At 34.3% G+C, this 115,908-nt stretch overlaps 11 protein-coding genes, 1 long non-coding RNA gene, 1 other non-coding gene and 5 pseudogenes across 17 annotated transcripts; 6 read left to right on the top strand and 12 right to left on the bottom strand.

Annotated features, from left to right (window-relative positions):
- Window positions 1-3,774: 3,774 nt before the first annotated feature.
- Window positions 3,775-6,323, bottom strand: LOC120213569 (annotated as a pseudogene).
- A 3,269-nt stretch (window positions 6,324-9,592) lies between these two features.
- Window positions 9,593-11,740, bottom strand: LOC120213567 (heavy metal-associated isoprenylated plant protein 30-like). Of its 2 annotated transcripts, none has more exons than XM_039211671.1 (3): window positions 11,435-11,740; window positions 10,020-10,095; window positions 9,593-9,941 (listed from the first exon to the last, which is right to left on the bottom strand). In XM_039211671.1, the coding sequence occupies exons 1-3, from the start codon at window positions 11,579-11,581 to the stop codon at window positions 9,616-9,618; spliced, it is 549 nt and encodes a 182-aa protein (XP_039067602.1). In that variant the 5' UTR covers window positions 11,582-11,740; the 3' UTR covers window positions 9,593-9,615. The 2 variants fall into 2 exon arrangements, with proteins under 2 accessions (XP_039067602.1, XP_039067603.1); XM_039211672.1 differs by lacking the exon at window positions 11,435-11,740 and adding an exon at window positions 10,163-10,314 and having other exon boundaries at window positions 10,020-10,126.
- A 6,604-nt stretch (window positions 11,741-18,344) lies between these two features.
- Window positions 18,345-21,424, bottom strand: LOC120213708 (annotated as a pseudogene).
- Window positions 21,425-27,533: 6,109 nt separating this feature from the next.
- LOC120213713 lies at window positions 27,534-28,278 on the bottom strand (annotated as a pseudogene).
- Window positions 28,279-29,431: 1,153 nt separating this feature from the next.
- Window positions 29,432-32,614, bottom strand: LOC120213710 (chloroplastic import inner membrane translocase subunit HP30-2-like). Its single transcript, XM_039211771.1, has 6 exons — window positions 32,303-32,614; window positions 31,570-31,685; window positions 30,379-30,505; window positions 29,988-30,136; window positions 29,821-29,883; window positions 29,432-29,727 (listed from the first exon to the last, which is right to left on the bottom strand). The coding sequence occupies exons 1-6, from the start codon at window positions 32,597-32,599 to the stop codon at window positions 29,700-29,702; spliced, it is 780 nt and encodes a 259-aa protein (XP_039067702.1). The 5' UTR covers window positions 32,600-32,614; the 3' UTR covers window positions 29,432-29,699.
- A 2,276-nt stretch (window positions 32,615-34,890) lies between these two features.
- Window positions 34,891-35,872, top strand: LOC120213712 (annotated as a pseudogene).
- A 1,979-nt stretch (window positions 35,873-37,851) lies between these two features.
- LOC120213709 (serine/arginine-rich splicing factor SR34A-like) lies at window positions 37,852-42,608 on the bottom strand. Its single transcript, XM_039211770.1, has 13 exons — window positions 42,444-42,608; window positions 41,237-41,977; window positions 40,943-41,008; window positions 40,788-40,862; window positions 40,612-40,702; window positions 40,472-40,518; window positions 40,328-40,385; window positions 39,349-39,398; window positions 39,200-39,256; window positions 38,622-38,689; window positions 38,429-38,491; window positions 38,272-38,314; window positions 37,852-38,003 (listed from the first exon to the last, which is right to left on the bottom strand). The coding sequence occupies exons 2-13, from the start codon at window positions 41,321-41,323 to the stop codon at window positions 37,983-37,985; spliced, it is 726 nt and encodes a 241-aa protein (XP_039067701.1). The 5' UTR covers window positions 41,324-41,977; window positions 42,444-42,608; the 3' UTR covers window positions 37,852-37,982.
- A 6,146-nt stretch (window positions 42,609-48,754) lies between these two features.
- LOC120213707 (polyadenylate-binding protein-interacting protein 10-like) lies at window positions 48,755-51,419 on the top strand. Its single transcript, XM_039211769.1, has 10 exons — window positions 48,755-49,155; window positions 49,257-49,373; window positions 49,785-49,829; window positions 49,934-50,006; window positions 50,094-50,206; window positions 50,302-50,361; window positions 50,459-50,506; window positions 50,829-50,897; window positions 51,029-51,090; window positions 51,178-51,419. The coding sequence occupies exons 1-10, from the start codon at window positions 48,829-48,831 to the stop codon at window positions 51,233-51,235; spliced, it is 972 nt and encodes a 323-aa protein (XP_039067700.1). The 5' UTR covers window positions 48,755-48,828; the 3' UTR covers window positions 51,236-51,419.
- Window positions 51,420-52,412: 993 nt separating this feature from the next.
- LOC120213706 lies at window positions 52,413-58,599 on the bottom strand. Of its 2 annotated transcripts, none has more exons than XM_039211768.1 (16): window positions 58,095-58,599; window positions 57,481-57,531; window positions 57,168-57,398; window positions 56,651-56,749; window positions 56,501-56,556; window positions 56,111-56,222; window positions 55,385-55,564; window positions 55,019-55,282; window positions 54,451-54,651; window positions 54,170-54,370; window positions 53,965-54,090; window positions 53,588-53,890; window positions 53,391-53,489; window positions 53,032-53,303; window positions 52,906-52,938; window positions 52,413-52,600 (listed from the first exon to the last, which is right to left on the bottom strand). In XM_039211768.1, coding segments are annotated over exons 1-16 (2,352 nt in total). In that variant the 5' UTR covers window positions 58,218-58,599; the 3' UTR covers window positions 52,413-52,599. The 2 variants fall into 2 exon arrangements, with proteins under 2 accessions (XP_039067699.1, XP_039067698.1); XM_039211767.1 differs by having other exon boundaries at window positions 56,501-56,562; window positions 58,095-58,594.
- Window positions 58,600-61,453: 2,854 nt separating this feature from the next.
- LOC120213700 (molybdate-anion transporter-like) lies at window positions 61,454-65,566 on the top strand. Of its 2 annotated transcripts, none has more exons than XM_039211762.1 (8): window positions 61,454-61,761; window positions 62,970-63,114; window positions 63,209-63,377; window positions 63,817-64,087; window positions 64,255-64,520; window positions 64,604-64,822; window positions 64,946-65,048; window positions 65,230-65,566. In XM_039211762.1, the coding sequence occupies exons 1-8, from the start codon at window positions 61,611-61,613 to the stop codon at window positions 65,280-65,282; spliced, it is 1,377 nt and encodes a 458-aa protein (XP_039067693.1). In that variant the 5' UTR covers window positions 61,454-61,610; the 3' UTR covers window positions 65,283-65,566. The 2 variants fall into 2 exon arrangements, with proteins under 2 accessions (XP_039067693.1, XP_039067694.1); XM_039211763.1 differs by having other exon boundaries at window positions 61,455-61,761; window positions 64,607-64,822; window positions 65,230-65,508.
- Window positions 65,567-68,614: 3,048 nt separating this feature from the next.
- On the bottom strand, window positions 68,615-69,488 carry LOC120213705. Its single transcript, XR_005524807.1, has 3 exons — window positions 69,431-69,488; window positions 68,930-69,288; window positions 68,615-68,745 (listed from the first exon to the last, which is right to left on the bottom strand). It is a non-coding gene; the product is annotated as an uncharacterized LOC120213705 (long non-coding RNA).
- Window positions 69,489-70,245: 757 nt separating this feature from the next.
- On the bottom strand, window positions 70,246-70,318 carry TRNAR-UCU. Its single transcript has one exon. It is a non-coding gene; the product is annotated as a tRNA-Arg (tRNA).
- Window positions 70,319-71,055: 737 nt separating this feature from the next.
- On the top strand, window positions 71,056-73,572 carry LOC120213703 (annotated as a pseudogene).
- An 11,864-nt stretch (window positions 73,573-85,436) lies between these two features.
- Window positions 85,437-86,945, top strand: LOC120213702. Its single transcript, XM_039211764.1, has 4 exons — window positions 85,437-85,542; window positions 85,717-85,789; window positions 86,013-86,068; window positions 86,719-86,945. Exons 1-4 carry the CDS (start codon window positions 85,490-85,492, stop codon window positions 86,831-86,833), a joined length of 297 nt encoding a protein of 98 aa, XP_039067695.1. The 5' UTR covers window positions 85,437-85,489; the 3' UTR covers window positions 86,834-86,945.
- A 382-nt stretch (window positions 86,946-87,327) lies between these two features.
- LOC120213704 (protein ABIL2-like) lies at window positions 87,328-89,194 on the bottom strand. The gene is made up of 9 exons (XM_039211766.1): window positions 89,079-89,194; window positions 88,860-88,942; window positions 88,622-88,772; window positions 88,439-88,538; window positions 88,257-88,349; window positions 88,098-88,161; window positions 87,920-88,008; window positions 87,731-87,849; window positions 87,328-87,589 (listed from the first exon to the last, which is right to left on the bottom strand). Exons 1-9 carry the CDS (start codon window positions 89,154-89,156, stop codon window positions 87,419-87,421), a joined length of 948 nt encoding a protein of 315 aa, XP_039067697.1. The 5' UTR covers window positions 89,157-89,194; the 3' UTR covers window positions 87,328-87,418.
- Window positions 89,195-91,995: 2,801 nt separating this feature from the next.
- On the bottom strand, window positions 91,996-97,181 carry LOC120213699 (starch synthase 1, chloroplastic/amyloplastic-like). Its single transcript, XM_039211761.1, has 15 exons — window positions 96,839-97,181; window positions 95,814-96,169; window positions 95,438-95,515; window positions 95,220-95,344; window positions 94,945-95,026; window positions 94,573-94,746; window positions 94,102-94,183; window positions 93,814-93,905; window positions 93,657-93,719; window positions 93,487-93,576; window positions 93,103-93,227; window positions 92,913-93,021; window positions 92,769-92,824; window positions 92,597-92,636; window positions 91,996-92,196 (listed from the first exon to the last, which is right to left on the bottom strand). The coding sequence occupies exons 1-15, from the start codon at window positions 97,164-97,166 to the stop codon at window positions 92,038-92,040; spliced, it is 1,959 nt and encodes a 652-aa protein (XP_039067692.1). The 5' UTR covers window positions 97,167-97,181; the 3' UTR covers window positions 91,996-92,037.
- Window positions 97,182-101,318: 4,137 nt separating this feature from the next.
- On the top strand, window positions 101,319-104,595 carry LOC120213698 (protein BOBBER 1-like). Of its 2 annotated transcripts, none has more exons than XM_039211759.1 (6): window positions 101,319-101,705; window positions 102,997-103,169; window positions 103,240-103,288; window positions 103,931-104,158; window positions 104,256-104,385; window positions 104,495-104,593. In XM_039211759.1, exons 1-5 carry the CDS (start codon window positions 101,366-101,368, stop codon window positions 104,366-104,368), a joined length of 903 nt encoding a protein of 300 aa, XP_039067690.1. In that variant the 5' UTR covers window positions 101,319-101,365; the 3' UTR covers window positions 104,369-104,385; window positions 104,495-104,593. The 2 variants fall into 2 exon arrangements, with proteins under 2 accessions (XP_039067690.1, XP_039067691.1); XM_039211760.1 differs by having other exon boundaries at window positions 101,325-101,705; window positions 103,931-104,097; window positions 104,302-104,385; window positions 104,495-104,595.
- Window positions 104,596-107,769: 3,174 nt separating this feature from the next.
- On the bottom strand, window positions 107,770-113,049 carry LOC120213697 (splicing factor SF3a60 homolog). The gene is made up of 12 exons (XM_039211758.1): window positions 112,752-113,049; window positions 112,559-112,672; window positions 112,260-112,364; window positions 111,997-112,139; window positions 111,768-111,864; window positions 111,375-111,539; window positions 110,685-110,756; window positions 109,995-110,153; window positions 109,762-109,839; window positions 109,099-109,227; window positions 108,475-108,621; window positions 107,770-108,126 (listed from the first exon to the last, which is right to left on the bottom strand). Exons 1-12 carry the CDS (start codon window positions 112,923-112,925, stop codon window positions 107,980-107,982), a joined length of 1,530 nt encoding a protein of 509 aa, XP_039067689.1. The 5' UTR covers window positions 112,926-113,049; the 3' UTR covers window positions 107,770-107,979.
- Window positions 113,050-115,908: the final 2,859 nt, after the last annotated feature.

The following is a 115,908-nucleotide window of genomic DNA, read 5'->3' as shown; positions in this document are numbered from 1 at the left end:
AATGACGATTTTGGAACTTAATTAATACTTGGGTGACTATTTTGTAATTTTTGATAGTCGAGGGACTTAATAAAGTAATATTCTATATTCCGGAGACTATTCATGTACTTTACCCTAAAAAGGATCGTGCGGTGCATGTAAGATTTCACACGTTTAATGCATGACGCTGGTTCCATTTCTCCTACTATGTCTATAGCTTTTTTACAAGTTAAATACACCTCCACATATGCCATAAATATAAGATGACAAATAACTTAAGATTTAAACTACGTTAGATATAACAATTTAAACAAACTTCTTTATCGTATATAATTATCTTACAATACATTAAAAAATAAAAATAAAAAACAATTCACATATGATTGATCTTATACTTATATATTCAAAAAACTCGAATTTTAATATTTATCAATTACGTGAAGATTAATAATTCAACAAATACATACTTATAAATGACATTATTCTAGAATTTTCCCATGCTTGTCTTTGTTGTTGAATTGAACGATGTGGGATACTGGGAACACTAAAAAACAAGCATGCTTTTGGCATGGGAAATTGTGTGTGCTTCCAATTGAAGCGGGGTTATGGAGTTAGGCAATGGGCCCCGACATCCAACCATAATACATATGGTGCTAAAAGGACTGACTTGGTTTAGTCTTTTTTTTTTCTCGAAAATAAATGGTCGGAATATGAAGTTTAGTGTGAGCAGCCGCGCACTCTCGTTTTGAATGTTCGACCGACCAGTTCTAATATACCAATGTTTTAAACATTTACATTCTATATCAACTCATCAATTAACTTAAGTGGATAAAGGGAATTTTGTTTATTTTATAAATTTTGGATTCGAGCTGCTCCTTCTATGAGTGTATTATTAGAGGTATAACAATCCGGGATGATAAAACGAAATAATAATTAAAAACAAAATGAATAAAGTACATTAATTTGTATCAGGGTGTCATGCCACCTTCAACGCATGCAATACTAAATAATTGGTATGTAGCGACAAAACTAAATACAACCAAGAGACATATTCGTAAATTATTTCCATGGTGATTCAACAAATTGTGGCAAAGGATAATCAATACCTCGGTAGGATCTCGTCGCAAAGTTTGTGTACATGAATCAAGAATAAAACAAAACGATTAATGAGATGGAAAAATTATTCTATTAAATAATCAAAAGGAATATAAAATAAGAATAAATATACGATTAGAACCGGAACAACCGATTTGAAATGAGTTGAGGCCTGCAACTAAGCAGTTTCCTGAAGATAAATTTTCGGCCACTCCTTGTGCTCGAGATCTTTGGTTGTTTATCTCCCGGGATACAACAACGAGATGATCAACGCACAGTAGCACAACTATCGATACTATAAACTACTCATTGTCTTTGTCAATCACCAAAAAAACTAGAGGATGGAAAACTTTTTGAATAGTTTTTTAGTTGTTTTTTAATTGTGTTTAACCTAGTAGGTTTATACGGTATTTATGGGGATTTTACATTGTGAACAATTGGAAAATTTTGACCTAATGAAACATTAATGAGAATCAAGCAATAAAGCAATTTCCAAAATTAATGTTTTAATTAAAGGAGCTTTTTAATATTTATCTTTTTAATTCTAAAATAGATTTTGAAAATATATGCTCTATTTGAGGAAAATATTTCAAATTTGTGTTAAAATATCCGCAAGCTCACAAAGAGCCTGACCGGTTCGGACATTAACATTACTCACATCGTGCACGTCTGCAGATGTACAAACTAACAATTGGTTCCACATTTTCCTCAATAACTTTTAGATCAATTTCTCATTCAAAGCTCCAAAATTATCAAAATTTGCCAACAATCCCCCACATGAATGAAATTGATCATGTTATCAAAAACATTTTGATCTGGTGTGGTGGTAGACTTACGATTGATAGTTGCATAGGATAGATAGGTTTCTTCCTTTGAACCTTCTCTTGTGACAACATATTTTATTTTACTAGCTAACCAGTAGATGTGATGTCCTTGAATTGTTATGTCATTTATGTAAACGATGATATACTTTACACAACTACCTTTCTGACAAGAATTTTAGTTTTAACAGGTATGTCCTTAAAGCCATGAACATCGTCTGGTTCTACAAGAGTTTGAAAGAACTACGCCTAATAGTTTCCTTGAAGCGACCCCACTTAACTCTCACATAGGTGACTTATGTTGCTTGGCTCACCGAAGCACATAATGGTCATTAAAAGCTTTGCTTAGTCTATACCAATTTGATCACTATTTATATCATAGGAATGAACTTGGAATAAGAAACTCACACAGTGATCACACATAGTTTATGCAATTAGGTTGTCCCTTTGATCACGAACTATTCATTGTCTTCGTCTATGACCAAAAAAACTAGAGGAGAGAAAACTTTTTGAATAGTTTTTGAGTTGTTTTTGAATTGTGTTTAAACTAGTACATTTACACGGTATTTATAGGGATTTCACATTGTGATCAATTGAAAAAATTTGACCTAATGAAGCATGAATGAGAATCAAGCAATCAAACAATTTCCAAAATTAATGTTTTAATTAAAGGAACCTTTTAATATTTATCCTTCTAATTCCAAAATAGACTTTGAAAAGATATGCTCTATTTAAGGAAAATATTTCACATTTGGGTTAAAATATCCACAAACCCACAAAGAGTCTGATCGGTTCGGACATTTACGTTACCCACATCGTGCACGTCTGCACATGTACAATCCAACAATCGGTTCCACATTTTTCTCAACAACATTTGGATCAATTTCTCATTCAAAGCTTTAAAATTATCGAATTTTTCCAACATGTATATGTGTTGTCAATAATTAAAAGAAATCCTAAATAGATATTATCTTGTATTTTAAAATAAGATTTTGCACGATATGAATGAATGAACATTTTGTTAATAAGATAATTAATATTCAAAGTTGTAAGATAATAGCATGAACCAAGCCACCTTATTGGTTAAAGGGATGATTGTTATCCCTAGAAGTCTCGTGTTCAAGCACCGACGATTGTAGGGTATTTATAAGGATGGCAACGGGTTGGATTGAGTTTTTGGTCAACCCAGCCCAACCCGAAAAATAAGTATCCTCCACTCGAACCTGGCCCGACCCAAAAATTATATATTCTTCACCCGACCCGACTCGAAAAACATATATCATCCACCCGACCTAATATAAAAGAATGACTTAATTAAAAAATAATATTTTTAAAGAAATTACATTATTATCCCTGAGTTAGGTCGGGTCGGAGTTTTTCACACTCCACTCGAACTTGATCCGACCCAACCTTACTCTATTTAAAAATCCGACCCAACCCGAACTCGAACCCTAATTTTAAAAAAATCCGACCTTATAGGATGGGGTCGGGTCGGAACCTATCGGTTTCGGGTTAAATTGTCGTCCCTAGGTATTTGAGAGTTCACTGTCAAATGAATGAATAATTTTTGGGGATGTTATTAAAACATTCAAATGTTTAGAGACTAATATAGAATGAGGGTCATAATTTGGAATTGAATTTAGAATATCCAAAAGTTCGGGTATCAATATAAAATGAAACTCATAATTTGAATAAGAAATTAAAATGTTTAAAAGTTTTAAAATTAATTTAGAATTAGGTGAGGATGTGTGGTGTTCATCTACAATCTTCTTGAACTACACATTCCAATTTTTACTTGCAGGTTGAGAATTGAGGACTTACACGAATAATTAACTTTGATGACTTTCAGATTATACCATATCATTTGTTACATTCTTCAACTATGGGTGAATGACATTTCAAAACTAAAAGATGTCTCATTTTCATTTTCTGAAGATGAGAATACATGCAGTGATTAGTGTGATACAGTGTCCCAAATGGCTCGGTTGCCCTCCCCGCAACGCCGGTGCACCTCCTCCATTCTCTCCGTCGACTTGCAAATGCCGCTGCAGTTCCAATCGAACGATGCGCCACACGGATTCCCCGCCTGAGCTTTCCAATCGCAATCTGTTTTAACAAATTTAATCATCGTCATCGATAGATTGTTTCGGTGCACTCTCTGTGGTGGGAGAAAGCTAATGAATCACGAAAATTGCCGAGCTGCATATAAGTGAAGCATAATGGTTACCATCTTACCGGGGGGAGTGGTACCACAGCATAGACTTCTATCATCTATATGCTCAACATCGAGACCGATAAGCCAGGAACCGAAGGAGACGTCTTCATTCGCATACATATGAAGTATGTGCCTGGACAGAAAACAAGCAAATAACAAATTGGATCATGATCCAAAAGACATTACCGGAAAATGTGTGTACCGATTGACTAAGATATAGGCGGCCAAGTCTTTGGAGATCGCATATATTTGTCCGGCTGCATGCCGAAAATACTTGTTTCCCTCCTCACCGAATTTCCAATGTTCCGGCTCACGGTACTTAACACCTCTGCACACAAAAAGAAAGAGGCGACTCTATGTCGGGAAAGGAAAACACAAATGATACTCAGAAAAGTTTGCAGAAGTTCTTCCTTACTTCTGTGCCAGAACAGGTCCGGACTTCATGCAACCGATATAAACATGGGGTTTCGATCTGTGACGAGCTAGTATAGAACTCACCATACCTATAGAATAATTCAACATTGAGTTAGTTACCGAGATATAGATCAGTTTGAGAAAAAATGAAAGTATTGAGAAGCTTAATGTGGCAATACTAACCTAGATTTACATGTACATCGTCGTCGACTTTGAGATAGAACTCGGCATCCCACTTTGCAGCCGCTGTCGAAAAATATATTCGAGTTTTCAATGACAGTTCACCGTAACCTTCAATATGATTCTGCCAAACAAAAAAATTCAATCATACATAAGCTTCACTTAACAGGTAGAAATTTCGAGTTTCTAAATCGGGTAGGGCCAGAAGTGATGGCATACCAGGTGCAAAAAGTCCTTGTGTTGCTCTTCTTCCGCATTGATAGCACGATCCAAAGAACCACCCGGGGTTGAACTGATGACCACGGATACATTACCGTTTTAAAAAAGCTAACTGCAATGTCAAAGTTAAACTCTTCGAGCTTTCGATCGAATTTACCTGTGTCCTATGATGAATCGAATTACGATCCCCTTCTCTTTCTCCAACCTCTTTAATTCCTCCCCTAAGAACAATAACCTCGAAGTATAAATACTAGACTAGACCTCTTCCCTGGTACAATGCAAAAAGAGTATTGAATCAAACCTTGAGGCATCCAAGTTTCCCGGATCAAATCCCTTCGTTTTCTACCGTTTAACACTGTAATAATTCCCATAACAAAAAATACTTTCCTGCGTCTATTCAAGCCGGAAGTTCTCGATTTCGTAACCATCGGAGATCCTTCCTCACTACCTGCTTTGGCAGCTCTAGCTGCAGCCAGCTGCATCTCCAATGTGGAGATGGTTTTGTCTAATGCCCTGAAAGTACATATAATTCGAACCACCGTAAGTTCTAAATGCATTTCAGACATACTTAAGCCTTCCGTCGAAGGATAAAACTGAAACTAGGATGCAAAACTTACTTGATTACATTGCGGGTTTGCGAAACCCGGGAAAGAACATTGCCTGCTTGAATGGAAGCATCCTGTTCTAACACACATAAACACCATCAGGAACCAGGCAAAGCAATATGGTTCAAGACAACATGCAACTGTAAACATGCCTTATCGCAATTAATCATCGGATGAACTTCGTTTATGCGATGTTTTGGCTCGGAAGAAGCCTCCCCCTCGGTTCTAACCGGATCCAAAATATCCCAAAATCTGTAAACAATGCTAAATACAGCCCTAATCAATGCAACAACATACTGAATCAAGAAATGCAGATACTATACAATTGACGAGAACAAAAATGCACATCACTGGACACTGATTTCAAGAATTGGAACCATAAATCTATGAACAAAAGAGCAAAAAATGCAGCAATAATCAAAGCTTCTAAATTATAAACAGAAATCCATCAAAAAGGAACATAAAATCTTTAAGTTTTACAATTCAAAACATGGTTTTGAATTCTTGATCATTTCATAATCCAATTAGAAAAAGGGGGGAAAACCAACCTGTTGACAACAAGTACACCTGAGAAGAAACTGACAAAGCAAAAGAGAGAAACCCATTTGGTGGGAACTCCATTGAGATGCTTTTGAGGTCTACTACTCAAACCCATTGCACAAAAAGAAAATTCCAAATAACCTCAGCTTTAAGATACCTTAAAGCTTCCTCCTTTCTTTTTATCTGAAAACTTTTCAAGTGTCACAAAGAAGAAGTCATGAAAGGGAAAGCTTTAACAGCAACAGCCAATACCCAGTAACAACAACAAAACAATGTAAATATTCCTGGGAACTGAAAGAGACTAATTATCCTACCCTAAACCCCATAATAATGCTATGATCATTCAATATCAAACTTTGTTTTCCCAGGGAAATTTCTTGGAATTTTCTAGGTGAATGAACTTGTTTAAAGAGTTTAGTTACGTTAGGTAGCTAGACTCATCAACTCTTCTTCCTCTAGTACTGCTGCCAAATTGATTAGAGTTGGAGGTGACCGAAGTTTTGGCATTTCATCAATGAATTTTGATGATTCCAGCCAAATATAACAATATTGATTGCTGCAATAAATTTTCTTATTGCCAAAAAATGAAGCAATGTGATGCAAGAAAATGCAGTATTTTTAGTAGGAAAAATGGTTTTTAGAGGGGTCAGTTTTCCAAATTGTTATGTAATGAGTTTTGCTTAATTAATGTATAAACATGCTTAGAAAGAGAGAATTGAAGTGTTGGGTCATATCTTAACAAGCAATCAACATGTAGAGTAATTTAAGCTACCTGATATTTAAGGTATTGATTCAAACCCAGATAACCCACCTTCTAAGATACTGGACCACAAGGGCATATAGGAATACTTTTAATTATGGAGTCTAAAGAGTTAATAATTCTATTTCATATGCTTTAATGATGAATAGCTCAAAGATAGCAACTTCTGATTACATCATGTCTATGTGTGTATGTCACACATGTTTGCATATTTATGTGGTGCTTGTATGTATAGATACGAGCATCCCACTAAAATTTGATAGGTTTTGATCTGATCCGATTTAATCGATTTTTTATTTTAAAAATTATGATTTGGAAGGATCATATTTTAATTTGGATTTAAGGTGAAAATTTTAACTCAATCCGACACACTATCAGAATTATTTTTTGTAAATTAAGAGATAATTATAATAATATCTTTTTTATATTTAATTTCTTAATTAGAACACCATTTTACCTAATAAAAATCAACAAATCATATTAAGTGAGATCCCCTGAATCTCAGAATTGATTCGGTGCGAGTGAGAGGGTTCGATTTTCAAATGAGTTTGCTTAATTGATTATAAATTTTGGATAATTACATTTGGATTCATGGATCAAATATTTAATATTTTATATAAATTTAAGTCAATTTAAATTAACATTTAATAATTAATTATTTTTATCTTTAAAATCTTTTACATTCTATTTAGTCATAGAATATATGAATGTTAACATAATTTTATAATAATGACAAACAAAAAAACTTTAGATTTAATAATCGATAAAATAAATTAGGGTTGAAATTATAATTAGTTAAATAAAGTTTATTATATAAAAAATAAATTATAAAAACCATATTAATCACGACATATAAAGTGTTTTTTTTATCATGCAATCCCTATAAACCTTAGATAAATATTTTACAAATGTGTAAAACTCGACCCTCATCAACCCATGTATCAATACACACTCTATGGAACGCATGCAAAGCTCTCTCATCTCATCACTTTTCTCCATGTATTCCAAGCATACTCCACACACCATATCATCGTCACCATTCTTAACATGTTCATCCTCGTGGTCTCCCATTCTTTCGACGAAATCACCGTTTTCAATAATCGACAAATTGTCCTTAATCATTGCCATAAGAACTTGGATCGGGACCGATACTAATGACCGAGATCGACCGTCCGTAAAAAAAATGTAACCATCGTCGGAATAATAAACTTCTTCCGGCGACGGTGGCTCGAAAAGACCGAGACTAGTGAGTGCCTTGTTGAATAGGAGCTTGGCGTAGTTTACAAGGGTAAGGAAGAACATAGAGGGGATGTAGCTTTTCATGATCTTCATGGGGAAAAAGATAGAGATCGGAAAAAACTGGGAATAATTTATTTTTATTATAAAACTGGTAATTAAGATTTCATAAATGAGGTTGACTATTTTAGTTTAATAATGAAATAATATATTTTTTTTATTAATTTGAGGTAAATATAAGGTAATATATGTTTAAAGATAACTCTCAATCATTTAATACATTTAACTTACATCTTTGTCGTTGATGCAAAGCAATAAATAAGAGTGTAAATAAATCGACGTTCAATTTATATTTGTGTTCGTTTATTTATTTTTAAAGGTATTTATATTTGGTTTGTTTCAATTTTTAATATCTTGCTCATTTTTATTTGTTTATTTGTGGATGTGCTCATGTTTGATTTATTTAGCGTTCACAAACATATTTATTTAAAATTTGTTAACATTTTCGTTTATATGATTTGAATACTCTATGCAACGAACACTTTCTTTTTATCCTTATATTTGCAAGTCAAAGAAATGGTGAAACTACAACACTAATCTTTAAACTCCTTAAACTTTATAGTTTGAACTCCAAAGTTGATCATATGTTTATTTTGTCCCCACATTTGTCAATATTTTGAATGTAAAAAAATTAAAGGAATATAAGAACATGATAAACAAACTTATAAACGAACAATAAAAGAGTTTTTAAACGAGTTTATTCGTTAATATAAATGAATAAAATATATCTCTATTAATGTATGTTCATTTAATATATGAACATAAAAAATTTATTCATACTCATTAATTTAACTTAATAAATAAACATAAACATATATTATACGAATGATTTATAAATAATATATTTAAAGGTTGATTGAAATACCATATTCTCATATTTTAAGGATAAATAAAGGGTCATAGCGAGCAACAGGCAAGTCTACATGTGCGATCAAGCGAGCAGATGATTGAGCACTTGCATTTAGGGATGGGCATGGGTATGGGTCGGGTTTCGGCCAACCTGACCCAAAAACTTTATACCTTTTATCCGATCCGACTCGAAAAATATACATTCCACCTGACCCGATTTTTTGAGATAAAATCCGAATCTGATCCGACGTGGCTCGAAATAATAAAAAATATTATTTTTATTTAAGAATAATAGTGATTTAATTGAAAAAATTAATATATAGAGCGATATTATTGTAATTATTCATAAATATATAATATAAAATTATATTTTTTTGGGTCAGATCGAGTTGGATATTTTTTACCCTAAACCGACGTAACCCAAATATCACCTTTAAAAAAACCCGACACGATCTGAACCTAAATTTTTTCCAGAGCACGACTACAGAGGCATTGCATTAAAAAAACCCAGAAAAGGATAAATATCTGCAACAGTTTAAGTATAAATATTTATATATAAAATGCATACAGTATTACATGAACGAAAATAATATTTACATGATCAAAATGGATGGGGTACTACATTGTTTTAATTTCAAGTATCTACATGAGACAGCAGATGGCATTCACATTGTCATCGTTGAACATGTTGCTGACGTTGTCGTCTCCTCGATGAGTCACCGGAATATTCCCGTGTCGGTGTCCGAGATTGTACCCGTGTTTGTAATAATTGTAACTCTCTTTGAACTCGTTCCTCGTGTCTCTAAAGTAGTCACCCATGGAGGTGAAGTACAACGGCACATCGGAGTAGGGCCAGAACTCGGCCCTTTTCCCCGACCTCCTCACTCGTTTCAACACCTTGTGACGATCGACGTGTCCGACGACGATCACTTTCTCTAAATTTAGATCAACTTCCACCGAATTTATACCTGATGATATATTAACAAACGAAATTAAAAATTTTATGTCGAGAGAAAAAATAGAAAATAACGAGTTCAAATATGTACCTCTGAGCTTGTAAAGGCCTCTTTTGACTACTCTCTCACATCCAATGCAGCACATCCTGACTTTGAGCTCCACTGTCTGTGAAAAGAGAGATCAAGTTGTGATTTTAAAGCAATGGATGCCCAATATTTTTATGACAAAATTGTGCTCATCTTTCTTATTATTCTTTTGTTCCTTCTTTTTATGACCCTTTGTGCTCCATCCAGTTATAGGAAACCCATGGCACTAAGATATACCATGTCGGGTCTTAATAGTATTAAACTTTAATTGTCCGTTGATTCTCAAATAAAATTGATAGAAAAAGAATCTGAAATTTAATTCGATTAATTTATTTAACTATTATTTTTATGAAAATTTAATATTTTAATGTAATTCGAATCGTAATATTATTGAGAATAAGACCCAAAAAATGACGTTGGAGCTTATCTACCTTTACATAGTGGTTCAAATGACTAAATATTTAACTAACACAAGATTATTATGTTGGTATATTTAACTCAAAAGGAAGGATTCTTGCAAAGAGTTAAATATAAAGAATCAAGATTGTAGGGTTCTTACAATTTAAGTTTAGAATTCAAATAAGTAGATTGTGTAAATTTTAATTTTAATTTACATAGTTTATGTATATGGATAGATTAGGGGTGCGATCACACATGAAAATTTTAAATCATCCTATAGTTTTAGTAATCTTTTGTTGATAATCTAATTTCACATCTCTTGAAATTTTATAATTTCAAATCTTTTAAAATTTTAATATAATTTCTTAAATTCACGTCTCTTAACATAAACTATGTCTTTATCCTGGTCCATATATCATAAAGTTATTATTAAAAATATTATGTATTACATGTGTAAGTTGTTGAAAATCTAACCTAAAACTCAAGACTCATATCGAATATCTTTAAGTATCATAAAGTTAGTTTAGAGATTACTTTAATTTAAAAACCACGAATAGTTCAAGATTTAAACCGACGCTAGATAATACCCATTTTATCTTATGAAAATCATTAAAATGAAAAGGCAAGTTCGGTAAGTTGGATATGGTTGATGGGATAAAATAGGTTTTTGAAGGTTATTTTTTAGTTGTAATCAGTAAGGAATTGATTGTTGATCAGTATTAAATTATTATGTCTTCGTAAGAAGGTAGAGCATAGGAGAATAAGAGTGAAATGATTTTATCGAGATCGCATCTCGTCTCTCGATCATACTCGAGAGATTTTATAGTGAGTTTTTAATATGTGTGTCAGGTGGTGGTGTGCAAAAATATCCGATACGTTTATCCAGTGATCCGATCCGAATATTCGGATATTCGATTCGATTTTTTTCGAATAATTCGGATTGAATCTGATAAAAATCAGATAATCGGATCGGAAAAAATATATATACATATACTTGTTGGAGGTGGATGAAAGGGAACCTGCAAAGAAAGTGGATGGCCCTTATTACTCTTCTTGTGGTGATGAATATTGTTGCGGACGCCCTTTTCGTTGTCTGGGTAACCCAACAAACACCGGGAAATAACAGATATAATAGACCCAAATGCTCTTGCTATTAGGGTTGCCATTGAAAATTTGGAATCACACTTCTGCCTCAAATCAAGTTCGTAATATATATATATATATAAGCTGAAGTACCCAAGGAAGAGAAACTAATGAAAGAGACAATCTCTTGCTGATATCAGAGTAATCTGATACTCTTTAGAAAGATGAACCCATCTCTTGTGTTCAAATCTTTGTATTGGACCCCTCCACGAGGGGAGTACTTATACTTCACTCGTAAAATTTTAATATTATTATAACGTGGAAACCGAAACAAAATTGTATCAATATCGTATCAATAGACTATAATATTTTTATCGTAGACATAAAAGAATATATTCATGAAATCTCTTCTATGTATGGAACAATATTCAGTGTAGAAAACCTAACTTCCCAAGCACATTGTTTTTTGTTTTTCCTTTTTTAAGTGGAGGAGTACTATTTAGCCTGTTTGTAGATATTAAAAATATCAGCTTTTTATATTATAGTGAATAAATGTAATGACAATTATTCGTATTCTTTCCAAAATTATAAATATCGGATATATTGTATCTCCTTCAAATTTCATTTACAAATTATTTATATTCTTGTAATCACCGTATACTATTAAAAAAATTATAATTTCTCCCTTTTTCATGGCTTGCATGGGGGACCTCGATCCCATGTTACTTATGAATTGTCTCTTCTGCAACGCTATTACATATGAGTTTTCAACACAACTTTACCCCAAACACTTGACAGGCTTTGAATATATGCCATGAAACCAAGCGTTTCCAGCACAACTCAAGAGCATCGAATTCGAACACAAGTAAGCATCAACAGTGCTGCAATCGGTTGAGTTTTGCTTGAGAAACATCAATTGAATGATCCTGATATCTGAGGCAGCCCCATCCATTTTAACCCTTCTCAGTCTTCAATCCTTAATCCTTTCAACTAGATGAGGCATGTAACTACATAGTTCTGTTGGTCGTCTTTCTCTCAAGATACAACAACAAGATAATCAACGTACGGTAACACAAAAGACATATCATATTAATATTTGAATTAAAAAATAATAATATATATATTGTTTTAATTTAAAATATTCAATCTAATTCAATCATTGACATCTCTCAAATTGTGGGGTGCATCCACAACTTCTATGGGTTAGATTAGCTTATATACCCTTATCAATTATACACAAAGTATAACTTCAATTTAAATCAGTCAATAACTAGCAAGTGAGTCGGTGGATATAAATCATTCTCATGCTTGTTATCCTATCGATGTGGGATATGAATTTTATTATTTTTTTTATACAACACAATCATATGTACGCTGCTTTGAGCATCAAATTCTCATTCATCACTCAACTATTTTAAACATTGAAATATCGTTTTAAAGATCTCATGGAGTAGAATATGAATAAATAAATTCATTATTCAAATCTCTACCTTAACCCTTAGAAAATGTGCCTCAAAGTTCCTAATTTATCATAACTTTTCCGACATCAACTACCTTGCATCAATCGGATTTGTTCTGGTGTTGATAACATTAGGTACAAAGTCTGTCCAATTCGTAAGCAAAAAATAATCAAAATGATATAAACATAAAAAGAAATCAGACAATACAAAACATCAAAAATATAATTTATTATTATATTAATTTATCACTTTATAATTTTTTAAAAAATCAAATTAATTTTTTACCATCAGAACTTATCTGAATGTCAAACTTATTGGAAGATAATGTTTGAGAAAGTAGATATGGACATTCAATGGCAGATCCACATCTTCTTTAAGGTGTATATTTGTCTATTTCAAAATTTGGATTTTTTATTTATTATTTATTTTATCAAATTGTATTCATTTATAAAATTAGTATTTATTAATTTAAGAATTTTACATGGGTTAATATTCATTTATATAAAGTAAAATTCTTTAGTATTACACAGATTTATGACTATTAGATAAATAAAATATATGACTGAAATTGACTAATTATTTTTTTAGTAAGTATCTTCACAGTTCCTACCGTTAATCTCAACTATTTGTTTTCACTAATTCAACATTTCTAAATTTGTATAAAACTTAAAAAGTTTTACATTAAATAACAAGATCCTATTCCATTTTATATTATTAATATGTATGTTTATTTTAAAAAAAATATTTTTAAATACGTTAATGCATATATATTTACTACTATAACAATAAACAATTTGCCTATAATTTAGAGTTGAAGTGTGAAAACGAAATAATGATAAGAAAATGAAGGAACAGAGGATCCATTTGTTAAGTTGATAAAGACGTTGACGTGTAAGGTTTCTTTGCACATCAACATAGAAACATGAACATTCTCCCCACCTTATCTATTATTTCTTAACAATAACCCTCATTTTCAATCACACAAAAATATCCCAAATTAAAAATCTTAAGTCCATTTCAGTCCATGTGTATATCTACCTGTCGTATAAGTTCGGAAAAAATAATTCCATAAAAGTATCTGAGATAAACTTAGAGTGGCTCATTGGGATCGGTTTGAGTCAGATCATTTCGGGTCTTGGTTTTATTTTATTTAGGTTGGATCGGTTCTGATTCGAATTTAGTTCGGGTGTATGGGAAATTGAGTCGGGTCAATTTTCGGGTGGGTCAATTTTTGGGTCGGGTGACTATCGGATCGTTTTTTTTTGTTCAAATCAATATCAGATCAATTGGTTTTTGGGTCGAGCTAATATCGGATCGGTTAGATTTTGAGTCGGGTCAATATCAGATTGATTGATTATCGATTAAGGTCAACCTTTGGATCAGGTCAATTCGGATTGAATTGGTTATGACTCTAATCAAGTATGTATAGAATTATTGATATATTCTTGTAAAAATATGTCTTCATTTGTTAATCTTTTCATTTACGCTTAATTTGGTTATAAATCTAATAAAGTATATATAGATTTTCGGTTAAGATTACTTTCCATTCGAATTAATTTCAGATCGGGTTAAATTCAATTCGAGTTGTTTTTCTTTTCGAGTTAAATTCAGTTCAGTTCTGGTTGATTTCGATTCGGGTTACTTTCGATTTGGATTGTTTTCGATTCTGGTCAAATTGGATATGTGTCTATATTGGGTTAGCTAAATTTTGGATCAAATATGATTTGGATTTAGTATCAAATTTGATAATCATGTTTTGGTTAATATTAGATATTGGGTCGAGTAAATCGATTCAAATAATCGAACTCTAGTCAAATTTGTCAGGTCTAGATAAACTGTAGTTTTAATATTTCAATTATAAAATTTGTTTTATGTTAATCGTATAATTATTTTTAAAATTATATATAATATTTAATTTTGATTATTTTTATTAAAAATAATAATTTTATTGTATCATCATAAGATAATATAACGTTATTGTTGAAAAAAAAATAAGTAAACAATTTCTTTTATTTTTTAATTAAAATAAAAGTAATAGTTCTATTAATTTTTTTAAACTAAACTGAAACTAAAATCGTTAAACATGATTTTAATAAAATAATTGAATGGTTAAAATAGAATGAAAATAATAATTAATATACTAAACATGTAGTTCACCCATATATCCCCGATAGCTTATGGTACAATGAGTGGTTGTCCTAGGTTTATCCTTTCAGATTTGGCTTAATTCCCAAATAAATATTCAAACTATGTCTTTTTTTTTTTAATAAGTGCCTACAGTTTTTTGATTCATCCGAGTGTTTAACGTTATAAACATTATCTTTTTAGATATTCAGGTCGTCAACTTCGTTAATTTTTTTTATTAAATGACATGTATCGACATATGCAAAAAAAATATTATTTGGACTTTTATTTGGGAATTAAGCCTTAAGATTTTTATGAAGTGGAAAGAAAACCTTTGTATGGGTTGGTCCCGTCCCAATTATTTCCACTTAATAAAGTAAGTTAATATTTTTTAATTCCCATCCAATTTAGAATTCAAATTATAAATCCTGAATTAGTATATTAATGAAGTCCAATTTTATATTAATGGTGAAATAGAATATTAAGACAAGATTATTATGTCTATTAAGTGAGAATAGATTTGCAGTCTTGAACATACTAAAAAACTATCTCCAAGTGAATATTAAAACTCAGAAAGATGCAAAATATTTGAATTCCCAAAACGAAAATTATATTACATGGACGACCACAATATACACATAAACTCAAACTCTATCCAAAAAAAGAGGAACAAAGAACATGGGATGTTTAAGTCTCTTCAAGCAGAAGAAGAAGAAGAAGAAGAAGAAGAAGCGAAAGGAAGGCTGCGAGTTATGAGGATACGGAGTCGCCTCGGGAAAGGAGCTACATGGAACAAATGGTGCAGCAGTCTACCCAAAACCGCCGTGTACTCCTCCATCAGCTCCGCCAGTACTGCCACTAGAATCATCACTTCTCTCGTGGTGGGTGGTCGGTGCTAGCAAAAAAAAAAAAACACTAGGCCTGTTAATAGAGAGTGGAGGGAGTTGTGTTTTTAGGAGGGGGAGGCAGCAACTGCTTTAGAAGCTAAGTGTGTGGCGGCGGCGGTAGGTTGAGGAGTTTCCTCCACCTGGAGGATGAAGATGCTCCCACATGAATTGTTCTCAAAGGGTTGTGTTTTAGGTATTGATTATATTTATATGATAATGGATGCCTTGAAATGGTTGAAGCTTCTTATCCTTATCTTCCCCCCTTCATTCATCATCCAATTATTTATTTATTACCTTTTGACATTATATATATATATATCAGTAAATAGAAGTCATTCATTAAGTAAAGTCATTTGAATTGTTTTTTCATTGGGATTTATATCGATATAGGCCTTTTTTACCTAAATATTATTTCAATAAATTTAAATTTTTATCGGTGTTATTATTTATATTTGTGTTTTATCCACTTTTGATCATTAATTTTAAAAAATATAAGACGGTGTCATTTTCGTTTTTATTTAATTAAGATGTGGTCATTCCGAGTTAATTGTCGTTAACAGTTGTTAAATATTTTGATATAATCACACATTTGATCCCTATTATTTACATATTCTCTCAATTTAATCATACTTTTAAAAAATTAAAATAAATTTAATCATTCAATCGAATGATGTCACATATCATGCAATTTATTACTATTTTGTTGGAGGACTAACTTTATTTTAATTTGATATATTTACTTTCACCAATCAAAGAGTGGCATGTGTCACCCTCTGGTTGAAAGAAAACAAAGGAAAGCAAACTGGGATAAAAAAATTCAAACATCGGTCACTTAAGAAATTAAACTTGTATCCAACCATTAAGCCAAGATCATTGCTTGGGTCTAAAGTAGACAACATGGTGCATATGTTTTGCATCTTAGTGTATAAATACTTAAATTCATAAAATTTTATATATTTTAACTTAAAAAATATTTTTATATTAAATTATTAAATATATTTTATTAGTAGCTTAATTTAAAAAATATATATTTTTTATTTTCATTTAAAAATATATATTTTATGTTAAAATTTATTTAAAAGTATGATTAAATTGAGAGAATATGTAAATAACATGGACTAAATGTATGATTATACCAACTATTACGTCACATATTTTGTTAATTTTTAACAACAGTTAACCCGCAATGACCACATCTTAATTGAATAAAAACAAAAGTGACTATATCTTAATTAAATAAAAACGAAAGTGACTATATCTTAATTAAATAAAAACGAAAGTGACTATATCTTACGTATTTTAAAATCAGTGACTAAAAATGAACAAAACACAAATATAGGTGATTACCTGTGTAGTTAACCCAAAGCAATTTTGATATGAAGCGCCGTCTACTATTGTCTATTGGTATAGTAGAGACAGATCCATTCCTTCTTTGGTTGGATAAGCCACTATCGTAAAATATAATTTTTTTATGATTAGTTATTATTTTATTAATAATATTTATTTTAAAATTGTATTTGTATTTATCTTGTTTAAAAAATTTATATCGTTGTTTTATGTGAATTCATCCTAAAAAGTATTTATGGATCTATCACTTAGTAGAGGTCAACTAGAGTTTTTAAAGGTTGAGACAAAATAAAAGAAAGAATAAGAGAAATATATAAAAAAAATTATACAAATTTAATTAAAAAAGAATAAATGTAAGTACAAAGACATGTAATTACATGAGTACAAGGTGATATCTTTAATCACACGACTGTCCATTAATACATGCTTAAAAGGTTTTATAGGTAAACAATATGAGATTTAAAAAGCCCATCCAAAACCCAGAGCAGTGAAGCTGAATACAAACAGAGCAATGGATCAAAGAACTGTGGAGCCTGCAGGTGGAGGGGTTCTCCAGGATAGTAAAGGACAATGGCTAAGTTGATACAAGCGGTAGCAGAACATTGGTAGATGCTTAATTCTTCACGCCGAGATTTGGGCTCTTCTTGCATGGGATCGTGGGATAAGGGAAGTTGAGGTGAAATTAAACAACAAAGAGCCGGCTGCGAAGCTGTTCAACACACTGCAATACCAATGTTCTCTTTTATAACCCCCAAAAAAAAACTCATGACCAAATATACTGATTTTTAAATTATACTTTCACTATAAATTAAATTATTAAAATTTATGTTTAAGTAATATATTAATATAAAATATTTTTATTATTTTTATTAAATGAAACAAAAAGAATAATAAAGAAACTAATATAACCAAATGATTAAGAAACCAAGTTCACCCAAAGCTTTAAAAGCACTTGAAATATGCAATTCACGAGGGATACAATTTACAAAGCTTACAAATAATTCAAACATTTGAAATGGTACATTCGGAATTGGTTAAAAGTAGAAAGGAAAGGGCATTGGATACTTATTTTAATCAGTACTCGCCTATTTCTTCACAGCATATGCATACACGTGGGATACAATTTACAAGATCAATTTTCATATGACAATACAGTGGGAAATCGATTACCTGCCTGTTCCCCACATGAAGAATCAAAGATCCAACTCATCCCCATGACAAGAACCATCAGCGTAGTAATGATGAAAACAGCGATAACAAGAATCGATAGGGAGCTCAAGCAACGATGACGATGATGTGTGGGAGGCACATTTGATTGCACTGATGGACCCGTTTCACCGCGACCTTGCTTCACCCTCTGACTCAGTTTTGTGGAAGATTCTTCAGCAATATACTTGTTGCCGTTGAGATTGTGCGGTTGGCTCTCTTTCTCTGACTCATCATCGGAGCTAGAAGTTCGTTCTGTAGCTTCTGCTTCTGCGACCTGCATTGCAAGCAATGAAAGATGTACTTCAATAAAAAAAAAAGCCTACAGTATACTTGACCTTAGCCAAAATGAAAAGAAAGGTACAATCAAATCACTTCAATATATCAAGTCTCAAAATTAGCCTTTCTTGGTTAAACTACCTCGGTTAGAGTAGATTGAACTTCTTCTTTACAAGGGCTGGCACTTCTAGTTTTGCTATCAACGCAGCCTGCAGAAACTTTCACCGGCCCACAAGAAAGTTTCTTTTGCAGGCATACTCTTCTTGGAGCAGTGCCCTGATTTACGGTGTTATCTAAATTCAATTGTTGCCAAGGTCCACGGCTCCTAATCCTGATTCCAGCTCCAGTTCCAAAGTTTTCAAAATTTGAGTGTTGCAATGGTTGAAAGGCTCTACTCTTCATTCCAGTTGTTTCACCAAGATCACCAACATCATTGTTGTAACTCTTCAGACTGGCTAATTGTTGCAAATTTTAATATTACCCAACATAGAATCAGTCGAATAAGTTGCTTGGCCAAATGAATAATTTCCAAGATCACTAATATTTTCCATTCTACTCTCTTGGTCATAAAGTTCTGTTTGAGCACGGCTGGATTGGAAGGAAGTTTGCATTTGTACATATTCCTTGTTATCAATATGCCCACCAAACCACTTGGGAGCTCCAATCTCTGATTGATACTGGCAATGAAGTCAAAAATATCGAATAGATGTAAGAACCCAACAGTGAACAAAATTAAATTACCCTAGAAACAAAAGAAAAATAAACACAAACAATGGGAAGAAACCAAAACAACAGCTTCAAAAAAAAAAAAAGCTAACAGTTACCTACATTATAACATAAAAAGCTAGTATCAAGTTATTCCTTTACCTGTTGTAGCAGCATTTTTGCGTCTGCATCACTGTATATGCCATTTTGTTTGAGATAGGAGGTTTCTGGTGAGATGAATAAATTATCATACAGGGGCATCCCACTTCCAGGAAACAAGCTCTTCTGATCATTTGACTCCACACATAGGTCATCATGCTTATTGAGGACCTCATCCAATAACGAGAAAGATAAATCTTGTTCATTGGTCCCATCCTGGAACTGATATTCGTTTAGATCATGGCCGAACTCATTTGCATAAGGAAAATCCATGCAGAGTGGCAGATCATCAAAAAAATGTGAGTTCATTGGTGAGAAGACTTTGTTGTCGATTTCCCCAAAATTAGGCTCAAACAAATTCAAATTGTCTCCCTGAAGTGGAAATTTCTGTGTTCAAAAAACAAGACAATGGACTCTTATCAAGAATATAATGATGAATGCAACAATGCTAAAATATAAGATAAATCATTCACTTCACCTCTACCATAGTTTCTTCAACAGCATTATCTTCTGCATCGGATGTCATATGACTATTGCAGCTGCTGTCACCTGTTACTTGACTATCATGCATTAAGTTATCTGGTCTTTGAGCTTGCATCACCGACGACACAGTATCTTGGAGAAGATCTGATAAAGTATCATCAGGAGAAGACTTTGCCATGGCAGGCGAATATCCAGGTTGTTCTACTTCATCATCCTTGCCAATATCATTCTTCTCTTCTGGTTTATGAAACAACTTACATAGGACAAAAGCACTCTGCAAGGAAGAAAATCCAAAAGTTACGTAATCATTCCATTTTTCTCTTAACTTCCTCTTCTTGGCTTTTCAATCACACCCTAGCAAAATTTGTTTAGTCACTGATAGTATTTGCAGTAAGAAAACTAAATGGAAGACCTGGCCAGGGCCGGTGCCATCGAGGTCCTTGGTCATGGGGCGATACTCGTGCATGATCCAGTTAGTACGTTCGCCCTTGGGAGCACGGCCCTTGTAAAAAACCAAGGTCTTCTTCATGCCCATGAGCAATTTTTTTGACTTGATGGTTCGTCCTTGCCGGTAGCTTTCCAGTACCCTTTATCAGTTGCTCTGTTGGACCGGTGGCCGTTCGGGTACTTCCTGTCCCGAGGACAGAAGAAGAACCACTCCCGGACATCCGATTTTATCACAGACAGTCCTGAATTCAATTCAAACCATCCCAAATATAAAAATATATAAAAAATACGATTGGCAAATTTGGAATATTAAAAATTCTCAGCACACTGAAGAGGAATTTCCCGAAAAGAGGAATAAAATTAGGTTTTACCAGAAAATTCCAGTAGCGAAAAAAAGAAGCAGCAGGAATCAAAACTTATGAACTAAATTATTGGGAATAAAGCAATTGAAGCTGACGCTTAGGCTAAGACTACGGCTAAGGTATCAAAGATTCAGTCCAATTATACACCAAATAATTTCTCCCTTTTAAAACTAAATTAAACGTAAAAAAGAACCGTTTGAAAAGGAAAAAATACCAGGTAAATCCCAGCCCATCTGCAGACATCAGTTTCAGGGATGACCTCAACCTCGGAATGACGACCGTTTATCTTCAATCTAAGGTAATGATCGATGAGCTCTACGTCGGTCGGCCTGAATCTAAGCCCTAAAGGCAAAGCATCCATGGTCAAAACTCCCATTTCCCCCAATTTGCTAAACCCTAAATTCAATTTCTACAGTTCTTTGTGAATCAAAGACTGTTTCTCTTTCTGTCCTTTTTATCTTTGGGTTCTCTTTTCTTCCCCCAACTAAATCTTTACTCAGCTAAATCTGCTGACGGAAAATAACCTACTTTCGGTCTGGTTGCTTGTCATGTGACTCTCACGTGACCTTATGCCGCAGTGTCGCTTTACCATTCACTCGCAGCAAATTCAGGACTGCACGTGCGTTAAGGGTTTTTTTTCCCCTCCTTACTGCACGTAACAATGGCAAGGAAATTTGTAATTCATAAATAGAAGGGTTAAGTCCACCAAACACCCTCAAACTACTATCAATTTTGATCCCTAAAGTTTATAAATACATGTATCGTATCAGTCATGCCCTTCTACCAATCTAACATGACTTATATGTTGTTTGTTAAATATTAACTCGAGTTTGATGTAAAGTTTGTTTAAAACATGTAGATTAAATTCTAAATAAGTGTATATATATTTGTTAGATAACTCTAAATGTACATCGGTTTATCGTAAATTATTCATAACTCCGTTATTAGCACCGAGTAGGTTCGAATATTTTTTGGAAAGTCAAAATTCCTAAATCGTTTCTAATCACTCCTCCGACAACATCAGCTTAATTCACTTGAAGATCTTGTGCCAGAACTTTCTTGTGAATAAAATGTAAGTCAAGATCCACATGTCAATACATGATTTGCAGCCATTGTAATAGTGCTGGTGTTATCACACCACACTATGGGAGCTTAAATGGGTGTCGCTCCCATCTCAGTTAACAAAAGATCGAACCCACGCCACTTCACATGTAGCATCTGTAAAGCTGCGATACTCCACTTTTGTTGTAGACTTAGAGGTCGATCGTTGCTTCTTTAAGCTCCAAGATAATAAGTGAGGACCAAGGTAGATATAGTACCCTGAGATAATCATCTGTTATTGGGGTAACTACCCTAAGCTGTATCAGAAAATGTTGTAACGATCACCTGTATGGACTGTAAAGATGGAGAACTAGAGATTGAAATCCGTCGTGCTATGCAATCACTATACATCGTGACGAACTCTATTTCTTTCATCACTGCATATAAAACTAAAGTCACCTCCTAAGCTCCTAGTACTCATGGACACCCTACACTTGGTTCCAAAGTTGTTTCCAAATTTGACGTGGTTTCATCCCAAATATAAGACTTGAGTAAAAGAATGTGATGAGAAAGCCTCCCTGCAGTAAAAAAAGTTTTTAGCGGCATTTTTTTATGTAGCGGTGCTTTTAAGTACTGTTAAAAACTCTCCCGGCTTTAATAAAAGTACCGTAAAAAGCGTCGTTGAATCAAGCACTGTAATAGTTAGCGGCGTTTGTGAAAAAAAAAACGCAGCAAAAGATTGGTTTTTTGTTTTCAAACGCGGCAAATGTGTACATCTTTAGTGGCGTTTCCATCCCCCAAACACCGCAAAAGAGCATGACTTGTTGTGGTATTTTTTTTTACCAAAATTTAATTGAATTGACAAATATCATTTTTCTACTCCATAATATCCAAATTTAATATTATGTAGAATTATCCAATAACAGAAAACTTAAAATTTAATTACAACAAGAATTACAAATTAAGTGGAAATAACTAACCATAAAAAATAAAATTTTATAAACACAATGAGTGAAATAACTTGACATCCCTGAAGATACGACTCAAATATCCTAAATTTTACGCACAAACAATGGTTTTACAGAACCCACCAGAGAATTTTTCAATCTATGTATTTACATACAAAACTCAAATTTAGATGGTCAGATTTTAACTGTCAACAACTACTTATCTTGTAAAACCTTTGTATTTGACATTGCCAATGCTATTTTGCTCAGTTGTTTTGCTTTGATCAACGTGTTAGAATCTGAAACAAAAATATGATTGTGGATGCTTAATAATGAACTGAGAGAGTCGGGGTTTAGTTCAAATGTTTTAGAAAAATTCATTTATACCGATACCTTTGAAAAAAAAACAAAGAGAAAAATGCCCCTAATTTAGACAAACAAGGAATGTGTATGTGTAAGCGTTTAAGATGAAGACCAGCAATGTGTTTAAGATGATAAAGCAAGACAAGTTTCAACCAATCCACTTCCTAATGATGAAAATTTCTACATAGCATAGAAGTCAAAACAGAAAGCAGCTTGTATAAGGGAAACAAATAGCTAATATGAAAACTATAGAATTGCAACAATTTTCCCGGAGAAAGGACATTTTTAGATAAGAAACTTCAACAAGAAGTTGCCATTTTCCCTAATCATTTAAAGGGAAATTTAAAACTATAAGAACCACATGCCATATAAAGTACAAGAAGACCGATAAAATTACCGGCATTATCTTCAACGAAGTCGGTTGTAAAACGCTAGGCTTTTGTACAATTGTTTCTGCGATATGCTTCTCAGATCCAAATTTAAAGCCTTCAATGAACGAGATACTAAATAAATTCAAGCAGAACTTTTGAGGGAAGTTGATCCCAGAAGAAGTTCATCAAACGGCAGAAACATTTCTGACGTAAGCAGGTGTTTGCACCTAATTTAGAATTATTTTTTAGAAAAATTGATGGATGGATGAATGTAAACAAGGAATAAAATTACATTGAAATCGGTCAAATCAGGAATCGCATAGTTTGGCAACTTCCCCTGCGTCACAACATACCCTCCTGCACTGCATCATTTAGTTATACTACTAACAAAAGGTACTGTCGGAGAACCTGCAAGCTTAGTGTCTTCTCCATCTTGATCCGTCTCTTCTCACCAGCTTTTCAAGGGCCTAAAACGTTACGTCCACTGGATGAGGAGGTATCACCACCACCTCCCTCACCACTAGCTTTGCTTCCCAAAATCTGAAAGTAGCTGCTTATTATATAACTCTTGCCGAAATCTGAAATTAGGATTTGAAACTTATTATATAACAATTGCGGCGTTTGTTAGTACACATGCCACTAAAGTATGTTACAAAAATGTTACCAAAGTACTCGTCTGTATCGGTGCTTTTTTAAAAACACCACCATATATAAGTTTATCGTGGCGGTTTTATTATAAACGCCACTAAAAGTATATGAATATTGCGACACTCTCCCATATATATTGCGGATTAGTTATTTTATGGTATTTTTCCTTTAAACGTCGTGATGCGTAAAAATTAACGGTGTTTATTTAAAAAACACTGCTATTAGAAACTTATTTTGTTGTAGTGCCTCTTATTGTTCAATGTATAAAAGATATGCGACATGCACAAATTGACTAGAAACAACTACAAGTGTACAACGTCAAGCTTCACCGTTCCTTTCCATATAACCCAAATACTGCAAGTCGCTTGGGCTTGCACCAACTAACCATTGTTCGCCATCGAACATGGCCTTCGATTTTGAAGTCCACTGATCGCCTATTGGTCACGCTGTCCATCGCATCTCTCCCGACGAACTCAAGATTTTATATTACATGATAATTTTTAAAGTTTTTTTTTTGGATAAGCATAATTTTATTATCCAAAGAAGAAGAACTACAACATAAGTCTCAAATGGGAGTAAAAGCACTAATTAAAACAAAAATGCTAGTTAATACCCCAATAATTACAAAGATTAATATTAACTCTATCAATTCTATTAAGATTCTTGTCACTAAGTTTGATTCGAACAAAGTCTTTGATAATCTTTAGCACTTGTTCAGTCGATCTTGATTCTCCTCTGAAAATTCTTCTGTTCCTTTCTTCCTATATCGAGTAGATAAAAGCAGTCCAAGCGATTTTTAAAATGGTGATAAGAAGGGATTTACCCTTCCATTCCAATTCAGCCCATCTAATCCTAGTTTCCCAAGTGTTGTGCGTGTTACTCAAAGAAGAAAGACTCAAGATGGAATTCCACAGTGAAGTAGCAAATGAGCAGTGAACAAACATATGGTTTCTGGTTTCAAGAGACTCATTACATAAGATACATAACTCATCAGTAACAATCCCCATTCTAAAAAGTCTATCTCGAGTTGGAAGTCTGTCAAGAATGGTCATCCATGAAATGATACTGAGCTTAGGAATATGAAGTGGAAACCAGATTATTTTGTGCCAAGGAACCTTAGTTTTATGAACTCTAAGTTCCTTCCATAAGTCTCTTGTCCTCGATAGGCCAGAATTAATAAGGGGAAGTGCTTCACTCCTAAATCTGATAAGTTTTCTAAAGCACCAGCCATAAGTTTTAAGAATAAAAACAGATTATCAATAGAAAAATATTAAAAAAGAATTTAAAATATAATAATTTTAAAATTTTCAGATGAATGATTGTTCATTCTTACTCCACTCGATTTATCCGTGCTCTTTAACGCACCATCGCCTGTTCGGATCCTTCATCTGTCTCTTCATCTTAGACACATTTGATTGCTCTATCCACGGCCGGTGAAATTGGTCTCTTCAGAGACGGCGATAGCTATAAGGCAACTTCCATTCTAATTAAGTTTGTAATTTTTGCCACCACTACTGTTTGATTCTTCTTATGTGCTTCTTTAAAATCACGAGTTGTTATTTAGCTATATTTAGCTTCTTATGTACATTAATTAGAAAACTACCTCTCATTTTCAATTATTTGGAAAAAATAAATATTAAAATAACATATTCTATTAAATATTTATCCAAAAATACTTTATATTAAAAACCAAATAAAATATTTTTTTAGATTTAGATATATTTACTTATTTTTTTGGTACAAGATATATTTACTTATTTATGTATTGTAATGATTGATTTTAATTGTAATTTTATTTATATATTGCATTGATTGATTATAATTATAATTATGTATGGGTTATAATTGAAATTTTATTTATACATTATACTAATTAATTTCGATTACGGTTGCAAAAATATTTAGGGCCCCTTTAATTCTAAAAATATTTTTCATTTTCGTTTTCGTTTTCTTTTTTTGTTTTCAGAAAATAGTTTTCATTTAAGTTTTTTTTGAAAATTAGAAAACATGTTTGGTTTGACTTCAAAGCTAAAATAGTAAATATGTTTGTGGTATCTAATTTTTTAAAATAGAAAAAAAAACAAATAGTTATTAAATAATTAAATTAAACTATAACTATTAAAAAATTTATTACATAAATTTAACATGTGAGTTATGTAAATATAAAACTTATACGAAATTTCATAACACAACTTATTTTAGTTTATAATAAAAATATAATGTTAAATGCATATTGGACATCAATTAAATTTTAAAAATATACAAAAATATTGTTATAAGCACTGGCATACAAAAGCGTCATTGACATAAAAAATATCTTTAGTGTTAATTGAGACCCTCATACTTTTGAGAAAAAATAATTACCGTAGTCCCTGAACATATTTTTTGTACCAAATATGATCTTTAAAAAAATCTAACCCTTTAAATAGAGGAATCAAATGGTTGACCGTCACGAAGCTTATATGACAGTTCACAAACTTACATGGAAATTTACAATATTAATGTGATAGTTCACGATACTGTTGTGGCAATACCCAATGGAAGATTATGTGGTAAATAGAATTGATCGATTATTTTAGAAAGTTTGATGACTTATTTAATTTTTAAAAATTAAAAAAAAAATATTTAGCTTAGAAATATAAAAATTATTAATATATTCAATTCATTAAATATAAAAATACTAAAAGATTAAATTACTAAAAAAGATTAATTTAAGGACTACATTAAGTGTAAAAAAAAGTTTAGGGACCATATTATTGTTTTACAAAAGATTGAGGGTTTCAAATTTCATTAAATCAAAAAAAGTTATTGTTAGAATGATTTAAATTTGTGTAAATTAAGTTAAAAATTTAGATATCATATTTCTTTATTTTTAAATTTTTTTAAATAATATTAAAGAAAATATTAAAACATCATTTTTATATTTTCAAATTTTCATTTATTTTTGTTTTTATTTTTCAGAAATCATTTTTTAGTTTTACAATCAAACACGTTTTTTTCAACGTTTTCTATTTTCTAAACAAATAAAGATGAAAACAACCTATAATTTTTAAAATCAAACATACCCTTACATTTTTGCGTATAGTAAATTAAAAAAATCTTAATCAAAACTTAATTAACTTATTTTTTAAAATAACAAAGTAAATATTTTATGCACGCACATAGTGAACCTAATAAATTGGAATTGTATTGAATTGACGGGTAAAGTTTTTGTTTGGCGGTAAAGAATATTTTTCACCGTTATTATGTCAGTGTTCTATTGCCAAAAAAATGTTCAGTTTACATACATACATACGCGATGAACAAGATCAACCAAAGCTTCTACGGTTCCTGCACAGGCATCGCTGACCAGGAACTGTTACCGGCGATTTCTTCCGATGACGGCGGGGGAGAAAGACAACTACAACGACAAGTGGGACAAGACGAGTGGGAAGACAACCGTTGTTGAATACATTGTACATGGAATCCATGGTTACACTTTGCCAACACTTGGATCCCCTCCCCCTCCACGAATTCAGACAAGCAAATCGCGCATTCAGATTCCTCTCCGGCCAGCTTCATCCCGGTCAAGTAAACCACCGTCCGTGCGGCAGCTTCCTCCGCCACGGGCTTCCTCTGCTGATCGAGTTCTTGGTGTTGCGCTTCGGCAATGCTATTGTCGTCGTTGCTGTGGCGTGAATAACGCGGGCGGCGGTGAGAAGCCGCGGATGGCGGCGTTAAGAGCCAAAGAACATATCAAAGCACAGAAGAGAATGATCAAACCGTGGCCACGTTAGCCTCGAAGCCATTCGAGTTCGAGTAAGGCCGCCACCTACAAGTGTGAAGATTATACGTGGATTCTGAAACGGAAGACATTTCTGGTTCACCTGAAGAAAGCTGTGGGGACAACCATACGAGGCGCTCACCGGTGTCCGCCACCGCCTCCGTTGACGGCGGTGGTCGCAGTTTGTTTTAAATTTCTGGGGGTTTTCTAGCTTTTGATTCGGAGAGATAAAAGGAAAGTAGAGAGGGCGATTGAGTGGGAGCAGAGACGAGGATGATTTATAGCCATATCTTGGCATCAAGAAATGCATACGTGCGCTCCAGGTTTAATAATTCCTTGTTATTAAGTGCTTTTTTTACTGTTTAAAAACCCTTGTCAACTCAAGGAATGGTCATTAACAAAGATAATATTATTCCTTTTAATTTATTCGAATTTAAATAATTTTATTAATAAAGATATAGAAATTTTACTAATAAAAATTTCAAACAGATATTATATTATATTTTATCCAAAGTAATAAAAAAATATTAGAAATTCTACTAACCTTGAAGGATGAGGTAGACCCAGGGAGGGACTATATAATAAGCTTACAGAAGATGGTACTGGAAAAAGATTAGAATCGACCCAAGAAAATGAAATTGATCGATTTTGTTTTTGGTGTTATTTACTGAAAGTGAAAGCTCAAACACCCTTCATCAATTCCCTCCAATGTGTGTTCATACAATTCACAACATGAAATCGGTAAAAAAGTTGAGTTTTTGTATTAAAAATCATACGTCTTCAGAATGCGTATGTTGTCAATAGATTAAAAAAATATTGAACATATATTATCTTATAATCGAATCATACTATTACAAAAATAATTTACGGTCCATACGCCTATTTTTTTATGTGGATATTAAAATTATATTGAGTTCGGTTGCGGACAAATACGGTCCACGGATGTGATATCAAGCAGAAGGCCCACCAAGCCCCCATTATAACCAGAAACCAAACGGAAATAAATAACTTGAAAACAAGGGATGTGCCTGAATTTATTGCCCATATTCGCCTTTGTCCCCAGGGAACTCCACAGTGGATAGTGGTACCACTCACCCTCCATCTATTGCCTTGCTTAGAGGTTTCTTTCACTCATGCTGCATCACCTTCTATATCGTACATCCGATTTTTTGTATTCAATTCGATGTCTCGATACAGACTCTTGTCATTTTCTGTAACTTAATACTCTTGATCATCTTCACCATGATATAATTGAATTTATAATTGAGAATGAGAATCAAACTCAAACCAAGTACATAATTAAGCATTTACCTTGAAAATATGCAAAGGCAAATACCAAAATTACTGCATACAAGCACCATCTTCATCCAATCTTTAGTATAACAGCAAGCATAACTACTTCACAGATTCATTAAGCTCGAGCGTACTCGAATCTTTAATTCTAAACAAGTTTGTTTATTGAAGTACGATGCTAACGACAAGAAAGAAGAAAGAAAAACAAAATTCATTTCGATGAAAAAACAAACAAAAACTACTCACCTATTCAATAGTTTCGGAGATATTCCCCTTCATAATGAACCAGCTTGACAATCGAACTTCACCCGTGACTTCATCGCTTCTCTCTCAACTCCGGGTCTCTGGAGATAAATAATCAAGAGAAGGTGAGATAGAGTTCAATGTTCAAGAGCAACAAGGGCAACAATTAGCTTTCCCCGAAGGTTGAGCCAAACCTCTGAATATGGTCAAGAATTAGAAGCCTGGGTCCAGGGGGTATTTTCACATCTCTAAGAGCACTGAAACACATTAGACAATTTCAAGGCCATTAGATTATATATACAGAGAGTTCATAAAACACTAATTTGAAAGTTAAATTTGGATAAAAACTTCAGTTACTTGCCTATCGGTGAGAAAAGGCAATGTGTTATCGGTTAACAAGCCCTTCTTGAAGTTCTTCTCGTAGTTCTGGAGGCCAAGACTGTTTAACAAGGATCTTGCTCGGGAATAGTACACATCCTCAGCAGGTGGTTGAGAAAACTTTTGCCCTAACTAAATAACCGTAAAAAAGGCTGTTACATATGATACCACAGGCCAGTAGAGTACTATTTTTAAGCCGTATTCCTTATACTCAGCTGTTAAAAAGAAAATTTACTCGAGAAGCTCATGGATATAGAAACACAACAAACTTGATTCAAGATGATTAAATTCACAGCTTTTATAGCAGTTAATAATCAGAAATCACTAAAAATAAGATAATGTTATTATGGAGCATAATGGGATGATTGAACAACCTGGAAAAGCCCGCCTTGAACGAGTGCGAAAAAAAGTCCAGAAGTGACTGCATTTGCAGCCTGATTAGGGCCACCCATGCCACTCACTAAAGAGAACATGGCCCCAGAACCAAAAGCCGCCACCATGCTGCAAGAATAGAATATTTACATTACAAAACCATGGAAACCAAAGTAAGTCGAGCAATAGATACATGCATAAACCAAATGGAGTCTACAGTACGACATTCAAACAACAAACTTAGAAAATAACCTATCCATCTTAAGCTTTCTTAAGACGAATATCAAACAATATGCAAATAGTATAGAAATGCTAATTTATGATGGTTCTGAGGTGGAGAAAGCAGAATGCCCCAAGAGAACGCAACATAAACTGATAAAAGTGGGGCACGAGAGGTGTAATCTAGACCAGCGAATGAGAGAAGAAAAATTTTGCATGGATTTGTAATTGATTAAGGCACCTTGAGGTTTCTCAATTGAGTGGAAAATAAGCTAGTTCCAAATGAAAAAAAATCTTCAAAAATTGGTGTCTAATTTGCTACATAAATATTAAACAATCAGTTAATCACCCTAAAACTGTATCAATAAAATGTTTGAGAATTTATTTCTATTCATCAGATGCTTATGAAATAGAAAAATAAAAGGACCATGATCTCACATAGCCAAATACAGCCTATTTTAGCAAGAAATGGAAATCAAGTTGGCTCCGGAAAGGCTACATCTTAAGAATTTCGAGGAAAAATAAAGAAAAAATGCATCCAAATTAAGACTTGACGACAAACCACAGGACTAAACGAGTCTTCATCCTTTCCAAAACATAACACCAAATTCAGTAAAAGCCAACATATATATCACCCATAACATTTCCATGGCCTGGAACAAACTGTTTGACCATAACATTTGTAAAGCTAAGACCCTTAAAGAAAGTCACCGAGATTTCTTTGCATCTCAATAGGAATCTCACTAGATTCGGCATACGAGACAAAAACGGATTACAATACATGACGAAAAACAATTTTATTTTGTGTTAGAAACGAGTTCATTTAAAGCATCATCTGTTGGTATCTTGAATGGGTGTATCGAGCATATTGCAGCATATGTTAGTAAGTCATAATCCGATTGACTATAACCAGTTGCAATATCCGCTAGCTATAAAACAACAGAAAGAAAATCAAAGAAGATTATAAAGTCCACCTAGATTGAACATCCTCTTTCCCTCTCAATCTTTTCATAACAGAAGCTATGCCAGCATTGACACCGGTCATCACCGCGAAATTACGAGCTTGAACCCAGGGACCTCCTGATAGAGCCTGCAATTAAAACAGCATGAATCAAATATCAATAAAACCCACATACCCATTAACAATTCAATGCTAATTAGAAAACTATTCATAATTTTGTAAACAACAATATAACTCAATTAGCATGTACGGGTAAGCAATATTTGACTCAATTCGAAAATTCGATCTTTTCAACTAGAAAAAACTCAACTTGAATTGACTTCGGGTATTAATTTCATAAACTCGACTCAAATTTTTTTAAAATTTGGCACAATTTATAATTTTTTAAAATTTGGCACAATTTATAAAATAGAACTCGAATAACTCAAATAGTAAATCGAATAACTAAACTTTTAGAGATAAGTGATTTGACTTTCAAATCTAAGTCGAGTCTATAGAAACTCGTTTAAATTGGAACCAAATAGAAACATAATATTATAAATATTTACGATTAAATTTAAACATAGACTTAAACAACTAGACTCAACAAAATTTCAAATAGTACTCTCAACTCGATTTTTTTTACTTGACTATGTGCACTATCTAGGAACATGGTCCTCCCCAGAATCACACAATCAACATTAATATATGTATTCTTTTTCGAGATATGAAAAGAAATATCGAGATCGCAGATAAAAAAAAAAGACCTGGGCTTGCTTGAGAGAAGACATTGCCTGAGGATTGAGGGAAGCCTGAGGAGGAGTTGGAAGAGAAGAGGAAATGTCGTTGGTGAGGGTACCCATGATAGCACCGATAGCAGCACCCTGGGCGGCGCCGGTGGCGGTCACCACCGCCGCCTCGACTGGCATGGACTGCTTGGCTAGCCAAGCCTTGAACCCGTTCTCAACTTCCTTGAACTTGGCTTGGAATTGCTCCAAAGGGTTTTGTTGGGCCATCAAAAACCTGGAAACCACCGCCATTCTTTGCTCTTTACCTCCCTCCATTTCGTTACAACTTGTGTATGTGATATCCTCGAGTAAAGAAATGGGGCATTAGAAATGGGAATGGTTGCCTGATCCATTTTCTCCGCCTTTGTTTTTTGTTTTGGTATTACTCGAAAATGGGCTTTTTGCCAAAACAATCTTTCCAGCCATTGATGATGGCATCTCTTTCTAACAATGTAGCCCAAATTAGGGAGGTTGAAAAATATCCGACTCCTCGTTCTGCGATCCGAATTTAAAAAACAATGTAATTTTTTAAAATTATTATCCGATCAAGTCGGGTACCCGACCCATAATTTTTTCCTGTTAGTTACATGGGATCTGGGCCAAAATATTTTTTATAACCGAGTATTCGGCCTGATAATTTTAATATATATATATATATATATATTTAAATTATATTTTTATTTTACGTTCCTTAATATTTTTATCTTAAAATAAAATTTAAATCTTAAATTTTTCCTAAGTTTTTATTATCTATTTTTAAGTTTTGAAATTTTAAAAAAATGTTAATTTGTCAATAAAATTCAAAAGGAAAAATCATGATTGATTTTAATATTTTTAATTTTTTCTTTTAGAAATAAATTTTAATATATATATATATATATATATCCAAATATTAATCCTTAAAACTCACTTCAAATCACTATTTTTTGTGTATGGATTATATATTATGAATTTTTAAAATTTTATGTATTTATTATGTGATTTTTTTAAATATTTTAAATTAAAAAATAAAATATATAAATTGATATCGTGACTCAAAAATACGGGTATCCGTCTATCTAGTGCCTGGACTTAAGAGGTCGGATCACAGGTCGATCAATATACTATCTGAAGAACCGAGTACCCGGTACTTCGAGTATCAAAAAAATGCGATAACCTAATTTTGAATACCTAGCCCAAGTATATGCTTATATCTTTAGATATTTATCGATATTTAGTGATTTTTGTGAGTTTAGATATTAAAAATATTATTTGTTATAAATTTAAATATGGATGATGGTATTTCAATAGTTAAATATAATATTAAATTATAAAATAAAAAATATAGTTGTTTTATGAGATTTGAATTTTAAGTATTTGTACGAACTAAGTGGACTCCGTGGTAAAGGAATTGTTATTATTCTTTGAGAAACTGGGTTCGACCACCATAGATGCCAAATGTGTGAGAATTCAATGTCAAAATGTTAAGAGTTATATTCGAACAAATATTGACTTGTAGTTACCCCATATTAATAAAAAAATTAATTAATTATTTAATTTTGAGTAAAATTTGATTTATGTAAATTCATATATTTAAAATATGATTTCATTTTTTTAATATAGATTTTATATAAATTTAAATGTTTGAAGAATAATAATGTTTAATCTAAATTCAAAAGGTATGAAGAAATTTGGAGACAATAGTCACCAAAATACTCTTACAAAATTAAAATATTAAAGCTAAAGATATGAAGTAAATTAAAATATTAAAGCTAAAGATATGAAGTAAATTAAAACATTCTAGTGAAAATGACGACCAACACCAAAATATAATAACTTTCATAAAATCTCATTGTCTCTATCAAATGAGACGCTTTACGAAGTGATAAAGGAGTAGTGAGTGAACCAAACAATTTGAAAGACTGTTTCGCTACACAATTCTGATTATATCGATAAATAATCTTTTACCAAAAGATGAGATATGACTATATGTGGCCACCAATAAACCAATCAGAAAATAAATGTCGTGATGATTTTTTGTGCGAAAACCAAAGCGACCACAAAGATATGCAAAAAATATACAAAAAACATAAGAATTATGCCACAAGAGCAGAGAAAAATGTATCACAAGAACATATATTCTTATTCAAAATTAAAAATACTAAGAAAAAATAAAATAAAATAAATAATAGAATTAACTGAATTCAATTAACTTTAATTAAATAAGTAAATGATATATTTTTAAAATTAAAGTAAGCATTAGTTAATAGAATTAGAAGTTATATTGTAGTAAATCACTTTATAGAAGTTTAACCGAATATTGTTAAAAGTTATTATTATATTATATTTTAAATTAATAATAATAATAATAATAATAATAATAATAATAATAATAATCCTTCTTAGTTTCCCCTACTTGCAAGTAAAGTAAGTAATAGCCTAGTCTGAGTAGAATTAGGTTAACATAGTGTTCTAAATCCTTGTATAAATACCAAACAATTCTCCTAACATTTTCCCTCAAATTTTCAGCCTGTGATTATCAGCTATACATTATCAACTTCAGATTTTCGCTCTCTGTTTGGTTTTGGTTTTTGCATTCACCAATGGCGTCGACTTCGAAGAAGATAACATTGAAGAGCTTCGACGGAGAGACTTTCGAGGTGGACGAAGCGGTGGCGCTTCAATCGCAGACGATCAAGAACATGATCGAAGACTCTTGTGCCACGACGAAATCCCCGTCCCTACCGTCAACGGTAAGACCTTATCGAAGGTCCTCGAGTATTGCAAGAGGCACGTCGATGTTGCAACCAACGACGAAAGTAACTCGGATGAACTCAAAGTTTGGGACGCGGATTTCGTCGACGTCGATCAAGAGACCATCTTCGACCTCATCATGGTTAGTTTTTCTTTCGTATTTGCAAATTCTATAAATAAATAAAAAAGTTGCTTGTATATACGATTTGAGAGTGAAAATTGGATGGATTTCAGGCTGCCAACTTTTTGAACATAAAGGAGCTGTTGGATTTGACGTGCAAAACGGTGGCTGACATGATGAGGGGAAAGACGCCGGAGCAGATTCGGAAGACGTTCCACATCAAGAACGATTACACCCCTGAAGAAGAAGATGAGGTTCGGAGGGAGAATTCGTGGGCTTTCGATCCATAAATTTAGGGTTTTATTTTAACCATCCAAATTAAACAGTTTATGTTATGATTAGGTCATTTCTTTATCTTATTTAAAAGTTTTACATCGTTGTCTTATGTTATGATTAGGACATTTCTTTATCACGTAATCTAAATATTATATTCCTATCCTTTCTCATTGAGGGTTTCATTTTTTTTTAATTTTCTCTCTTTTAAAAAGGAGTAAAGGAAGCATTAACCACTCTATTAAAGGTGGATATTCAATCGAATCAAGTCAAATTAAATTAAAAGATTTCGAGTTAATCGATTGACGAGTTATATTTTATAATTTAAATTTTATTAAAAAAAATTAGTCAAGTTGAATTATTTTAAATTCTATTTAAATTTAATCGTAAATAGTTATAATGTTATAGTATTATTTAATTATAATTTAAATGATTTTTTATAATCATATACGATACACATATACTTGTTTCATATTCTGTATATAATATACATATATCATGCGAAACTGAGAAACTCAACTTAAATTTAAAAATTAATTTATTAATTATTAAAAATTCTAGGTATTCGAATTCTGTTATATAATCGATATTTTAAATGGAAAAATAAATTGATTTTTTCGAGTGGCATGAATTTTGCTCAACCATGCTCTCTAAGGTTACATTCTATAAATAGGATAAACTCTAATTGCAGAATCCCATCGCCGGTGACCGGAACAATGAACTCCTCTCACTTCAATTACCACTCAACCTTTCCCCAACTATTCGCCGTTCTCTTGGCGTTTTCATGGCTGATCACAGCCGAAGCTCAGACACACGAACAGTTCCTTCATTGCCTTTCTCTTCATTCAAAAGATTCATCCACCATTTCCATGCTCACTTACTCTCCAAACAATCGTTCTTGTTCATCGATTTTGGAATCATCGATTCAAAATCTTAGGTTCGACACGGCGGCCACTCCAAAGCCTTTACTCATCGTTACACTTGTCCATGCATCCCATATCCAAGCAACGGTTCACTGTTCGAGAACCCACGGGTTGCAGATAAGAACTAGAAGTGGCGGCCATGATTTCGGGGGACTTTGGCATGTTTCTGAAGTTCCGTTTGTTCTCATCGATTTGGTTAATCTTTGATCGATCAATATCGACGTTGAAAACGGGGTAGCATGGGTTCAATCCGGAGCGACATTAGGTGAACTGTATTACAGGATCAATGAGAAAAGTAAAACGCTTGCTTTTCCAGCGGGTACTTGCCCTACCATCGATGTCGGTGATCATTTCAGCGGCGGAGGGTACGGCGTTTTTTCAGAAAAAACGGTCTCGCCGCTGTTAATGTTATCAATGCTCACGTGATCCATGCTAACGGAAGAATTCTCAATCGAAAATTCATGGGAGAAGATTTGTTCTGGGCGATCCGAGGAGGTGGCCGAGGTAGCTTCAGGATTGTTCTCGATTGGAAACTAAGACTGGTTCCAACTTCCGATTCCACCAACCGTGACCGTCTTCCAAGTCACCAAAACCATGGAACAAAACGCAGCTCAACTCATCCATCGGTGGCAGTACGTGGCACACAAGCTTCCTAAAGACATAATCATGGCCGTCTTCATATCAAGGGTAAACGAAACAGTCCAAGCTTCTTTTAAAGGGACTGCATTGAAACGAGTTGGATTCAAGGTCTTTACATGGGTCAATTTCCGAACAACACTCTGGAAAATCTGCTTAACAGTACAGCCGCCAACAAAAGTTCGTTCAAAGTAAAACCAGATTACGTGAAAGAACCCATACCAGAGCCTGTATTTGAACTTAAACGAAGAAGGTAGATACCGGTTCAATTAGTTTGATACCTTATGGTGGGAAAATGGTCCAGATACTTGGATAAGGAGATTTTACGATGAGATGACTCCCTATGTTTCGAAATCTCCGAGAGAAGTGAATGTGAATTACAGGGATTCGGATATAGGGGCTAACAACAGATCAGGTAACACGAGTTATGCAGAAGCTAGAATTTGGGGTTCGAAATATTTCAAGAATAACTTCAAAAGATTGGCGATTGTGAAGACATTGGTGGACCCTCAGAACTTCAAGCACGAACAAAGTATCCCATCTCTTTCATCTTCTTAGAAGGAGAAGAATGAGAAAGTGTACCGTGGTCTCTTAAATTTAAATAAAATACTTTTTTTTGTTACATTTAAAAAAAATGACCAAAAACCATACAATGCACACCCATAAGTGTCATTTAAGTTATTGCCAACAAGAAGTTCAGTTGATTTCTAAAGGGTTAAAAACCAAGCAAAGATGACTAATATTTAAAACCAAAAAGAAAAGAAAAGGTACCATAAAAAAGATAGCACTGGGTTTCATCATCCACTAGTTTTACATAAATTCAGGCAACATACCACACAAACTCCATTAGTACCTACATCATCATCTTAGATCGGTATTCGGTAATACTCTTCTTATATATGATGGGACATAATTTCCCCTCGAACTCCATTCATCCCAGAAACGTAGGATTTCCAGACTTAATGTATGCACATCAGTCATTAACTGGTTCGGCCTGAAAATATAATCAGTCACATAAATGGGTGATTATAAACAGCAATTTCAAACCAGTCATCCAAAATAGAGCTGGTTTACGTTTCACTTTTAAAATACACCCTACAATAAAATCATTGCAAGTCCTAAATTACATGCACGGTATGTTAATTTATGTATGGAATCAAGCACCATCACCACTGTGCTAGTTCGCATGTGCCCCATAAACACAAGCCACCAAGACAGACATGGACCGTAGCATCGAATATAGGGAATCAGAATTAGCATACCTTATCAGGTGATCCTGACCTTGACCTTGACCTTGATCTCGATCTTCCCGAGTCAATGAATAAAAAAGGGATGGAAAAGTGTTTTCATAAAAGGTAAGTTAAACAGCAAAACTGGATAATAAAGCAAAAAGGCAACAGCAGGTTGAGCCCCAATTACCTGGATGACTTAACAGGAGAGGTAGATTTCGATTTAACTGGAGATTTGGACGTAGATCTTTCCCTTGATTTACAGAGTATGAAAACGAAAACGAAAACGGGTTAAGAAAACAGAGGATTGACATGCATTTAATTATTTTTTAAAGGAAAAAAAATGAAAAAGACTGAAAAGAGAAGGAAAAAGGAGTTTATACCTGCGATCTCTTCTAATGCTGCGGCTTCTGCTTCGGCTCCTGGATGGACTGCTCTCGTACCTCTTCACCTATCCAAATAGATGAACAAATAATCACTACATGTTTATCATAACGAAAATTGAATTTGAAAATTCCACTGTCGAAACAACAAAAGGATAAACAATTTCCAAAAATAATGTTTCTGGATCTATGCATTCCGAATTATGATGACCACAATAACAGAAATCCTTTGCTATTCTAACTAACGGGAATTTCAAAAACACTAGGGTTCCCTGGAGAACGTAGGGTGCAGGATAGTTGGGTAAAAAAGAAAAATAAAGGGATGGTAGGGCCATATTGATTCATGTTTTTAGAACTTTGTCAAGGTACAAGCATTAGTCCCAGATGCATGAACATATAGATAGGAACCATAACTTTGCAACAATTACAAGGTTTCACGGATCAACCCACATAGATAATGGAACATTCATCATTCACAAAATTCTTCAAGACCAGCTATCATTTAACAGCTCAAAAACAATTATGAGGGTGTAACAACAGTAAATTGGTAACAGTAGAATAATGCATCTCCGGGTTACCCGAATATAAGCTCTTGCCCAAGGATTTCTAAACTCGGTGTCATCGAGTTTGCGAATCTGTAAAATGTTAGAACAAGCCAGTTCAATTATAAGCACTGAAGAAACAAATTCATGGCAAGTTAGCCAAAATTTCTCTCTAAACCACTTACAGCATATTTCATGTCATCATAATTGGTATAATCAACAATACCAAAAGTCCCTGAATGAATAGAGAGATAATTAATGAAAAATCATTCAAAATCATGACACATAACTAATTCAATGCATAAAGAGAACACTCATAAACCAGATTCAGATGCTCCATACAAGCATACAAAATTTTTTTTTTGATAGGAATGGAAGGCCTCGTTAAAAACCCCCTTCTTGATTAAAAGAACTTAGTGGTAAGCTCCTTAATCAGCGGAAGGAGGAAAAGAGTGCCTTAAAAACTTTATTGATAATATAATCTTACATAATATTTAAACACTACACCACAATACATCCCATAAAACTTAACAACAATTTTCTAATAGACCTTCTCGCTGGACCAGAAAATCCAGTGACAGGTCCTTACAGTCAACCTATCCCTTTCTTAGCTAAGCTATCAGCCTCCCCATTGCTCGCTCTTGGAATCCACCTCACTGAATGAACCTTGCCATTTGAAAGAGTCAAAATCTGATTAACCAAAGACAAGTAGAAAACAGGAGCCAAAGCCGGTGATTTAATCCATTCCACTACCGACTTGCAATCACTCTCAACAATCAATCTCCCAACAGAAACCCAAACTGAAGCCAGAAAAATTTCAATACCCCTTTTAATAGCCTTTAATTCAGCTAGCGGAGGAGTAACTTGGTCTACTTTCTCTGAAAAAGTCAAAAGCGTGCAACACTCCGTGGTAGGAACTGATCTTGAATTCTAAACAACAGCCATTAATCATCAAAACCGTCCCATATAAGTGTGCTCTCATTAGAAGACAAGAATATCAAATAGCATCATTTTACACCCAAAAGAATTGGAACAAGGTAAGAATATATGTGAAAACATCAAAATGAAACATAACTAAACAAAGAAGAAACAGAAGGTGCAGCAGGGAAATAAAGTAAACCATGGACTGCAAGTGCCTCGTTAACATGTATCCATAGTTCATACCATCACTGTCACGCGAAATTTCAGCAAAACACACATCACCAGCTTTCCGCATGTGATCCTGAAAAGAAATTACAAAATAGTTAAGAGCTAAAGCAGAACTAACAAAGCCTAAGATCTCTTTTTTAGTTTTAAAAGTTCTTAAACCTTCAGATCTTGCCAGGAAGCTGAAGAAGGGAGTCCTCGCACAATAACTGCAGGACAAACAGAATTTGTAGAACTATCTCTTAGCACAAGTAAAGCCGGATAGGTTAATTAGGATAACACCGTTAATATACTAAATGGACCTCGATATTCAGAATGGCGTGAGGTGCCAAATTTAGATCCACCCCGACGATCACTTGATGATTGTCCTCTACCACCATGTGCAAGCTCAACCTACAGCAATTACAATGAAAGACAGATCAAGAAAAAGTTGTATGTCAACAGGATACAGATCAAAACAATAACAACCTAGTATTACCCTCAAACGACAACCATCAAAGTTATAACCATCTCGACCCCTGATTGCATCTTCAGCATCCCTTGATTTATCAAACTATGAAACAATCACAAATTAAAGGCGTTGTTACAGTTTAGACATGTCTACTCTGTGAAAACATATAAAATGAGACATACCTCAACAAAACAATAACATGGAGGGCGCAGCGGGATCTTCAATTCGATATCCAAAATACGACCATACTGTAAACGAGATACACATGTTATAAAATAACATTAGCAGGAGATTGTACATTAATGCTGTGGTTCATTTAATCCAAGTCCAATATACATTCACCAAAATCAAGTACAAGCATAAGAAAATTCATTACATAAAGTAATCAACTAAATGATTCAGAACACCATAGGAAAAGGTTATATTTATTTCACTTAATAAAAAGGCATTGGCAGAAAAGTAAATCCGGCACCTACCTTGTAGAATAGATCTTCAACCTCCCATTCTCTAATATCAGAGGGTAGGTTGCCAACATAGATTGTGCGAGAGAAGCGACCACTCATTTCCAGTAACAGGGAAAAGTTAATAGAAATATCTCACTGCATCCACAAAAACTAAACCAAATTAATAGAGAAAGAAAGGTCCCAATTAAATTTTTAATGAAATTCTCTCCACAAAGGTGTCCCATTATCATCAACATCTACTACGAAAATAAGGAAAAGAGGTTATTGCAAAACCAAAAGCCATGAAGCACACCAAGTGAGCAATTCCTCCAATAGAGAGCTGTGCTCCAAAAGCTCCATTGTTCATTTGCTTCACAGATGTTGCACAAGCTATAAAATGATTTGAAACATAATTTGTTCTCATCATGCACCCAAGAACAATTAGCCAGCATAAGGAACAACAATCTCCAATCATTAAACAAAACAAAAACCAAAACTCCACCCTGACTTCCCCACTCCCTTCTATACCCTCTATGTATCATTGCAAACCAAAAAGCATGAAGCTGACACCAAGTGAGCAATTCCTCCAACAGAGAGCAGTGCTCCACAAGCTAGAACAAGATTTGAAACTTAATTCATCCTCCCACTAGCATTTAGCCAGAGCTTCGCAAGGGAGCAACAATCTCGTTTCATCAAACAAAACAAATCAAACCCAAAACTCCTATTCCCCCTATGTATCATTGCAAAGCTCCTATTTGTCCGAGCGCTTGTCATCTATCATAAACAAAGGATGTGTGTCACAAGATAAAGTAAGATTTTCAGACATATTATTTCATTTCACCTCACTCGTATATCTAATTCAACTACATTCAGAGACGTGCCCAAGATTTTATGTTATGGGAAAGTTTATAAAAATTTAGGAGGAACGAACATATAAAACTTTAAGGTACGAAATAATATTATCAATAAAATATACAAAGAAAATATCTACAATATATTATAATTTGAAATTTTCAGAGCCCCACCAGCCCCATTCGGATCATCTCACTACATTGAAGAAAAATGTTAAACTCGAAAATACATTTTCCGCTAGTTTTTCCCATTTCTTTTTAATTACTGCAATTGCTTTTAATAGATTATGCGAACATTAAACAAACAACAAAATGAAACGATAATTCAAAACAATCAATATGGAAACGTAATGGGGAAGAATTGAGAGCCTAGGAAGAGAGAACCGAACCCGGCGATAGACAATTAGCGGAATAAAAGCAGGGATTAATGGGGCTTCAGCTCGCGCTTGCTTAGGAAAATCTGACTCGGCCAACCGCCAACTCGCTAGGGTTCGTTGCTCGTCGTTCGTCCAGCGATAATCTGAATTCTGAATTCGTGTCTGCGGATGTTCTGGTGGGATTATCTAATGCCTTCTTGCTTTTAAGTTGAAAACCTGTAACCAGATGTGATCCAACTCGGCCCATTGTAGAATACGGCTCGTGCAGTTTTAATGGCAAGTAGAATTAGATCTGGGCCTAAACCCGATTTGAATTAGAGATGGTAACTAAGGATGGCAAGGGTCGGGTTGTCAACCTAACCTAACCTGAAAAAATATATGCTCCACCTAAATCCGGCCCAATAAAAAAAATTTATAACATTCATCTGATCCGACCTGATTTGAAAAAATATATAATCCATCGGTTTCGACTATATCCGAGTTTTTAAAAAGTATAGTTTTTTAAAATCATTTTATGATTTTTTATAGTATTGAGTAGGGATGGGCATGGGTGGGGTCGTGTCAAATTTTCAGTCCACTAGACCGACCCTAAAATTTTAAACCCTCCACCAAGTTTGAACACAACCCGAAAAATATACCACTTTCACCTTACCCTATTTTTTGAGATAAAATCCAAACCTGAACCGAAATAATATATTTATTAAAAATATTATTTTTATTCAATAAAAATAGGGATTTAATTAAAAGAAAATAATATATAGAGGGACATTATTGCAATTATCCCTAAATATTAACATTATAATTTTTTTCGGGTCGAGTATTTTTCACCCTAGACCCAAACCCGACCCAACCCGAACATAACTTTAAAAATCCCGACCCAAAAATCCATTTTTAAAAAAAAAAATCCTACCTGATTGGGTTCGAGTTTGTAATGCCCCAGAATCCAGGTCAGAAGTTCGAGTCAACCCGAAACCCGTAAGTCAACCCAGTTAGGCCTCTTAAGATAGTTGGACCAGTTCAAAAAGGTATTAGGCTTAAGGTTGGCCCAAAAGTCAAAGAAAGTGATTTTTTTAATATAAGTTATGAAGGAAAAGGACTACAAGTTTAGTTTATCCGTAACTTGTTTTAAAGGTTAAAAACCTTTTATCTTCCTTATTTTTCACGTGAGTCATTTTTCAAAAATATCTTCCCATGTTCTTCTTCTCCAAACTCTTCTTCTTCATTTATTCTACTTAGCCAAGATCAAGTTTTAAGGAATTTCAAGCTTAGTTTAAATCCACCAAGGTAAGAGTCTTATTATTCTACTCTCAATTTTCATTTCAAGCTCTTAATAATAAGTTTTGTTTAAGATTTATGAAATGGGTTTTTAAGAATTGTTTTAAGTTATTTTAGGAGAGTGTTTGAGTTGTAGGGAGTGTATTTAAGCTTTACACCTAGTTACGTAATCCATTTTTTATACCTTGATTAGTTAAAGAGGTTGAAGAGAGAGTTCAAGCCATGGGAAAAGGAAGAGTGGATCTCTAGTTGATTCAAGAAGTGTTCTAGGATCCAAATAATTCATGTAATACACTATTTGTTTTTCCATACCAGTTGTAGGATCATTAGAAAGAAATTTAGCTTGAAAGTTGAGTATGAACATGTTTATTAGCTTTCCATGGTAGATTTATGTTTAATGATTTTAGCATGTTTCTAAGCCTTATTTATGTTATATTTAATCACATAAGACTTTAAGAACGTTTGGGGACCTCACCAAGGTCTTTGGGTTAGATGAATATAAGATTTTCGAGTGAAAATGTGTTTTCTGCAGGTGGAGTATCAATACTATATGGATATTATCGATACTTGTTCATCATTCCAAACAAAATGCGGGTTTTCTGGGTAGGAATATCGATACTCTTACAAGAGTATCGTTATTTTAGGAATAGTTTCGAAACTCCCAGGCAAGTATCGAAACTTGCCAGAACATAGGGATAAAAAATATCCATACTTATATAAAGTATCAAAACTTTAGTAGTAGTATTGGTACTCCAGGGATAGTATCGATACTTTCAGTCTGATTTGGGCAAAAAGGTCAGTTTTTGAGGAATTTAGACACGAGGTACCCAACATTTCTTTATATCATCAAATAAGACTACAAGTGGAACAATATTAATGTTAATTCAAACGTAGAAACCAAATAATTAGGGAAAAATAAGACTAACCTTATTTGATGCTTGGGAAATAATTTGGACACCCGAGTTCCTTTAGAAAAGCTAGTGGAGTTGAAAGTATAGATGCAGTCTGGATATATCCTTAGGTAGGGCGCAAGGCCCTTAAAATTGACTAACTAAGGTTGAGGCCTGACACTCGCAAGGGGTGGATTAGTCAGAGATATAATGTACGATGCAGAATTCTAGGGGTCATATCTCAGTAGACTAAAGGGGTATGTGAGCTCCGAGGTGCAGTAATCCCTCAGTTGCACCAGGATGTCTACATTAGCATATAGAGTGAGTATCACAAGGATATTCACTAAGCAGATTAGGTCAGTAGACTTGATATATAGCCTTTCATTGATATGCAATTAGTATGTTTCGGCTATTAGTGTGTCGTTGAGCTAGTTATCTCAACATTCTGATTGTTTCTGTGGGCAGGTCTGTAGATCCAGTAATAGATAAACCAAAACCCAGTTCAGGCCAGTGCAGATTCAGATTATATCTCAACATTTTTTAAAAGGGCATGTATAATTGTAAACTTTATTATCCAGTTGAGTCGTAGTTTTCGGTAGAGTGGTTTGCATTATTTTTGTAAAGAATAAATATTTTAATTTGGAGCTCCTCAGTGTAAATATTTTATTTATTCTTTAGTTTATATTATAGTTGTTTTATATTTAAAGAAAGTAAGAAAAAGTTAGCCAACCACTTCGGTGGTTCCGTGTAGCACCTTAAACCGGTCGACTGCGTGTCGTACTGATCTAGGGTGTTATAGGGTCTCATGACCATCCCTAGTTTTGAGTGATTATAATAAAATATTTGTTCAAAACTTTTTTAATCTATTGACAATGTGTGCATACACTCGACAAATTCAATTGCTTGAACCCAAAACTTTTAAAAATAATATTATTTTTTATCATTGAGACCACTTTATGGATTCATTTTATGATATTTAAATCATGTCGTATAAACTATTTTATTTTATAATAAAATTTAAAAAAAATATTTTATCAAATATGATAAATAATATAAAAATTATTCAAACCGATCAAATCCTATGAAAGGATAAAAACAATGAAAGGCCTCTCAAAGCAAATCTTAAATTTATTTTATTAGAAGGAAAACATATATTATATGAAAATTTTAAAATTATTATTATTCTCTAAAGTATTGATTTAGTGTATTATAAATATCAAAAATGTAAATTTTTAATATTAAATTATTGAGAATTATTTTTAAATATATATTACTTTATACTTAATTAATAAAAAAATATTAAATCAACATTTAGAAAATATCATTTAATAAAATAAATCATGTCAGTAAAATTCCACCAACAATATTATTCTTGAGACAAGTGTGGAAATCGTTCCATCCACCGACTAAAATAACGAGAGTTAGTACTATTGGTTATAATTTAAGAATTCGAGTTTTTAAAATTAAGTTCAAATTCTATCACAGTCATTGATGGTAGATAATATGTAAATTCCTAAATAAATTTCAATTAATCTTAAGTATGTATTGTCATTGGATTAATACAGCCACCCTTAACATAAACTTACATTTTGTAAAAAAAACAAAAACTTTTAGCATAAATTACCCTAATAGTCACCAATTTATTTATTTCTTCTTATTTTGATCATTATACTATTTTTTTCTAGGAGAAACATTATTTTTATCTTAGTTCAGTTATTAATCGGACAAAATTTAATCACAATGTTGATAATACATGTCATCATCACATTTGACGATAAAACTAAAGAAAATTTATGCTACTTAAATGACTAAAGGAAAGATTAAATCTTAAATCTCATCGTCATATTAAATCTTAACGACGATGTTATTTTTATCAGATCGAATAAGAGTTGAGTTTTATCCTTAGAAATAAGGTCACATTCAAAACGAGTAAAACCTTTCTGATCTTATATTGAATTAAGTGGAAGAGTATAGTACTCAAATCAAGATCAGATAAATTAATAATCCGACCTTACCCAATCTATAAATATTCCTAATTATATAAAATTCTAAATCATTTTAATCGCATTTTACAATTATATAAATTAAAAATATTTTTCCCATTGGAAAATATATTAGGACCACATCATCCAACTCGAGAAATTCTATAATATGACACATTTAATATATAATTAAAAAAATGTGTTATCGATTTTGTTATTATTTAAATAACAAAATTGATAAAAAAATTAACTAAAACATTATTACTTTTACCTAAAACATCAATATTTTTTAATATTTTTGATAAAGAGTCAAACAGTAACAAAATCGGTATAAAAAAATAACAAAACCAATAACGCTTTATCGATTTTGTTAAAAAACTCGTAAAAATAATAATGTTTAAAGTAATTTTTTATTTAAACAATAATAAAACTGATAATATTTTTTAACTGTATATTAAGATTGTCGTTCCTCGTACTCATCCTTATCCTAAAACCCCAAAAGGCCTCGTCAGCAAGTGATTATTTTGAATTAAATGATAATAAAAACAGGTGCAATTGGAATATTTCCAACGTGTTTTTACTCATAGAATAACATTATTCTGACATTTTCGCAGCTGTTCTGACAGTTATGATTAAAGAAAACAAAACACGTGATGGCACGATGGACACGTGGCCGACAATGACTTTTCCATATCAAATCATTTTTTTCTCTTTTTTCTTTTTAATATATTAAATCAATTTATTTTTCTTGATTTTCTTTATACGATAGAAACAGCAGTTTTAATATAGATTGTTGATATCTGATTATTTTTTTTTATATTTTTAGTTTTTAATAAGAATAATTATATTTTTGTGACACATTTATCTTTGTCTTAGTGATATTTATTTTGTTTTAGTGACATAATCATGACTGATCAAGATAACACTTATTTGTTATCATGTTGATTTTCCTTGCTTTGGACCATCATATTGATTTATATACGCATTTTGTATTAGTAGATAGTTTTCTTACATCGAACGACTTTGATTTGCGATTCGTCAATGGTCTTTCAGTAGTTTCAACCTCTTTTATGATTCGTTTGCTGATGTAGTCAGATTTATTCGTATATTTATTTTGTTCTAGCTTTTTGGTTAGGTTTTTCAATATTTTATTTCTTTTTTCTTTGTGTGATTTAGGTGGTTAGTTTTTGTGTGATCTAGCGCTCGGACAAAATAAATATGATCATGTCGATAAACGAACTACAAAAGTAGATCAAACTATTGAAAGATTATCAATAAATCACAAATCAAAATCGGACGACGTGGAAAGCTATTAACAAACACAAATCGAGTATCTAAATTCAATATGAGTGTCAAAAATAGAGAAAATCAATATAATAATATCAAATCAAAACTTAAAAAAATAAATAAAAATAACAATCAAACGATCGAAAATATGTCAAAAGATAAAAAAAATACGTTACACAAACAAACTTATTAAAAAAAATAAAGATACGATATAAGAAAATAAAAAGATAATAAAAAATAATATCATTTGACAATAATATTAAAATTAGTATAGACAATGATAAAAAAAATAAAAACAGAAAAGACGAACAACACAACACTTAGAAAAAAAATAGATTTTGGAGAAAATTACAAACATATTTAATGTATTATTTTTAAAATACTTTATTGGTTGCATATCTCGTCTATTAAACATCATTTTATGGTTACTATTAAATATAGGGAAATAAGTTTTTTTCTATATAGTAATCCGTGTTCGATTTATTAATAAATAATTAAAATCGAATACCGTAAAGGAGAGTGATCATCTAAATCCAATTTATTTTATTAATAAATAATATAATTTAAACCTTTAATTTTACTTAAATAATCTAATACACTCGTTCTATTAGACCAACTTATTACTATTGGTATATAGTGAAATAAGTTAACTAAGAATGAAAGACAACATGAATTTAAATAATGCAAATAATGTCAGTAGATTAGTTACGTACAGATTAGTATGTAACATGTTTTATTAAACTCAATAATTTTTTATATATAAATCAGACTTATTAAATAAATAAATTAAATTTAATCACGTTGAAAGGATGGCCGTATCCTTTGATACAGCCATGAACACAGTATTTATACGGGTATACACAGGAACATAAAACACTAGCCAAAAACAAAGCCTTGTAGTCTGTTTTTCGCCCATTGATTTGCATTTCTTTGTTTACAGAGGAGTCTGAAGAGCATTTGATAATGACGGTCGCTGATAATTCCGGGGCGAAAATCAGGTCATCGGGTCGAAATGCGGAGAACACTTCGGAAGTTAAGTCCGAAGAAGAAAAACCAGCAGCAGCTGTTAACGGCAATGACAATGGCGGTTCGGCTGAGAAGAATAAACAGAAAATGCTTATTGAGCTTAGCAGCGTCGAAAATGGGGGAAATGGTGAAATTTTGAAGAAGGAAATGAGTGATTTGGCAGAGATGTTGTCTAAGCTCAACCCCACGGCTGAGGAATTCAGACCCCCTTCCATTCCTAATAATCAGAATCTTAAAGAGAATCGATTTTCTGGAAATGGAAAGGTATATTTTACTTTCTGGGCAAATCCCATTTGATTCTATGAATCTATATAAAGTTATATTCGGTTGTTTTTATTTATCTTCTCTTGTTCTTTTTCACTCAGAAGAAGAGCAATGATAAGCGTAGTCAGGGGAAGAGAATGTTGAACAAGAAAACTGACATTATTCAGGAAGATGATGCAATTAGGAACACTGTTTATGTTACTGGTTTTGATCATCAGGTGAATATGTTTTCACAATTCTGTTTCCCCCCCTTGGTTTTACTTTCATTTTTATTGAAATTACTCGTGTTAAAGTTATGTTTGAATATGAATTTCGAGATATAATCTTAAAAGGAATCTTCAAATACATGAAAAACTTCGGGTTTTTTTTTTTTTGAAATCTTCCTATTCAATGCATATTTGCACCATGCATTAAAAGCTTAGAAAAACTTGATATGTCCAGGTTGGACATGCACCTGTTTTATTTTGTTTGTGAATTGGTACGATCTATGTTGTTCCGACTTTTCATTTTTATTGAACCGGACTGCGGGTTTGCGGATATGATCCTCCAAATCATCTACGGTATGAAAAGGACAGGAAAAAAACCTGTATTTAGTGATATCTTTCTGATTGATAATGCATATTATATAGGTTACTGAGGAGCTTCTTGCTGGTCTCTTTCTGAGTTGTGGACCGGTATTATCCCCCCCCCCCAAATTTAATGCTAAATTTTCAGTTTATCAAACTTAATAGTGTTGGATCATTCCTAAGATTAACTTCATTCTTGTTTCGATCCATAGATCGTTGATTGTCGCATATGTAGTGATCATATTTCAGCTCTCCGGTTCGCCTTCGTCGAGTTCTATAATGAAGGTATTACAGACATCTTATGAATCTGATAACCATTCATATCTTCCCTCGTTCTACAGCATCGATGATTCAAATTCGATGTTTTTGCAGATGATGCAAAGGCTGCTTTGAATTTGTCCGGAACAATTCTTGGGTTTTACCCTTTGAAAGTGCTGCCTTCCAAGACTGCAATCGCACCTGTTAATCCAACATATTTGCCCAACGTAAAGATCAATGAATATGATGAACAAATTTCATTCACTGTTCTATCTGGTTTTGTTTTAAGTTACTCATCTTTGATTGTTTTTATGCTTCCCAGTCGGAGGTCGAGCGAGAGATGTGTTTGAGGACTGTTTACTGTACAAACATACACAAGAAGGTAGTTTCTGTCTGATGTATGTTATTTTTTATTGAGTGCATGTGTGATGGACATAACTGGAACGATGATTCTTGGCTTGTTTGTTCAACTGATACAGGTTACTAAAACTGGTGTCAAGCTCTTCTTCGAATTTTTGTGTGGAAAGGTTTGTTCTTTCCCACTCAAGCTCGTTTTTTCGGGCAAACATATCTTACTCGAAACCATTCGAATCAACCACCATCGTCTCGTCAAGTTCTAGCATTTTCATACCATTATTTACACCTTTAGGCATGTGATTTTCTTATCCATCAGTTTGCATCCTATGTAGTCAGTAAACGGAGTTTTCTCACCTTATCCTCTATAGAACCTATCCCTACTTAGTGACAAATATCCTCATCATTGGAACTGACAGTTCGAGCTCCGGTGGAGATATTCCTCTTGTTAAACTTAATGAGTTGGTACTGAACATTTGCTGATCTTTATGTCAGGTTCAACGCTTGAGGCTACTGAAAGACTCTAATCATCCAACCAACAGTGCTTTTATCGAGTTCACTACGGTATTTGCTCATTTGCTGACTTTGTTTACCGGTTGCAATATCCAGTTTTTGGTATAGATCAAATTATCAATTTACTGAAGCTGCCGGAATTTGGTTGCCAGAGTTTTATGTTCTATTTTCACTGTTTGCAGGCTGCGAGTGCCATTGCAGCTCTCAACTGCAGTGGTGCAATTCTGGGATTATTTCCAATAAGGTTAGTTTGTGTGCCAGCAGTTTTCCGGTTCGTAAAATCCAAATTATTCCATAATTTTATTGGATTATTTGCCTGTTACATATGCAGGGTAGCTACGTCAAAGACACCAATTCGCCGCCGTGCTCCTCACCCTGCAACACACTGAATCATCCTTGCTTGTTTCTTTCTCCAAGACTGATCAACCACCCATAGATGTATACACACACACGTCGGTTGATACTCTCGGAGTTGGTGTTACTTACAGTGGTTTAAGTGCATTGTTGCTTTGTTTTAACTTATAGAGTTGTATGTGATTTTAAAGACATGAATGTACTAGTTTATGTTGGCATATTACAGTGCATTGATTACATTTTGATTAATGAAATAATAAATGTAGTTAATTTGATGATATGACACGTCAATAAAATGAATTATTTTTAATTTAAAAATATTTAATAATACAATATTCAAAATATTATTAATCAATAACGTAAATGATCTACAAATCTTTTAAACCGGTGGGGAAAAACGAATATTTATAAAATGAAAACGAGCATTTCAATAGTTGGCCCTTAATTTTAATAGAAAAGACAAACTAACGCGTACCAACTTTTGCACTAAAACCTATGCTTCTAGGAATTAAAAGAGGATAAAAAACTTTAAGGGCCTAATTTAAAATAGGATAAAAAACTTGCATGAAACCTAATTTTAAAGAATCCTAACTGCTTTATTTAGAAAACTTCCAAAAACTCTCGGTCAAAGATTTGCACTACAAAGTATAAAACCAAAATTGAAGTTTAATTTATTGGGCCGAACTACAACTTTACTCTTATATTAACTTGTAATCTCATAATTTTTCATGTGAATGGAGTCATGGTATAACAAGCATTTAATTTAGGCCTCTCCAGCTGAGCTAGGTGCCGGGCCCCTGGATGCGCTAGCGATTGGCGCATAGGGGGAGGGTGGTTGCCCAGGTTTCTCGGCCTGGTATCCTGCACCTCACGTTCATGATATCTACATTCAACTGTGCCCCAGAGACATGGTCGAAGCACGCCCGCCCAGTGTGCTTCTTTCACGACTAGCAACCATAACTTCGAATACAGATATTGTTAAGTGTACCAAACAAGTTGTGTCTAAGATTTTACTAGATTTATACTTGGGTTAATCACAATTTAAATAAACTCTATAGGTAACTAATGAAACCCATATCCAAAATTTGATGCTCATACCAAATTTCAAATGAGTCAAACATAAAAGGTCAGATATGAATATTTGACAAGAAAAAAATACGTTGGAGCGACACAGTTTAAGCAGAAAAATCAGATCTGCAGCTTGGAGCATGGTAAAACAGGCAGTAGAATAGTGATATTTAAACAATGGAGTGCCAAAAGGCTTAAAACAGTTTAAATAGTAGTAAAGCTTGTGTCTAGAGATCAGGAGATGCACTTCTACAAAATAATACCCCAAAAAGCTTGCAATCTCCATCATGCATGATCCACAGCTGAATTTTGCAGTTCGGCATACAAATATCCTGCCAGAACGAAAATACACTTCATTATTTAGTTAAATGGTGATTTACAAAATTAGAATCGCCGGTGAAAGCTAAGTTATTTAGACTCGAGTGGGAATGTTGGATATAGGTGTGTTCAATTCCTTCTAGGATGATATATTCATACTCTGTCTCTAGATATGAATTGGACATCAGTGTCAGACGCCAGTAATTCAATCAAAATGAAGAGGCAGAGCAACATAGGGTGAAAGTGCAATAGTAGAATAGGAATGCACGTATAACACAATGATTAAACAATAGCGGACAATTGAGGTAAATGCACTCACTATCTTCTTGAAGATAACGCAGCCCCAGTTGTCCTGTCACATTACAAGACGATCAAACTCAATAGGCTTGAGCCATAAAGAATCTGCTAATAAATGACCTTTAGCTATTTGCTGGATTTTACATACCTGCCATGATGTTTTCCAACGACATTTGAATTAGACCTTCCATATCCAGAAGCCTTGCTTTCAACACTAGTCAGATGGTTGGGATCACTTGGTCGAAGCGCCTTGTTTAGCCGATTAGGCTGTGCAATTGGTGTAACAGCAACAGAAGGCAAAAAGGAGTTTGAAGATGATGCTTCAGCAGCCGCAGCAACTTTAGCAACAGCAGCAGTGGCTGCTATCATCTCTTGTGCTCCCTCTTGAAGCCGAATATAATCACCCTCAATAACAAATAACTGAAATCACATAGCAATCACATTATGAAACCTTCAGAAAATATAACCCCCAGGCCAACAACAAGTAAAAGGTTGCAAGAAACAAACCTTAGGGTGGCTAGCTACAAAGTCATCCAACTTTCCGTACTTTTTCTTGTAATCATGCCAGTGCAACGGTGCAAGCATTTTCCCCAGCCTATTTGGCAGCTGCAATTGATTGATCCAAGTCAAAACCCCATTTGTAGGGTTTAATAACACAGGAGCTAAGTTGATTTTAAATAAAACTTAATTGCAGATCAACTAACCGTTGAGCTGATCCGAATGCTGCCACCAATTGGAACTGTGCGAACTATACATGCCAACAATGATCTTTCATCAAGCAGAGCAGTCTCTGAAGGCTTAGCCGATTTCAAGATATTAGTCTGCCCAGTTGAAACTGACTTTTCAGGCAAAATAGCATTAACACCATTGCTGGTTGTTGTTCCATTGAAATTAACAGAGTGCACCCAACTATCAGGAGGAGAAGGGCTGGCAGCAGTACTTGCTTCTTCTGCTGACAGAACTTGGTCCTCCACCACATGATTATTCATGTTCAGAATATTCAGTTCCTGTCCGGTTCAAATTTAAATAGTGATTAGATCCGAGATATCCAACCACCAAAGGAGTAGTCAAACTAACAAACCTTGGATTCAGAGCTCTGTTCCCGAGTGGCTAACGTCAATGCATCATGAAATTGTGAGGAAACCTGCTCCAAACTTGGCTCAGTTTGGGGGTCCATAACATAACTTGATTTACCTGAATCAAGGACCTGCAAAAAGGGGCAAGTTACAAGAGCAAATGCTGACAATACTACGCATTGTGAATGGAAACTTCTCGATTCAAAGAACCTGTGGTTTCACAGCAGATGAAGATATCACAGAATTGAGCTCCGGCTCTTGGTTAATGTGATCAAGATGGTCTGGACTAACAGCTTGTTCATTGACAGACATTTCATATTCATATTTCAAGTCTGACCTCCCAAAGCTTTGATCAGTTTGGGATGGTGGAAGTTGATTCTGAGCAGCGAGCGGGAAAGCTTCTGGTGAAATCTGAAAAATATGATGAAAAATCTTTATATATAACAAAGAAACCCAGGGGAAAAATTGAGGAAGCATTGGTTTGACAATACTTGTTGGTTCTGCCACTGTTGATTGGACAAAATTGTTGGCATTGAGTATTGTCCATCATGAGATGCCACAGAATGGGGAAAACCCTGTTGATGCATTACAAATGAATGCAGAGCAGTCACCTGCCCAGGTGGGAGGTATGAAGGCATCCCAAGTAGAGATGATGGAGCAATTGGAACAACCGGAATATGGCCATCATTATTCTGATAATAAAAACAATCATATAAGTGGAACAGAAACCTAATAGAAAGTGTTATAAACAAGACAAAATGAAAAAAAAATGCTATTTATCAAAGAGCTCCAAACTTTACAACTAAGAATTTCTAAAATGAGATTAGCACAATCTCAAACCAATGCAAGATGGACTGTACAAAGAGGAAGGGAAGGAAGTAGATACCCACAACTTTAGTAAAACTAAAGATTCTGCTATATGATATTTTTTCCAAAGAAGTACTTACCATATGAAGAAAAGCATACTGCAATAATCACTATATAGAATTTTATAAATATTAAATCGCTGATTGAAACACAATCTACGCAATACCACATCAGAAACACCAGCAGTCCTACCTCAGTTGGCACATTACCATCTGAAGTAAATGATTGAACACTGTCTGAAGCACCATTTGAAATGGCCCAAGCATTATTTGTTGAATCACTTTCATTAGAACCCAGTTGGTTCCCATTACTTTTACCAAACTGAGATAAATGTTCTGGTTTTGCTAGGGATACATGTGATTCATCAGTGTAAGAACTGTTCCTCTTTCTTGTAGCAGCCAGCTCAAATTGAAGCTGATGTATTGTATGTAAATGAAGTCTCTCTATCTCTGCAAACTAAAACAAACCAGGAAAAGGGTCAATCTAAATTCACAGAAAATTACATCAAATCTATTTATTCAAGGGAAGTGCAAACAAGAAACTAAAAAGCTCATCAACCTGTCTCTGACAGCCATGCCAGAGTTGGTTATACTGCTCTGTACGTTCTCGCAGTTCAGCCTGTAAGGAGTGATTTGTATTTGACTGTAAAGCATCCATCTCCTGGACACGAGAAATCCAAGTCTGAGCCTCCCTCAATTGTTCATCCTTATAAAGAAGGGTTTCCTGAGCAAACCTATGCTGAAGAAGAAAACTACCATTAGGGCAAACAATAATACAGTTGATTGAAATTGTAGTATGAGTTCCATTTTCAACAGAAAAATACCATTCTGGTAAATTAAGTTGCATGACAATAAATATTGAAATTTGTTCTCTTCAGTATAGAGTTCTTTTCAATCAGGGGGATGACAGAGAAGATTCTGCCAAGTCCAGGAAGAATATCTATTTTAGATGTAAATTTAATAAACAGGATTTAAATTATTAGTGAACTTACTTTTTGGTTTATTTTGTTAGTCTTTATTTGGGTTAGGTACGATTTACTTTCTCATGGACTTAAACCCGAGGTGTATGGTAGGTCTACTATGTTTGGAAATTAGATCAGATTTTGATAATTGACATTCTTGATATTGAGAACTTTTACTTAATACAATCAAGACTGCTACAGTCAATAATAATTGTTATTTAGGGTTGCTTGTTCTACTTCTCAGTGAAGCAGAATATTCACACCTTAACCTCCGGGATTGAAAATTAAGAAAATGTACATTAAAATCATGCAAATATATGTACCTGTTCCTGCAGCTCAGTAACCTGCCTCTCTTTCTCTTGAATGTGTTCTTGAAGATCATGAATCTGTTTCAGGTGTTGAGCTCTCTCAGCTTCTGAATGATCATGTTCTCTTCTGCCAAAAGAAAAAGAGCAGGAACCCATCTCAATTTCAGAACATTCAAACCTCAGAAGCTAGTTTTAATATATTAAAAAAAGTCACTGATAACAGAGGTTGCTAATTACTAGGAGATATTGTTCAGAGACAAATATAAGCTAATATAAAAGTTTAGAAACTTTCAGTGGTGTTGGTGTCATGGAAACTGGAATATAAATAAATCATTCACATCAATGGTACTGCTTTAAGGTTTATGTTTACAGCAAATAAAGAAGATCCAAAAGGCAAACACAAACCTGAAGGTTGCCAACTCCTTATTTTGCTCTCTGAGAAGGTCTTCCTTTGCCCAGGCCTGCCACTTTAATCAAGGAGCATTAATTTATACATGACAGAAAAGACCCCTGTTTTGAAAGAAGAAGAGAACATCCAAAAGCAGAATGAACAACCTCTTCTCTTTCTACTTTGATGGCATGTAGTTCTCTATCTTTCTCTTCCATTTTCCTTTTCAATTCATTTATGGTAGTTTCACTTTCGTGGATTTTCTCCTAACACAAATAAAGCCAAAATACAGGTTGAAAGGGGCAAAACGACAGCAACTGTGTAGAATTTACATGTAGCATGCTTGGTACCATTTCAAGAGTCAATGAATCAAATCAGTGTTTTAAAGACCGTTTCAAACATGCTATATTGAATACGTGATTTCAAAATAAAATAATGATAGATCTTGTATTCAACTCCAGAAAAAAGACAGATTTTACACATTCACTCATTTTGACAGTCAATACATGACACAAGTTTCTTAATGTTTATATCTTACACATGAAACTTAATTAATTTTTTCTCCTTTCTATAAATTAAAGATCATATAAAAAATTATAGATGCGTATAAAACTTTAAATTTTTCTTTTCTCATAAAGTTGAAGTTCTGACAATAATACTACAAATCACACTCTAAAGTCAAACCTCAAGCTTAGCAGTGGCAGTGACATGGGCCTTGATTTTAGCATCACACCTGCTCTGCATATCCAGGATCCTTGGTCTTGCAATTGCTTGAGCTTGGAGTTCAACCTCCGTCTGTTGGAGATCTTCTCTCTGTTTAGTAACATTGTGAATCCGCTGCTGCAATATGTCATCATCCAAACTTCCATCAACCGTAATAGAAATGAAGTCCGCATCAGTAGACTCTCTTCCATGCTGCATATCGATAAGGTTTCAACCATTGTTTAAATTTCATTGTTCTCAAAATGGATTTTGTTTTTAGTACCATGAAACTTACCAGGTATATTTTTCTCTTACGTGATTGTTCCAATTTTGATCTTTCCAGATCCTGCAATAATGCAATAAATCTGAATAAAACAAACAGTCAACACCAACTGCCTACTAATAATAATAACAATTATAATCTTTCACAGCTTAATCAGCATTAACTTGATGCTCAATCCTGCCCTTCACGGCTTGACATTTCCCACTCTTGGGGTGAAGGAAACACTTAAAACAGTTTAAACCAAATTCAGATTCTGAATTATTTAACACCCAATGAACCACAACTTGACACCAAAGTGAGCTAAATAAATTATATTAATGAAAAACTTAAACAAAAAAGGTAAAATAAGTACCTGTTAATGATGAATAATCAAAGGACATAAACAAATTAATCCTAAAAGATTAGGAAAAAAGAAAAGATAAACCCTATTTTTTAGCTCATAGGGAACAGTGGAGAATACCAAATACTAGTTGTTAAATTAAATTAGTGATGGTACTGTCCTTTTTTCTATTCTCAAGACAATTGGGAATTTCATATTCGAAACAGAATTTATTCGCATTTCAAACTTTTTCTCAAAAACCAGATAAAACGGAAAGCAAAAGTTGTCATGGTTAGATGTAAATCACCACTTCACCCCCCGGGTTCTGAACCACTTGAAGTTCGGAAACGGCACGCCACTCCTTCCGAGAAGGTGATGTCATCGGCAGCGAACCACTCCGTCCGGCGGCAACACTAGCAGCTACCTCCATTGGATCAGAAAGTCTCACAATGCTCCAACTCTCCCACTTTCTCTATCTGCAAAAGAGCAGACACGAAAACAGTGGAAAGAAGGAAAATAAAGAAATAAATGTTTTCCGACGATGAAATAAACCAAAACCCTAGAACTGAAGAAATTTAGGAGGAGGTAATAGGGCAAAAGAGATAACAAAAATGGGGGGCGCTGGGTTAGGGTTCAAGGATTGGAGGGTTTTTTTGGATAGGTTTGAGATTGAGATTGTGATTTTTAAGTTTTAAACGCCAATTACGAGAGGGAAAGATGGTTGTGCCATCGTGAAATCTCGACCCATCCTAGCCTCCCGCCATTTATACAGCAACTTCATCCACAACATTATGATTCCATCACGCTTTCCCGGTGGCGCGTGTCTTCCACGTCACTGGTCTAGTCAAGATCATTTTGACTAAAAGCTTCCAAAATGTAAACGCCGTGAAGGAGGCCCAGGCCCTTGAGCCTTGAAATTATTGGCCGAAGTAATCCATTGCTCTTGAAATTTCGACCAAGGTTTTAACTTTTGTTTATAAATAAATTAACATTTAATCTTTAAATTCAATACAATTTTTAATTTTATTCTTAAGTTTTTTTAAATTTATATTACTATTAGAATTTAATAATCTTTTAATCTAATCTTACAACTTAAATTTTAACAAGGAAAGGCACAATTATAATAGTTGATAGTGACAAATATCATCTTTGATTCGAATTTTTTTTATTAATTATTTATATTATCACTCGTGCCCATTTAAAATTTTATTTGTACACACCATACAAAAATTTTATGATATTAATGCATATGTATTTATCGTAAAAAAAATCTCTCAGCAAATTGATTAATATGACGAAGGAAAAAAAATCCGTTAGCAGAGCTGCAAACAATGCGTTCGGTGAACTGTTCGTGAACCGTTCATATAACGTTCGTTTATATTCATTTGTTAAGTTAAATAAACGAACATGAACAAAAGAATTTATGTTTATTTAATAAACGAACATGAACAGAGGTGTGGTAAAATTTCCAACATATGCTAAAAGGGATACCAGGGCTGCTTGCTTTGATTGTTGCAACTTGGTTTTTTCCTTTCAAATTGCTAAACTGAAATCTTACTCTACTAACGCCTCGAGTAACAAAGGTGTTAGCGTAACTTTTGAGGTCAAAAGCTTCAACAATTCATTGCAAACTATGACAGCCACTCGTCTAAACAGTGGAATACATAAAGTAACTCACATAACCAGCCTGGAAAACATGAATAAACTAAATGAACCTAGATTCCTTCCATATCTTGACAATTACCATCAGGGTTCTAGTTAACAAAGAATTCTTCTAGACTGATGCAGATCATTTATATTTCCAGAAACCGGAATGCTAGCTCATGACATACGAGCTTGTGTGTTTTTCAGCATTGCTTGCAGCCTTCTAGTGCATTTTCTGTTTGATTTTCGTAATTTTCTTCTTGTTTCCTTTCCTGTTATGTTCATTAATATCCTACTGCATACCTGAAATTATCATAATTGAGAATGTGTGCATCCCACTGTACTTTGGTACTCATGCATGTTTGGTAATCGAAAATATATATTTGGTGGAATATATGCTTTGAGATTGAGTATAGAATAGAAGCAGGAGACCCTAACTGTTAAATTTTATGGTGCTCCGTGCGCTTATACCTTCATCTTTCTTCTTTTTTCATTTATTAGGATGTAATAGCATGTGATGTGATAAACCCTGATCACATTGACGTGGAGTTTAAGTCTATTGGAGAATTAGAAGCCATCAAGCAAGCTCTCTATGAACTACTGATTCTTTCATTTTGAAGGGTGAGAGTGTTGAAGAAAACGTTCAACTTTGACTTCATAGCCAGTTTGTATGAAGGGTACACAGGGTCCGATACTCTTGAACTCCGCAAAAAAGCTGCATACTTCCCTATTAGGGACTTGCTAGATGAAGAGAATAAAGGAAAACCATCTGGAGTAAGTAATTTTTCTTGTATTTCTTTTCTGCATCCATGTTTCATGTTTCAAAAGTATCGCTGAATGCTGAGTGAGCTATATGTTATTCAAGCTTGGGGGTGATTGAATGTCAGATATAGTTTTATATCCAGTATGCGTAAGTTCAATTTTTTTTGAAGTTCTTCAATAGTTTGGAGGGTCATGTAACTGTAATGATACGAGACAGATCGCACTACTTGAGTTCGACTCAATCAAAGCTTGGTTTATACTTGATTTGAATGGATTCAACTTGAGTTATTAATAAACCAAAGCGAACTACTTAATACCCGAGTCAAAATACTTGTGAGCAAGTTGGGTTTCATCCCCATATCCAAATATGTGTTGGATACAAGTACTTCAAGAAAACTGGAGAGTCGGAATGAGGTAGAGTACGAGATTCTATGAGAGTAGAAGTTAAATTTGCATGTAGAATCGATGAACTCCGGTACCTTACATATATAACCCTGACATAAATTCCTGCATTCAGATATATTCGGTTATTCATCTTATTCTTGTCCATATTTGCAATATTTGTTCTTTAGGCTCGGAGTCGCAAACTGATTTGGAGAGATCTCTTGGCACATGGAGGAAGACGGGGGTTTGTGCAAATGAATACAGCAGGTTAAGTGCACAATTACCTGGTTCACGGTCGAGGCAAAATCAGAGTGAAGCCGATGATTATCGGGTTCAAGCTGTCATTAATGAACACTCCATGCTTGTAGTTTCTCAAATTGCTAACCTTCAATCAGATCCTCAGGAAACCTGAAAATTCCTCATCCTTGTATGCAATCGGGGTTTTGTTTTATGTAAGTCGACATTATTATTGATTGATGCAATATAAATTAATATTTAAATAAGAACAGACTCAATCTGAATTAATATTTAATATGCAATCTAACAATTAGATTTATGGAACAGACTCAGTTGATATGATAATGATATTTTAAGCCTTCAATCTGAGCGTATTAAAATTTAAGAATCAATTTAAAATTTAAATCATAGTTTAGGTAGGTATAATGAGATTAACCCATATTTAAATAAGACCTTCTCATTAGTAATGATAAGTTCGAATAAGACCGGATTAACTTGAATTTATGAAGGAGAAAAACCGTGCGTAAACCGGCTCATACCAACCCGGCTGTAACTGTAAGCCCCGTCCCGGACAAATCTACTTTTAGAAGTGTATATATAAGGAAACAGTATTTGGGTCCTCCTCTGAGTGCGATTAACTGTATATATCTGTTTCTCTTTAAAAGCGTTCAGAAAAGGAATCCCAGACCAGAAAACTTGCGTACAACTATATATGTAAATCTCTGCGTCTTTTGTTAGAAATTAAAGAAGAAGAGAATTCAGGTGGCGCGTCTTATTTGGATACCAGTTTTCTACAATGGAGCTCTTCTACTTAATGGTGTTCGGGGCATTGGCAGCGGTGGTGGCTGCATTAGAGCTAAGCAAGAACAACAAGGATCGAATCAACACGTCCCCTGCTTTCAATTCCTTTAAGAACAATTACCTTATTGTTTACTCTCTCATGATGGGTAATTTCATTCCCGTCATTTTTGTCTACCCAGATCTGGTTTCCGTTTCTATTCGTTAGATCTCTCTCTCTCTCTTTTTTACGTAGGCGTGGAATCTGATTGATTTTATTTTTGAGTCCGGATACCCGTTCCTTGAATTTGCGTTTCTAAAGCGTGATTATGATGTTTTTTTTTTATTTTTGTGAGTTGATAATTTTTTTATTAATGGCTACATTGAAAATTACATAATGTTTTTTCTTCTCTTTGGAAATCGAAAACGAGCTCATCATGAAAAGGAAAAGGAAAGAAAGAGAGATGCATTTATTTTATCTTGTTAAAGAAAAGGAAACGGTATAAAGAAAAATTAACTTATGATAATTGATTTGTGGGTTTCGGTCCTTTCGTTTTATGGTTGAGAAACATTGGATCTGTGGCATTTTGTAGGTTGGCGATAGGTCGTTGTTGCTTGGTTTTTATGGTTCTGTTTTTGGGTGATCAAGCCGTCCATTGTTCTTGCTGCCTAGAGTTTATGTGTAATTGTTGTTGAGTCTATTAATGCTTGGCCTGGTTGCCAGTTCATGTATCTGTATCATCTTCATGTATACTTTTTCATGTCATAATCATGTTTAAAGTATTTTATATTAACCTAACTCATGACAAATTTATGATTTATGTTTCACTGATGTTGATATTTTCTTGTATTCATTTCGTGTTTGATTTTCCTTTTTGTGTAGTGGCATGTTGTGTCCGATGTTGCTTGGTCCTTAGCTAGTGAAAGTGTAAGACTAAGTGAAAGATACACAAGATTGCATTAACCTCTTTAGTTAGTTTCTTAGCAATAGAAGGATTGATGGTGTTTTTTAGGTGATTCCTTGGTCTTAATAGTCTGAGATGCCACTGCTCTTGAGTTTTCCTTATTGTATGCTTAATCTGGCTCTTGATACAAGTCTTTTTTGACAACGTTGCTTGATTTGTGTAATTTAAGACTTTTTAAGGAAATTACTTCCTGTGGCTGGAGATCCTATTTTAAAAAGAAAAAAAATTCCCCATATAGTTACCTTCAAAAAATTCCCTATATAGTTACCTTCTCACTTGAACTGGTTTTGGTGGTATGATCTTATCTGTAGATATTTGTTATGGTAATTGTAAAAGTTAACCTTCTTATATTGTGGTTATCGGGCATATGTCTATCTTGCTCCTTTGATAAATGGGTGTTCATGTGTCAATAGCTGGAGACTGGCTGCAGGGTCCGTATGTTTACTATCTTTACAGTACATATGGCTTTGGAAAAGGGGACATTGGACAGCTTTTTATTGCTGGTTTTGGATCCTCCATGGTTTTTGGGACAATTGTAGGATCTCTAGCTGACAAACAGTAGGTTTAGTTTTGACTTCTTTTGTGATCTTTTCATACTTATGGATTAAACATCTTGTCGTAATACAAAAATGACTTCATGTGTTCAATTCAGGGGCCGGAGGAGAGCATGTGTTACTTACTGCATAACGTACATACTTAGCTGTATCACCAAGCATTCTCCTGAGTACAAAGTTTTGATGGTCGGTCGAGTTTTGGGAGGTATCGCCACCTCTCTTCTGTTTTCAGCATTTGAATCATGGCTTGTTGCCGAACATAATAAGGTGAGGCACTGCTTCTTTTCCCTTTTACTCCTTATACATATCAGACAAGCTTACAATTTACATTATTGAGCTTTTGCTTCTGTGCCCTCACTCATTTTCTTTCTCTTTTTAGTATTTTAGATTCTGTATGTTACTCCCTGTCAGGTTGTTTCACAATTCCCACAGTCCTCTGGTTTAAAAGAAAAAAACATTAAAAATATTTTGTTTATATCTGTAATATTGCATATGATGCATAGCCACATTCTAAACCCTAAACCCCACAGAAAAATGCTAACTTTGTTCATGATTTTTCTTTTTTTAGAAGATGGTAAGGCACGGACCATTTAGTTCCGCTTAGCCACATTCTTTTATGAGCTTTATCTGTTGTAATTGATGTTGATATCTCTTTGAAGTTTATATCTTCTGCCGACAGTTACTTTATTGCTTCTATTCTTTGCAGAGGGGCTTTGAGCAACAATGGTTGTCACTAACATTTTCAAAGGCAATATTTCTTGGGAATGGTCTTGTTGCCATTGTGTCTGGGCTGTTTGGGAACCTACTTGTTGATTCACTTTCCCTTGGACCTGTGGCTCCTTTTGATGCCGCTGCATGCTTTCTTGCTATTGGGATGGCCATTATTTTATCATCATGGACTGAAAACTTTGGAGACCCCTCAGAAAATAAGGACCTTCTTACCCAATTCAGGGGGGCTGCTATAGCAATTGCTTCTGGTAGAGTTCAATATTTTACTTTAAGATCAATGCATTGATCAGGTTGACATGTTGCAAGCACGTATTGTAACTCGAAGCTTTGTTACATGTTATCAGTCATCCACTGTAATGCATTTATTCTTTACATTGTTTACTTCCGGTTCCCCTCAGTTTAGTATTCTGCGCAGATGAAAAAATTGCTTTGCTGGGTGCCATTCAGTCCCTGTTTGAAGGTTCGATGTACACCTTTGTGTTCCTTTGGACCCCTGCTTTGAGCCCCAATGATGAGGAGATTCCTCATGGTTTTATCTTTGCCACATTCATGTTGGCTTCAATGTTGGGAAGCTCGCTTGCATCTCGATTAATGGCTCGCTCTTCACCCAGGGTTGAAAGCTACATGCAGATTGTTTTCGTGATTTCCTCTGCCTCTCTACTGCTTCCGATTGTAACTAATGTACGTCTCAACATCTCTTTCTTTGTGTGTATGTTGTTTATATATCATTCTTTAAGTGTACCATGACACGGATGCATTTGCAGCAGTTCTTGGTGGCACCTTCTAAAGAGAAAGATGGAAGTATCTCATTTGCAGTTTGTCTCCAGCTTCTCGGCTTCTGCACTTTCGAGGCTTGTGTAGGCATATTCTGGCCATCCATTATGAAAATGAGATCCCAATACATCCCGGAGGAGGCTAGGAGCACAATCATGAACTTTTTCCGCATTCCTCTCAATATATTTGTCTGCGTCGTGCTGTACAATGTATGCTACAGGCTTCCCATGATAGATTCATTCCATTATATGCCACAGTCGAATTTATAAGCTGACAGACACTCTGACTTTTAATTTGTTACTAACTAACCGTATTGATTTTTGCTTCTGAAGGTTGACGCATTTCCCATCACTATTATGTTCGGTATGTGCTCGATTTTCCTCTTCGTGGCATCTATCTTGCAAAGACGGCTGATGGCAATTTCCGACAAACCAAGTACGCACCAACCTTATGCCACACTATTCGCCCCTCAAATGAACATTCTCAAAAAGCCAAATTTACATATTTTGCACAGCCTGCATCAACCGGAAACATTCTTGTTCTCCTGCCATTTCTCCATGCATATTCGAGGCTGTTCTGGTCTCAAACTTTTGGTGAATTTTCTTTTTCCTTGCAGAGACTGAAAGTTGGACAGCCATGGACCCTGAGGCCGAGCCACTGAATGACTAGTGATGTTGAACGGATGGACGGACGGATAGGCCTGTAGACCATTAAGTATCGTATTCAGGTCGGGGGAAAAAAACAACGGTAACTTCATTCCTCATACCGTTGCAATTCCTACTTGTTTGATGGAGGATTGTAGTTTTTGGTTTTAATAGTAGAAGAGACTACAATATATCTTCAACAAAATAGTGGTCTGCCCAGTAAAGAAATTTAGGCCACTTAATTTCCATAATTGTTCTTTGGCTGTTTTTCAGTAGATCACATTACAGTAATTAAAATCCCTTTCTATATAATGTTTTCTTTTTCCTTTTCTTTTTATTGAAAATGCACCACCTTCATTATTTTCATTGAAAATAAAACAAGAAAAGAGATTGTAAATATGAAGATTAAGTCGATTTTGGAATATTTGTAAATTGGCATTAAAAAAAATATGCTTCCATTACGATAGCTATAACAAATAGAGAAAAAAATAAAATAATTATTTTCATAATAAATAAAGATATTTGAACTTGATATATGTTGGCTGATGATACCCTCCACCTTGTGACAATTGTTTTTTTTATTAATCTAAAAAGAATACAAGATAATATTTGTTCAAAAGATTTTTAACTGCTTGATAATGAATGTTTTATGCCTTTACGTACGTGATATTTGAATCTGAGACCGATTATCTCTTAATCACTAGACTCGTTTGATTTGTATAAATTAAAATAATTATTAAATGTAAATATTTATGAATACTTGTATTAGTCATTTGTTATGTAAATGAAAGAAAATATACTTATAAAATTTTGTTCAAAAAATTATTAGATTAAAATATTGTATATATAGATTTATTAGTTTTGTATTCTATATAATTTTTAAATGTTTTATTTAAAGTTATTGTAAAAGCTTGAATATATATGGGTTAGGATCCACTTACATTAGGTAAAACTAATAAGTTTTACACTAATTTATAGCCATTAGATTTAAATAAATTAATAACTTAAATTTAATTAAAAATTTATAATCATAAGTAAATATATTTTAACTCATAATAAAACAATATACTTTTCTTATTAGGGTTAGAGTTTATGAATTAGAGTTTAAGATTTAGAATTTAAGGTTTAAAGTTTAGTGTTTATGATTTAGAGCGTAAGATTTAGGATAGAGCTTAGGATTTGAGTTTGGGGTTTAGAATTTTGGGTTTTACGATTGGGATTTAGGAATTTAGGGTTTGACATTTTTAGATTTGGGGTAAAAGAATATATTATTTTACTGTGAATTAAAAGATATTTATTTATGAATAATAAATTTTAATTAAATATAATTTATTTATTTATTTAAATCTAATAGCTATAAATTAATGTAAAACTTATTAGTTTTACATAGTGTAAATGAATTCTGTTCTTATATATATATATATATATATATATAACACGTTCATTCAGGAAATGACCTCGTCTACAACTAAGCAATATGGCTTTCTAATTAATAAAAGAAAAAAACAATGTCTTTCTAAGCTTAAAAAATAATAAATAAAAATTGCGAATTGCTAAACCTTGACAAATATTAACAGCGTATAGGCAAATCCCTCCAAGTTTTTTTTTCTCTTCAACCCCCCCCCCCCGGAAATTACTTCTCAAGAAGGTGAGTAAAACTTCGATTTCAAATATTTATTTTTTTCGAATCGAAAAACTTGACTCAAATTAGCTCGAATCTTATTTTATAAACTCAATTTGATTTTTAAAAATTCAAATTCGATCCAAATTATAAAATGGAATTAAAATAACTTAAACTTTTTAGTAATTAATTGCTTGATTTTCAAGTTTGAATTTAATTTATCAACTCACTTATATATAGGGCATGATTCAAATTACATTGTATTATAACTCTTGTAGCTTTATACCTTTTCAGGACCATTTGGTGAGAAAAATTAAAGACTGAAATTAATAGTAAAAAATGAGAAGATATTCGCTGGAAAAAAAAGAGAGAATTAATCTTAACTTTTGAATTCCCTCACTCAAATGACCCTAAGTTGTAAAACTAAAAGGATTTTACACAATATAAGTGGATCGTAATCTATATATATATTATGATTATAGAAAACGATTTAAATTATAATCAAATAGTATTATAATATTATAAATATTTATAATTAAATTTTAACATAAACTCGAATAATTCAACTTGATTTGAAAAAAAAAACTTAAATAAAATTTATATTATGAAATAAAACTAATCAACAAAAATAACTCAAAAAACTGCTCACCTTCATTTCTCCGTAGACTATTAATATAAAGAAAATGACACCCCTTTTGCCGTTATTTTAATGCAGACTAATTCTTTTGTTTCTTTAAGGAAAAAAGAGTTTTGGAATATTAACAATTAGTATCATTGTTTCCCCTTATCATGTTATTTGGCAGCTACCACATTAGGTTGTTGAAGATGCTTCGACTTAGAAGAAGGAAGGAACGTACCTAAGCTTTGTGTACCCATGTGGAAGAACACAGAGACGATTTTATTCTCTGGTTGTTTCTTTTTCCTTTTTTCGAAGGTTACAAAAGTAATTGTACAGAGGAGTCGAGACTGTACAAGGAAAGGATGATCACATGGAACCGCACGTTAGATTGTGTTAACTGTGAACAAAATTGCGCCGCCTTGTTTAAGCCAGGAATATCATCTGCCGCCGCCATAATTCCTCTTTTTAAACTTCATTAAAGGCAACTCCCTTCTCCGGACGGCATCATCACAATGAACGCCGTTATCCTGTTTTATGCTGCATGCAGTCGCGAAATTCTTGTTACTACAGGTTTCGGCGTACTTCTCCGTGGTTTTAATCTGCTCCTCTATTAATTCTACCCCACTATGAGCATCCACGAGATTCAATAACAAGGAGCAACCGATGACATCTTCCTCTTCGGTAACTGGTGGTTCTATTATTGATTTTACCAGAGAAGTGATCAGATCGTCTCTGGGAGCAAAGCCAACCAGGACAAAATAGTTGTCTCAACTCACCAATTGATTGGTCGTCACAATGGCTCAAGGCAAAACCCAATAGCCGTTTCCGAGTACTCGCATCCATATTCTAGAGAGGAGGATCCCTTTCTATCGCAGCACATAAATCCCAAACAAGACCATGACCCTTTTTGACCAGAACAAGGCAGAGATTAAAGGCCAACTGCATATCACCCGAAACGACTGCTTCTCTAGCATGAACTTTCCGAACAGCTGACATTTCATCGGGGGAGCGCAATCCAAGAAGTTTGGCAACCTCAATTAGTTCATCAACATGTAGCTAAGCTCCAGCTTCACCTAAGTTTACCATTTTAATAATTTCCATTGGATCTTTTATTTGCCTGAATTGCATAGGAAGAAGAGTCACTCCGAAGTTGGGAAGTTTAACAGTAAGTGCATCAATAAGATCAAACTCTGCTTTAACGTTTCTGCTGCTTGAAAATAAATTCAAGCAATCTTTAGCCTTCCGGATCTGAAACAAGTCACAGCAGCACAATCAATATTTCGGTTTTTGAATTTAAAACAAAAAGAAAAGTCGACAAATTTCATTTACTTTGATAGCATGCGATTAAAATAAAAGTTCAGATCATAATACGAAAATCTACATGGCAATTGGCATTATTTTAACCATAATAGACAATAAACTGACAACATACTTCCGAGCAAGTCAAACTTGAAGCTGAGAAAAAAAACTCCATTGCAGCTTCAATAACAAGATTTTCTGCTTTCTCCCTTGCCAAGGCAACTGAACGTGTACCCTTTAAGTAACTTCTTGCAAGAGAAAACTTCTCTGCTTTAACAGTCCTCCACAAAATTCAGTTAACAAATATTCGAGGTCCAGAAATGGAAAGGCTGTCTCATGCAAGCACTGCAGATCATCCCACATGCTTTCCCACTCATCGTTTGGTCGGCCACGGTGTTGGCGAATAAATCTTGAAAGCATGAGGCTAATAATCTGTTTTGCACCTTGTTTATCTGAATGGGCTTCCAAGAAATAATTCTTTGGTTTTGGAACCTGTAAAAGAGCACCTCATAGTCGAAATCTACCCATAGCATCCAGCACAGCATGATAAACACCTTGAACTGATGTTTAAAAGGGAGATAATTCTAAAAGAGAATCCATACGTGACATAGAAGCATAAAATAGAAAGACAAACCAGGTAAAATGCAAAAATGCTCCCTGCTTCAATATGACCTTCTGCCACTTTGTACCTTTGATCAAGGTTGCCGATAGATATTTTAGAATCTGTAAAATTAGTTGTAAGTGAAGCATGTAAGATCGGGGTTACCAAACTGAGGCCCGAAAATTATGAAGCAAGGAATCATCAAAGTTGGGAGTTCGTGAAGCTTTGTTAGACGCCCTATTGACATTGATCGACAACGAAAGACTGCAAAATGGTTGCTTGACAAAGTAAATGCCGTACCTAAAATTATAAAGCTATCGAGTTCAACTTCAACCAAATTGCAGGGATATGCAGTTGAGGCAGCGGAATGCCTGAGATGAGGCAGAGATATGCAACGTTGGCTCAAATGCGATCGTCGATAGAACTCAGCGGGGAAGCAGCGGAATGAAATCAATGGCTGCCAAAGTCCTTGCGCAGTTGAATATTCTAGGTGAACAATCTTCATATTTCTTAATCTGAAATATCATCATGTGCCTGTAATTTTCTTGCATGGCTGTTTGATGATCTGAAATGGATGATAGCTTAACCATTATTTATAGAAATTGAGGTTTTCACTGATTGAATTTATGATATTATTGAGATAGAAGTTATTGTTTTGTTGATTGATGCACAAGTTTGTTTTGCTTATTGTTCTCAATATGAAAGTAAATGTGTGATTTTTGTTGTTAAGATACCTGTTTTAACGGAATAAAAACCCAAGTCGTGATAACCCCAAACAAGAACATCTCCAAGGTGAGGAGCAAAATATTTGTAAAATTATTCACTGCACTCGGGGAAAAAATACGCAGCACACCCAGTGGGATTCGAACCCACAATCGCTTGATTAGAAGTCAAACGCCTTATCCATTAGGCCATGGGTGCTTGTTGGAAAGGCATATACATTATAATATTTAAAATCTATATTTTATTGTCAAGACAGTTGCTTAGCAAATCAAATCAAGCTTTTGGTTTGGAAATCAAAATGTTTTTCTTCGAGACTGAATTTGGAATATATTAAATTACTCGTCTTACTCAAAAATATTTTTTCCGAATTATCTATATTTAGGATGAATTAAAGATGGGTACACATTCGTCCTAAAAATTTTAAATTTTTATATGTTTTAAATATTCTTTTAAATAAAATTTTATAAATTTTATTTTCTTAAAAGGTTTAAGTCTGACCTCTAATATAAAATCATATAATTATATCTTACATATATTCAAACATCATATAAATATTCTTTTTCGTTCTTAGAGTATTACTTGGAGTATTTAGATATTTTATTATATTAAACAGTTTTTGAATGGGTGAATTCGTACGTGATACTGATTTAAACGTAATTTGATCTGGAAACTTGTTGAAATTCAATGAATTTACTTTTTAATGTCTATTTGGAACAATGGATCTGAGATTCCGAATATTGAATTTTTCATATCAGTTGTGTAATTACGCAAAATGCAAATATAGATGACACAATGGTTTTGTTTTAATCGATGCCTATTGGTATCAGACTTGTTAATTTCGTTTCTATTTTTCATTGATCAATCCATTTAGTATATGAATGTATGATGTCTTTTTTGCTAATTAAAGTTTATGCTTTACTGTATTTTGTTGTTGATTGTCTGATTTCTCATTGATTGATATTTTTTAATACTTTCACAAATTCTAGGTGATGGAAGTTACACAGGTGCTTCTGAATGCACAATCAATTGATGGAACTATACGGAAGAAGGCTGAAGAAAGCTTGAAACAGTTTCAGGAGCAAAACCTTCCTGGTTTCTTGCTGTCACTCTCTTGAGAGTTGGCAAATGAGGAGAAACCTGTGGAAACACGTAAATTAGCGGGTTTGATACTTAAGAATGCATTGGATGCTAAGGAACAGCACAGGAAGTTTGAGCTTGTTCAAAGATGGTTGTTTTTGGATGACAATGCAAAGAGCCAGATTAAGGCATGCTTACTTAAGAACATTTCTTCTCCAGCATCTGATGCTCGATCAACTGCATCGCAAGTCATTGCGAAGGTTGCTGGCATTGAGTTGCCACAGAAACAGTGGCTCGAGTTGATAGGTTCTCTTTTATCAAATGTTCATCAGTCTCCAGCTCATGTATAGCAAGCTACTTTGGAGACTCTTGGATATCTGTGTGAGGAGGTCTCCCCTGATGTTATTGATCAAGATCAAGTAAATAAAATACTTACGGTTGCAGTTCAAGGTACGAGTGCATCGGAAGGAAACACTGATGTGAGGCTTGCTGCGACAAGAGCACTTAATAATGCACTGGGATTTGCTCTGGAAAATTTCAACAATGACATGGAGCGTGATTATCTAATGAGAGTTGTCTGTGAGGCAACCCAATCTTCAGACATGAGGATAAGGCAGGCAGCTTTTGAGTGTTTGGTTTCTATTTCATCAACTTACTATGAAAAACTAGCTTCTTATATTCAAGATATTTTTAATGTTACGGCAAAGGCTGTGAGGGAAGATGATGAATCTGTTGCTCTTCTAGCTATTGATTTCTGGAGCTCAATATGTGACGAGGAGATAGATATTTTGGAAGAATATGGAGGTGTTAATGGGGATTCTGATATTACTTGCTTTTACTTCATCAAGCAGGCTCTTCCTGCTCTTGTTCTTATGCTGTTGGAGTTGCTGTTGAAGCAGGAAGAGGATCAAGATCAGGATGAAGGGTCTTGGGATATTGCAATGGCTGGTGGAACTTGTCTTGGTTTGGTTGCACGGACTGTACGAGATGATATAGTCCCTCTTGTTGTCCCTTTTATCAAGGAGAATATAACCAAACCGGATTGGAGGCAGAGGGAGGCGGCAACTTATGCCTTTGGTTCAATTCTGGATGTTCCTTCTCCTGAAAAATTAATACCTCTTGTGAATGTTGCCCTGAACTTGATGCTAAGTGCTTTGACGAAGGACCCCAATAGCCATGTCAAAGACATTACTGCCTGGACCCTTGGGCGGATCTTTGAATTCCTTCATGGCTTATGCAACAGGGCCAGCTTTTGCTATGTACATGCCAGATTTTTATAGGTACCTGGAAATGGGTCTTCAGAATTTCGAAGAGTACCAAGTCTGTGCTGTTACAGTTGGTGTTTTGGGTGATATTTGTAGGGCATTAGAGGATAAAATTGCTCCTTACTGTGATGGGATTATGACACAACTTCTCAAGAATTTATCAAGCAATCAGTTGCATCGATCTGTGAAGCCTCCCATATTTCCGTGCTTTGGTGACATTGCATTGGCTGTTGGAGAGTATTTCGAAAAGTACTTAATGTGGGCCATGTCTGCTCTTCAGAGAGCAGCAGAGTTATCAACCCATGTTGCTGGAGATGATGAAATGACTGGGTACACAAATTCCCTGAGAAACGGAATTCTGGAGGCATATTCTGGGATTTTCCAAGGGTTTAAAAACTCTCCAAAATCCCAGCTCTTGATTCCTTATGCACCTCACATCCTCCAGTTCTTGGATGGCATATACATGGAGAAAGACATGTGAGTTCGACTAAAATAATACTCTTTTAGGCCCGTACTCAATTGAATGCATCGTGTTTTGACGTGTGGTTATAACAATCCTTTTTATTTTATACTTATTTTTCCTATAGGGATGATGTGGTAATGAAGACTGCTATCGGAGTCCTTGGAGTCGTAGCCGATACATGGTTCTTTGATTATGCAATCTCTTTCGTGCAAAGACTCTTTAAATGAATGCTTGTCTTCAGAAGACCTTATGATTAAAGAATCAGCCGAATGGGCCAAGTTGGCCATTACTCGTGTCATTTCTGTTTGATGGTGTTGCCATTCCTCATTTTTATTTTCTCTGTTGGAAATCCCATGCATTTGTCTGTGTTGAGTTGAGGGTCCGGGATTGCATGTGTCAAGTCTTCACCATTTTCAAGACAACAGAAGCTGTTATCGGACTTGAAGTCGTCGTTAACTCTTCCATCATCATCACGGGGTTGGATTCCATTTTTTTGACATCGAAGTGGATTGGGGTGGCTTCCAAGAAGTTTATGTTCATCGCATTGAAGTCGAGGGGAAAGAGTATCATTTGGTCCTCTGAACGACCAACGTCAAACTGTACCAACTAACTAGTAGCTTTGGTCACTTCCAATCGCTGTCCGTGAACACACCTCATGTCAAGACCGGCATCATTTTGCCCTTTTTTTAATTAATTTATACGCTGTCATGATAACCCGTAACTACATAAACCCGTTGAACCAAATAATAATAATAAGAGAAAATCGCCTCAGTGACAAAAAAAAAGTTATAATATACGATTTTAACCAACTTTTTTTGGATTTGCCAAAATGACCAACAAAATCGCAACGCGAAATAAAAATCGCAACGCGATCCCCAGAATCGCAAATCAGTTTCCAAAATCGCAACGCGATTCTTGAAAATCGCAATGCGATAGTACAAATTCGCATTGCGATTTTCCAAAATCGCAACGCGAATATGAAAATCGCAACGCGAACACATAAATCGCAACGCGTATCCGTAAATCGCAACGTGTATCCGTAAATCGCAACGCGTATGGGTAAATCGCAATGCGTATCCGTATATCGCAACGCGTATCCGTAAATCGCAACGATAATCCGTAAATCGCAATGAGAATCTGTAAATCGCAACGATAATCCGTAAATCGCAACGATAATCCGTAAATCGCAACGATAATCCGTAAATCGCAACGAGAATCTGTAAATCACAACACTGAAATTTTGGGTATATAACACTGAAATCATAAACTAAATCCCTAAATCGCAACTCATTCCATCTCCATCTATCACTCTCTCCGGCGACATCCGTTCCTATATCCAACGACATCCTTCCCAATCCGGCAACAGGTTTTAGTTTCGCAGCTCGTCTGTTTAGTAAATTAATTTACAACCATGAAATCATCTAATGTTGATCATGTTTGGATAGATTTGTGTTTTGGAGGGTCATGGGATAATGTTCATGGTGTTTTACAATATATGCCTTTACCCATGAATCTTCAACTAAAATTGTCTTTACAAAAGTTAACTTATGAAACTCTAATGCTACGTGTTTCAAATAAATTGAATTTAGAGCCCCTAAGTGGATTTAGGCTATCTTATCAGAGAAATGGTAAAGTTTATTTGTTAACCGACAATGAAGATGTTGAACGATTCATTGCTTACATTAGTGTTTCACAAGATGATGTTACATTGTATGTTGTTGAACCTAGAAGTAGTATTGTTGGGTCAGTAGCGGGTAGTAATCAACTAAGTTTTTCTCAAAACCCACAACCTTTCTCTAATCCAAATCCCAATCAACTTTCAGCACCAAATTCCGGTTTTCGTATTGACCAGTTAGACGATGATGAGCCAACAGAAAAAATTGTGAGTACTAGTCAGTATTCGAAATTTGGTCTTGGTCAATATCCGGACTTTGATATTGGTCAATACACGGATTTTGATGATGTTTCAGAAGAAGAAACAGACCCTGCGTGTAATGATTTTGATATTGGTCAATACCCGAATTTTGATGATGAAACAGCCGTTGCCGAAGAATGTATTGATGATGATAATGAGGAGGAAGTTACGACTGTGAATGAACATGTTGAACATCCATTCTGTAATTCATATAATCCTGAAGAAGAAAAAGAAGAAGAAAAAGTCCCCGAAGAAAAGAAAATGCCACGGGCGTATAACTGGAATATGCCAGAATTACTTCAGATACCGGAAGAAGAGTTGGTAAAGAAAGCAGTTGATTGTTACACAAAAGTTATTCGTATCAAGAAAGATGATTGTTTTGATACAAAGGAAGACTTGAAGATAGCTTTGTATACGAAATGTGTGGAAGATGGCTATCAACTAAAAGTTAACAAATCAAGCAAAGATCGTTTCGAAACAAGGTGTATGATTGACAAAAACTGTACGTGGCGTATGATTGCAAAGAGAATAAAAGATTGCGAAATGTTTCAAGTTAGGACTTTTATTGATAAACATACATGTTCAAGAACCCAAGTTTTTCCTCACCATAGACAGGCAAACAAAAGGTGTTGGGTGGTTTTCTGGCTGAGTTAATGTTTTTGAATAGCAGGGTATATCGGGGACATGAAATTATGACTGACATGAATGCTCGGTTCAAGATTAGTATATCATATTCTCAAGCTTGGAGAGCCAAATGTTATGCCTTGGAATTGTTGAGGGGGTCGCCAGAAGCATCGTTTGCCCAACTGCCGGCTTATTGTCACAATTTAAAGCTGAAAAATCCTGGGTCGGTAACTCATATCAAAACAGATAGAGATGGACGCTTTGAGTTGCTGTTTATCGCCATTGGTGCTACGGTTAGTAAATCAATATAATTTTGTTGACTCATTTTTGTTAGTTACATGCATTTCACATTTAAATGATTATATTTCTTGTGTATATTATTTTGTAGATTCGTTCGTTTATTACTTGCATGCGCCCAGTTATTATAGTTGACGGAGCACATTTGAAAGGTCGATACCTTGGAGTAAACTTATTAGCAGTAGCCATGGATGCTAACAATGGGATATTGCCAATAGCTTACGGGGTTGGCAAATCTGAAACCTCTGATTCATGGACATGGTTTATGGGGCATCTTAGGGATTACATAGGTCCTATTAGCAATCTGACAATCATATCCGATAGGGCAAACTCAATTGACAACGCTGTTAGAAGGTGTTTCCCAGATGCTTTTCATGGACTTTGTGGTGTTCATTTGTATAGAAATCTAAAATCAAGGTCTGCTGGTATAAAAAAGCACAAATGGACATACTGGAAGGCTGTAAAAGCTTATCGGGAAGTGGATTTCAATAAGCATATAAATTGTTTAAGACGTGTTTTGCCTCAGTGTGCTCAAACACTAGAAGATGTCGGGTTTGAAAGATGGTCAAGAGTACATCAACTTGGAGTAAGATATGGTTTCATGACGTCTAATAGTGCAGAATCAATCAACGCTCTAAGTCGTCATTCCCGGAAATTACCCATTACTATGTTAATGGAGTTTTTCGAGCCTCTATTCAACAGTGGTACTACAAGAAAAGAAACCATGCATGTATTATTTCTTTGAATTCGTAACTTATCATATTTATATATTTTACTAAGTATTGTTTGTTTAAATTTACAGGAACATTGGAACATCGTGTTACACCATGGACTGAAAAAAAGATAACGAAACGTGTTGTGAAGTCAACGTCATGGAGAGTTGAACCATGTTCAAACACTTTGTTTCAAGTACTGGATAATAACTTAAATGGGCTAGTCGATCTAAATGCAAAGACGTGTAGTTGTATGAAATGGCAAACATCTGGTTATCCGTGTGGCCATGTTATAAAAGTTGCTCTTCATTTAAACCAAGATGATTCAAGCGCATACGCTATGGATTGCTACACTACAGAAGTTTATCGACAGACTTATGCCGAGATTGTCTACCCTATTCCACATCCTTCTGAGTGGGACATACCAGATGACTTACAAACAGTTTTGCCACCAGCCATGGACAGAAGGCTACCTGGCCGACCAAAAAGTCACGATCGTATACCGTCTAAGGGTGAAGAGAAGAAGAGATCGACATGTAGTCGGTGCAAGGAAAGTGGTCATACAAGGTTGACATGTGGATCACCAGTGCCATCAAAATCATCTTTTCCTCTACCAAAATATGGATCCTCATCAAAATCCAAAGCTCATATGGTGTCAAGCAAAAGGCAATCATCTTTAAAATCCCAATCACAATTGGCTTCACCTTTTGGGACTGTTAACTTAGGTGATTTTTAAATGCAAACGTTGTATTATGTGGATTTTATGTGTGAACTTTTAACATATATTAGTGACTTAATGACTCAGGCCAACCATTTTGACTTAACCAACTCTTGTTATTCAGTTGTTATCACTATTAGGCATGCATTTGACTATCGCAACACGGAAATTACAATCGCAACGAGAGAATCGCAATGCGAAATGAAAATCCCAACATGAAAATCGCAATGCGGAAATGAAAATCGCAACGAGAGAATCGCAATGCGAAATGAAAATCGCAATGCGAAATGAAAATCGCAACGAGAGAATCGCAATGCGAAATGAAAATCGCAATGCGAAATTAAAATCGCAACGAGAGAATCGCAATGCGAAATGAAAATCGCATTGCGATTCTCTCGTTGCGATTTTCATTTCCGCATTGCGATTTTCATTTCGCATTGCGATTCTCTCGTTGCGATTTTCATTTCGCATTGCGATTTTCATTTCGCATTGCGATAGTCATTTTTGCCTTCAACATAATGCAGATTGAAATCAACAAAATCAACCATTACATTTCAATCAATTAAACAAGCACAAATAAGAATTATGTTCGCATCAATTACACAAATCAACTTTTACAAATCATCTTTTACAAATCAATTAAACAATCAAAAAATAAGCAATAATTCTTATTTCCGATCATCTACTATTGAATCAACTTTTACAAATCAATTAAACAATCAAAAACAATCAATTAAACTATTGAATCAACTTTTGCAGCCATACATCATTTTCACGCAGTTCACTTCTGAGATTAACCTGCAGAAACCAAACATTTGCTCAAACAACACTTTCTACACATCTAAAACCTACAAACAGCAAATTATTGAATTCTAGGTACTTAACCAAACATTTTCAAACCAAAAGTATATAAACTTACCAATTGTTTATGGACATTTTTATAACGCGGATGCAGGTAGGCAGCGTCTCGTATATATCGATTTAGCCATATAAGGCCGAAACCACAAGCCTACTGCAGCTCTATCTCTATCGGTGGGAGGTAGATACTTGATGCTTCCCGTCGTCAAACGCTCCAACGCCAAGCATACGAGAGGACCACAATCTCCTCTGGCTCCGCTCGTTTGTTGTGGCGCGGTCTCGTCTCTAATAACTGTAATATTGAGCTTCTTTGGCTTCTTGTTTCCAGAACGAGTCCAATAATTGATCGCATCCAAGAATTTAGCCAAATGAGAGCTCCATCCCTTAATAACATCTCTTAAATCAGCCAATGATATGTAATTTATCATGCTGTCATACACTATTGTCTTAAGGGATGGGAGCTGAAGCTCGACGAGAATCCAATGTTTACGTTCCAAAACAGGGATAAACACTTGCAATTATAAGTAATAATTCATTCATTTGCGCACTTATTTCATAAAACCTTTAAACTCAATCTAAAATAAATACTAACCTTATCGACCTCCCACCATGCAGGATAAAGTTTAGCTTGTCCATTGCCCAAATCAAATGATTCATCTCGTGCATTCTTCAAGTGAACGGCGTGAAAAGACGTCGGCATAATTGTATATCGTATATTTTTATTTTTCTTAAGTTTTCTTATTATTAGAAGACGTGTCACCCACGCATCGATATGCTGTTTTACAAAAAAAGACATATATTAGTGACTTACATAAATTTAAAAAAAAAATTAATCAAATTGAAATATAAGAAAAATATAAGACTTACCCCCCCATCGAAATAGCCATTGTCTTCGACCCCTAATAATACGCCCCACCAAGACCGATCAAGCAACAAATAGATATCATCGGTGAGCTTGCATATGTCAGTGAAACACCCCTGGCTCCGCTCATGTAGATAAAAATCAACAGCGGTCTTAGCCCAAAAGGTGTTATCCAGAATTGTGTCCGGTAGTTGTTCCCTCTCCTCTTCAGATACCGGTATGGTACTGGCCGGTAACTCATACGAGAGCCAACTTGAATCCATCATGTCCGACACGTCAGAGGGTTTCTCAAGAAGCCTACATATGACGCCATGTGAATCGGGCTCTTGAATGGTGGGAGGGACCTCTTCAATGATGACAGTGGCCTCTTGATCGGTGGGAGGGGACTCTCGAGGAATGATAGGGGGGGCCTCTTCAACGATAGGAGTGGACTCTTGAGGGATGACAGGCGAGTCGGGCTTCTTCTTGCGGTCTCTTCGCACTATTGGGGTGTACGGAGACTTAATAGCACGTGCACGCTGTCTGATGCGTGAACTCCGTCGTGCAAGCATAACCCGACGTAAAGCATCCACTCTATCGGGCCGCTAAATAATTAAATACAAAAATCAGTAAATAAACAGACATGATATTTAAACAGTGAAAACAAAGACAAATATGTTTCAAACTTGCATTGTATTCACCCAAGTCATTATTCTATCATAGTTCACAAAATGCATCAGATAACAAAGAAAAATATGTTTCAAACTAATACCCTGAAGTTAGTATTTGTCTTTGTTTTGTCTATTGGATGAAGTAATGCAATCCATTCAAGTTTCAATTTGCAGAAGAAGAAATAGTTTACTTTTGCAACACGAAACTTAAAATCGCAACGCGAAACCAAAATCGCAACGCGAAATGAAAATCGCAACGACAGAATCGCAATGCGAAATGAAAATCGCAACGAAAGAATCGCAACGCGAAATGAAAATCGCAATGCGATTTTGGTTTCGCGTTGTGATCTTGTCGTTGCGATTTTGGTTTCGCGTTGCGATTCTGTCGTTGCGATTTTCATTTCGCGTTGCGATTTTGGTTTCGCGTTGCGATTTTAAGTTTCGTGTTGCGAAAGTAAACTATTTCTTCTTCTGCAAATTGAAACTTGAATGGATTGCATTACTTCAACCAAAAGACAAAACAAAGACAAATACTATTTCACAGTGTTAAAGAATACACAGTTTAGCAGAATTGGCAGCAACCGAACAAATTTACTTTCAACCAAAAGACAAAACAAAGACAAATACTATTTCACAGTGTTAAAGAATACACAGTTTAGCAGAATTGGCAGCAACCGAACAAATTTACTTTCAACCAAAAGACAAAACAAAGACAAATACTATTTCACAGTGTTAAAGAATACACAGTTTAGCAGAATTGGCAGCAACCGAACAAATTTACTTTCAACCAAAAGACAAAACAAAGACAAATACTATTTCACAGTGTTAAAGAATACACAGTTTAGCAGAATTGGCAGCAACCGAACAAATTTACTTTCAACCAAAAGACAAAACAAAGACAAATACTATTTCACAGTGTTAAAGAATACACAGTTTAGCAGAATTGGCAGCAACCGAATAAATTTACTAAGCAATCTAAGTGAAATGGCTAATCTAAGTGAAATTACGAGTAAATTTATCATTAAGTTAAATATGGAAAATCTTAAACTTACCTCGTTGCGTAGAGTATGAACCTCATTTTGCAACGATACTATCATCTCACGTAGAGCGGCAACCTCACCACGTAAAGTTGACACCTCCACACGCCATGCACCATCGTTATCGCGTAGAGTACCGATCTCCTCACGCAAGGCATTGACCTCATCACGTAACTCCCTTGACTCATCCCGTGGAGGTGGAGGTGGAGAACAGGGAGATAGGAGTCGTGGCATCTTTGCCGGTCGCCTATCATGAGGTGATGGTGGAGAAGAGGCTCGATGATGTGACGGGATAGGTGATGGCTCTCGTTCTAGAGGTGTATAGTCGGGTCGATCGGGTGATGGCTCTAGGTGAGGTGATGGCTCTCGAATTGGAGGAAGTGGATGCTGCTCATCATCCGTGCCATCAAAAAAACTCTGACTAGCTTGCCACCAATCAGTGGCAAGCTCTTCCTCCGTGGGTGTCAGTCTTTGTAATGGAATGTTGGCCTCCTAAAATATAAAAACTCAAACAAAGTTAAACGTCTACTATTAATAACTTGTTTATATATTATATGAAAGTATTTGTGTTAACTTACATTATTTATTGTCGCATATGGTATTAAGTCTTCCCAATCCAACAGAGTTTTCCTCTTCCAGGAAATAGCCCTGGGAATATCATTTGACGTTTTTATTGCATATGTACGCATGCTGGGGAAAGCCTCGAATATCCAAATCTACAAACAATATAATAACAAAATTAGTAATTGTTAAATAATTAATTATAATTTTAGAAACATTATATAGAAATTCTTACCTTAAAGGCCCAAACAAAGCCTGACAAAGTGTATTTGGACCCATCGCCCCGCAAACTTTTGCGGTCATCAAAGGCAGACGACAACTTAGTCCAGGTAGCTTTCCATATATACGAACCCCACGGAAACAGATTCCATGCATTCAGGTCCTCTACCAATATTATTAGCTCCCGATGAATAGGTTGTCTGGCCTCTCTGCCTAAAAAGCCGGCATACACAAGTAGTAGAAGGCATACTCGGACAACATCGACGTCATCCATCCGAGTGAAACCAGCTTTCTTATTAAACAATTTCTTCAGGTCGTCGACATGTAGGTTCGGCTTCTCCATTGACTCATCCGGAAAAACCCGGGATAACCATGATGGGCGGGCGATATGACGAGTGTACCGGCCTACATCATCGTGTCCGAATCGTAGACCAGTGATTAAGCAGAACTCCTTCCGCCCAAAACAAGTATACGCTGGTGGAAAATGAAACCATATCTCTTCCTCACCACGTTGTATACTGTCGGGTAGATTTGATGTCATGGTCTGAAGCCATAAATGGGTCAAATTAGCATCTCCACCCGGATGCTGTACTCTCAGCCATGGCCCGAAGCAGGTTTCCTCAAACAATTGTCTTTGAGCAGGTGAAAGCTTCGAAGCAATTGTAGTGGCCAGGCTGACTTTATTTCTCAAGGTCAATTGAGCCGAAAAAATTTCTACAAAAACAATAAACATACCAAGTTAGATATACCAAAAACTACACTGTGAAGATATACCAAAAACAATAAACATAAAAAGTAGTAGTTTATTCTTGAAACTAAAATTTGCAACACTGTTTTGTCTTTTGGTTGAAATGAAAATCGCAACGAGAGAATCGCAACGAGAAAATCGCAACGCGAAATGAAAATCGCAACGAGAGAATCGCAACGCGAAATGAAAATCGCAATGCGATTTTGGTTTCGCGTTGCGATTCTCTCGTTGCGATTTTTATTTCGCGTTGCGATTCTCTCGTTGCGATTTTCATTTATCTCGTTGCGACAATCATTCTCTCGTTGCGATTTTCATTTATCTCGTTGCGACTCTTCTGCAAATTGAAACTTGAATGGATTGCATTACTTCAACCAAAAGACAGAACAAAGACAAAGACAAATACTAACTTGAAAATCGCAACGAGAGAATAGCAACGCGAAATGAAAATCGCAACGACAATCGTAACGCGAAATGAAATCTAAGTGAAATGGTTAATCTATTATTGAAATGACCAGTAAACTTATCATCAGTTTCAATATGAAAAACCTACAATAATGCAAACATTTCAAAATAAAAATAATTAAAAAAACTAACCCTCGGAGGTTGATTTTCCATTTCTGAATATTGTGAGGGATTTCTGACCGTGAATGGTTGTGAGGGATTTCGCCGGAGATGGGGACGGATTTCTTCGCCGTAGAGAGTGAGAGATGGAGATGGGACTGAGTTGTGATTTTAGGTTTTAGGTTATGAGTTGCGATTACGGGATTTTGTCTTAATATTCGTTTTTGTAATTTGAAAATAAAATACGCGTAGCGATTATAATGGCGCTTTAAATATCGCGTTGCGATTTACGGATACGCGTTGCGATTTTATGTATTATCGTTGCGATTTACGGATACGCGTTGCGATATACGGATACGCATTGCGATTTACCCATACGCATTGCGATTTACGGATACACGTTGCGATTTACGGATACGCGTTGCGATTTATGTGTTCGCGTTGCGATTTTCATATTCGCGTTGCGATTTTGGAAAATCGCAATGCGAATTTGTACTATCGCATTGCGATTTTCAAGAATCGCGTTGCGATTTTGGAAACTGATTTGCGATTCTGGGGATCGCGTTGCGATTTTTATTTCGCGTTGCGATTTTGTTGGTCATTTTGGCAAATCCAAAAAAAGTTGGTTAAAATCGTATATTATAAGGCATTTTTGGTCACTGAGGCGATTTTCTCTAATAATAATACACAGACTAATGAATCCATCATTAGCCTAAACCATTGGTTAATGATCGTGAGTTACATTGACTAGCAATCAAAAGTATAAAGTATTAGCATTATGGAAAACCCTAGTTTTCTTTTTATTAGTGTGTCATTTATCCTTTTTTTAGTCTTTGTCGATCGACGACGACGACGACGACATCATTTTTAATGTTAGTTATTGATCGTCCGTATTTTTATTGTCTTTTTTATATTGTATATTTATTTTCTTCTATTTTATGATTTTCAATAAGCTTGTTGGTATGGCACGTCATATGTCTTTATAGTATATTTTCTTATGTTTTTTTATATGCTTTTGAATATTTGGTCATTTTTTTCTTTATCTTTTTCTAAGGGTTGATTTGATATCATTACGACTGATCAAGATGACGTTTTTATGATATCTTGTTGATCTTCCCTGCTTTGAACCCTCATATTAGACTTGGATACTCGATTTGCGTTTGTGAATAGCTTTTCACATCGCTCGAATATAATTTGAGGTTTGTGAATATCAGATCTGTTTGAATCTATTTTTATAATTATGTGTTTAATTTACGATTGCGATTCTAAATCTTTATTGTAATTTAGAAATATTTACTATTTTGAATAAAATTAGTTGCTTCTATAAAAAAAATTAGCATTATGGTAATCAAACATATGGTTTAGTTATGCTAATTCATACAATTATATTTAGGGTAAAGTATATAAATGGTCAATCGGCTATAGAGTATTGTTTTATTAAGTCTTATAATTATTATAAGTTACAAAATGATCCCTGACTATAGGGTATTACTTTATTGAGTCTCCAACTCTTAAAAGTTATAAAATGATCCACCCACTATAGGGTATTGCTTTAATGAGTCCATCAACTATTAATAGTTACAAAATGGTCACCTGACTATTCATTGTGTTCCAAACTCGTCCTTTTTCGTTAAAAAATTCATTCCAGTATGAGTTGGACGTTAACATATTGATTGGGATATGATACAATATGGACCAAAAATCTCAAACGACTATCATATCCCAGTCAGCAGGTTAATGTCCAATTCAAACTACTATCAAATTTTTAACGAAAAATGATGAGTTTAAAACGCAATGAATAGTCGGGTGATTATTTTGTAACTTTAAATAAGTTGGGGACTTAAAAAAGCAATGTCCTATAGTTAGGGCATCATTTTACAACTTTTAACAATAGAAGGACTTAATACAAAATACTCTATAGTCGAATGACCATTTATGTACTTTATACTTATATCTAATGGTCAAATTTGAATCCAATTATTGCAATTAATCTTTGTTCATCTTCTTTATATAAGAAAAGAAGGGTTAAGATGAGGGGTTTGTAATAAGGCATGTGATCCCATTCTATTCCCTCCACCTCACGTCTTTATTTTTTCTTATGAATTTTATAATTAATTCTGATCGAACTATAGATGGATTCATGGGATATTAAGAAACGTGGTCGTATCTTAATAAATTTTAAAATTCTATATAATTTATATCTTTTATATTTTTTGTGTGAGATAAATTCTTTTAATATTCAATAGTTCAAGTATGACATCCGTAAAATTAATAAAAACAAATTTTATAATTTTAAGGATTTATTTAAGTATTTAAAGTATTTTTTTATCAAAATAAGTATCTAAAGTTATCGTTTTAATTAAAATAGATGCCTAAAGTATATTTTAGTTACAATAGATACCTAAAGTATTCAATTTTTTTATACAAATATCTAAAGTATTCTTTAACTAATGTTACATGTCAATTTTTTATAACTTAAATGAAAAAGTTTGAATAATTTAAATATATATTTTGATATAAAATACTTTAAGTATCTATTTTGATTAAAAAATAAATTTTGATATTTATTTTGATTAGAAAATACTTTAAATACTTAGATAAAAAAAAGTAAAATATACTTTAAATGATTATTTTTTATATAAGCCTAATTGTAACAACCAAGAATTGAGAAGGGGAAAGAAGTTTGAGTGGACTGAATCGTTATCCCTAATAATTCTAATTTTGGGTCTGGATCAACTGTTTTCTTCTTTCATAAACCCTTTTTGAATTTGATTCTCAACATCCAGTCGTGAAGTCCTCACATGGCCGCTGCCTCAGAAATACCTGACACCCAAAACCAATGGGAATTCAGCTGGTGTTTTTCTTCTTGCTCTCAAAATTCCATCTATTTTCCTTTGGTTACTTTGTAAAGTGACATACTTCACTTTACCATTTGTTTTCTGGGTTTCCAATTATTATTATTTTTCTCTTGAAACTCTGAAGTCAACCGTAATGTCTCTAAAAACGATCTTCTTTTACCTATATGCAGTGATTTGGAGGTAGATTTTGAGTCCGAAGAGAATGCTTCAATAGTCTATGCTGCATTGGGTGTTGATAAAGAGGTAGTTTTTAACTTTCAATGATATCATGGTCGTATACATGATTTTATAAAATTTTAAGGGTCAAAAATAAATTATCAGAAAAATATGAGAGTTTGAAATTTCCAAGGAGCGACTGCCCCGTCAGTCCCCTCAGTCCATCCGGAATGATATTGAATCCCTTTTTTATGAGAATGATTGTAATTGTTTTGAGCATATTTTGGATTTGGTTCATTTTGTAATGCAGTTGCAACCAGATAAAGTGAAGAGGCAAATGTCAATCTCTGATGGGAAACTTTCAGTGTAACCACTTGTTACTCTGCCTTCTTTGGTTCCAACAAAATGTTTTCCTTTGGATAATTGCTTTCAAATTCATCTTTCATGGGAATTGCATGGATGACATCCTATATTACTATGTTACCAGACATATTTGGATATAGTGTTGGGAAGAATGTTGAAAATTTTGCGAGCATGCCCGTTTTAGACACATACCCGTATTGGACGGTCGCTTCGAATCCAAGAAACATAGTGTTATCTTTTTGTTTTGGTGAATGGTGACACCTTAATCTCGAGGTTTAGGCATTAGAGTTTGGGATGTGTGAGGTGATGGGAAATGCTTCTCTCTTGTTGCATGATCCAACAAATGATATCCTAAATGTGGGTGGATGGTAGTAATCTGTTACTCGGACTTGGGTTCGAGTATCATATAGGGGTTTGTTTATTATATGGATCTGTTTGAATTTATCTATGTTTTCCATGTACTTGGTAAGTCCTCGGAGGACCATATCCTGGTGTCTGAATATGCGTTGGACAACGGTACATGAAGCAAAGTGAACAATCTGAGCAACATAGGGTGCTATAATATTTTACTCCGTTTCCTGAAATGATTCTGATTTTGAATGCTTTATTCCTTTTAATGCCATTTCCTAACTGCAAACTTTGTAAATAATCAGGCACTTTGAAGCAGTCGAAGCAAGGTTTCTCCGTGCATCGTTTTCAGCTTTTGCTGATGTACTCACACTCGCCACGAAAACCATTGAAGAACTCGAGCCAGAAATGGTATTGTAATGTCTGATTATCGCAATCTTACTCTAAATGCCGAGTGATTCCGGCATCGATGTATTCTTTTGCGTTTTTGGGTGTACTCTGTCTTTGTATTCTTAATGATATATGTGGAATTTTAGCCAGCTTCTAGCACATTATCATTTTCTTGCAGGTTCTTCCTTGTGTATGTTGATCAGCTTTAAAAATGTGGACCTATTACTAAGCTATGCCTAATTATTCTCTTTAATGTTATCGAGACTTCATTTTCCTTATCCGTGTTTGACACTTGTGTTCGATACGTATTTAGCTACGAGCGTATCCATTCAATATTTAAAACCAGAAAAGATCGACATTGATCGATCTTTTCTTCGACATATATGCTGTCTTAAAAGGCAACCAGGGACGATTTAAAACTCTGAGACTGATGCTAGTTTAGCAGTGAGTAGGGATGCCAACAGGTTTTGCTTGTCTCCCGAATCTATTGACCCAGATTTTATTTAATACTTAAGTCCTCAACACCAACTCGAAAAAATTAAACCAAATATATATAATAAAAATATATTAAAGATAGTTATAAATGTATAGCTTCATCCTTGAAGTTCTCTTTTCTCAATATTCATCCAAATAAGTATATAGCATCTCATCTTTCTTTGATTTCCGACGACTAAGCAATGCTTTGAGAAGCCTCTTACTTTTGCCCGGAGACTGATCGATGTCTCTGTGGATATCTTTCTCCGATTGAAGACGCATTGAAGCTGATTTTCGAGGCTCTGATGGATACTAACAGCAAAAGTCAAAACTCATTATAAAAGATATATATATATATATATAACGAATAACATATCATATCATAAGCAGAGTTAGCACTGCGTGACTTGAGCAATTCTTCATTGTCAGATTAGTTAATTCTTATATGCTCACCCGCTGCATTGCGCTGGCTGAAATCGGAGTAGTCGATCGGCTCTTATTTGGGGTGTTGGGCCTGCTAACGGAAACAGACCGTAAAAGCGGAAACCGATGTGGCAGTTCTGTTTGCTTCTCTGATCATGCATGTAAACATCATCAATGAGTTCATAACTTATGAAGTGAAAGGGAAAAAAGTATCCAAACCTTGTTCTTTCTTTGGCATGGTGTTCGTAAAAGAAAAGACGGGGGATTGTTGCGGAGGCCGTGGAGAAGGTGACGGGGAATGCCCTTTTCTGCAAATGCCAATTGAATAAGTATTGGATTAAGTAGCCATGGTTTACCAATTCATTGCACTAGAAATGTAACGTTTGTTAGCCTATACCCGACCAACATTGGGGTTTCCGTGACTGAAGATGTTGGGGATTGTCGGATCGTAGAGCGGACAGCTTAGAATAAACCATTACAAGTAGGAAGCTACATTAGAATCTTGTCCGAATCCAGTATATAAGAACTGACACTAAAGGATAGAGTGATCAACTACCATTCCTTAACTGATGCCAGTCATCTTCATCGTCCAGGCCACATCCTACTAATTTCGACTTCGTTCGGTTAACACCGTTGATCGTCTCTCCGACTGAAAATTTCAATAAAAGACTTAATAATTGCTAAAAATGTGAGAAAAAGAAGGATGAAGATCACGAATAACAGAGAAGGGTAGCTTGCCTGGCAAGATGTACCGTTTATGGTACTTGGGCGTATGAACGACTAGTGACTGTTGGCAAATCCCTTCACGGTCGATATAGTCTCGGCATGTCCGTAGTCTCTATAATACCACATTTGGAACTCAAACTCGAGTCCGAGTAACATATACTATTTCACAAAGTTCTGAAAACAATCCGATCTTACCTGTTCGATGCAAGATACCCGGAGCTCTGTTCCAGAAGTCGCTTTGACTTTTTCGTGCAGAAGGTCGTTAACCTTGATTGTCATTGATCCCAAATGATCTATTGTGTTCACAAGAGCTTTGATGGTATAATCTTTCAATGTTTGGACCACCCTGCACATATATGAAAATCTTAGTCATTAAACAACAATGTGATGAACAAAAGTAAAAAGCAAATACAAAACTCCGAATGGAACTCACATTTGCTTTTGATCATCATTGGTGTAGGTAACCTCAAAATATTCAGCTGCTGAGTAGAGCTGCGTTCTCAGATTTTTCAAGTCCTGAAATAAAGTAGCGGTTGGAAAACTCGGGTGTGAATGCCGGATTTCAAGTATCATTTTTCTCGAACTCGTTTCGGATGAATACTACAAGGAGAATGATTGATTAGGAATGTAGAAATGCAAGCACTAACAGTACCTTGAGACTTTCAGAGAACAACAAGCTTTGCTGCATAGGAACTTCATTGGAATTCGACGTGTCTCGAGACATCGACATTGCAGCAGCATTAGCCGTTAACTCTGTCAAGAAGATTAGACTTGTCTTCCCACTTGTTGTGCAGCTGAACTTTCAGGTACCGTTTAAATAACCTTAGAACCCGATGCTGTTACAACGCACAAGGAATCGTGATCCGTAAAAATACATCTCGTGCTGATAATGTGAATACTTATACGTCGAAATCAAATGGTGTATCAGTCGTGGGAATTCATGGTTACCATGATTGTCTGCATCTTTTTAGAGTCAAACATAAAATTTGTGACCCCAGATTCACATAACATGTCATGGACTGACTGCATTTGCAATGCAATATTTAAATAAAAGCTTCCGATGTGGGATCTTGGAGAATTCTGACAGATCCAGAGTAACCATTTGATTAGAAAACTTGTCTATTTGTTCACAACAGATCTCTATCTGATTCAGATAATTTACTGACCAAACTCTTCTGTTTTGTCCATTAGTATTCGACTCCATTGCTTAAATCAAACTTCTTTGTTATAGGTTCATGGTATCCTGATAAAATGGAACCCAACACTTTGAGTTTATAAATAGAAAATATATCTGGAATACGTTAACATGATGATACACATTTTGGTTCCCTTACGCCTTTTTCTGGGACTCTTTTGCCCACCTCTTGCGGAGGAACTGATGGAGAGTTCCACCTGATTTAACATCTCAACTTATCTGTATCCATTTTTGGATAAAGTAATTTTTAACCTTTGAATTTGATAATATTTAAATTTGATCCTTAACTTTTTTTTTCTCTATATTAATTTTTTAAATTTGAATTTGATAATATATTAACTTTTTGCATGTTTGAAATCGGTGGAGCATGGTGGCATTAGTTAATTCCAATATTTAGATTTGTGAAATAATGATCTGTGCCGTGATTGTTGGGTAGGAAGAGACTTTCTTTATCAAAGGAAACCACTTCTTTTAATCAACATATTATTGTTAAAATTATAATCTAATTGATTTTATTGTTACCATTAAGATAATTAATCGAATATTTTCTTAATTGAATAAATTAAATTAATAATTATGTAAAATTTTCATGATCATACTAAATTTTAAATTTTGTCTACAATAATTAAATAATTAAATTTATTTTTTTATATATTTAATCATTTAATTTCATGAAAATTTTATTTCGAATTGATTGCGAGGTGTAATTTCATAAATTCAGCTCGACTTGAAAAAATATTTCAAATTCAAACAGGGTTATAAAATACAACTCAAATAACTCAAAATTTGTCTTGGGTATCAAATTTAAAAATTATATGAAGAAATTTTTTGAATGGAAAACTTGAGTATTAAATTTTAGGGCTGTAAACGAGCTGAACGAATACAAACGAGGGTATGTTCGTGTTCGTTCGTTTAACTTTAATCAAACAAATGAAAGAAAATGAGAAACTAAACAAACAAAATTTCTTGTTCGTTCATTAAGAAATGTAGTTTGTTCGTGTTCGTTTATCTTTGCTCGTTAAAATGATAAATGAGCACAAACGAACGGACGTTAACGAACACACACGAATGAATGCAAACAAACATAAATGCACATAGACGAATGACCATAAAATTAATTGAGTTTATATTTGAGAAAAGTTCTTTTCCTTTCTGAATAATTTTAGGGTTTATACTTTCTTTAATTAATTTGAGTACTTTTTATTTGGTTTATAATTAATTGGATTTTAAAATATTAATGAGTTAAGGTTAGATTTTATTAGGTATTAATATTTCAAATGAGTCTGAAGATTTAGCCAAATATAAATGAACAAATATAAATGAATGAATTACTAAACATTCACGAACGTAAATGGACGAATAAATCCTTTGTTCATGTTCATTCATTTAATTAAACGAACATTAAATCTTGTTCATATTCTTTCGTTTAATAAATAAATGAACTTCCTGCCGAATATTTCGTTGAATGTTCGATTCGTTTATAGGTCTATTAAAATTTTTATTGTTAAACTATTTTTAAAATGTGGGATCAATTTCTTTTTTTAAAGGGTATCAATTTTTTTTGGAAGTGGTGCCATTTCTTTAATTTAATTATATATATATATAATGAGAATTTTAATTTTTAAAATAAATTTGGGTGTCAATTGACATCCTTCACTGTATACGGGCTCCATCAGTGTATATATCACGTATGAAGAAAAATGAAGAAATATACATATATTATATATGGTTAAAAACCATTTAAATTAGAATTAAACAACAACACAATGTTATAAATATTTATAATTAAATTTAAATAGAAACTCAAAAATTCGAATCAATTCAAAAAATTCGAATAACTCAAATTTTTTTGACTCAACTCGACTTGATCGAATGATCAACCATACGTCTAGCAGCTTGATTAACAATCAATTAATTTAATGAAATAAATCACTAAATTCCTTAAGTCAGAAATTCAAATTTTAACGTTATGAATGAAACAAATTAAGTTGAAAAATTTACCCCATAGTAAACTTTTATAGTATCCTATCTGAATCAGTGTTATACGGAAAAGAAAAGAAAAACTCTAGTTGCTTGTGTTATACTCAATAAAGACCAAACGAAGTTTAAATTTATTTCAAAAATGGAATATTAGGTAATTCCGTAGTATTCTGTTCATAGGTATTCCACCTAATCAACAAAACATGCAATCTGCAAAGCTAAATTTTACTCTAAAACAAAGAAAACCAATGCAACATCACCGGAAAGCTTCAATGGAAGCTCAAACCCAGATTGGCGAAGCTGAACCCTTCAGTTTTCCCACTGCTTCACCATAAACATTTCCTCCCAGGGTTCGGGTATTCAACGATTTCTTGGACCATTTAAGGTTCTCCGCCCATTTTTGTGATTCCGACATTCCTTCTTCCGGTTTTTCCGATCATGGAATATACGGAGGATCAATGCAAGCCCATTCGAAAACCTGCTCATATTGAATGGCGGCAGTTTCCCAGGTGGAGTCTCTTAGCATACCTCTTCTCATCAATGCTTCCCATGTTGACTTGTGATCTCTGTAGGTCATTATAGCTGTCCTTAACGCCTGCAGTAAGACGAAACTTAGTTCCGATTAAGAAAGTCGACTATGGAAGCAAACGATATCAAATATTTTGCGGTTCAGACAGATTAGTTGAAAGGCTTAAAGCAGTTGTTTTAGCGGAACCCGAATCACGACTACGGATAAAATAAATGAACATTTAGTCCTATAGAAGATTTCTTGGCATAGAAGAAAACGGTAAGGGTCCAGTACCCACCACTGCAATATGAAGTCGCTGAAAAGGCTTAAAGCAGTCGGTTTCGGATAAAATGGAATAAAAAAGACGGATAAAATAAATGTAAATTTAATCCTATATAGCTTCGAGATAAGGCATATGCATAACATTAACATACCTCGAGCATACTATATAGTTTCGAGATAAGGCATATGCATAACATTAACATACCTCGAGCATACGATCTTTCGCAAGGGGAGAAAAAGTCCACCTGCAGCATATTCACAACCATTTTAAGACAAACTACATGCAGACGAACACATAAAGAATAGTTTCATCCTTTTTTCTATATAAAAGCATGCACAAAATCTTATGGAGAAAACTGTCACGGAACGTTTCATACCCTGTGCCTTCACCGCTACCGTCCCCAGCATACGGACTGAAATTCTCTACCGTGTCCTGAAGAGTAAGTTAAGAGGCATGTCATGCAACCTGAATCGGGATAAAAACAAACAGGAAGGAAATATTTTTATTGATTTAAACTCACTCTAAGTCCTCCTGTGGCATGTACTACTGGTACAGTACCATATCTCATTGCATACAATTGATTTAATCCACAAGGTTCATATCTTGAAGGCATCAACAGTATGTCGCAGCTGCTCGTTCCAAGAAAGAATCGTGTATTAATGGTTATCTCGGTTCTCATCTAACATGTTAGCAATAAAAAGTTCTGTTACCCTGCAGTGATCCGATGAGAAATCGGAACGTTAAATCCGACCCAACCGCGGAATTTATCTCTGTAAGTTGTCTCTGCTGCTCTCATCCAGTCCTCATACAGAGGGTCACCAGAGCCAAGCATTACCTAAAGGAAGTTCAGAAGCTTAGTTCTCGTTTTAAGTTGAAAGTCGAATAATTAAAAAACATGATATATGGAATAGATAGGCCACTAGATAGCACCAAACTTATGCTTGTTAAATGACATTGCCACAATGCACCCGATTACCGAAGTCCCCACAACTACTAGATTGCAATCCATATTCCGATCATTGCAGAGATCCCCCGATGAATTGAGTAATGATAACTTGAATGTATCAAGGTTACTAAGTAAATGCAAAACTCACAAATTGTACATCATCTTCCATAAGCTCGGGAATCCCCCAACGGATTAGGTCGATTCCTTTCTGGTAGTCCAATCTCCCTATGAATCCAATCTGTATACAACTTCAAGAGAAAGTAATGAAAGCATGTTTTTTTACTACCAAGGCGAATCTAACAGGAAGTAAAATCTTACCAAGGGACATTCAGGCCTAATTGGAAGGCCCAATTCCTTTTGAAGAGCGGTCTTGCATTGCGCCTGAAGTTAACAATAGATTAGGACAAGAATTATCCAGAATTTCGAGTTTTTTTCGATTATGAATGGCCAAGACTAGAAGCATGAGAGTAATTACCTTCCCGGAGAGATCGTCAGCAGAATAATGGAATCCGATATGCTTATCTGAAGATGGATCCCATTCCGAAACATCAATGCCATTCACAATTCCTGGTCATCATCGAATGTTTAAGAGATGTCTGGTTAAACATCTAATTTCATCCAGACAACAAACATTATACATAGAAACTTGGGCACAAAACTTAACCTTGAATACATATGTACCTGCACGGCCTAACAGCTTCCAGATTTGTGAAATCAGATGACATGATGGCCAAATTCTATTTACAAAGTTGAGAACACTTACCATTTAGAACAATCCTTCGACTGCTTAATAGCTCGTTTAAACCATATCCACCTTCAACCGTTGTTATTTCCCAAGCATAGCCCTACAATTAACAAGTATAGTAGACAAAATCCGTCTTTTAAGATTACTAGAACTGCAGGCAATAATTTAAACTTATCAAGTAGAGGACAGTTTATACTTCTCTATTGCAATTCACTGCAGTCTATCTGAGCAGAGCAGATATGCAGTGACTTTTCAGTCCGGGTTAACATTAAGCTATGTTACTCAGGCTCGGTTGCGAGTGTCGGACAAGGTTACATGTCCAAAACAGGTACATTCAGATATTTTCAATACTATGACTGGATGTGTCATTTAAGAGTGTCGAACAAGGATTCTTCATGAAATATTAAGACTTAAAGAAACCTAATATTTAAGTGTAACATTTAAGATGTAAATGTACCATAAAATAGAGAAATATGTAAAACAAATCACCTTGCTAACAGTAAGTATTCTATCAGCCGTCACGATTGCACCTTTTAAAATATTGACTGCTTCCCCTGGGTCAAGAGCGTGTGTTCGTGCCCATGTTGGAAACACCCATTCCAGTGCCCCATACCACTCCTGAGGCAATCCCAAGTTCTTATATGTCACTGCAGGTTCCACTCCCTTGCACATGGAAAACAATATAGTTAAAATCATTATTGCAGAAACTCACTTGCACAGTTCAATTCATAAAAGTACAATTACGCATATTGCAGACTTAAGAAATCCAAAGGCGAGTTTTTTTCTCTAAATCGGTTTTGATGAACCAGAAAATGAGAGAATCAAGGACAAAGCAAAAATAATATGAAAAAAAGCATCTACCTGATGTCCAAGGTTATGAATTACAAGGATGCTCCGAGCATCTTTATAAGTTCCGTATGGACGGTATTTGGAAGCCAAAAGCCTGAAAATTTAACATGTGAAATCAGCAGTGCGAATTGATTTAACATAAGCATTGAAAAGATACGTCTCAGACAACTATAATAGGAAAAGTAATTCATAATAGACATTGTTTCTAACACAAAGATAAATCAGATATAAAGATGGACCGATGAAAAATCAGAAAACAACTGCAATAATAAGTAAGCTTGTCTTACACTGGAACTAGACCGGCATGCCAATCATTGACGAGGAAAAAACACTTCCCCCCATATGTATACCCTCCCAGTGGAAGCACTAAAGGAGCTTCACATGCAGCATGACAAAGGAGGGTAAAACGAAACTGTAAAGTCAAAATCAAGAAAGAAATGGTCACTAGAAAACGTAATAATTTTGTGTTCAAGCACACAATAACCGGAACAAACATTAAGTATACCTGGTTATCGCCAAAGGCACCATGACTATCACCATAAGGATTTCCAGGTCTATGGTATGAAGGGTGGTCCACAAATACCTTGCAATAGAAGAAAACCGGTAAATGAGAGCTTTCTTCAAAAAAATATGGATGCACTACATCCATTTCACCCGCTTTTCAAAACTATTATTTTGCCTCTAAATTTTACATTTTTAGTATATATAATGAATATATACTCGTATATTACACATATCCTAAAAATTATATATTCTAAAATTATGTTAATAAGTAAATTGTGTTGAAGTACGCTAGAGTCCTTATACTATATAAGGAAATGCAATAAGTTCTATAATAGTTAAACCAAAAAAGTGCTAATCTGATTACAGTAGATTATTACCCAATCAACGCCATTCTTATACTCATGGAAGAATGCAACCTCTTGCTCCCCTTCAAAGCAATGTACTTTGATGCGCCGATCAAGATCGAAAGCACCAGCAAAGTTTTTGTCGTCGGACGTACCATTGAGGTATCTAGGAGAGACAACCATGACACGATGTCCGCGGCCAGCCAACACCGCGGGCAAAGAACCACAAACATCTCCTAATCCACCGGTCTTCGAATACGGTGCTGCTTCGGCCGTAACGAATACTATATTATAGGTTACTCGGGGTTGTATTATTTCTTCTTCAATTACCTCATGTTCTTCTTCAGGTTTGACATCCTCCTCTTGATGAGAGTCAATAGCGACTTCACCTATGATTCAAGTTAATACACAAGAGTTAACCCACTGAACAAAGGTGCTGGTAAAGATACTAATTAAAGCAGATCAAATTTTAGTGATCAGCAGAAATTGTTTAATAACAGAGAAAAAACAGTAAAAATTCAACAAAATCGTTTAATAACTATAGTGTAATATATATATAATCAATTGTGTCACTCAACTCTGTTTTTCACATAAATTAATTAAGGATATTGTCTTGACAAAGTGGTAAACTTGTGTTCCCCAAATGGTTGATGAAAGGGAAATGCCCAGTTTAACGGATCGGCATTGAAAACGAAAACATGCACGTGACATGTCCGGTAAGGAGGGGGCAAGGACATCTTTCTTGTATTAAAAAATAGAAGTTTTAAGGTTTATAGACCGATATGAAGATAAGATAAATAATATCAACATAAAACAGTCTAATTTATATTTCTAAAAAGGAAAAAGTGGAAAGCCTCTTGAATGTTTCACAAATCATTTAAAAAGAAACTCCATCTGGACCAAAATTGAAGGAAGAAGAAGTTTCATCATCATCAAAGGATTACTATATTAAAACTCTAGATTCCTTCATATCACTATCTGAATTTGTCATAAATCAAATAGAGAATCCAAAACAAACAAACAATAAGAAATTTCAATATATTAGAACGAGAAAATACCAGAAGGTGGAATCAAATGCAAGGCAATGACAGAGCCGGATTCATCCCTGTCTATCCCCAGAAGAACGCCTTGCTTTTCCTCTTGTTTTTCTTCTACTTCTTCTTCATCGAGAGAATCGGAATTGAAATCAGAGTCGTCAGCTAAACCGTCGAACTCACCTCCATTTCTGGTCATATCCGATTTTACTATTGTCAATTTACCTATTCGAAAATTCTTTCTCATCAAATGACTCAAATCAACAAAACTCGGTCTCACACTGAGAGCATGATCAGAAATATTGACAGATAATTTGCAGGACACTGGGCGAGTTAATTGCAGAGACTCCATTACTAAACAAAGATTTCACCAAAAAAAAATAGAAGAGAGAGTTTTGATGGGAATAGAGAGAGTACTAAAGGAACATAACAAAGATGAAAATCCCAGAAAAGGAAACCACTTGCCAGTTTTGTACTACAGGGAAAAAGAAAAAGTAAAAAGCCAAGAACCAATTCAGTAAATCACACTACTTGATGTTTCTCGGGTTTTCTAAAGCCGACATTTTTTTAGATGCGCTGCTGGTGGACCTCAATATACAGCTGAAGCTTTGGCTGAAAGTGATGGTTTTTCACCACGTCATCATGAGATAGATTGTTTGACGTGGTAATTGTGGAGAAAACAGTTGGAAAGTTAAACAATTAATCTATAAATTTAAATAATATAGAAAAATATTTTTTACTATTAAAAAATTATATATTATTTCTAATTTTATTAATTTTTAATTGAAAAAAATAAAAAAACAAATATTATAAATATTATAACCTTTAAAATAATAAAATTAGAATATATTATCTTATAAAATATATATAATAATAAATTATATTTTTATATGTCTACGGGGCTTCTTCATATGGTATTGAAACTTTTTAGTTTTCAAAGGAAATTATATTGTACGTCAATTTTAATATACGGTTAAGAAAATATATTATTGGTTTTGTTATTATTTTTTTAACAAAATCGGTAAAAAATTACTTAAAATATTATTATTTTTACCTAAAATATTAATGTTTTTTAACATTTTCGGTAAAGTGCCCAACAATAACAAAACCGATAAAAAAATAATGTTTTAGATAGCGCTTTATCGAATATGTTAATAAAATTGGTAAAACGCCCAATAATAACAAAACCGGTAGAAATAATAATGTTTCGTGTAATTTTTTACCGATTTTATTAAATAAATAATAACAAAACTAATAGTATCTTTCCTTAATTATATATTAAGGCTCCGTGCAATGCATAATCCATTTTTATGTAACTATTATGAATTTGACAATTGAAAAGATTGATTATAGTATAAAAGGCCAAATGTTTTTTTAATTCCATTTTCTTTTTTATATAAAATTTCAATGTTTCATGTCTACAATTAAAAGTTAATAAAAAATAATAAAAAATTTAAAAATTGTCAAATATGTTATATCAACTTTTTGAAATAAATTTTTTATTTTATAATTTTTAACATATAATGATATTTATATGATAAATTTGACTATATATTTTCTAAATAATAGAGCTTAACATATAATAAAATCAATATTAACGTACTAACAACTTAAAATAAACTAAAAAAATTATAAAACTAAATTTTAACTGAAAATTTTATAATTATCAAAAAGAAAATAATTTTATTAATATACAATATAATTATAATATACAATGTAATTTCTCTCTCATATTTATAGATTTTACTGACTATTAAATTGTTTTTTGTAATACATCGCGCAAAACATAAACAAAATTATGTTGAGTTCTGCAGCTCCTAAGAAGCAGATCTGCCAACTCCACTGGAGGTTCCATGAAGACATTCATTCCAACAGGAACACCACGACTCATCACCGCCAGCCTATCTGCAACAGCATTCTCATCCCGACTATTGTGTTTAATCTTAATATTCCAGTCTCGATCCCGAACTCAAGAATCATGGTAATCAATTACTCCCTACTAACGCATCCGAAAGGTTATTGCAGATTTTGTAAACCTCAAGCTTGTCCGTTTCAACCTCGACACGTCAGAATCCAAGTCTCCAAGCATGCAATAAGGTATCGTGAAGTGCCCACAATTCAGCCATAAGGACTGAGCATCTTCCAAGACTTCGTGAGAATCCGAGCATCCAATCTCCTTCAAAACTTCGCAAAATTCCCCCAGCCGTTGCCATATTGTCACTAAGACGAACAGCTCCGTCCGAGTTTTCTTTTATTCATCCAGTGGGGGCTGAGACCATAATAGATTATACCAGGGGGCCATCGCTGAATTTCGGTCAGCATTGGCAACCACGATTTCATCAATAAACTAATTGCAAATAGTACTGAAGCCCTCTCGTTGTACATAATTTGGATTGAAAATCACATTACACCTGTACTTCCACAACTGCCAGTAATACACAACAAACTTTATATCCCAATTCTTATTTTGCAAAGCAAAATTGTTTCCAGCATTCAAGTTCACCTCGAGCCACTCCTGCTATGGTAATTGTAAGAAATCATTAAGTTTATCGGGTTTTACCATTGTTGCCCAAACCTGGTTCGCCAAGCGACAATGGCGTAAAATGTGATCGACATCTTCCTTATTCCGATTGCATATTTGGCACACATCAGGTGTCGGCGCATCCGCAACGTTAGTAAATAGAAGGTCAATGTAAAACGAGCCATAAGAACACACGAATCCTCTACGGGACAGCCAACTTCCAAATTCGTTTCCAAGGCCAACTATCCTCAGTATCATGGTGAGTGATGGATTTATACGCAGATTTCGAAGTGAATTTTCTATAACTCTCCCATCGTCATCCAGGAGTGTTAGGACCGAAGTAATCTTGAGGTGGTTGAACTGCGGCAATATGGTGAATGATGCTCTCCGAGAGGAGTGGGGTGAGACGCTCCCAATTCCAAGACCCCGAGGGAAGTACCATCGGACGAAAAGACATTGGGTTCGGCGGAGATGGTCCCATATGAGAAAATATGAGACGGTCCTCGTTATCAAGCCAGTGATCGTACCAGAAATCCGTGCTTTTTCCGTCACGAATGTTCCAAGATATATTCTCATTGAAGTCCCTCCAAATGCATTCCAATCCTTTCCATAAACGAAAGCCATTAAAAGTGTTGAGATCAATCGGAAACAGGTTCTCCCATTTATATTTCCCACGAATAATTCGTACCCAAAGCTTGTCCGGATTTAAGACCAATTGGAACCCAACTTTCATAAGAAAAGCTTTGTTTTGATTGTATAGATTCTGAATACCAACACCTTCAGTTTCCAAGGGTCTTTGTAGGGTATCCCATTTAAAAAGCGGAATGCCATGCCTACCATTATTTCCACCCCACACAAAACGTCGGATGATTTTTCCATCTCCTCGCAAAGGCCCTTTGGAACCCATGAAGCCTGCACAACATAAGTCAGCATAACCTAAAGAACTGCCTTAGCTAGTGCAATACGACCAGCTAGAGACAAAGTCTTTGTCGCCCAACCTGAGAGACGTTGATTCATTCTATCAAGAAGGTAGGAGTACGTTGCCTTTGTGACTCTATTATGGAGGAGGGAACTTCAAGATACTTTCCCAGGTCACGAACCTCTTCAAACCCGAAGCTTCGAGCCAAAAAAGGCACTAGGCAAGCAATACAAAAAGCTGTTCCAAATTAATGGTGTAAGTTCTTAGTGTACTACTTTGAAATGCTAATTCATTTGTATTCAATGCATGTTTAACTTGTCTGCAATTATGCACGGCCAATTTATTTCACTTTGATTGTCTTTCTCACAGGTCAAACTGCACATCACAGAAAATGCTTTGAACTTAATTGCTAGAAAAGCAATAATTAAAAATACAGGTGCTCGAGGCTTAAGAGCCATCTTGATGGATGCCATGTATGAGGTATGTTGACCAACCATTAAGATCATAGGGTGCTGGTGTTCCTGTTGTAGACCAATGCCGCTGGGCTTGGTGATTTTAGTGAACAAAGTTTTTTCTGAAGTTGGTGTATGCTCTATCTCTCCTGTTAATGGATAATACACATACATTCTGCATACACAATTATTTAAACTTAAATTTTATAAATAAAAAGTAGTTATATGTTACAAAATAATCTAAAAGAATTAGTAAGAAGAACATGAAGAAGAAAAATATAAGAAGAGGGCATAGAAGTATATTATTATCTTAATATTAATTGTATATAATATTTTTTCTGAACTCCATATATAAAACTCTAACTCTAATAAATATTAGAGTCCTAATAATTAAACATATAAAAAATTCATCTTATAAATAGATATATAATTAGAGATAAATATCCACATAAATAAATATTCATAACATTATTTTTACTACTCTAAAAAAATATTGTATTACCCAAACCAAAGGCACCATAAAAGTACCAAAATTACATTTGTATCCCCACCGTGGACAACGCCTCCCTTTGTATATAACCCCTAAGCGAACTCTCAAGTTCTACCGGCTGATAAAAAACTCAACACTAAGCAGCATCTCAACTCACCTGAGTCAAATCATGGCAATAATCTCCGATTTTCAGGAAGAAGAGGCTAAAACCTCGACTTCTTCATCTCCACCAGCGAAAGCGGTTACGTTTAACGCGAGCTTGGATCCGTCCGATCCAGTTGGGTTTTTGGACAAAGTCTTCGATTTTCTAGCCAAAGAAAGTGATTTTCTTCGGAAAGAGAACGTTGATAAGGAGATTGCAGCTATTGTGAGAGTTGCGAAGGAGAAGGACAAGAAGAAGGCTGAAGAGGTGGCTCCGAAGGTGGAGAGAAAGGAGGTCAAGGAGGAAGTGAAGAGGGAGCCAACGAAAGTTGATAAAAAGGAAGAAGAGAGTAGCTCTGGTATGAAAGGTTCGAATTTCTTAAGTTCTTTTAATTTTTCTTCTTATTATTTTATAAAAAAAATCATACAAGTCTAACTTGTGGAAATTTGTGTATCTCTTTAAAAATATAGTAATCTGAGTTCTGCATTGCTAAGTGTTTGATTCTTTGTGTTTTGAACTTTAGACGACGAAAAGGATTTAAAGGATTAAGATTGTAATTACTTACTAGCTCTTTAGGTTTTAATTTGTGTTTATAGCACGGTTTGCTTGTTTGGAATGAAATCTAAAAACAAGACCATGCTCTGCTTCTTTTTACTGTACTGAAACTTGAGCAGAGACTGTTGTATGTTGGATATGGAAAGGAATCCTCTATTAAGCAAACTTGAGCAAGTTTCAAGAGATGAGTCACATAATCGAGCTTGAGCTATGTGCTGTTTATGAATCTGACTCTAGCTCAAATACACCCCTTCAATGGATTATTGCTGTTCCTCTATCCAGTTGTCTAGCAATTTTTTTCATGATGTCTTTTTACGAATTTCTCTAAAAAAATTAAGTTAGCAGGTGTCCATGGTGTGAGGGATTTTTGAGGTTTATTTTGTTCTGAAGAGAAGACATGGAAACATTTTGGGTAGGATGATTTTGTCCTGGCATGTTTTGGACTTTGGTTGAAGCAGGGAGGTTTGATTGCATAAGCTTAATGATAGTCTTGGTGTAAGTTGGATTTGATGCTACCTGAACTTGCATTCACATGAAACTTCTAGTCATTTTCTTAAAAACGTGGTAGTGAAGGATTTTAGTTTGCAACAATGTTATACTTGGCTCAACCATGCACTGTACTAATGTTGAACTTCCCATAGATTCTTCTAGTATTGGATGTTGTACAGTCCCAGATTTCAAAAATTGCTTCTTATATGTTGAATTGCACTGTGCTTTCTCTTTCCCCATCTTTTTGTTCATTTGTTAACTGATTTAGGGATGCATTCTCACAATTGGGGCTAATGGAAGGTATGGACGGCATGATTTTATTACAAGTGGCTATGATTGTTAAATCCATAATTGGCTACAAAGATGTTCACCCTGTTGGATTGCCTGTAATAAAGGGACTTCTTTACTTCTTTTGGTTGTATGGGTGGGTGTCTTCTTTTTATTTTTTAGGGGGGGGTGGAAAATGTTTATGATTAAGTTGAGGTTAACATGTGATCAAGTTTTACATGGAGGATTTCGAATTTGGCATTGTAAGAGGCATGCAAAAATGTTACTCAAAGACTAGTTAGGTTCACTGTATTATTTATACTTCTCTAAATTGGAATGTTTGGCAGCTCCAAACAAAGGCAATGGTATTGATCTGGAAAAATACTCTTGGACACAATCCCTGCAAGAGGTCACTGTTAATGTTCCAGTTCCCAGTGGAACAAAATCAAGGTTTGTTGTATGCGAGATAAAGAAGAATCATCTCAAAGTTGGACTAAAGGGCCAGCCTCCTATTATTGATGTAAGTTACTCCATGTGCTTTTTGAGGTAGTCTTAATTGGTTTACACAGTCACATGCCTTTTTTTTTCAGGGGGAACTTTTCCAAGCTGTCAAACCCGATGATTGTTACTGGAGCATAGGTATGTTATCTCAAAGAAAATACGAGTCGTGTACTGCAAGTTGAACTTTATTTGTACTTTTCTTTTCCCCCTTCAGCTAGAGCTTACAAGTTTGCAATTATTAGTTTTGCTAGTATTTCAAAAAACATGTTTTTCTGACTTCGTTGTCTGTGTTGGACGTGATTATGTATCTGTAATGAGTATATTCAGTTTTTCCATATATTGTGGGTGTCATTGGATGGTCTTAACTCTGATCTACATTTCCATGTCAAAAATATGTCCTATAGAGGTATTAGACATATAGTTACTTAAAAAAAATTGAAGAGTAGGGAGAATATATTTAAATTCCAACCTAGTAAATCTTGAATTTTATATGAAATCAATGTCGTAGGTGGTTACTTAAACTTAATACGTTGAATATCTTTTATTTTGTCGAGAGAAAAGAAGTTGATGATCTCCTATAACTTTGCTGCATTACTTTTGTAAATGTGCAGATTTCTTTTTTTTTTCTCTCTCTCTTAAATCTTTACTTGATATGTCGGCATTCTTTATCAAATAGCTATACCTGATTTTATCGAAATGAACTATAAATACCTCATTCAATTCTTCATCATTCTCTTTTATCGGTCGGTGGTTTAAAAATCTTTCTCACACTTATTGTAGAGGATGGTTGTGCACTGTCAATCCTTTTGACCAAGCACAACCAAATGGAGTGGTGGAAATCATTGGTAAAGGGGGATCCTGAAATTGACACTCAGCAAGTCGAACCAGAGAACAGCAAACTGTCTGACTTGGATCCCGAAACACGACAAACCGTAGAGAAGATGATGGTAATTAGTTCTGTCTTTTCTATTAATATTTTGCGTTTGGATGGTTTTTATCTGCCAAAGGAGCTCTCGTCCCAGAACAAGTCAAAATTGCCTAGTTTTTAGTATTTTTTTTAATTGTAACATTATTTATCTACATTTTGTACTATGGATCCATCATAAAATCATGGTCGGTACTTGCCATAAGAATGGTGCTCTTTGTTGCAGTTCGACCAAAGACAGAAGGCCATGGGCCTTCCAACCAGTGATGAGCTCCAAAAGCAAGAAATTCTGAAGAAGTTCATGTCGGAGGTAACCATTTTCTTCCTGAACTTGTTGTATTGCAACCGGCTTTATTAATCCTCATATGGAGCAGTAGGTGATAACATTTGCTCAAATATATTTGTTGGTATTCTTGCAGCATCCTGAGATGGACTTTTCAGGGGCAAAGCTGATGTAAGACATGGGAGTGGATCTCAGTTTTTATTTTCATTTTCCCCCCCAATGATTTTGGGCGCACATTTTTCATAGTTGGATATTTTTCTAAACTTTGGTAAAATTTGCTTAGTTTTAATTTTGGGTTTTGGATTTTATTTTATAATATTATTTGGTAAAATTTTAATATCTTTTTAAAAGGGATATGGTGCTTGCGCGTTCTTTGAATCACATAAGAAGATCAATCAGGGACGAGCCAGAATACGAACTTATTCTTAATAGAGGTTAGATTCAGAACTTATTCTTAATAGAGGTTAGATTCAGAACTTATTCTTAATAGAGTTTAGATTCAGAACTTAGCGTCAGAACTAGAACTTAATAGAGAATAGATTCAGAACTTAATCTTAATAGAGGTTTTTAAATTTTGTACAAAATTTATTTTTATCATTTATTTATTTAAAAAATATAAATTATAGTATTAAATGTCTATATTAGTTTTATTATTTCTATGAATAACAAGTAGGAAATTAAAATAAAATTAAGATAAATAATAAAAAGAGAGATGATTTTAAAGTGTGTGAAAGATATAATTATCACATAATCATAATAAAATATATTGGTCTTTCAAATCTCAAAATGTATCCATGAGTGATATTAAAATTAAATGTATGATTAAACAATATCAATTAATAAATATATTGTTTAGTTGGTTACCTTTAAGAATTGACATTTAATTGACCTTAATAAATTTCTGTCAACCATACTAAAATGGGTTTGTTTACTTTTGTTGCGGACCTGTTGATTTTATCATAATATTTTATGTTAAAAGTAAAGACTTTATAGTTTATTATATTTTGTTTTGAGAAAGTTAGAATCTCTATAATTTTTTAAGTTATAAACTATATGTTTAATTCTAAAATTATTACTTTTGTTTTGTTTTGTTTTGATACTCAAATTTTATTTCTTTCAAAATTATATTTAATATTTAGTTTAGATTTTATTTTGATACTCTGTTATTAAAAACTTAATGATAATGTTGTTGTGTCATCATAAGATAATATCACATCATTATTGAAAAATAATATAAAAATATCATATTAACAATTATGTTAATTTTTTTAACGATGGATAAAAAATTGAAACTTAAACTAAATATGATTTAAAAAAATAAAAATTAAATACCAGAATGAAAGAAAAATAATAATTTAGATACTAAACTCATAATTTATCTAATTTTTTTAACAAGTCTCATATTAGTATAAAAATTAAAACCGATGTCGGAACTCTTTTGAGCCTCAATGACCCTCCCTCACTAAGTACAATAGTCTCTTTATTATTAGGAATGTTCTTTTAGGTTTATTAAAAAAATATTCTTTTATTACTATTTGAATTATCAGAAGTCTATTTTTATATTTTATAAAAATAAAAGATAAAATAAATAAAAAATTGAATGTTCAAATTAGGTATGGAAAAATTTTAAATTTATAAATTAAAAACTACACAAACAACTCAATAAGGTATTCAACTTTTTCAATTGCTTTAGTCAGTGTTGCTATCTACCACAATCGACAATTTTCATTAAATCTCGTGTTCGTATTAGAAAGCCTTTGCCTCAAGAAGCTGACATGACATGATATGACCCCATGGAATTTTTTATAAAAGGCCCTAGGCTCAATAACTCCCAAACGTGATCCCCTTCTAGGCTTCTACTCACCTTTGAACACACAGATAACCTCACATAAATTGTAATTCTTTTAATTATTATGAGAAACTATTTATCGACATGGATTAGTTCAAGTGATAAACAATTTGATATTGTTTAAGTAAGACCTTAAATTTTAGTCTTTGTGTATGTAGAAAATCTCTGCTGGAAGATTCACCCACCAAAATCAAGTGTACAACACAAGTCAGTTAGAATTAATCAAGACGAAATATTGAAACTGGGAGAACAATCAAAGAAAATATGAGAAATTATTTAATATCTATACTGCATAAAATTTAGATTTCTTAAACATGTCTCTTTGAATATTTTCAAATTTTAATCTCTAAATCTTTAGAATTTATAAACACAAATTTTAAATAGAACAAAAGATATTAATACAACCATGTTTGTAGAATATTTTCCCGATATAAAATAATAATCCTTAATATAATTATAAAATTAAATAATGTAGTCCACTTGACAGTTATAAAATCATTTATTAATACGTTTTGGTCCCTAAAAGAATTTTAATTAAACTTTAGTTCATTAAAAAAAATATTTGCTTTCGTCCCTGCCTTTGAAGAAATATTCAATCCCCTTCAATCTTGTTTCAGCATAAGTGCGTAGCTTGGCCCTCACGTGAGATGCGTAATACTGAAATCGGATTTGTCGAGGAGAAATTAATATAATCTTAAACCCGGTTTCGACCACCGGTCGTCATTAGGGGTGCATATTGTTTGTTAAAATTTTACTCGACTCGTGCTCGTTAAAAAAATTTATTATTCGACTCGTTGCTTGTTAAGTTTATTAAATTCGTTGCTCGCCTTTTTTCTCGTTAAACTCACAAAAAGTTTTATTTTATTTTTAACTATAGTAAAATCTATTAATATTGTATAAAACTTAATATAAACATTAATAAATTTAACCAAAAAATTATCAAAAAAATATATGAAACAAATTCAAAGTCTAAACACCAAAATAAAAATCCATAAATACATTAAATTAATAGCTAGGTTTTAATTTTTGGGTGTAATAAAATATTAATTATTAATTAATAATTAACATTTTTAATTATTTATTAGAAAATAAATAGATTAGTATTTGAATGAAATATTTTTTATGATTACTAAAAAAAATTAACTAATACCTCACGAACTTATCAAACCGAGTTAAACATTACTCGACTTAACTAGTTAAAATCTCAAGTCAAGCCCAATTTTGAGTCGAGTTTCTACCGAGTTTTGACAAAATCAAGTTCAAGCTGGTCAACTCATTCTACCGAGTGTTGACCAAATCAAATTCGAGCTAGTGGTCATCCTGCTGTTCATTTAGAGGGTCATACACTATGTGCGACTAGGAGTGTTGAGGAGGGGCAATAATGGAGTCTTGCTTTGCTTGTATATGAAACCTCTACAAAGCATAAGATATTTAATTTAACCATCCACAAAGGTTGAACCAGTTAAAATACGCAAATTCTTGCCCGGTACAGTATGCCTGTCTCCCGTGGCATAAAATGGCTCGGCACTCGTATTCACGACGTCTTGTCCGAATGAAACTTCCAGGCAATAGTGAATGCTTTAATTGTTTCTCGAATGCCACTAGTTTAGTTCAGCTAGAAATCGAGTCAATGTCTTAACATTTAATGAACTATTCCAACCTCTATCCCTGCCACCAAGCATTAATCATAAATGATCAATGGAAACATAACCGGTTACCAAAATACACACCGTGTCCGCAGGCATGCGAAACGCGGCTCAACAGAAGCATCCTTAAATGAGCCCCTGCCGCTGCAAATCAGTATATGTCTTCTTGTTATAGATGTTGCCTTCTTTATCTTCGTATTCTTCTTCAAGATCAGGGCGCCACTTGTTCACTCCTTGCCGTTCTCGTATCTTCTCCCACAGTTCTTGTGCTTCCTGCAAGTTTTGAATTTTATGCTTACAGGTTAACAGTTGGGGCTAAGATACTAAATATACCCTTTAACACTATACTTAGACCCTACCCAAACACTGAAAGTTTAATTCGTATGCAAATAAGCCCTAATATTTAACTTGTATCAAGTAAGCAAATGAACTCTTAACATTAGAATCGAAATCAGAACTTGTTCATGTACAAACCAGAGTTTGTCAATTTATAAAAAAACAATAGCAGCCACCAATGTAAATGGCACATTAAACTCAATCATGAAAAAACCACAGGTAGGCTGATGAAGCAGGAAGAAATATAAATTGTTGCGCAATATCTGAAAAGAAAATATCAGATACCTCAATATTGGTAATTTCATTGAAGTTCTTGGTGTTAGGAATACCAAGGCATCGCATGCCATGTTGATGCCGCCATTCTTTGAAATGCCTCTCGAAAGCTCGTCGTCCCCAGTAGCTATAGTTCCCACAAATCTCGCACTTAAATTCCTGAATAAAAAAAGAAATCGGGTGCTCTATTAGATCCCGTGACTTAGAGATAATGAAGAACTAAGCAATCAAAAAGCGAATAAAAATACAAAAGCCCTTGTGCAACCACACCATCCTCAACCTATCCAACACCCCTAGGTTTGAATTGTATTGAGCGAGATCAATTAGGTTCGATTAGGCTCGTTTCATCTAAATAAAAATAAAAATGATTCTCATGCTTAATTTCAAGATTGGTTATTTATGCTCGAGTTTAAGTTCCCTCAATATTATTTAAAAATAGAAAACATCAACCATTTATTAGAATTAGTTGTAAAACTTCAAGGAAAATATACCTATAGACTTAAGAAAACAAAAACAATAAAAAGAGGCAAGTGTTATATTCATTAGAGCGTTCACCATTTCTTGTTTAGAAATCTGTAAGTTGGCAAAGTAGCTGTGAATGCAAAAGTTCACTTCAAGTATAGAATTAGAAATTACCTGACCAAGACCGTGAAGTTTGTAAAGCCAGTAAGGTATAGGCTTTCCATCCCAACCCATTGGCAATTTAAGAGGATTATAGATCTGTTGATCATCATCATCACTTTCAGTGTCAACTTGTGTCTCTTCCTGTTAGAAAGCAACAAGTTCTTGTCAGACAAACACAGCAGGCGCTATTTTTAAACAATACAGGGACTGACAAAAGGCACTAGTTAACCAAGACATTTGACCAAATGCTAGTGCCTTCTTATGATGCAAAAAAAAAAAAAGTCCAACCAAAAATAAAACACCCATTCAGTGAATAACCAAAGTCCATGGTAGAGAAGGGAAAACCCAAAATATTTAATCAGTTAATTCATTCAAAGATATTTCATCCCCTCTATTTGTTTTGCCTGAAATATGGTCATAGTAATTGGGTAAAATTCTTAATTTCTACCATTTAAAGTGGGCCCTTCACACAGAATTTTACCCAGTTACACCCTGAAGTGAGAGCGGCAGACCAGAAACAGGGTACAAACCAAGTGGCTTGGTTCATACATGCCCCCACATTTAAAACTCTATTACATGAATTATAATCATAGCATCATACAACACACTATAAGCAACAGAATTTTGCTCTATCATTAGAAACAATTGAATGACTGTACCAGAAGATTAACTTACCTCTTCACGTTCTTGTTCCATTTCCTCATATGTCAACGCTTGCTTCTTTACCACATTTTCTTTTGTTTGTTCGATTGTCTAAAAAATCACAGAAATATAAGTTAAATATACCCACTATATTTACTATATCTGCAATACATACAGCAGCAAAAAGTACTTTTGCAAATGCTTTCTCTCACATTTCACATTTTTTTAGTAAAGTTAGTTACGGGCAAAGTCAGAAACCAACTAACCTTACTCAGTAAATCACAGAGTTTCTTCATCTTGGCTTCCATCAATACAACATGTTTCAGACTGTTAATGTCCTGTGAAACTGCAGAGGACCCATTTTGTCGAGGTCCATGTGAGCCCTTTGCAAAATGTTTCTTGTCCAGCTTGTCCAAAGGTGTATGCTGCGAAAAAATGTATAGACATCGAATATATATTGTTTGAATTTATTTGATATAACGGTACAAGGAAGAAAACAGCTACCATTAAACCAGTCTATAATAGTTATCCCATCAACATTTCGCAACATAACAACCTAGTACTGTATTATTTCATAGCTGCATCAGGCTTTGAGTCCTATAACATATTTCCTTTCAACATGACTTCAAATAATATATTCCTAATTCCTTTGAGAAAATTCCAGCAAAAACGAGTCTGATATGCAGATTTCTCAAAAAACATTTCAAATTTAAAAAGAATGGTACAATCCCAGTTTCCATCCTAAATCTAATACTAACAATTATCAAAAGCACAACACTGAAAGAGAGGGAAACAGCTAATTAGCTTAGGTTACTCAGATGCAAGTGTTCAACTTATACAACCGCGTATTTGGAAGATCTTTGGAAGGTAGTATCCCCAAATACATGCCTAGATAAGCACTAGACAAAGGGTATTTAAAGAAAACTCAAAGGCTGGAGCACATGTTGGTATGTTACCTTGGTGAAGAAAAGCCTCTCGGCGCGCTGCTGAACAGTACCACCAGTTTTTAGTCCTAATGCTGCCAATGCCTGTGAGGATAAATAGACAACATTCACTCATTATCAACTAAGAAAGAAGCCAAAAATGAGGTAATTAGAATTAAATTTTGTAGCAATTAATTAATTATTTTAAATACATATCAAATGATTGCCTAAAAAACACAAACAATAATGCATCTGGGTTCTGGCAATGTGACAAAGTTCGACATGCAATCAAGATAAAACCCAAATCACAGCAATCAAAACAGAAGAAAAACTACTCTGAGGTAGCATTTCAGTCCCAAGATTTATGTAAAATGAGTTCCAAATCTAAACTTCCAAATTTATGTTTCCAAACACTGCACAAATGAACAATAAATCACAGCATAAGAATATATAGCCTTCTCCACAATCTTTTTCATTCTAAAATTAACTAATAAAATTGAAACCAACCAGCAAGATAAGATGTTTACAGTGACAAGATCAGAGAATGCAAGGGCAACATGTTTCTTCATATTTCACTATTTAATATGACTTGAGTTGACCATGCATTTGCTTAAATAAAAATGGGGAAAACACACATTTCTAAGCACTGAACTGAAGAGGTCGGAGTGGCTACAACAAAAGCTAGCTAGTAATGATGACGTAATCAAAGACAACCAAAATTACCTCCTTTAACTTTTCTGGACCCACTTCCATCAACTCTTCAACTGTGCTGTAATAATCTAGATCAATCACTGCATGCTGCATAGGATCATCTTCATTTTCTGGACCTTGTTTCTCCCATCCTTGAACCTGGCCATTAGTCCACTGCTCCTCAAACTCAACCTCAACCTATCACAAATCATCATAAAAGTATTTTAATGTATCAGAACCACTGTACTTCCTAAAAGAAGTCTCATCTTATATTTATATAGCTCAACGCAGGAACTATGGCAAGTTTTACTTCCTTTTTTCTAAAAAAATAGAACCCCATGCTACAAAATAGGGTTCAAGCTCAAGGTTAAGAATCACTTTTTGGAAAAAAGATATTCAGGTAACTTTTAAGTAAATAGTGTTAACCTTGGAAAAGATTCTGTCAAGATCTTGCAGTGGTTCAGTCCTCTGAAAGAAGTAAATTAGATACTCCAACAAATTCTCCATGTACTCCCTGTATTGCCTACAGATAACAATATTTGCAAACCCAGTATAAGAAGCATGCTAAAGAGGTAGAAAAGCAGAAAGAAATTAAACTGTGGGCAAAACAACTTTTTATAAGCAAGAACAAGAAACAGATTCGAGGAAAATTTACTTTGTTGACTTCAGTTTCCAAGGGATATTGTGTGGCTGTGAAAAGATATCCAGATAAGCCGAGTATTCAATTTTGGCTCCAAATTTTGAATTAATGTACTGATTGAACAATTCATGCAGATCCAGATACCGACCAAAGGCTTCCTGAAAATGAATTGCTAACAAGTAAGAGCAGATGACAGAAAGAAAAGCATAAGAAGAAATAGGAAATTACTGCAACAATATGTGCTTAATTATATGCAAATGTGGGGGGAAAGGGGAGACCTCTCCGCTGAACTCAATTACTGGTTCCTCTTTAAGTAAAGCCTCATACTCTTCATTAGCATCAACGACACGGGCAGCAGGGTGCTTTCTATGGTACTCCCGAATCTGCATTTAAGTAGCAATTACTTCACTAAACATCGATTTTTGATTTATTTATTCCCTTTTTCTAAAACAGTAATTCAAAAAAAAAATCAAAATCACTCAGATTTATACATGCTTCCAAGAAAAACGCAGTTTTTGTGAAAAAATCCAGGTAAGTATTTTCAATTCAGGGTTCAGAAAACAAAGCAAAAGGTTACCTCCTTCAATCTATCATAAAAAGCACTAAATACATTAATTCCGGTAGCTGTTTGACCTCCGAGAGCCGCGATTTCATCTTTCCTAGCACTATCTTTATCTTCATATATCTCAACCTGAAGCCATTCAAAATATAAATACAATAAATAAAACAAAGCTATAATTGTAACTCAAATTTGCATAAGGAGTAATTACCAGCTTCTCCGTGGTGGCGATGATTGTGTCGATATTATTGCGGACGCGGTGGCTTTGATATAATCGGTCTTTGGATGTAGGCGGATCATTTTGCAGGTCCTTCACAATGAGCCGCTCAAGACGTTCCACATCTTCGTGAGCAGCCCGAGTCACCTCGAGTAGAGTCGACGACATCGCGGAACACGGCTTCCGATTCGCTTAAGACAATTGAACCAGTCTAGGGTTTGGTTATCTCAGTCGATATTTGTAGTTAAGCATAGGCGGTGGTTCTACTTGCACAAATTGGGCCAAAATTTGATTTCTCGCTTCTCGTTTGTTATTTCCTCCTTTTTTTTCTAGTTTATTAAAGGCAACGGCGTCGTTTTTGCATGGCCGATTATTTTATGACTACAACCAAGCACAAATATTTATTTTAGATTATTATAAGAGTGTAAATAAATAGAGTACAAATAAATAAGATTGTGTTCGTTTGTTTATTTTTAAAGATTTTTATATTCTTATAAATTTTTAATATTTTGTTTGTAATCGTTTATTTTTTTTTTAATGTATTCGTATGTATTCATATAATATTCTCGAACATGTTTGTTTAACGTTTGAGGATAGAGGTGAGCATGGTGGGGTTGGATCGAGTTTTTGACCAAACCGAGCCGAACTCGACTCAACTCGAAACAAATATATGTATAAAAAATAATATTACTTTTATTCAATAAAAATAGGGATCTAATTGAATATATATATTTTTATTCAAAAAAATAGGGATCTAATTGAATATATATATTTTTATTAAAAAAATAGGGATCTAATTGAATATATATATTTTTATTCAAAAAAAGGGATCTAATTGAATATATATATATATATATATATGTGTGTGTGTGTATAGTTGTAATTATCCCTAAATATATAAGGTGATCTCCCTGAAGCCTTTTAAGATGAAAATCAGTTGGCTTAATTCAAGGAGCAACAGTGAATTTGGTGTGTAAAAACCCGAATTTTTTACAAAAATAATATTTAATTGAAATTGGAGGTTAATTGTAAAAATTGGCAAAAATTTAGGGACTAAATTGAAAGATTTTAAAATTTGGAGCTTGTGTTAGAGTTAAAGAAAATTCAGGGATTACGCCCTAAATTTACCCAATAAAATTAGGTGAATTTTGGTTATATATGTTATATGCGTTGGTGGTTTTCTGTTTCAAAACAGAAAACCACCACCCCAAATTTCCTTTCCCCTACGTCCGTTTTCGACCCAGATCCAGACGTCGTCCGAATTCCGATCGTCGTTTTGAAACCACCGTTTGTTCATCATCGAGCGAGGAACAAACCCTTCAATTTAATTGAAGCGAAACGCTGCCAAACGTCGGGAATTTACAGTCAAAGTCTTGACGTTTTTATTAGCTCTATTACCGGGAAAATCTTAAATTCACCGCCGATCGTTGCTCCGTTTACGACACCTCCTGCATCATCGTGTTCATTGTGTCGTATCGATTCTGCTGGTGTCAACCTTGTTCGCCGTCGGCGGCGGCGCATGAGTAGGTGGAGCAGTCAAAGATTCGACCGAGTTGAAATCGAGCTCTCCGCCGTTCAAAAATTTGAACCGATCTTTGTAAGTATCTCGAAATCCCTCAAAATATTTTTTAGAAATTTTTCCGGAATTTTTAGACCCCCGGAGGAGGCCTCACGCGCCGCTGCAGGGAGAGTGGAGGGCTGGAAACCGGTTTGACCGGTTTTGACCGGTTCGAACCGGTTTGACCGGTCTTACCCGACCCGACCGTTGATCGTTGACCGTTGACTTCCTTTAACCAAAACTTAAATTGGCTTTGACAAGCCCTTAAACGACCGTAAATCTTTTCCAAGTATACCTAATCTGATAGTTTTCGACGTCCCGAATCCGTTTCAGAAGTCCGTTTCGTCAAATTCGAACCCGAAGGCCTCCAAATTGACGGTCAAAGTGGTTGACTTTGATTTTGACCAAGAATCTGAATTTTTGAAAAGTCATACTTTATGTTTTTTGACATCCTGATTCCGATTCCGTAATCTGTTTGCCAAATTCAGACTCGAAATACCCCAAAATGATAGTCAAACCCAAAAAAATGCTTATATACTTAAGAATTTTAGCTTTGAACAATTAAGTAAGATTTAAGGTTGATTAATTATTATTGTTTGAAGGTACAATAGACTCTCCGGATCGTTTGACAGCTCGACTCAACTCTTCTAGATCAGTTAAACCACGTATATCAATATTCACCCGTTCGAAAACTGTAGCAGAGCGTGGTGAAACCAGTAATCAGTAGATCTACTATCTGAACCCATTATCGAGGTGTGTTCCTGTTACTACATAATGGTTTTATATGTTTTGAAATATGGTACATTGAAATCTATGGATTATTATTGTTGGTACACCGATTTATTGTTGATGATTTATGGACTTTGATGACTGGTATATGGATATTGATTTTGGAATGGATTGAACTACAATTGTATATCTCTGATCAAGCTAATAATTGGGCCTAATGTGACTCTTGAGGGCCCCAAGATGTTTCATTAGGTCGGCTTTCCTTTGTTGTGTGCTTAGGGTAAGCTATATGAACTTACTGACTTGGGCTTAACTATACAAGCTTCATAGCCTATCATGAAGTCGGCTTTCTTTTTGCTATGTGCATAAAGTAAGCTATATGGAAAATAATTTTGGGAACTACTGATGGTGTACCAGAAAAGGGTTTAAATTATAATTTTCAAAAGTTAAACTCTTTTACGAATTTGTGAGATTTACTGGACTATGATTTGTTTAATGTACCTATTGTGATTTTATGGAAATGTTGGAACACACTGAGCCTAGCTCACCTTTCGAAAATGTTTTTCCCCTTTCAGATACTGTTGGTTAGATACCTCGGTTTGAGCACTTGGAGGATCAACATATCTCTTGAAGTATATCTGATTGTAATATTTTAATATTGCAAGTTGACTTTATTCTGGTGACATGGACCTATTTTAAAGTATTAGATTTTATAATGATGATACTTTTGCTATTACTATTCAGTTTATCGTGGTTTTGATTTTTAAGATATGTTTTAAATTAATTTATTACTGATTGGTTTTATATTTAAGAGTTGAGTTTTAATAGTATACTTTATTATAATTTCAGGTCATGAATAATGTG

Source organism: Hibiscus syriacus, unplaced genomic scaffold (genome assembly GCF_006381635.1).
Source record: "Hibiscus syriacus cultivar Baekdansim isolate YM2019G1 unplaced genomic scaffold, ASM638163v2 tig00110044_pilon, whole genome shotgun sequence".
NCBI classification, from domain to species: Eukaryota; Viridiplantae; Streptophyta; class Magnoliopsida; order Malvales; family Malvaceae; genus Hibiscus; species Hibiscus syriacus.
Note: the sequence above shows the minus strand (reverse complement) of the source record. Positions and strands in the feature narration are given on the sequence as shown.

Coding starts and splice junctions, on each gene's coding strand:
- LOC120213567 (XM_039211671.1), bottom strand. CDS start 11,581: ATGGCAACCCTAATAGCAAGAGCATTTGGGTCTATTATATCTGTTATT. Junction 10,096..11,434: donor GCCATCCACTTTCTTTGCAG/GTTCCCTTTCAT, acceptor CTCTTTTCACAG/ACAGTGGAGCTCAAAGTCAG. Junction 9,942..10,019: donor AGGCCTTTACAAGCTCAGAG/GTACATATTTGA, acceptor ATATATCATCAG/GTATAAATTCGGTGGAAGTT.
- LOC120213710 (XM_039211771.1), bottom strand. CDS start 32,599: ATGGAGGGAGGTAAAGAGCAAAGAATGGCGGTGGTTTCCAGGTTTTTG. Junction 30,137..30,378: donor TTCAAGGCGGGCTTTTCCAG/GTTGTTCAATCA, acceptor ACGGTTATTTAG/TTAGGGCAAAAGTTTTCTCA. Junction 29,728..29,820: donor ATTCTTGACCATATTCAGAG/GTTTGGCTCAAC, acceptor ATTTATCTCCAG/AGACCCGGAGTTGAGAGAGA.
- LOC120213709 (XM_039211770.1), bottom strand. CDS start 41,323: ATGAGTGGTCGCTTCTCTCGCACAATCTATGTTGGCAACCTACCCTCT. Junction 40,519..40,611: donor ACGCCATTCTGAATATCGAG/GTCCATTTAGTA, acceptor TTTGTCCTGCAG/TTATTGTGCGAGGACTCCCT. Junction 39,399..40,327: donor AATTTCGCGTGACAGTGATG/GTATGAACTATG, acceptor CTATTCATTCAG/GGACTTTTGGTATTGTTGAT.
- LOC120213707 (XM_039211769.1), top strand. CDS start 48,829: ATGACGGTCGCTGATAATTCCGGGGCGAAAATCAGGTCATCGGGTCGA. Junction 49,374..49,784: donor TTACTGGTTTTGATCATCAG/GTGAATATGTTT, acceptor CATATTATATAG/GTTACTGAGGAGCTTCTTGC. Junction 51,091..51,177: donor CTGGGATTATTTCCAATAAG/GTTAGTTTGTGT, acceptor TTACATATGCAG/GGTAGCTACGTCAAAGACAC.
- LOC120213706 (XM_039211767.1), bottom strand. CDS start 58,217: ATGGAGGTAGCTGCTAGTGTTGCCGCCGGACGGAGTGGTTCGCTGCCG. Junction 56,563..56,650: donor TCAAAGTAGAAAGAGAAGAG/GTTGTTCATTCT, acceptor CCTTGATTAAAG/TGGCAGGCCTGGGCAAAGGA. Junction 52,939..53,031: donor GTTGGAAAACATCATGGCAG/GTATGTAAAATC, acceptor GTAATGTGACAG/GACAACTGGGGCTGCGTTAT.
- LOC120213700 (XM_039211762.1), top strand. CDS start 61,611: ATGGAGCTCTTCTACTTAATGGTGTTCGGGGCATTGGCAGCGGTGGTG. Junction 61,762..62,969: donor TGTTTACTCTCTCATGATGG/GTAATTTCATTC, acceptor ATGTGTCAATAG/CTGGAGACTGGCTGCAGGGT. Junction 64,521..64,603: donor TGCTTCCGATTGTAACTAAT/GTACGTCTCAAC, acceptor ATGCATTTGCAG/CAGTTCTTGGTGGCACCTTC.
- LOC120213702 (XM_039211764.1), top strand. CDS start 85,490: ATGGCCGCTGCCTCAGAAATACCTGACACCCAAAACCAATGGGAATTC. Junction 85,790..86,012: donor CATTGGGTGTTGATAAAGAG/GTAGTTTTTAAC, acceptor TTTGTAATGCAG/TTGCAACCAGATAAAGTGAA. Junction 86,069..86,718: donor TCTGATGGGAAACTTTCAGT/GTAACCACTTGT, acceptor GTAAATAATCAG/GCACTTTGAAGCAGTCGAAG.
- LOC120213704 (XM_039211766.1), bottom strand. CDS start 89,156: ATGTCGATGTCTCGAGACACGTCGAATTCCAATGAAGTTCCTATGCAG. Junction 88,539..88,621: donor GGGTATCTTGCATCGAACAG/GTAAGATCGGAT, acceptor GTGGTATTATAG/AGACTACGGACATGCCGAGA. Junction 88,350..88,438: donor TAAACGGTACATCTTGCCAG/GCAAGCTACCCT, acceptor TGAAATTTTCAG/TCGGAGAGACGATCAACGGT.
- LOC120213699 (XM_039211761.1), bottom strand. CDS start 97,166: ATGGAGTCTCTGCAATTAACTCGCCCAGTGTCCTGCAAATTATCTGTC. Junction 95,345..95,437: donor GTGCCTTTGGCGATAACCAG/GTATACTTAATG, acceptor TTGACTTTACAG/TTTCGTTTTACCCTCCTTTG. Junction 94,184..94,572: donor GAATACTTACTGTTAGCAAG/GTGATTTGTTTT, acceptor TGTTAATTGTAG/GGCTATGCTTGGGAAATAAC.
- LOC120213698 (XM_039211759.1), top strand. CDS start 101,366: ATGGCAATAATCTCCGATTTTCAGGAAGAAGAGGCTAAAACCTCGACT. Junction 103,170..103,239: donor GCCAGCCTCCTATTATTGAT/GTAAGTTACTCC, acceptor TTTTTTTTTCAG/GGGGAACTTTTCCAAGCTGT. Junction 104,159..104,255: donor TGGTTTTTATCTGCCAAAGG/AGCTCTCGTCCC, acceptor GGATCCATCATA/AAATCATGGTCGGTACTTGC.
- LOC120213697 (XM_039211758.1), bottom strand. CDS start 112,925: ATGTCGTCGACTCTACTCGAGGTGACTCGGGCTGCTCACGAAGATGTG. Junction 112,365..112,558: donor TTTATGATAGATTGAAGGAG/GTAACCTTTTGC, acceptor ACTTAAATGCAG/ATTCGGGAGTACCATAGAAA. Junction 108,622..109,098: donor AACTTCACGGTCTTGGTCAG/GTAATTTCTAAT, acceptor TTTTTTATTCAG/GAATTTAAGTGCGAGATTTG.